This window comes from Trifolium pratense, linkage group LG1, assembly GCF_020283565.1.
Source record: "Trifolium pratense cultivar HEN17-A07 linkage group LG1, ARS_RC_1.1, whole genome shotgun sequence".
NCBI classification, from domain to species: domain Eukaryota; kingdom Viridiplantae; phylum Streptophyta; class Magnoliopsida; order Fabales; family Fabaceae; genus Trifolium; species Trifolium pratense.
In genome coordinates, this window is record NC_060059.1 from 52,528,555 (window position 1) to 52,663,745 (window position 135,191).

General features: G+C 32.6%; 12 protein-coding genes, 1 long non-coding RNA gene and 4 other non-coding genes across 24 annotated transcripts; 5 read left to right on the plus strand and 12 right to left on the minus strand.

The window, feature by feature from the left end:
- Positions 1–12,241: 12,241 nt before the first annotated feature.
- On the minus strand, positions 12,242–22,830 carry LOC123906013 (EEF1A lysine methyltransferase 1). 3 transcript variants are annotated; one of them, XM_045955858.1, is made up of 5 exons: positions 22,238–22,605; positions 21,175–21,333; positions 19,187–19,268; positions 18,751–18,896; positions 12,242–12,260 (listed from the first exon to the last, which is right to left on the minus strand). In XM_045955858.1, exons 1-4 carry the CDS (start codon positions 22,565–22,567, stop codon positions 18,751–18,753), a joined length of 717 nt encoding a protein of 238 aa, XP_045811814.1. In that variant the 5' UTR covers positions 22,568–22,605; the 3' UTR covers positions 12,242–12,260. The 3 variants fall into 3 exon arrangements, with proteins under 3 accessions (XP_045811814.1, XP_045811806.1, XP_045811799.1); XM_045955850.1 differs by lacking the exon at positions 12,242–12,260 and adding an exon at positions 18,301–18,618 and having other exon boundaries at positions 22,238–22,830; XM_045955843.1 differs by lacking the exon at positions 12,242–12,260 and adding an exon at positions 18,301–18,615.
- LOC123906029 lies at positions 16,839–17,378 on the plus strand. The gene is made up of 2 exons (XR_006808682.1): positions 16,839–16,981; positions 17,086–17,378. It is a non-coding gene; the product is annotated as an uncharacterized LOC123906029 (long non-coding RNA).
- Positions 22,831–23,772: 942 nt separating the features above from the next.
- On the minus strand, positions 23,773–26,421 carry LOC123906035 (40S ribosomal protein S5-like). Its single transcript, XM_045955871.1, has 4 exons — positions 26,135–26,421; positions 25,629–25,900; positions 24,148–24,351; positions 23,773–24,024 (listed from the first exon to the last, which is right to left on the minus strand). Exons 1-4 carry the CDS (start codon positions 26,231–26,233, stop codon positions 23,970–23,972), a joined length of 630 nt encoding a protein of 209 aa, XP_045811827.1. The 5' UTR covers positions 26,234–26,421; the 3' UTR covers positions 23,773–23,969.
- LOC123903411 lies at positions 24,604–24,686 on the minus strand. Its single transcript, XR_006807986.1, has one exon. It is a non-coding gene; the product is annotated as a small nucleolar RNA Z102/R77 (small nucleolar RNA).
- Positions 24,882–24,963, minus strand: LOC123903412. The gene has a single exon (XR_006807987.1). It is a non-coding gene; the product is annotated as a small nucleolar RNA Z102/R77 (small nucleolar RNA).
- LOC123903413 lies at positions 25,126–25,206 on the minus strand. Its single transcript, XR_006807988.1, has one exon. It is a non-coding gene; the product is annotated as a small nucleolar RNA Z102/R77 (small nucleolar RNA).
- LOC123903414 lies at positions 25,419–25,499 on the minus strand. The gene has a single exon (XR_006807989.1). It is a non-coding gene; the product is annotated as a small nucleolar RNA Z102/R77 (small nucleolar RNA).
- Positions 26,422–29,528: 3,107 nt separating the features above from the next.
- On the plus strand, positions 29,529–35,873 carry LOC123906043 (homogentisate solanesyltransferase, chloroplastic). Its single transcript, XM_045955884.1, has 10 exons — positions 29,529–29,868; positions 31,825–31,949; positions 32,049–32,195; positions 32,657–32,882; positions 33,300–33,373; positions 33,593–33,685; positions 33,881–33,998; positions 34,090–34,152; positions 34,467–34,499; positions 35,593–35,873. Exons 1-10 carry the CDS (start codon positions 29,641–29,643, stop codon positions 35,665–35,667), a joined length of 1,182 nt encoding a protein of 393 aa, XP_045811840.1. The 5' UTR covers positions 29,529–29,640; the 3' UTR covers positions 35,668–35,873.
- Positions 35,874–38,362: 2,489 nt separating this feature from the next.
- On the plus strand, positions 38,363–44,052 carry LOC123906046 (7-dehydrocholesterol reductase). Its single transcript, XM_045955897.1, has 13 exons — positions 38,363–38,894; positions 39,005–39,227; positions 39,305–39,360; positions 40,533–40,635; positions 40,728–40,793; positions 41,297–41,410; positions 41,770–41,896; positions 42,135–42,235; positions 42,410–42,535; positions 42,679–42,743; positions 43,105–43,186; positions 43,268–43,350; positions 43,780–44,052. Exons 1-13 carry the CDS (start codon positions 38,794–38,796, stop codon positions 43,844–43,846), a joined length of 1,314 nt encoding a protein of 437 aa, XP_045811853.1. The 5' UTR covers positions 38,363–38,793; the 3' UTR covers positions 43,847–44,052.
- A 13,455-nt stretch (positions 44,053–57,507) lies between these two features.
- On the minus strand, positions 57,508–64,100 carry LOC123906056 (notchless protein homolog). The gene is made up of 13 exons (XM_045955904.1): positions 63,732–64,100; positions 63,109–63,190; positions 62,903–62,992; positions 62,687–62,812; positions 61,866–61,993; positions 61,015–61,211; positions 60,713–60,776; positions 59,834–59,944; positions 59,365–59,502; positions 58,693–58,835; positions 58,541–58,595; positions 58,151–58,207; positions 57,508–58,051 (listed from the first exon to the last, which is right to left on the minus strand). The coding sequence occupies exons 1-13, from the start codon at positions 63,894–63,896 to the stop codon at positions 57,968–57,970; spliced, it is 1,440 nt and encodes a 479-aa protein (XP_045811860.1). The 5' UTR covers positions 63,897–64,100; the 3' UTR covers positions 57,508–57,967.
- A 3,040-nt stretch (positions 64,101–67,140) lies between these two features.
- LOC123896335 lies at positions 67,141–68,097 on the plus strand. Its single transcript, XM_045946738.1, has one exon. It carries the CDS (start codon positions 67,141–67,143, stop codon positions 68,095–68,097), a length of 957 nt encoding a protein of 318 aa, XP_045802694.1.
- A 2,152-nt stretch (positions 68,098–70,249) lies between these two features.
- LOC123906065 (IQ domain-containing protein IQM6) lies at positions 70,250–74,982 on the minus strand. The gene is made up of 9 exons (XM_045955913.1): positions 74,840–74,982; positions 73,724–74,043; positions 73,313–73,427; positions 73,160–73,225; positions 72,741–72,829; positions 72,565–72,652; positions 72,033–72,263; positions 71,608–71,709; positions 70,250–71,143 (listed from the first exon to the last, which is right to left on the minus strand). Exons 2-9 carry the CDS (start codon positions 74,029–74,031, stop codon positions 70,445–70,447), a joined length of 1,698 nt encoding a protein of 565 aa, XP_045811869.1. The 5' UTR covers positions 74,032–74,043; positions 74,840–74,982; the 3' UTR covers positions 70,250–70,444.
- A 4,172-nt stretch (positions 74,983–79,154) lies between these two features.
- Positions 79,155–79,694, minus strand: LOC123896342. The gene has a single exon (XM_045946744.1). It carries the CDS (start codon positions 79,692–79,694, stop codon positions 79,155–79,157), a length of 540 nt encoding a protein of 179 aa, XP_045802700.1.
- A 6,665-nt stretch (positions 79,695–86,359) lies between these two features.
- On the minus strand, positions 86,360–90,392 carry LOC123906074 (TNF receptor-associated factor family protein DDB_G0290931-like). Of its 2 annotated transcripts, none has more exons than XM_045955925.1 (3): positions 90,203–90,392; positions 88,391–89,326; positions 86,360–86,837 (listed from the first exon to the last, which is right to left on the minus strand). In XM_045955925.1, exons 1-3 carry the CDS (start codon positions 90,206–90,208, stop codon positions 86,523–86,525), a joined length of 1,257 nt encoding a protein of 418 aa, XP_045811881.1. In that variant the 5' UTR covers positions 90,209–90,392; the 3' UTR covers positions 86,360–86,522. The 2 variants fall into 2 exon arrangements, with proteins under 2 accessions (XP_045811881.1, XP_045811888.1); XM_045955932.1 differs by lacking the exon at positions 90,203–90,392 and adding an exon at positions 89,452–90,073 and having other exon boundaries at positions 88,391–89,420.
- Positions 90,393–91,737: 1,345 nt separating this feature from the next.
- On the minus strand, positions 91,738–114,622 carry LOC123906090 (rRNA biogenesis protein RRP5). Of its 2 annotated transcripts, XM_045955947.1 has the most exons (40): positions 114,339–114,622; positions 114,046–114,248; positions 112,994–113,134; positions 112,682–112,852; positions 110,731–110,818; positions 110,498–110,616; positions 110,275–110,397; positions 109,745–109,816; positions 109,298–109,390; positions 107,952–108,065; positions 107,692–107,814; positions 106,030–106,215; positions 105,849–105,923; positions 105,499–105,635; positions 105,027–105,161; positions 104,388–104,533; positions 104,238–104,303; positions 103,526–103,680; positions 103,288–103,368; positions 103,105–103,179; positions 102,918–103,013; positions 102,120–102,285; positions 101,867–102,015; positions 101,007–101,090; positions 100,807–100,907; positions 99,856–99,997; positions 99,371–99,445; positions 98,951–99,101; positions 97,747–98,371; positions 96,807–96,852; positions 95,777–95,922; positions 95,517–95,700; positions 95,091–95,189; positions 94,351–94,718; positions 94,083–94,259; positions 93,140–93,236; positions 92,900–93,055; positions 92,590–92,820; positions 92,431–92,514; positions 91,738–92,331 (listed from the first exon to the last, which is right to left on the minus strand). In XM_045955947.1, the coding sequence occupies exons 1-40, from the start codon at positions 114,505–114,507 to the stop codon at positions 92,227–92,229; spliced, it is 5,754 nt and encodes a 1,917-aa protein (XP_045811903.1). In that variant the 5' UTR covers positions 114,508–114,622; the 3' UTR covers positions 91,738–92,226. The 2 variants fall into 2 exon arrangements, with proteins under 2 accessions (XP_045811903.1, XP_045811895.1); XM_045955939.1 differs by having other exon boundaries at positions 100,807–101,090.
- A 2,557-nt stretch (positions 114,623–117,179) lies between these two features.
- LOC123906102 lies at positions 117,180–120,976 on the minus strand. 4 transcript variants are annotated; one of them, XR_006808736.1, is made up of 5 exons: positions 120,707–120,976; positions 119,523–119,724; positions 119,151–119,437; positions 118,530–118,972; positions 117,180–117,920 (listed from the first exon to the last, which is right to left on the minus strand). XR_006808736.1 is itself a non-coding variant. In XM_045955959.1 (4 exons), exons 3-4 carry the CDS (start codon positions 118,940–118,942, stop codon positions 117,890–117,892), a joined length of 444 nt encoding a protein of 147 aa, XP_045811915.1. In that variant the 5' UTR covers positions 118,943–119,437; positions 119,523–119,724; positions 120,707–120,976; the 3' UTR covers positions 117,180–117,889. The 4 variants fall into 4 exon arrangements, 1 of the variants encoding a protein (XP_045811915.1); XR_006808747.1 differs by having other exon boundaries at positions 119,151–119,440; XM_045955959.1 differs by having other exon boundaries at positions 118,530–119,437.
- A 3,039-nt stretch (positions 120,977–124,015) lies between these two features.
- LOC123906108 (serine/arginine-rich SC35-like splicing factor SCL30A) lies at positions 124,016–127,028 on the plus strand. Its single transcript, XM_045955964.1, has 6 exons — positions 124,016–124,168; positions 124,639–124,821; positions 125,290–125,367; positions 126,097–126,261; positions 126,386–126,508; positions 126,603–127,028. The coding sequence occupies exons 2-6, from the start codon at positions 124,655–124,657 to the stop codon at positions 126,739–126,741; spliced, it is 672 nt and encodes a 223-aa protein (XP_045811920.1). The 5' UTR covers positions 124,016–124,168; positions 124,639–124,654; the 3' UTR covers positions 126,742–127,028.
- Positions 127,029–135,191: the final 8,163 nt, after the last annotated feature.

Here is a 135,191-nt window from a genome sequence, read left to right on the forward strand (position 1 = left end):
GAAAGGTCCTTTTCTCCATTGGTAGAAGAGTTGACTGGTGAAAGGAATCTTTCACAGCTTTCAAAGAGATCTTCAGAGGTTGATGAAGCTTGTAGACAGATAAGAAGTTCTGAAGTCTTCATCCTCTGAATGTTGAATCTTCTGAAGTCCAACATCTTCTGAGCGCTTGTGAACTTCTGAGTTCACATCCTCTGAGCTTCACTCAGAGCTTATATGATGCTTATATCTGCGCACTTAAAATAAATTTTTAGTCCTTCCAATTGTTTATTAATACTTTGTTATCATCAAAACCTTTATAGATTTAGGGGCAAACATTTTTAAATCAATTTTGTTCCAACAACACATCTGTATGTATGAGCTCCAACGGCTTTTGCGCTCTTGAGCTCGACTCCTTAGGGAAGCTCATTTTGAACTGCTTTCCAAGTAAACATCCTTCACATACTTGATTGGGGTGGTTGATGTAAGGCAACCCTCTGACCATTTCCTTCTTAGAGAGCAACTCTAATCCTCCAAAATTAAGATGCCCAAATCGAAGATGCCAAAGCCATGACTCTTCTTTGTAGCACATTTTGAGACATTGCGCAACATCATTTTGTATGTTGAGCACGAACAATCTATTTCTCGACATTGGCACCTTAGCAATGAACTTGTTTGAATGATCTCTTATAGAAAGATTATTATTCTTCAATTGAATGTCATAACCTTTCTCTAAGAGTTGTCCTAGACTCAAGATGTTGCTCTTCATGTTTGGCACATAGTAAACATTGGAAATAAATTGATGATCCCCATTTTTCAAACGGATGAGAACGTTTCCTTTACCTTTCACTGAAACTTTTGATTCATCTCCGAAAGCCACGTTCCCGTTCACTGATTCGTCTAACGCTACGAACATGCTTCTTCGCCCACACATATGGTTGCTTGCACCGCTATCAAGGTACCATTGATTATCTTCACCTCTTTCATTATCTTTGTGCGCCAACAATAATGTTCCATCTTCTTGGCTTATTTCTTCAACATAGTTGGCCTTCTCTTCAACTCTATGATTGCTAGGAGCTCTACATTCGAAAGCATAATGCCCAAACTTCTCCCAATTATAGCATTTAACCTGTGACTTATCGTACCTTGGTTTTGGAGATCCTCTCCCACGACCTCTTGATGAGATTTCTCCTCTTTGGTTGTTGTCATCGTTAGGCCTCCAACCTCGTCCGCCTCCATATCCACGACCACGTCCACGTTCTCGAGCGCCACCTCGTCTTTGGTTGCTTCGACCATGCTCTTCTCTAGGTGAATCGACTCGTGTCTTAAGTACTTGCTCCTCGATATCTTCCTTCTTCTTCTTCTTCTTTTCCTCATAAGCTTGCAACGACCCAAGAAGTTGCTCCATTGTCATGTCCTCTAAATCTTTTGTCTCTTCGATGACGGTGACAATATGCTCAAACTTTGTATCTACCGATCTAAGAACTTTCTCCATGATTCTTACATCATCATACTTCTCTCCGTTTCTTTTTAGATTATTAGTAACAGTCAAAACTCTTGAGAAGTAATCAGAGATAAGTTCACCTTCTTTCATATGCAAAGCTTCAAACTCTCCTCTTAGTGTTTGAAGACGTACCTTCTTTACTTGATCGGCTCCCTTGTAAGAAGTTCGAAGTTTCCCCCATGCTTCTTTAGCCGTCGTTGCTCCCGTGACCTTCTCGAACGTGTCTTCATCTAATCCTTGATAGATTAGACAGAGAGCCTTCTTGTCTCTCTTCCTTGAGTCTCTCAAACTATCCTTTTGAGTTTGAGATAAAGTACCTTCATTCTCCGGGATTACAAGGCCTTTCTCGACTATCTCCCACACGTCGTGTGCGCCAAGGAGAGCCACCATTCTTAGACTCCAATTGTCGTAGTTGCACTTTGTGAGCATCGGGACTTGGAGAGGAACACCATTATTCGCCATCTTTAGGAGGACCTTCAAGCTCTTGATACCACTTTGTTGGAAGGAAGCTTTAATAGGTGGAGAAAGTGTTTAAGTATTTGAGAGAGGATATGAAACTTGTTGGAAGGGAATGCTACTTATATTATTGAGTGTTTGTAATTTTTGGCTTGATTTACAAATGACTAGCTCTTCCCTATTTATAGCCTTCAAGGGAGAGTTCTACATACTTCAAGAGACTCTTCTACATAATTCTACGAGAGAGTTCTACACACTTGTCTCTACTACTACATACATTTTCTACTATGACTTCTACTTATTTCTACATATCTCTAGAACATTCTTTAGACTTACTACTTATTACTAAATTTGGGCTTAAACTTCCTAAGGCCCAAAACTAACAAACCCAAAATCAATTTACATATTCAACAAGCAATACTCATAAAAATGTTTACAAAAGAGCACCAGGCTCATGACTCATGTCACACGATTCACTTAATTGATAGATTCTAAACAAATTAACGGATTTGTCATCCACTGAGAAATATCGTAATGGAAGCTTCTCGACTTTACTCAGAGCCAATTCCACGATAGAAGGTTTGATTCTTCCACGATTGCTATAGCTGATGAATTTTTATCTTGAAAAATCTTTGCATTCCTAGCTTTCCAAATTGCCCATACACGCCGCAAACCAGATATTTCGCATTCCTGTTTATGTACCTTTTTTCCCCTGCACTGCTTCAGCAAACGTACTAAAGTGAATAATACACTCAATATGCATAACTGAATTCACCTCTAACCACCTGTATATGTTCATCGAGACTTCGTGTGCTTTTGAGCATCGAAAAAATATGTGTGATGTTGACTCCACCTTTCCACATCCCTCTGCACAACTCATCGCTGAATTTACTACGATCCCTCTCTTATTTAGGTTCTCCCTTGATGGGATGCGATTTTGTAGCATCTGCCACACAAATACTACAACTTTTAGTGGCACGAATTTGTGCCAGACCTTCTTAAACACTAATTGTCTCCCCGGATTGCTGGCTTCTGTTAGGACTTTAAAAGCCGACTTAACATAATAGCAATCTGATGGATCCCCCTTCCACACCACCCGATCTCTATTTCTTTCTCGAAATATTACCCGCCCTATTTCGTTCTTTAGGATTTGGAGCAACTCCGTCTCCCACTCAAAAAGATCTCTACGCCACATAAACTCCCATTCTCTATTTTCCCCTGCCCCTCTTCTCATCTCAGCCATGCTAGCCTCATTGTTTAACGATAACAAATATAGTCATTAAAACCTACTTTTCAACGGTCCTCCAACCCAACTATCAATCCAAAATAACGTCTCATCGCGCCCTGCCCATTACCCGACATAACTGCTCCTCAAACCAATTAAAATTATTTCCCATCCCCGCTAACTCCACTCTCGCTATGTCTCTTAACCAAGCAGACACGTTTCTACCTTCCATCAAGATTTTTCCATCCACCTCTCCATACTTTCCTTTAAGAAACCTATACCACAAAAAAAAAAGGACAGTATACATGCTTCACAAGATAATTACTTTTAAATAAGATTACAAGTCAAATTCTAAATAGCTTAGTTCATTGAGAAAATATCAAAGAAAATACAGCATCATTAAAAATAATAGAATTATATTGATACCAGAAACCTTTAAGAAAAATATATAGTACAAGAAATAAGATGAAATATGTAGTTTTATTTATGAGAAATGTTAATATTTAAACACATTTTTCTAACAAAAATACAACAAAAGAGAATAGAATGTCGTATTTTTGTCTAAAGTTTTGATATTGATATAACATATCTCATTATTTAATATCAAATTATTGATCTATAGACCTTGCGCGCCTCTCTGTAAAATACCGATAAGGAATCTCATATCGTTATTGAGTGTATAAATGGAAGAAACATCAACTGTTTTTTCTTTAGCTAAGGCACTTTCGCAGACGCGAATTCCATCATTAGCATATTGAACAACCAAGTCTTCCATTTCCGGATCCTCAATCACCACACCCTTAAACTCACTAACCACTTCATTGTAACCAGTGGTTGCACATTCTTTGATAGCTTCAGAAGAAGGATATTTATTCATCATTTCTTTAATGTAATTTTGGGCTTTTATCGCCTCCCCTATTGCCACATTCTTCGCAAATAACTGGCAAAAACTAAGTTTATCTTTGGCCAAAGTAATTTCAGGGTAGGCTTCTATAACTTTCAAACAACGTTGTTCGTTATCACCACCATTTTTACATATATCTACGTATATCTTGGTGCTTGATGTTGGTCGAATGGCATGAGATATTATAAAAACCATTGAAATGGTGAGCAATAATGATAAACATTTCGAATGTGTCATAGTGATTCTCTCTTTTGTTAATAATGATGGACGATGACCGTCTCCTGAGAGGTCACTTGGTTGAGAATTTGTTCTTCAACCTAAAGGAACTCGGTTCGAGACTTGACACCAAGAGAGAGAATAATGGTGGACGATTGAATTTTATAGACACTAGTGTAATTGATCAATGCCAAAAATACACCTACAACAAACAAAATTCTATAAATTAACTTAAACAATTTCTATCTTTAGAAAAGATTAAAAAAAATAGCACCCTCCTCCAATTCTTAGTTTATTGTTGTTACAAGTGTTTCCAAACAATTTCTATTTTTATTTGAGGCTTAGCCTCTCCTTTAAAAAAAAATCCATTATAATAATATAAAAGATTATTTATTCAAGAATTAACTTATGAAATAATTACCATGTGTACCCCTTTAATGACATTCACACTATGTTTGGATGTCAAAGAGATAGGAAAGAGAGAAATCGTGAAGAGAGAAATAAGAGAGAAGAGAGATATAAGAGAAATTTGATAGAAATTTTATATGGTTTGGATGAATAGAAAAGTGAGAAGAGATAAATTAATAAAAATGAGAAAATAACAAATCTATCCTTTTTTACAAGAAAATAAACTAGTTGAATGAGGGTATTATTGTAAAATTGTTTATTTCACTTCTTATCACACAAATATCTCCTAATATGAAGAGATAGATTTATTTTTTGCAGTTATTAACCATTATGTTTCCCTCTTACCTTATTTCTCTTCTCATCCAAACCATAGAAATAGCTAATTTCTTTGTTATCTCTGTCTTTCTTATTTCTCTATTTTGTAAATATACCTAAACAAACACAATCTCAAGGAAAGTGACTATCATTCTTCAATTTTGTTATAAGCAAAATAATATTTTAATCGAACCCTTACAACAAAGTCGCGTCCAAATTTAACATAGTAGCAGAAAACAACTACCTACATTTATAAAAATTAATGTATATTTAGGCTACACAGAAAATAATGAATAAAATTTAATGTTAACTATACAGTATAACAAAAATTAATGTATATTTAGGCTACACAGAAAATAATGAATAAAATATTTTGAAAATGGGAAACATAATAAAAAACTTATAAATTTATTGGATTAAATTACGATAAAATTAAATTACACAACATTATAAAAATAAAATGTGGGTTATAGATGCCAAATTAAATTAATAGTTTTGAAAAATAAAAAAATATTAAGAGTAAATGGGAAAACGACAAAAAAAATTTAAATAATAAAAAAATTTAATTTTTTATTTTGTGATATCTATATATTAAGATAGAGATAGACATCCCAACTATGTTAGGAATAACTATAATTCATATTTTTGTTTGTTACTCATGTTTAGTTGAGTTAGTTACTAGTCTGTTACAAGTTAGTTTAAGTACATAACATGTTACTCAAGGAACTATGTAACTTCCTTTATATAGACCCATTGTAAAGTGAATTTCCTAACTCAATATGAATCATTTTACCAAATCTTCTCTCTTTATTTAAGCAATTGTTATAATTCTCTCTGTTCTTAGTCATTCATCTTGTTAACCAATTTCATCACTGTGTTAACCACTTTACAGAACCTGCAACACAAGGTCTATAGCTGCTCCTAATTTTCTGTGTTATTGTGGAAGTCCCAGTTTATCCCTTAAAAATTCATCCCGGAGCATAGATGGCAAATAATTCCACCACCTCATTTGCATGTAAGCATGGCCCAAACTTGCAAAATTATCTACGCACGCTGCACACATTTACTAGAACATCACTCGTTCAGAGTTTTTTTCCACCTAATCCAGAGTTTTGACATTCAGAGAACCTTAAATGTGAGAGTCCATAATCACTTCTCTTACTATGTGAGTGCGTGCAAGTGTAACCATTAACTTGAAAATAAATTAAATGGTTTAATTGTAATTTTGATTTCTTCATTTTCACCATTTTGTCGAATTAATTCCACTATTTTAAAATCTGACAATTTTTATCCCCTTCATCAAATATTTGGCTTAAAATATGATGATATGATAAATTTTAAGTGAATTTTTTTTAAGGGATTTGCCTACAATTCCTATGTGGAATATAGTGGAAGATGTAATTTCGATCCCCTTCATCATTGATGTTATCTTTTGCTATCATCAATGATAAAGAGACTAAAATTGTTATATTTCAAAATTGTGGGACTAATTTTAGAATGCGTTTAATCATTGAATTATAGAATTTTTTATGTAAGAATGCGTTTAATTTACTAAAATTTGAGTGAGAAGACACGACAACAATTGTTGTTATGGTATCTTACAAAAAATGGAAAAGTGGGAGTTTTTATTATTTTTTTTAACAATAAATATATTATTAACCAGGTCTCTGCACAAGACGAACAGAGACCGATAAAAATGTAACTACATAATAGAGCGCCGTATATATGCGGAACTCAAAAAATAAACACCAAAACAAACACCACCTAATAGAAGTCCACCTCCTAATCCCAAAATCAGAAAGGCACCTCTCAGATTTCAGGTCACCGAAGACATTAACCCAGCCCCAAAATTGCCACTAGATCGACACTAACTCCTAATCTCGAATCAAAAGTGAAGTGGGAGTTTTTATTAATTCAAGCAGCACTAATAATCATTATATCTTTAACGAGATTCATATCATTGAAAGGCTAGGCTCTAATTATTGTTATGTGTTTGATTAATTTATAAAGAAAAAAATATTTTTGTGATAAATAAAAGACAGAGTAGAAACAATTCTATAATCCATCCCATTTCTACTTTTCAACCAAATATGTTATAATTGACACCAAAAACTTTTAAGAAAAATAGTACAAGAAATAAGATGAAATATGTGATTTTATTTATGAGAAATGTTATTAAACACAATTTTTCTAACAAAAAATACGACAAACGAGAATACAATATCGTATTTTTGTCTAGTTTTTTGATGACATAACATATCTCATTATTTAATATAAAATTATTCATCAATATTACGCATTCCGTGTGGGTCCCATTAAAATATGAGTAAGAAACATGATATCATTATTGAGTTTATGAATGGAAGAAACATTAACTATTTTTTCTTTAGCCAAGAAAGTTTCGCACATGCGAATTCCATCGCCAGTCAATTCAATAACCATGTCTTCCATTTCCGGATCCTCAATAACTACACCCTGTAACTCACTAACCACTTGTTTGTAACCATTGGTTGCACATTCTTTGATAGCTTCAGAGGAAGGATATTTTTTCATCATTTCTTTAAGGTAATTTTGGGCTTCTATCGCCTTCTCCTATTCTTTCTTTAGAAAAGATTAAAAAAAAATAGCACCCTCCTCCTATTCTTAGTTTGTATTTTGTTGTCACCAAGATGTTTTTGTTTACTTTTTCTTTGATGCTTAGCCTCTCCTTTAAATAAAAAAATCCATTATAATAATATTATTAAGCATACTAAAAAAAGAAATAAATTGTAAAATTAATGATAAGAGATGATAACTTTTTACATTTAAATGCACAATTTACAAGATAAAGTTTTTATATTGATATTCTTAACTAATGTCCCGGGACACTGTATTTTCCATAAAAGTTTTTAATAATTTCACTACTTAATGTCCATATACTTTGCTCATCTCAATTATCCGTCCGTCCATAAAATAATAGTTGAGTGCTCATCTAAACATTAATGATTAGACACAAACAATAAAAAATTTACAACTCATTAATATATTTAATATATTAAATCATTTAAAAAATTAATAGAGCATTGATAAAAAAAAAACTAAATCTGGAAATAAGGAAACAAAATAACTCATAGATTGTTATTAACCTGTGTATATGTAGGCGGAAAAAAAAAAAAAAAAAAAAAACTCTTAGATTGTTATTAACCTGTGTATATATGTAGCCAAAAAAAAAACTGGTGTATATCCCTCTAATTATTTTTATTTTTTTTTGGTGAACTTGAGGGCACAAGCCTAGTATATCCCTCTAAATTGTCATGTAATGTTTTGCATTTACATATAGACATTTTAGTTATAAGTTATAATTAGATGAACACAATCTTATTTTACACTATTCCTATATATTTTATGTTTAACTATGTGAAAGATATTTTAATTTATTATATTACAATATTATTGTTCTACTATTTGCTACGTGCACTAAGTTTTATTAATTTCTATGTTAATTTTAAGTTATGTTTATAGTTTGGTACGTATTTATATATAGACGATCTATTTGACAATGCTAAATTTTGAGTTTATACAGACGTATTTATATATAAATGATCCATCCATTATATATAAGTTAATTTATTAAAACTATCAGCTATTTTTTTTTATCAAATTGAACTACGTATATATAATAGTTTGAATAGGCCTTGAATTTTCAAGAAATATAAGACAAAAAAATTTATAGTATTTCTAAAAAGATATAGCAGTGTTTTTGGAACAAAAATTTACTAACTTCACATATATTTTCTCTTCTTATTTTTCATTGTGTTGGGGGTGACAACACCACATACAAATTATGAGGAAATACAAGTTAATATATATATATATGATGCATGACTTTTTTGTTTCTTCCTATGTTTTTAGATTTGGTTTTTTTTTTTTTATTACAATGGAGCCAGGAGTATCAAACTTAGGACCTCCTGCATACTACCCAAACTCGTCACCACTAAACCAAACCTAGTAATTTAGATTTGGTTTTATTAATAATCTATTGATTATTGGTTTATTTAATACACTAATAAGTTGTAATAATTTTATTAATTGTATCTGATCATTAATGTTTAAGTGAGTACTCAAATAATAATTTCTCCATCATCATTACAACGGCCAGAATACCTTATGGGTTCGTCTATAATATAAGCAATTGACAGGATATGTTTATTGAGTTCATGAATGGAAGAAATGTTAACTATTTTTTCTTCAGCTAAGTAATTTTCGCAAATACGAATTCCATCGTAAGTATTTTGAAGATCCAAGTCATTAAGCTCCGGACATATACTCAAATTAAACCCGTTAATCACACTATTGTAAGCAGAGGTTGCACAGATTTTGATAGGTTCAGAAGAAGGGTATTTTTCCATCATTTCTTTAATGTAATTTTGGGCTTTTGTTGCCTCCTCTATTGCCACCAACTTTGAAAATAAATGGCAAAAAGTATAATTATCTTTGGCCAAAGTAATTTCAGGGTGGGCTTCTACAAGTTTCAAACAAGATTGTTCGGATTCTTTCTTACCAGTATCTTTACATAGAATTTGGTATAACTTGGTGCTTGATGTTGGTTGAGTCGCATGAGATATTATAAAAACCATTGAAATGGTGAGTAATAATGATAAATATTTTGAAGGTGTCATAGTCATTCTCTATTCTTTTTTTTTTAACTTGGTTGAGGATTTGTTCTTTAATCTAAAGGAACTTGGTTTGAGACCCGGCACTGAGAGAGAATATAATAGTGATGGATGATTGAATGTTACTTTATCGTTCTCAATTTATACACGCCAATGTAATTGATCCATGCCAAAAATACACCTACAAAACAAAATTTCTATAAATTAACTTAAATAATTTCTTTCTTTAGAATAGATTTTAAAAAATAGCACCCTCCTCCTAATTTTAGTTTATTGTTATTAGAAATGTTTCCAAACTTTCTTTACCGTGTTTTTGTTTACTTTTTTGTTTGAGGCTAGCCTCTCCTTTATTTTGTTTTATAATGGAGCTGACGATCGAACCCACAACCTCTAGCATACTATCTAAATCTCTCACCATTAGATCAAACATAGTGGCTTGCTTAGCCTTTCCTTTAAATTAAAAATCCATTATTTATATCTATATCTATATATAAAAAGGTTAAAAAAAAAATTGTGTGACTTTCTATTCGTGCCTTTAACGTGTGCAAGTATACACAGTCAATTGCAATAAAGTAATAAGATAGAGTATCGTACCCACAGGGATTGCGAGTGGAACTTAATTTCAATTCATATTCATCCAATTCTTAACTTATGAGCATAAAAGTAACAAAATATCATTTTGGGTTTTTATAACAAAGAAATATAAATCGATAACAATATATAAAAATGATAGGTGAGTTTGGGCTGGATTTTTTATATTATCCAAATTACCTTTCATTTTAAATTCAAATTTTAAATAACACAATAGATCTAATAAGGCATCTAATAACGTAACATATTATAACTGCACAATGGTTCTTTCTTATCAAGGTCTTCCAACAATCATAAGTTAGACACAGGCAGGCGCGGTTCTGGCCCGTTAGTGACAATAATGAAAATAGGTTTTGATGACAAGAGTTGGAAAGTGTTGGAATAAATGATCCGTTCAACTACGGTTTAATGCTTGTGTGTGATAAGTGTTGTCATGGCTACTGTGAACAAGCTTCCTTGTGGTGTATATCTACAACGTTAGATAATAAAATAGGGGATAAGGTGGGTCCTATGTATAGGTCACGCTTAATTCATTTTAGTTCAAAAAAGATCTTGCTTGTTTTAAATCACCATGGCCTCAAGACTTATGTCTAAGTCCTAGAGTAAGAAGTATGTGTTCATCCTCTATTTAATCATATTAGTTCATTTATTCCATTTACTATTAGATGTCTCATAATAATAAACTTGTATCTAATCCTAAGTTGATCAATCTCAGAATCAAATATATAACAAAATAGCAAATGAACCAAAATAGCATAACAACACACAACACATCACATAAATGACATTAAACTTTCATTGAATTTCACATAATTCCAACATCAAGAGGTTTAGCTCATGGTGACCTCTACAACACAAATAACAAGAGGAATAGATCTACACATCATATGAGATTAGAAATGTAAGCCTACAAACACGACCACCTAGAGATGATGTCTCAACCTCCAAGTCAGCAGCGTGCGCCTCTAGTTATCGGAACTGCATCAGAGTTACGGCGGCGGCTCAAGTTGCTCTCCACGAAACTTAGGTATTCTTCCTCCAAGCTAGAACTCCTCTCTTGTATATGTTACTTAGGATTATTGGCTCCTTTATATAGAGATCAATCTTGGATCATGGGCCCTAACCACTTAGAATAAGACAGCCCAAAAGAATAAGGCATATTCCTTTAAGATAACAACAGACAATACAATCTGCACATGGGAAATCTGCCAGCTGTCTTAGCTTCGTCCGGTAGTGCTTTTGTCTTCTTTCACAGCATACGTGGAGCTTTGACTGCACATGCGACTCCACGCAATCCTTGTTGTAGGAACTCAGGTCTAGACTCTAACTAGCATGAGATAGCTCTGAACCCTTTTTGTCTTGCTTTAGGTCCAGTGGTCTGTCTTGACTCAAGTTATCACAAGAACGCCTCTTTTTGGACGAAGGATTACAAGTATGTCCTATCTACGTACTAGACTCAAAATACATAAAAATGACTCAAAACATTGAATGATCACCTTATGGTCAGACAATAATTAAAGTAAATAGGGATAACAAACATCACATAAAGTGAGTTATCACTTTCCATAATACCAATAATATCCTTGACTTTTTTTTTAGCAGCAAAAACTTTTATTAACAAATTCAACATTACATAAGGCATGTCTTTATTTTCTTTTTTAGCACAAACTCACCGTAATTCTGTAACATAAGACATGTCTTTTTTTTTAAATAAGTTTGCATATAATAGACACATACAGGTGCGGGCCGCTAGTAATAATATAAAAGATTTATTCAATAATTAACTTATGAAATAATTACCATGTGTACCCCTTTATGACATCATTCTAATAGGAGTATAAGGGTACTCTAATCCTTACAACAAAATAATAGGAAAGTGGCATCATTCTTCAATTTTGTTATAAGCAAAATAATATTTTAATAGGAGTATAAGGGTACTATAATCCTTACAACAAAGTCGAGTCCAAATTTAACATCGTAGCAGAAAACAATTACCAAAATTTTAGAAAGTACCTGCAAAATGTTTTAGTACAATATGTTAAATATATAGTATAACAAAAATTAATGAATAAAATATTTTGAAAATGAGAAACATAACAAAAAAGTAGAAATAAAAATAAAATATAGGTTAATACATATATGTGTTGGAACAAAATTGATTCTAAAGCCCTAAGTAAAATTATAAGTTTTGATTTTTTTATTTTTTTACATTAAATATTAAAATGCGCAAACTGACATTTAATTCAAGTGTGCAGGATCTTATAAGCAAATTCTGACATTCCTAAGCTCTCGAGAAAAGAAACAAGTTCTGAAAGGGATTCAGAAGCAAAGATGAACAAGAGGCTCTTGTCCACTCAGAAGACTCTGAAGCAAGAAGTTATCATAGGCAAGAAGCCATCAGAAGGTGATCAGCCGCTTATTCTCCTTTCTAGGTGGAACCACACTATACTTTACTTCATGTGGACTATTTACATCAAAGACGAATCCATCCGAAACCACTAATTCGGAACATTGAGTTGATAAGTTACGTAACTATCATGCCAGAAGTTTCAGAGAACGTCGAGATTAAGCTAAAAATATCTTTCTCTAATTTGGCATGAGGAATCTAAAAAGGACAATCAAGCTTATCAACATTTTCCTTGATTTGGATGAGCGTGGAGTCAAACTGAGCAAGTTTATCTGTTTGGTATATATATTTCCTCAAGAAACAAAGTAGAGGAAACTCATTACCACTTTGGTTCAACTTGTTGCTTTCACCACCAAACGGCTCAATTCAAATCAGCTGACAACATCTTTGCACAACGGCGGATTGCTCCATTGTGAAGATCATTGACGAATATGTTATCTATCTTTTGCACACTCACTTCGATATTACAAGCACTTAAGCTCTGAACCTTTGAATTTCATTCACATCAAAGAATACTTTGAAGTCTGTATCTACTTATTGTATTTTAGCTCTAAGGTTTCATTAGTGTCTTGTATTATCTCAACAATCTTTATTTATACTTTAGATTGAGAAGCCTCTTGCTTGGTGCTTGAGCATTGTGTAGAAGTTTCTTGTTGTGTGCTTGAGCATTTGTAATCTTGTGTGATTATAGTGGAAATCCCTTGGAAGTGCAAGGGGATTGGACTACTCTCGATTTGTGAGAGGAACCAGTATAAATTGCTTGTGTCTATCTTCTCTCCTCTTATCTCTTTACCTTTGAGTTTGTTTTGTGTTATCCGCTGCTTTTAAGCTTAAACTTGAAAAACTTTTACTTTTTCTTAAAACACAATTCAAACCCCCCCCCCCCCCCCCCCCTCTTGTGTTTCCACACCTTCAATATGCCAAATAAAAATTAATATTTCTGAAAAATAAAAAATATTTAGAATAAATGGGAAAGCGATAATTTTGTTTTTGAAACAATAAAAAAAATTATTTTTTTTATAAATTAAGAGCATCTAGATATCATGATAAGGATAGACATCTCAATTATGTTGGCACCCCTATTATTATATTAACAAGAAGAAAAATAAAAATAAAAATAAGATAATTACAAGGGGATTAGACCTTACCCAAAGAAACAAGATAAAAAATCAAAATTCAAGTAATACAACATTACGGAAATCCGAGTTTATCCCTTAAAAATTCTTCTCGGAGCATAGATGGCAAATTCCCACCACCTCATTTGTGTGTAAGCATAGCCCAAACTTGCTTTGATGAGACTCTCTCATCTATTAGACTAGTTTTTAGGACTCACTTTGAAGGAGTCTCATAAAGACTAGTCTAATAGATGAGAGAGTCTCATCAAAGCAAGTTTGGACTATGCTTACACGTCGTTACCTCTCATACATATGAAACCGCTTCAAAGTGTGTCCTAAATGTTAGATAATAATATTATTAGGGCTTTAAGTATTGGGCTTTATATGTTAGTAGTCTAGTAGTCCATTAGGAATTATTATAAATTGTCTTGTAATCCTTATTATGTTAAGTAATGCAATTCTGATCTTATTGAAACCCTAGCCGTCACTTTGTGTTTCTCTCTGAACTTTAACATGGTATCGAGAGCTTGTTTCGATCCTCCTTAGATTGTGTATTGTTATCTGCTGACGAGTTCCCAAAAAATTTGGGAATAAAATCGTCTTTTGTTTGTAGTGGTTTCCGCTGTCAGTTCCAAAAGTTTGAGAATAAAATTGTGTTTTTCTGTTTGTCAGTTTGGTTGTTGGTTTAATCGATCTGTTTGTTGTTTCCGATTTGTGAGAGTTGTTTGTGTTTCCTTCGATTTTGTTTTTCTCATGGTTTCTGATTTGAATATCAACATTGATCGAGTGGTGGGTTGTTAATTTGATTGCTGTCAGTGCCACTAGTATATTATTGGGATGTTGTGTTGATAGTATGATGTGGCTTTGCATATGGATGGTGATGAATCGTTGATTTCAATCCTTCGGTATGTCATCATTTCTTTGTTTTTGGGTATGGTTATTCTCCTTTTTGTCTGCCATGGGATGTTTGGGGTATTCTTTTTGTTTGAGTTGTTTGTATCTCTCCTCTGTTTCGATTTTGGGTCTCAAAATCTATGATGTTAGGATTTGTTCAATTCGGTTGTTTGGTTTAGCTTTATTTTGGTTTGATTGGTTCAGTTTCATTTGATTTGGTTCCGGTTTGATTGACTTGGTTTTGTTTGGTTTGGTGAGTTAAGTACTCACAATCTGTCCGGTGAACGAAAGCTCGCAATCTGGCTGTCTGGTGAGGGAATACTCACAATCTGAATCCGGTGAGGGAATACTCACAATCTGTCTGGTGAGCGAAAGCTCGCAATCTGTCTGGTGAGCGAAAGCTCGCAATCTGTCTGGTGAGGGAATACTCACAATCTGAATATCTGAATCTGGTGAGGGAATACTCACAGTCTGTCTGGTGAGCGAAAGCTCACAATCTGTCTGGTGAGGGAATACTCACAATCTGAATATCTGAATCCAGTGAGGGAATACTCACAATCTGAATATATGAATCCGGTGAGGGAATACTCACAGTCTGTCTGGTGAGCGAAAGCTCACAATCTGTCTGGTGAGGGAATACTCACAATCTGAATATCTGAATCCGGTGAGAGAATACTCACAATATGACTATTTGAAACTCTGAAACTTTGAAGCCTGAAATCTGAAGCTTGAAGTCCGAAGCTGAAGCTGAAGTCGAATCTGGTTACCCACTTCGGTTAATGCAATTAGTTAATTTAGTTTATTTTCAGGGTTGATTTTGTGACAAGCTCCAAGCTTAGTAAGCTTTAGCTTGAGGGGTAGTATTAGAAATAAAATATTTAGTTAGAGTTAGTATGATTTCGTTTTTTGTCTGACAAACTCTCGATGATTATCTGTTAATGCATCGTGAGTTTGAGGGAAAGTGTTAGATAATAATATTATTAGGGCTTTAAGTATTGGGCTTTATATGTTAGTAGTCTAGTAGTCCATTAGGAATTATTATAAATTGTCTTGTAATCCTTATTATGTTAAGTAATGCAATTCTGATCTTATTGAAACCCTAGCCGTCACTTTGTGCTTTTCTCTGAACTTTAACACTAAAGACAAGCAAATTAAAGACTAGTCTAATAGATGAGAGAGTTACAAATTAAACACTTAATATGCTCAATGTAGAACTCTTAAAATGTTCTAGTTCAAACCACAGGGTCGTTGTTTTGATGAGATGGACTTATTATGTGTATTAATTTTTCGAATATGTAGTCACATTGCTTGTGTTCTTATTTTGTTATCATCAAAATATTAAATACAAGTATAGTATTTGAACCAATTTGGTTCCAACAATCATATGGTATAGTAAACATCAAAACAAAAAAAAAAATCATATGGCATAACTTTTTTCTTTTTTTTGGTCATGGCATAGTACCTCTAACTTATAAATAAATAAATAAGTGTGTTGTGACCTCTTTGCATTTAATGTTTCCAAAACTATTTTTTTCATCGTTCACCAATATTATTTCTACTGTCAAAAATAAATTAAAAAAAAAAAAAATAAAACCAATACTGTATTATTTTCTTTTGGGATTTTTCTCTTCTCTATAATGAAGGGCTAAAATAAATAAATAAAATCTAATGAATCTTTGTGTTGGGAATAATGCATAAATATCTTTTTTGGAAGATTTTATATTTAAATATAGTTTATATTTATATTTGGAATAAAATAATATTAGGATTTATGATTTATATTTCTGTTTAGAATATTTAAGATTTGTTTAGAATTTATTATAGGATTAGTGTTTTTTTTTATGTAGCTCTATATATAGAGTCATAAGCATGATGAATAAAACAAGAACTTTAGTATTCTTCATATAACCCTATATTTGAGGAGAGTTTTCTCCCTAAAATTATATCTCACCAAATTCCGCGATAACAAAAACACAAAAAACCATATCACTTTGATGAGTATCAAGAGTTTTGTTTAAGAAGTTTAATAAGTTTAAACCTTTAAATGATAAATTGAGTGAGCTAAAGATTAACACGACTCGTTGATCTATCTTAGAGACCTTTAAACAATTTACTCACTTTTATTAATAGTTAACTGCAACTCTTAAGTGCTAAATTCTATTTACTTGAATTTGACATAACGTGAAATTTTTACTATAAAGTGTTTAAACAAATTTTTATTTACTACATGTAAAGGGAGAAAAATATGGCTCAAAACTCCAAGTTTATTTATGTTTTGATAATCTTTCTTTTTCTATTTCTTGCTCTAACCAGCGGCCGTGAGTAATTTTTTACATTATTTTCACATATTATTATTTATGTTATACACAACATTTCATTATCTTCTGGTAACATTCCTTCATATTTTTATTTAACTTTGCAGATCCGGAATGTAGACATGACAATGATTGTCCAAGAAATATGTGTCTATCTATTTTATATCCGAAGTGCATTAATTTATTTTGTGAGTGTGTGCAAGTGTAACCATTAACATGAAAAATAATTGGTTTAGTTGTACTTTTGATTTCTTCATTTTCACCATTTTGTAGAATTAGTCCATCTATTTTAAAATCCGATAGTTTTGATCCCTCGATCAAATATTTGGCTTAAAATATGGTGATGTAATAAGTTTTAAGTGAATTTTTTAAGGGATTTGCCTACAATTCATTGATGTTATCTTTTTCTATCATCAAATCCTATGTCACATAACTTAAAACATTATTACATTACATCACCAATTTTTAGTTGAAAAATATGAAAGAGACTTAAACTATTATATTTTAAAATAGACGGACCAAATCTACAAAATATATAGTAAATGCAGGAAAATCAAAATTATAATTAAGCTAAAATAATTATAGTTATTTATAAGCTTTTTTTTCTTTTAAAATTATAAGCTTGTAATTTATTTATATGTCATAACTTTTGATGTATATTTCTCTTATGTCTCAGTTTCTTTGACAAGCTCGAAATTGTATTTTCTATATATTTTATCGTTCATTAATATAAAATTTCAGAAACAACATTGCACAATGTAAAAAAGTTTTTAGATAATTTCACTACTTAATGTCCATATACTTGCTCATCTCAATTATCAGTCAGTCCATAATAAAATAATTGGTTTCTTTATTTTATTACGCAAATTAGAAATATTTGCTTTATATGTTTAACGGTTTTTTAACTCCTATAACAACAACAATTGAAGATGGTACGAAATCATCAATGTTCATTAGGCTCTATTATTAAATTTGTATTTCTATAGTTTTCAAATAGCACAAGGTTTTTTTAACTGATTAAATCAAAAACTTCCTTTCTAATATAGAAATCGACTAATGTAACTTCTATCTATCCAAAAAAAAAAAAAAAATCATAAGATTAGTGATTGATAGTGTTTTGTTGTCCGAGAACATTGGCATTTTATTAAACATGAGAGAATGAGTTCTAAAGAGAAAGATTTTTTAACATCAAAAGTTGGTCGAGTGATAAAGAACAAATTTTGAATCCAAAGATTTCAGATTCAAATCCGCTAATGTCCTTTCTAGTGATACAGAGTCAATTTAAGGACAATAAGGGGAAAGTAATCGAGATGACAACAAGGTTAGAAGTTTATATCGAAATATCTCTTATAGCAGTAAACGCAACTTTTGACTGTTACATGAAACACACTTTCTGATAATCCGATACAACTATTTTTCAATGTTTTAAATAGGCCACAAATCAACACTAGCTCGTATCAGTAAACTCAAAATAACTTTTGTATTTGATCAGTAGTTCAAGCATAATATCCTCATAGCGACAAACAAAGATCTTGTCCAAACCCCCGGACATCAAATCTATCTCTGCATCTTCAAATAAAAACATCTGAAACCAACTCCGCGCTATCGTTTCATATTGGAAAATCCAGAATGGGCCACTTCTTTATTTTATAGACATGCATATTCAAATTCCATAGCATATGAGAGAAATTTAGGGTAAGGGAATTGTTGGGCGAAAATAAATTCAAAGTCTTACATATTTAACGACATCAAGGCAAGCGAAGGGAACATACCTATTTTTCCCATCCTCCTAGTCTCGTTCCAGGGTCATAGTTTGAAAACAGTCGAAATTCATTTCCAAGCTTGCTAAAGTGATGAGGTCTAAACCCGCAAGGATGCAAGTCCAAGATCTCAGCTGCCCTTTCTTTCTGCACTTCGCCTACAATTACAAAACCAAACTTTGGATACTAATTTACATTTTATCAATTCTTTAAACTAATGATCTCGTCATGAACCTTCTATTAAGCCTATGTTTGGTATCACGATGGATATATCAGAATCACGGTGACCCACCGTAATTCTGCAGAAGCTACACTCTGTAGCTTTTGGAAAATCACGGTGGGTCACCCTGATTCTGGCATACTCATTGTGATCCCAAACATACACTAAGAGTAATTCATAATTTTCCATGCTATGATGCAAAACAAAAAGGATAAAGTTCATTATTACCCGTGAGTAGAAGCAAAAACAACTCTCCAGGTTGTCTGAGAAAAGAAACTGTTTCGGCAACTTTTTCCAAGCACTCTTTGCTCTATTAACAAAACAATTAGCATAATTAGATAAGGAATAGGATCATTGTTATGTAAAATAGAAATAATCTACAATAATAAAGTCTCAGAAAGATTCCTCACCTAGTGTCTTTTCTGTCTTCCCTAGGGAAGGACCAAATTTTATTACAAATTTAAAATATGAAGGTTCATCAACTGCTTTTGCTCTGACTTTGAATGAATTTTTCTTTTAAATTATAGTTTTTACAGTTTAAGACTATACATCATAGCTTTTATTTCATCTAGCTAGTGAATATTTTGAAGCAAAACAAAATAGGGGAGGCTCCTTTGAAGAATTGTTGGTAATTTAACCAATACCCAATGAGTAAACTTGCAAGTGGTGCCCATAAACTAATTTTTACTCCGTTTGCAAATTTACATGGCTAATTTTTATTGGAAGTTGGGTAAGTTACCCACAATTCCTCAAAGGCAACCTAGAAAAAGCAAACAAAATATTAGATTGATATTAGAGGAGGAATTAAACTTGAGAGAAGTTCAACACAATACATTAGTTATATTAATAAAATTTATAAAACTGGGAATCTATGCTTTCAAAAATAAAAGAAGGAAAGAGCGATGATACTTGTATTTACACTCCAAAATAAATATGTCCTTTTAACTATGACGTGAAAAAAGAGGAAAGAAATAAATTTGTTATGAATAAAAATAAAACTTAAGACAAGTTCACCACAACACATTTATCATAATAAACTTTAAGAGAATGGGAATCCATGATTTCAAAAATAGAAGAAAAGTGTGATGCTTTTTATAGACTCCAATATAAATATAAACCCTTTATACTGACTGCATACGCTATTGGGAGAAACGGACTCACAGAAATTGCAAGACATCATGATAAAGACCTGAGTATGAGAAATACTTATATCGGCACAACCCCAAATAAGTATTTCTTAGACACACTCACATGAAGCTAAAAAAATTAAATAGAAAATGATTAAAGTAATATAAATTGATGTGATTATTTTATTTTATTTTAAATTTTTTAAATTTGTGTGCGCGCCTAAATTGTGTCCAAATATTTGTGCCTAGACAAGACTATCTCCCCGAGTATGAGGGATAAAAGAAAAGGGCTATTATTGTAATAAAGAGTGTGTTGAGGTTATATTGTAAATAATTAATGGGTTAAGATGCTTAGTTGGCAAGTTTGTTATGCCTTAGTAGTGTGTATATATATATATATATATATATATATATATATATATATATATATATATATATATATATATATATATATAGTGAGATGAGGGAAGTGTGGGATTATGAAAGATTTTAGTTGGAACCATTATGGTTAAGCAAATAAAGGACTCAAAGGGTAGATTGGAATCACTTCCTTCTACACATTTTATCTTTCATTTTGCTATTGTAAGAGCTTTGCTCCATTTTCAGTCAATAAATACATTATTTCATATACTTGCATTTCCGGGTCCAACACATCAGAAGATTGAGTGAAAATGATTCAACTCTCTTACATCGAGGAAAAGAGTGAACTAACTCTAACCATCTAACTAACTCCAACTGCTTGTAATAATTAACTAATCCTGTAGTTACAACAGTGATAAATACAAGTTGTACATCTCATTTCGGATGCAAATATACACAATAGAAGAAATTAAGTATTAATTGAATAAAGATATAAGTTCAAAAACCATTTTTCACAGAAAAAAATGACATGAGAATCAATTAATCCTCCATAGCTCAAAATTATTTACAGTTTTGTTGAAAGTGCATAAACAATTGAAATTGACAGAAGTGGGAAGCAAAAGGTATAAACAATTGACAAAAGTAGAAGTAAAATAAATAACAAAAGGAATATGTGTGAGTATGTCATCAAGTTAAAGTAGGCAAAATCTCTGTGCAATTAACTCTCACCAAATACGGAGGATCGGCAACTATAACTTTGCAGGAATGCTTCAATTCTGATGGCAACTCCTCGGGGTGATTGTAGTCATAGAATGTGTAGTCACTTCCATATTGCTCAAAACGTTTATCGTACTCAAGAAGTTGCACAGAAACATAAGGATCCATTTTCTGAAAATTAAAAATCAATAAATAATATCAAAACCATTCTTAAGATTTGGTACAAACCTGACTTATAAAGCTTATAAACACATTTTTAGGCCTTATCTCATTCAATTCAACTTGATAATAAGTGGAACATGTCACATCCTGGACATGTGGAACATGTCCTGAATGGCCCGATAATAAGTGGCACAACGGATCTTAGATAGACGCTTGTTTGGATAAACAGCTTATTTGTAGCTTATAGCACAAATGCTTATCATAACAAACTCTTGTGTATAAGCTTACATAAACTATTTTTGAAGCAAAAGATAAAATACAGATAAATTGTTTTTATATATACTAAGAGTTATTTTCATCGGCTATATTGGGGAACTTATGAAAATAAGCTTAAACAAACTTATGAAAATTGTCATAAGCTGATTTCTTAAGTACTTTCAAACGGTCTCACAAAACTTATATAAGTAGATAAGCTCAAATAAGTCAATCCAAACATGCCCTGTATATCTAGCATCTTAAAATTTGAGTTGGTCAAACTAAGCTACAACATTGGTTTGTCTCCCAATTATATAAACACTAAATCATCCAAGGTAGTAATCTTAATGATTATCATCAATAAATAAAACCACTATATCATAGAATTAAACATTGCTAACAATGTTTCAAAAAAAAAAAAAACATTGCTAACAAGTTTGAACAAGAAACAATTATTCATAGAAAAACCGATTGTTAGTTGGTTCGGTGGTGATTGGCATTGAACTTGGTAGGAAAACCACGGTCCCATCCCCGCAAATGGGAGGGGGCTGGGACTATTTGATGCCAGAACCGACCCCGAGCCAGATTAAACTTGAGAGCCAAAAAAAAATTATTCCTAGAAAAGATTGCGAGACAGAGATAAGAAATTAGAGAAGACCTTGAGATAAGCATAGAGGGTAGGGCAAGCGATACAAGCAACACGAGAATCAACGCCATTGGAGAGAGTGAGAACCTCTTCAGCAACAGTTTTTGCAGTTTCTGAATCGTACCAGAACTGACTCAGTCTCCAATCTTCAGATACAAGAGAAACCTCTGAGTCTCCGGCATCGGAGTGACTCTGCTGCTCGGAGAGGAATTCTTTAAGGGCGGCGAGAGTATGAGAGCTCAGAACTGGAGTGTCTTCGTCATCGCTGTTGTCATAAGAAGGGGCTGAGGACTCACTGAGTCCGTTTACCGAGTTAGGGTTCAGTTTCAGTTGATCCTCCATGTTTGTGTAGTTTACTTGATGGGAGAATGAAATGAATGTTTTTTAAGGACAGAAATTTTTTATTTTATTTTATTGGTTAATAGATGAAATGACAGTAACATTGAAAACTCCCAACATCTTACACTAGCAATTTCGACATTTTAGAATTTGTGAACGGAAATATTTTTTGTTTGTTTAACAAATAGACATGAGATCAAATAAAGAATAATTTTTTGTCCGACTTTATTTATTTCACGTCACCCTCTGAATTACTAGGACTCGGCTCTTTCCAATCGGGTTAATATCCAACAAAAATATACTAAATTTTTTATCCAAAAAAAAAAATATATATAGATATATATATATACTAAATTTTATTTGACTTGATGCATTTTTGGCCCCTTATTTTTAAAAATAAATGTTTAGTCACTTTAAATTTTTAAAATAATATTCATTTTTTTTTTTTATAACTCTCTGGTTCTTAGGGGAAAAGGGTCCTAGTAGTCTAAAGTTCAGCCGCGAGGTAAATAAAGTCTGGCTAAAAAATTGTTTCACCCAGGAATCGAACTCGGGTTCTCCCGAAATCAATGTATATAGATTGAAACCGTGTCCTATTGCCTTTTTATCCCTCTATTAAACATGTCTTGGGTTTATGTTGATCCCGTCATTTTCTGATGATGTTTCTTCAAATTAATGGTGTGACCTATTCCAATTTGAAGACACTAATCACAAATCGGATACAAAAACAACAACCGACCGACAAATATATATGTAGATGGTGATAGTGGTGGCTTGCACACAATTTGACATGGTGGCGTTGCACACAATTTCCTCCCTTAATTCAATAAAAATCACATGTGCTTTTAATTTGAAAGTATATATTCCCGGTCTGTATTCTTTTCAATAACGGCGAAGGAAGACGCATATGGAAAATAACTTTTGTTCTTTATTAATAACTTTTGTTTATGACAGTTTATTAGGGCAAAATTCAATGCACTATGTGGTGATGAATGAGTTCATGAGATTTTGGATTTCTTTTTTTGAGGAATTTATTGCGCAGACCGAGTCTAATTAGAGGACCAAAATGAAACAATAGTTAACTATCGGAGCAAAATGAAACTATTAAATAAATTAAGGGACCAAAGTCCAATTTAGTCTTGTTTAATTAACATATCTAATGTAAGCCTGGAACAGTGTGGTCAAAAATCGCTAAACCATCATTCAAATTATCAAAAAAATTATATTTTATGGAGGTTGGTAATCAAACTCAAGTCTAGGAACACATTTCCCGTCTAACTGCCAAAATGACTCATGGTGTGTACGCAAGCAAAACACCAAGAAACTAAAGCCATAAAAATATCATTAGAAAAAGTAAAACTATGAAACTAAATCTGAGGTTGCAAACACTGCTGCAAGAAGCTGCTTAACGATTTGCCTTGGCAACTCTCTCAATTTCATCTTTCTTCTTGATTGCATAACTGAAAAAGTACAGAATTTTATCTCAGCAAGTATCAGAATAAAAAAGAATCAAATGAAATAGACGGAGAAGATTAAATTCATCAAAAGATGCATTATCAAAGGATATAATTGCAAAAGCATACCTGTTGGATGAACCTTTTGCTGCATTAATAAGCTCATCGGCCAAACATTCAGCAACTGTCTTAATATTTCTGAAAGAAGCTTCACGTGCCCCGGTAGTTAGAAGATAGATGGCTTGATTAACACGGCGAAGGGGTGAGATATCCACGGCCTGTCTTCTCACAACTCCAGCAGAACCAATACGAGTTGCATCTTCACGAGGTCCACTGAACAAAAGACACAAGTACATACACATGAGATCCAAATTTATAAAACACTAATATTTCGTTCATAGCAGTAAATACCAAGAACAGCAAAAATTGTAACACTTGAACATTAACACTTTTGGGTACATCATAATGTCCATATTAAGCTTTTTTACAATGAGCAACGCCACAACCACTTAAAAGTATATCCTAATTGTGAGGAATGTTGTTGATCAATCAAATAAAAACAATCATAATTCTATATATTAAGGAGAATGATCAGATAGAGCTAATACATAAATGCCATCATCAAGGCAATCAAACCAATAGGGAAATAACCAATCATCATTTCATTCTCCAACTCCGATGATTATTGGTCTATGCGTTAAAACCAAAGTAGATTTAACATCAAATCGAAACAGTCAAGATAATCATAACTCATGAACAATGTCATGTGCTAACAACATCTTCTGCAAAAGGTTTTATTTTCACCATAAAAACAGAAAAGCATCTTACTGTAAATTGAAAGAAAAAAAATTCTAAAATAAGGAGAATGGTCAGATAGAGCTAATACAAATTGCCATCATACTGGCAGTCAAACCAATAGGAAACAAATTGTTCATCATTCCAACCTCCAAATCAACCCAGACAAGCAAATCAAAACATCTTTTAAATTCAAATCACTCACACGGATAAAAAATTGTAAAAGTTTCCTTAGGACACCAAGTAAAAAAAATTCAATATCATTGATTGACTCATTAAATATTTAAAAAGCAATGAACTAGAATGTTCAGAGAATGGTCAGATAGTTCTAATACAAATTGCATCATTCATGCAGTCAAACCAATAGGGAAACAAATATTCATCACTCCATCCTCTATGCCAAAGCCAGACAAGTAAAAAAACATCATTAAAATCATACACAACTTTGTCTTATAAGAAAAAATTTAAATACATGATTTTATATATTAAAGTGTTACTTTCCAATCTCCTCAACAGTAATAACTATTGAAACATAGAAGTTTTATCATCATAAAACAACCATTTCTAATTAAATATTTAAAAACAGATTATCTGGAATGATAGGAGAATGGTCAGTTAGTTCTAATATAACTTGCATCATTCATGCAGTCAAACCAATAGGGAAACAAATATTCATCACTCCATCCTCCATATCAAACCAGAAAATATAAAATTTTCATTCCAATAATTGAAAAACAGCAATCAAACACAATTTCTAAAGACATCAAAAACAAACAAGCAATAACAACAAAATCTTTTATTTCACAAAATCATACCTGTTGACGATAGCATCACAGATAACCTGAATTGGGTTCTGGTCAGTTAGCAAATGAATAATTTCCATAGCATGCTGGATGATTTTAGCAGCCATAAGCTTCTTTCCATTGTTCCTACCATGCATCATGAGGGAGTTTGTCAATCTCTCAACAATGGGACAATTGGCTTTCCGGAATCGCTTTTGTGAGTATCTACCAGCAGTGTGTGGAACATATGTGGCATGTTTCGATGCCGAAACTCCAATATAATCGCTCAGTGACATATCAGAAAGCTACAATAACAAAATTTCAACAAAAAAATGAGAAATTTTTATAACAATTGAGACATCATATCATAAATAATATAATTAATGAATAATTTAAACTAATCTGCAGCCTAACCCTAAATAGAAAATTAGTTCAATTCAAATTGTTCAAATTATACAGTGAATATCTGATTAAACCCTAAACTATACAGTCAAATTTTACGAGTAATGAATGCAATTGAAAACAGATAGAAAACGAACCTGAACATCATCGAAGCTCCAGCGATTGAAGAGTTTGACTTCAATCTGAGAGGGATCTGAAACAATTGCAACAGGTTCTAGAACAGCAACTTCAGCCATGGTTGCAAAAAGAATCGAACAAAGAGATTAACAAAATCGAGAGAGATTAGGAATGAATTGGATTTGAAGGAAAGGAACGACCTTGCTTGCTGCTTCGTGAGTGGAAGCTTCAAAGAAATGGGAGAGTGAGATAAACCCTAATTTTGGTGTTTAAGGATTTCACGTATATATAAATGCTCCAAACCCTAGAGACAAATAATTTTCTGTGTCGGCCCAATGTTTCGTTTTTTTTTTTTTTAAATCCCCACCCCTATGACTCGCCCCCCCCCCCCCCCCCCCCCCCCCCCCCCCGCCAATTTCCATTTTTGAACTTCGAAATATGTTTTCTGAAATTTTTGTCGTTAAATTTAGGGGGAACATGTGGCACAATGCATTCTCATCGTGGGACAATAATTGAGCATTTTTCTCCATTTTTTGCTACTTTTTATGCATTTTCCTGATTTATTGCTTCTTGGTCAAGTAACTTCACTTCTTTAGATTTTTGCTTGTATTTGGACTTAAATCTTACTAAAAAGTATTAAAAACTATCCTAAATTTCACTTGAGTTTTAACAAGAGTTAGTTCTGGTGAAGCTTGGTGCCGCAATATGCAACAATTGTGTGATATTGTAGTAGACTTTAAAGTCTTGAAATGTTGAGTAGATATGTGACATCATGCACTCATACGAGTTTATGAAAATTTTAAGCGACTTTCAAAATCCTAAGCGACACATATATAAAACAAGAGACTCCTGAGAGAGCAAGCAATTTGTAAAAATGATTCTACGCACATTGATTCGTTTTTCTTCCTAGACTAGACTCGTACACTATGTTTGTTTTGATAGATTTATGAGAGAGGGAAATAAACAAGAGAGAAATAGCAAAGAAATAAAGTATTTCTTTAGTTTGGATGAAGAGAGAAATATGGAGAGAGAGAAATTTTTTAGGTGGGTCCCATACCAAAAGAAATCTCTCCCCAATAGGTGAGATTTGTGAGTTGAAGGAGTAGAAAGATGTAGTTTCCCACAATGTCCTTCTCCTTATTTTTATTTTTTTAAAATATGAAGGATAAATTAGTCTTTTTCATTTTTGTAAATTTCTCTCTATCCATATTTCTACTCATCCTCTTCTCTATTTCTATCCATCCAAACAATATAGAATTTCTACCCGACTTCTCTCTTATTTCTCTCTCTTTTATTTCTCTCTTCATTATTTCTCTCTTTCCTATTTCTTTGAACATCCAAACACAGTGGTAAAGTAAACAAAAATATATCATATTCTCCCTCACACGAGAAACAACAACAACAACACTAGAGTGCACTAAATCAAATCCTCTTTCATTATCAAGGCATACTTACTTGCATGCAGTTGGAACCCAATATTGATAATTAGCTCACATTGTTCATAGAAGAATTCAAGAGAAAGCAGATTAGAAGTACAAAGGAATTACAAGAACCTATCATGCACGGTACTCATTTAGGATGAGTATAAATATCGGGTACGTATTTGAACCAGTATCGGGTACAGACTTGTACCTTAATTTATGACCATACACTTATATTAGTTTTTCTAAAAATGTCATACCTCATACTGGTATCCGTACTGGGTTACAGGTATCGGTACCGTACCCGTACCTAGGCAACGTAGCAAGGAACTAAGAAGAAGTAAATTGAGGGCTCAATCTATTTATTCTCCCTCTTCACCGATCCATCCCCGTTTAAGGTGAGTTACTTAGTTAAGTTTGGTTTTTAGTTAAGAGTGTGTTTATTTTATCGTTTTTAAAAAATAACTTTAATAGTGTATTTTTTGTGTTAAAATTTTTTTAACAAAAAACTTCAAATAAAAATTTGGTTTAAATAGTTTCTCTTAAAATTTCATTTTAAATATTTTATTATTTTTTTACAAATTTTTTTGGATCATAAAATTTTAAAAAAAATCTCTAAAAGATAAACTATTTTAAATAGTTTTTCATAAAATTCATTATTTTAGAGATAACTGTTTTAAAAAATTATGATTTTTATTAAGTTAAAACCTCTAACATGAATATTTAAATTATTAAATGTTAAAGTTACTCTTCATAATTTATAAAAAAAGATGTATTTAAAATAATTTTTACTATTTTTAACTAAATTATCATAAAAATCATTTTTAAAAATAGAAACAATTTCTTTTTAAAGCCAAAACAAATGCACCCAATGATTGGCGGAAAAAGTTGAGAATTTAAATTGGTAAATTAGGATTTTTGGAGGAAGGATTGGAAGTTAGGAAACAAAAAACTAAAATTAAAACCCAAGAGTGGTCAGACAAGATGACGTGAATTATGGGTTCGATTCTTGACTTGAGTGTGTAATAACATTGAAATTTTTAGAGAGTGTTTGTCGTTTATTTAGATTCGACAAGACTCATGAATACTGTCTCTATAATTATACGTGAAAGATATTTAGGCATGATAAAAAGTAAAAGAAAACTTAGAGACTTTACCGTTATTAGCTTGTTCATGTTTCAATATTTAATTAGGATAAGTTGCGATTTCAATTTTCAAATGTACCATAAAATTTCCCATAAAATAATTCCTTCAAAAAAATTGAATAGAATTAAATAATTATAAAATTTTACATTTATTTTATAAATATTTCTGTATTTCTATAAAAATAATAATATTAAAATATTATTAATGTCGTTAATCTTATTTTATTTTTGTATTTTGTTGAAATAATTAATTTTTTTTTTACTAAAAGGTGCTTATAACATTTCATTCGGTAAATACATGTTGGTACATTAATAAAAATATCAAAAATATACAATAGCACGTTAATTCGTTACTTGGAGCCGGAATTGAACTGACTGCGTTTATATTACACTTTTTAACTCTTTCACCTTTGCATCAAATTAACGTTATTACCTCAAAAAAAAAACAAGGAAATTAACCTTATAAATTCACGCTTACTTTTTTTCTAACTCACGGTGATTGGAATATTTGAACTTTTAACAAGTGTCTAAAATATCTCACGACATAAACTGTATGAGTCTGATATTATGAAGCTTCAATACGTGACACAATACTGATATGATACAATACCGATACAGAAAATTTTTCAAAATTTTCGATTTGATACGGTCGCAATACGTTAATTCATACAGTATCGGGGCTTTACATGTCTGATATGAAATGAAATTAATTCACATCGACAAATATATAGTACATGTGAAAAAAATAGTATCCACGTGAGGAAATGAATGAATAAATTACCGTAGAAGACTAGAAGCTCCCTTATTTATAATCTTTTAATAAAAAAAATAAAATAAAAAATGATTTGAAGAAGTGGTAGAAGGATTTTGACCCCACATAACCAAGAGCACCTCTTCCAGCAAACATTTGTGTGTCTGAGATTGCGAGTGACTGTGTTGTGTTATTGTCTTCAGCTCCTTATGGAGCTCTCTACTTCTTCTTCATCTTCACTTTCTCTTCATTCACATTCCATAAGGAATTCAATCTCATCTACCAAGTTCACAACCCCTAAAGCTGCTTCTCTTTTGTTCTCTGGATTTTCCAAACATCTTTGTTCAATTGGGCTTTATCATCATCATCATCACACCACTTTTTCAACTCATGTTCTAAGACCAAAGAGACAATACAATAGACCCATTTCTATCAGGGTAGGTTGTGTTTTTTGTTTTCTGTATTAAAGTTTCAATTTTTATTTGTTTGTTTGTTATTTTTTGGGAAATGTTTGGTGGGTTTTGATAAGTAGTTTATGGTAAATTCAGAATCGCTTAAAAAGAATGATGGGGTGCTTTACACTCTTTTAAGAGTCTCACATTTCAACTAGATAGATGACTTGAAAATATGTCTTACAAGTTACAACCCAGTTTTGTAGGATTGAGTTAGAGGTCCAATCCAAAACTCTAAGATGCTATCAGAGTTTCTCCAAGATTCGTTAGAACACCTAGGTTTCCGCTATCAAATCACCCATCATTTATATCCACACACTAAGCCCAATAGTGTTGGGCGTGACAGAGTCCTGCATTGGATGAAGGATGTCCCTGAAAATATGTTTATACATATAAATAATGCGTGTATATGTATATTTATATAAATGAATATATGTATGAATAAATGCATGCCGATGAGTGGTAAATACAAATATATCTCTGAAGCACCAACACTTCATGTAAGGTATGTGCGGTGACGTGACACTGATGTACGTTATTACATTTAGCTAATTCATTTTCTTATATTATTATTGGTGTCATGTCCGGTGTCGCATAGCTGGTTAGTGCTTCATAGATATGTATATGTATAATATTTCATTGAATGCAACTAGAATGGAAGGTGTGCTTCAATGACATATACACACAAAAGTATCTCTTAAGTTCTTCATATGGCTCTGAATTTGGATAAGTTTTGGATATGGCTTTCATTTTATATATGTTGTGTTATGCCATGAATTTTAATTACTATTATCTTTCATACCTTTTTGTCATCTTATGCTATGCATAATTATAATTTCTTATTTCTATAAATCTTTTATAATTTATATTAATTTATAGGTACCTTAGTCTTTTGTAAATCACTGTATCTTGTACTCATATTTGTACCAGGTATCGGTATTGGACCCGTATGCATGCATCATAGACAGATTGTAGGCTTCTCTCAGTCTAGTCATAATAATTGACAGCATAGAAGTTTAGCATTGAAGATTGAACTCTAGCTAGTAAATGTTAATAATTCAAATTTCCAATGTTTTGAGTATGTTATTCAAATTGGAATCTAGATATATCGTGGAAGCAAAAAGTAATAACTGCACTATCAATTGAAATGTTGTGGTCATGGTTTTAAATTGTGACTCACAATAGCAATTGCAGCTGCAACATCAAGGTTTTTGGGGTTTTGCAATTGCAATTGTGGCCGCATCAGTTGCATTTCTCTACAAGTAGTCACAATATCGATCATAATATGCGATCATCACCATTTAAAACCTTGGTAGTGGTATTGGTAGTTAGAGGGGCGCAGTCACAAAGGTAACGTTGATGGTGAGAGGCTGTTTATTGGATGAGATGATAGGATCAGTATAGCAATATGAGAGATCACTTCTAGTATAATGAGTTAGTAGAACAGTCAAAATAGTGATGATTGTTAGTGTAATGCAGACTTGGTTACTGTTTTGGGTCGTTTGCAGGCGAGGCGACAATGGTAAACTTACTGATACAAGGTGACAGTAATAACTGCTGCAGTGGTGATAGTTGTTTTGAAGTTGTCCTGTTGGTACTAATAGAAATCATTATCAAGGAAAAGTGAGATGCACATAAAGATCTAAAGTAGACAAATGTTTTATCGACAGTAAAAACGTCACTGAATTGTGATAGTCGCAATGTTAAGTATAGAATCTATAGATAAGTTACTAAATATTTCACTGGTTCTTTTGTAATAATTTTAAAGTAATCGCATGATATCCACTTGTTAAATGAGCATTGAAAATTTCAGATTCAGCTACATTTGCAGCCACCAATTATTTACATTAATTTTGTTATCGCCAAATTTTTTTCGTTAAGAAACACATTTTACCATACTTTTGGTTCGATATTTGACAGTTAAAATTGAAATGGTTGCAGGCCTGCAGTGAAGCTGGAGCTGTTGGATCCGATCCTCCATTTCCTGATAAAGTTGTAGATTTGAAAGATGCATTCTGGAGATTTTTAAGGCCACATACTATACGTGGTACAGCCCTAGGTTCTGCGTGAGTAGCTCTACAACCATCAGCAATGTGTTTCTTGCAGCTTCATTCTAGTTCTTACAATTGAGCTGACTTTCATTTTATCCCTTGATTGCATTACAGTGCTTTGGTGTCAAGGGCGTTGATCGAGAACTCAAATTTGATAAAGTGGTCTCTTTTGCTCAAAGCATTCTCTGGTCTTTTTGCTCTGATTTGTGGGAATGGTTATATAGTTGGCATCAATCAAATATATGACATTAGCATTGACAAGTATGTGGCCCTTTTGCACATTTCTTGCCAAGTTTCAATATTTTGCTCGAGTCATTTTTCTTTGGGTCTTAACTTTCCGGTTCTTTGGGGAAAGGGACCCTAGTAATCCGGAGTTTGGCCGGAAGGTAAGTCTAGTATGGACAAGGATTGTTCAAGTTAGGATTTGAACTCAGGTAGTGATGGGCCAAAACCCTAGCCTAGGGGGTTCAAACTTTTGAGTTCTTGGACCGTTTGGGCTAATGGTGCAAAATATATAAGGCTATATTTGCATTTTTTTTTTAAATTCAGTGGGTTCAATTGAACCCCCTCAAACCCCGTGCCTCCGCCGCTGAACTCGTGTACTTCCGATCGGATCGTCCTTAATTGCATCTGAAATTATTCCGCATTTTTAGTTCAATTTTTTACCTAAATACATTCAGGCAGCACTATTAGTCTAAGTTATTCTTATATTTCATTTTCAGGGTAAACAAACCTTATTTACCTATAGCTGCAGGAGATCTTTCTGTCCAATCTGCATGGTTCTTGGTTATATTCTTTGCAGCAGCTGGCCTATCGATTGTAGGATTGAACTTTGGGCCCTTTATTTTTTCTCTTTACTCACTTGGCCTTTTTCTTGGTACTATCTATTCCGTTCCTCCACTTAGGATGAAACGCTTTCCTGTTGCGGCATTTCTTATTATTGCTACGGTAGGATATAAACTCTTTTTCCACAATCTTTGCAGTACTACTAATTGTAATTTGTCAACCTCTACAAGAATCACTTTGAGCATTTTTTGGATGAATCTAGCCTCTGTTGGACCTGACTTATTTTTTACTTCTGTTGTCTTTAAAACAAGTTAGGCCAAACAGTATTTTTTTTTTGAATAAATTTATTTAAAAAAGAGCTTACCTTTTATAAGATAAGTTTTTCAAATCAAGTAGGAGACCTTAAGCCCCCCCAAAAAATAACAAAAATCACCAAACAACTTTAGCTTTATTTCTAAAGCTTTTATTTTTAGCTTGTTATATCAAAATAAGTCAGGCTAAACAGAGCCCTAGATGGATATTTAATTTAAAGTATCTGTTAATTTGGTCAAACAAGATTGACAGAAAAGGCTTGCGCAGGTACGAGGTTTTCTACTTAACTTTGGTGTGTACTATGCCACTAGAGCTGCTCTTGGACTTGCCTTTGAGTGGAGGTGAGTTAGTGCTAATCGATGTTGCTTTGTATTTGTAATTGGTAAAGTTGAACAGCTGTTATCATGGTTGCGTCTATTGTTCGAGTAGAGGCTCACCAAAGCTTATGCTAACTATGAATTTTGATGTTCCTATTATAATGAATAAAACTTGTGATGATGTTAGATTTTGATCCATTGTCTCCAACTTATGCATTTGTTCTTGTATCTCTCTACCTGCAGCTCTCCTGTGGTTTTTATCACAACTTTCGTAACATTTTTTGCATTGGTAATTGCTATAACAAAAGATCTTCCGGATGTTGAAGGTGATCGCAGGTATGTTTTGGGATCAAGTTGCGTTAAGTGTTGCAAGTCCATTGATTTTATTTATCTGTGTTGCTGATACAACCTTTGACTTAAATTTTACTGTACATGTGTGCGCGCATGCGTGCGTGAATATCACGTAATTTTCTTCCACCCTTTTATTTGTTGTTGTATGTAATATGGATTGCACGTAATAATTAACCACAGGTATCAGATATCGACCTTTGCTACAAAATTAGGAGTTCGGAACATTGCTTTCCTTGGTTCTGGAATTTTGCTGATGAACTATGTTGTTACCATATTGGCTGCAATTTATATGCCACAGGTGAATATTAACTTGTCTCGTGTCCTAATCACTTATCATTTGTCATAACATTTCAAAATAAACCTTATGTAAGTTGTGGCGTTGTTGACAGGCTTTCAGGCGATGGTTACTAATACCAGCTCATACATTATTTGCTTCAAGCTTGATCTACCAGGTTTGATGAACTGATTAATACCAATAATTGAGAGTTCCATATTGGATTTGATGTGACCTGAATGAAATATACTTTATTAATCATTTTCTCTTATAAAATATTTGTTCGGAGAGTGGTGAAAGCTACTGAGATGTGTCTCATCTAGAACTTCATTTTAGTATAACTTGGATAGGCGTATTCTTTAAGAATACTATTAAATGTAGCATCATATTAGAAAGCACTTTATCACCTTTCCATGTCTATTCATTTTCCAAAATGCGCATTAATAAGTTGAGATTGTAAAATGACATATGGTTTATTTTCTTATATTTCAGGTCCAGATATTAGAAAAAGCAAATTATACAAAGGTAAACATATCTCCCGTGTAAAATTAATTATAGCAACTTATTTATTGTTTTCATAACTCATAAGTTGGACCTTGATTTTGGAGTCTTGTAACATATCGCCTACATATGATCTCATGATATGGATCAGTTAGCTAAGAACTGCCTTTGCTTCTTCTGGTGGTTAATCTTTTTGTCAATGAAGTATGATTATATGAATAGACAGAATAGTTCAATGCTTGATTACTCTAGGTGGCTTAACATAGTGGTCATTTTCTTCGGTTTGTTTTAAATTCCGGTGGAAGCAAAGAGAAAAAAACAAGATTCCTAGTGTACTTTTTACCAAAGGAAATTTTTCTTACTTCTATTGGAATCTGTTTGAGATCGCTCATAAGTCAGAACCTAAAACAAATAGGAATGAACCAACTGATTTGAGCTAAGAGTTAAAGGAATTGTAGGAGTTAAAAGAACTGTGTTCAAATTCAAACCTGGTAAAGGAGAAAATAAAGCTCCTGTCATTCCAGGTTTAGGGGCATAAACTCGTAAGTTTATAGTCACACAGAACCAACTCTAGCCGTTATGTCAAGGCTCCCCTTCTGGTTACATTTCCGAATTTTTTTTCTGTCTAATGCTCGGGCTTCATAAACAACATTAAATCTCGACTTATCCAAGTCGAGGTGGGTGGACCAACCTGAGGGGAAAACTCATAAGAGAAATTAAGGGCCTGTTTGAAACAATTTTGGTTTCTAGTTTTTAAAATGTGTTTTAGAAAACTGTTTTTAAGAGAAAAACAAAACTCTTTGAACCTGTTTTACTTTTTCAGTTTTAAAAACTGATAAACAGGAAAAAAAAATTAAAAACACTTTTGTAAAATTTGACTACCAATCAAGTTTTTCAGTTTTTAATTTTTAAAAACCAAAAAACTGTTTTTGAGAAGGGAATCAATCAGGCCCTAAATTTCCCTAAATTTCTTACCTTGACCAACAAGCAATGGTACTTGTAACTTATAAGTTGTCTGTGAAGCTTTCAAGACACCAACTTTGCTGGTCTATGTTTTTAACTTATATATAATTTTCTTCTACATTTACTTGATTAAATTTGTGACTATATGTTGCAGGAAGCAATATCAGGATTCTATCGATTCATTTGGAATTTGTTCTATGCTGAGTATGCATTATTTCCTTTCATTTAGCAAACTGTGCTGCATTTTTTCTTGGAAAAATTGCACACATGCATCTAGAAATGTAGCGGTTTCTCAAACCAAAGTCGATCAATAAGACAGATCCGGATTCTAGTGCTTTCGAGATGGTTCAATAAGAAATATCTTCTTAGTTGTATCGAGTATCTATCTGTAAACTATTTATATTTTTCAAAATAAGTTGAGTAATTTTTTGTATATATTATAGTTTTCTTTCATAATGTTTCATGGACAATTTTTGCGGTGATTTGTACACTTTTTACACATGTATGTGTTGAAGAGTTAGGGATGACAATGCGTACACATACCCGTGGTTTGAAAAAATATTTGTACCCATCCTCATACCCGCGTGGGTAACAACCTTTGTACCCGTCCCCATACCCTATGGGTACCTAAGTACTCATACATGTACCCGTTACTTACAATCTTACTAAAAACAAATCCAGCAATTATAAAATATCTTATCGTTTTAATATGATTATATTTTTTTATAAAACAATTTTATGTTGACTCATGAAAATTATAAACAAAATTTTTACTAACCTCATGTTAAAGTTCATTTCTTTGTTGACATATTCACATTGTGTTTGTATTGTGTTTAAATAAACATTTTTATTAAAAATGTGTAATAGTTTAATAGTGGGGAGCTTCTACGGTACATTCGAATAATTTGAATGTACCGGTACATCAAGTCAGTAAATTGATAAATTAACGATTATTTTTATGAATTAAAAAACTATTAATCGATTATTATATTTTAAAAATAATAATATCACAAAAAAAAAACACAATATATTGTTTATAAGCATGATACTAATTTTTCTAATATTTTCTTAGGAAAAAAAAATCAATATTGACTATAATGATTAATAACAATTCAAAAAATATCAAATTTTATATTTTTGACAATTTTGATGAATAATTTTAGTTACTATAATCATTTTAATGATAAGAAAAATGATTTCCTTTAAAAAATATTCATTTACATATTAATTTAATTACCTGATGTACCGGTACATTAAGAATTATCACATGTACCATAGAATTTGTCTTAATGGTGTTCTATTTTTTAAAATTGATATACATATGTAATTATATAATAATATATATAAAACAAATAAATATATATTATGCGGGTATGTGGCGGAGTGAGTACTAAGATACCCGTACCCGCACCCATATTCGTTTATTTTTGCGATTGTGAGTATTTTTGCGGGTGCCCATTGGGTATGGGTCAAATTGCCATCTATTTAATAGATTGTCATAAACTTAGTGAAATCTATTTAGATTTCAACGAGAATGCGTTGAAAAGAGAGTTTAGCATACTCCAAAAATATAGGGACGAAGCCTTTTGTGCTATGTTGCCTAGGTACGGGTACGATACCGGTATCCGGTACCGATATTGGAACGCGGTATGATAATTTTAAAAAATTTAAGGTACGGGTACATTAGTATAAAATATTAGAAAAAATATTTTTAAGTGAATTATTATCATCATGCTTTGAAGATTTAATTTTTTTTGTCTACCGTCTCAACTATTTTCATAAAAAATCAGAGATAATTGAAATATAATAAAAAATTATAATATTTTAAGAGATTTTTCAACGGCTAATATGTTTTTTCCGTATTCATCATCATAAATCAACCAAATAAAAATAGGTACGGAATCAGTGCGTACCATACAAGTATCATGGAGTATCTGGTACTGATACGTACCTGGTACGGGTACTTCACCATTTTAGGGGTACCCATGATACATAGCTTTTGTGTCAATGAGGGTAGTTCTTGCTACTCCAAAATAGGGATGGCAACGGGCGCCCACGGGTGCGGGTTTGACACTTACCAAACCCACACCCGAAATCATCACCCAAACCCAAACCCAAAGGCTGTTCGGGTGGCAAAACAACACTCACGCCCACACCCATTGGGTTCGGGTTTTTTCCACCCAAACCCGCAGCACATTTGAAAATAATTTGCAAATTTAAGAAATTAAATTCCAACATAGACTTTGAATTAAATTACAACTAAAATTAAGGTCTTCCAAGGAAATTCAAACATAGACTTTCAAGAAATTATAACATTGACTTTCAAGAAATTAAATTACAACTAAAATTTAAGGTCTTCCAAGGAAATTGAGGGAGACTATGGGGGTAATTAGGTAATTATAAAATATTTCGGGTGGGTGTATGGGTTTCAGGTGTGGATTTGACTGATACCAAACCCACACCCATATTATCGGGTGTCACCCGAACCCAAACCCAAACCCAGTCAAATCGGATTTCGCCCGTTGACTTGGGTTTGAGTTCAGGTGGGTCTCTCGGGTTTGAGTTTTTTTGCCATCCCTACTCCAAAAAAGAATTTTATTTTGTTTACTAGGTATAAATTTATATTTAGCTACCCCTAATTATATATAAATGGCCATCCTAAATACATTTATTTGTGTAACAAGAACAACAAAAAAATTTGGTACAACGTATATTGTTGTTGTGTCTGTTTGGATTCGGCTTATTTTTAAACTTATGAAAATAACTTACGTAAATAAATAAAGTTTTATGTTAATTTATAAGTTTTCACTAACAAAAGTTTATAATAATGCTTAAAAGCTTATTTATTTGCATAAACTCAAAAATAAATCAATTTAAACGGACCTTTTGTACCTATAACAAGTTGAAAAAAAAATTAACTCCACAAATTATACGAGCACAAGGGATGTCAGCGGAGCAATCATTGAGCATATGATATTTTTTTCACTCTCATCCCCACCATCCAAAGTATTTCTCATTCCTCGGAAGGATTCTTTCCCCATTCCCACCCGTAGCACAGTTCCAGAGAGATCGATAAATATTAAATTTCTATTATTTTCAATCAAACTTATCGTAACAAATAAAGAGGTTTACTTTTGTCAATGTATTTGTTCTGCGCACATCGTACGAAATTACCAATATACTCTCCTCCACATAAATTTATAAAAGTGAAAATTTTGAGAAAAGTGAAAATATTTGAGAAAAAACATCCCGACAGAATTTCTCATTTTTAAATCACTGCATCAGAGATTCTACATCACTGCTGCAACACTAAACAAAGTCAAGAAGAAGAAGAAGAAGAAGAAGAAGATCGAAGATGGTGGAATCAAAGAACAGCGACACCGTACATTCACCGATCGTCACCTATGCCTCCATGTTATCTCTCCTCACACTCTGTCCTCCTTTCGTAATTCTACTGTAAGTCTATTCTACTACCAATTCAATCTCTCTCTCTCTCTCTCTCTCTCTCTCTCTCTCTCTCTCTCTCTAATCTCCAATTTTCATTCAGATCTAATTCAATCTTGCAGATGGTATACAATGACTGCGGCGGATGGATCAGTTTTCAACACTTTCGACTACTTGAACAATAACGGTTTACAAGGTTTTCTTAATCTATGGCCTAAGCCAACTCTTCTTGCTTGCAAAATTATCGCTGTTTACGCTGCATTTGAAGCCGCACTTCAGCTTCTTCTTCCCGGTCCAACTGTCTACGGCCCTATTTCTCCCGCCGGCAATCGACCCGTCTACAAGGTCCATCTCTCTCTTTTTATTATTTGTTTCTTAACTTGCAATCATAATAATAATTATTTGTATTTGTATTTCTTCAGGCAAATGGTGTTGCTGCTTATTTAGTTACCTTGCTTACTTATGTTGCTCTTTGGTGGTTAGTTAGTCACTCACTCTTCTCTATTTTTTTTTTTTGCTTAACTACAGGTTTGCTCACTTCTGTTTATTTTAGGTTTCAATTTGGTCCCTAAATTGAAACGTAAAAGATCAAATTGATACTTTTTAAATGTAAGGACCAAATTGAAACCTAAAATAAACGTAAGGGACCAAATGTCTTAAACCTTTTTTTTCTTTGGTAGGAGTACTAATTTATTACTCCCTCCGTAACACTAAATGCACTTTTTAGGTTCATTGTAGATTTAATGTATCTGATCTATATTGTGTTTTATGCTTATTAATTGAAACGACAAGATTAATGAACAAGATATCACTTCATTCATTATTGCCTATGATTTGTTTTTCATTTCATCTTCGAATGTTCTTCTGTGTTATTTTTGAAAATTCAAGTAATAGTAAATGAACTCTGTTTGTACAAAGATCAGCAGTTTTTTTTTTTCACTCCCCAAAGAATATGAAAATTGGCATAGGGAATCTCAAGACATAATATTGAAGTACAATGATCAACAGTTTTATTCATTACTACTTTTCTTCTAATTCATTGAAAGGAGAAAAGTAATGAATAAGATATCGCTTCATTCATTAATTCATGGAAACATGTCAGTATCGTAATTGCTAATGAATTTGAGATTCATTTCATTTCGGATGTTCTGTGTTATTTATGAAAATTGGCATAGGAGATCTCAACACATAATATTAAGGCACTCTAGGAATGAAACTTGGTATGATTTCATATGTAGCATTGTCACTTCAAATTGAATGCATGTCCAACACTGACACTTGTAATTTCAAAAATATACAATCACTTCTTATATCAAATTATTACCAGTGTCTACGCGTTGGTGTCGGTGTTGTGTCCATATCAGTTCTTTATAGATTATATTAGATGGATAGAATTGGTAAAATAAAAAATATTATTATTCATTGCAATAGTCTCTTCAATTGGTTATCCTTTTGAGTTTCTCGGCTCTGTGATGGTAGGTTTATAATATGCTTTTTAAGGCACAAAAATAAGCAAACAAATCCAAGTTACCAAGTGTTTTTCAAGGAGAAAATTGTGTCACATACATGCTTTTCCTTACAAAGTAAGATGATTTGCTTCTTTTACTTTTTTGCAGCAGATAACATGTAATTTTCACATATATTTTTCAGGTTTGGGATATTCAACCCGACAATCGTTTATGATCATTTGGGGGAGATATATTCAACGCTCATCTTTGGGAGCCTTATCTTTTGTATTTTCTTATACATAAAAGTGAGACTGTTGTTAAATGGAAGAAAGTATACGGTACTTGTTTCCTGTGCAATTTACATTGAAATTTCTGACTCTAGTATTGTATTTGCTAGGGTCATCTGGCACCATCTTCTACCGATTCTGGCTCATCTGGCAACATAATCATTGATTTTTACTGGGTAAACTAATCTCTGCCTTTTACTTTGATTAAACTGTTCGACAAAAATATTTGTTAGATATCCATTTATTTGCATTGGAAATTGACATGGATTGAAGAAAGAGAAAGTGAACAATGGAAAAAATTAAAATAAAAGTGAGCGGTAGCATGATAAGCCTCACTTGTCTGATTGTGGTGTCAGTCTTTAGAGGATCATTGGTGCAACAGACCTTTCTTTAACTCATTCTACACCAAGAAGGCACAGAGAATGCATATAAAATATGTTTATAATGACCAATCCTTTTGCTTAATCTGGTTTCACTGAACTTCAAAATTCTTCTTGCAGAATTGTTTCAATGTTTTATGGTTGTAATTTCCATTTTCACCATATCAGAAGAAATTTCTTGAAAAATTAAACTCATCCTTTGGGACATGTTTTTATATGAAAAACAGGCCTAGACATGTGGATTTAATCCCACCTTTTGCTATAAATGATGGCCTTCTAACTTTTTTTCATTCTTGTAGGGTATGGAGCTCTATCCACGCATTGGAAAATATTTTGACATAAAAGTTTTCACAAACTGCAGATTTGGAATGATGTCGTGGGCTGTTCTTGCTCTTACCTATTGCATAAAGCAGGTTGAGTTTCAGAGGTTTTATTCTTTGTATGAATACTGAAGTCAAGCTTAATGATTTTACCATCCAACATTTATTTGGCATACACAGATGGTTAGGCGACCATGCAAGCTCTATAAAATCTTAGGCCATCTACTTTTGGATTTTTTTTGTCTTTCGATAAGATTTAACTTATATATACATATGTGGGATTGAAGTTCCATAGTTGTTTTGGATATAATGGCCAGGTGACACTGACTTATTACCTTCATGAACATGATGTTACTCATATGAATCCAGAACATAAATTTATTTTGTAATTTTGTTTTGTGAACTTCCACCCTTTGGTTAATTCTCTAATGTTTGTATTCTTGTCTTAATAGTATGAAGAAAATGGGAAAGTAGCCGACTCAATGCTTGTAAATACTACATTAATGCTGGTGTATGTTACCAAGTTTTTCTGGTGGGAAGCTGGATACTGGAACACAATGGATATTGCACATGATCGAGGTTCACACATGCTTTATTTTTGTTTTCGTTGACATACTTACTTATTTCTATTGTTCTGCTATTATGATCTCTCGACCTCATTGGTTTTCATAGTTTATTAAGAGCACACCTTCCATGATGGCTGGATTTCACATTATTTTTGGATTAGTTTTCATATATTATTGCTCAATTGATTGTATATGTTGTATTTAATCTTCTTTATCGTCTCATTAAATCTTAAAACACCTAAATCTGGCAGCTGGATTTTATATTTGCTGGGGCTGTTTGGTTTGGGTTCCATCTATCTATACATCTCCTGGAATGTACCTTGTCAACCATCCAGTAAACCTTGGTACCCAGGTACCATCCCCTTCCTGTTTGTTTTGTTGCTTTGTGATAGTTACACAGTGAGGGAACAAAAGGTAAAGATAGGATTGAGTTATTCAAGTGGTTTTGTCAGAAGAGTTTTCTTTATTTTTAATATATGCTTTTCAATATTTCCCATTTTTTCATGAAAATTATCTTGTCTTCCAGCTAGCACTCTTTATTTTAGTGGCGGGCATTCTGTGCATATACATCAACTATGACTGTGACAGGCAAAGACAAGAGTTTCGTAGGACAAATGGAAAAGGCTTGGTCTGGGGAAAAGCTCCATCAAAGGTAAAGATGCCTAGAATATACTATATTATTATTTTCCATTTGGAATGTACTCTCTATATAATGCAAGTGAGAGTGGGAAACTCGCAAAAAAAAAAGTTCCGTAAGACTTACATAAGCTATTCGGAATGAAAATGGATATGCAGATAGAGGCCTCATATACTACTACTTCTGGGGAAACAAAAAGAAGCCTTCTTTTAACATCTGGATGGTAAGTTTTCACTTAAACTTTTTTTTAAGCATATGTTAACATGAAGTTGTTGAAATGGTTGGGGAAGCATACTGCTCACCGCCACCGGAGAGTCGAGACCACACCTTTCCACAAAGTGGAGGAGTTTGAGCTTGCCATTTGTTGGGGTTGATTTGATTCTTGACATTTTATTTAAAATGTATTATAAGCTCATGTTAATAGTTTATAACCATATAGAAATATTATTACTAACTATAGGTTACATTTAAATTTTAATCTCATAATATATCGGATTTTGATATTTGCTCTAACCTTATTTTCTTAGAAAACATGTCTTATGTTTCAGAAAATATCCAGCTCATTTTTTCTGTGCTACCTGCAGGTGGGGATTAGCCCGTCATTTTCATTATGTCCCTGAAATACTAGCTGCTTTCTTCTGGACAGTCCCGGCTCTTTTCAATCATGTAAGAAGAGTGTTTATTTCTCTGTACATGTTGAAAGTTGTAGAAGAAATTAAGTATATCTGCTTCTTTCTTTCCATGCAGTTTCTGCCTTACTTCTACGTGATATTTCTTACGATCCTTCTTTTCGATCGAGCAAAAAGGGACGATGATCGATGCAGAACCAAGTAAGCATTCTGTTATATCTGTTAGCGATACTTCTTGGACATTTTCATTTCAGTGTGCATAGACTACCACAGATGCTCTTTGTCATATTCAATTCTTACAAACAGTTTGCTTTAGGATTCATGACTTTCAGTGCATGTTTGGATTTGGTAGTGAGTTTGGAAAAGTTACGTAGCTTTGTGATTTTATTGAAACTTCAAAGTGTAGTTTTTTCCAAAATCACGGGGCACACAACGATAACGCCAAACTCACCACCAATCTAAACATGCAATGGTCTAATTCCTACCTTTTGTTTCTCTTATCTATAACAAACCAACAGCCTACTGGCTGTCAACTAGAGTTGGCCCGTTTTCATACCCAATGTATTATGAAATTTCATCGTTGTGGGTCAGAAGCATGTACATGTAGTTGAAAATTTGCGCTGCATGCAGGTATGGCAAGTACTGGAAACTCTATTGCGACAGGGTTCCTTACAGAATCATTCCAGGAATATATTGAAGAGTGATCATTGATGATGACTTGCTGGAACTTCCCTTTGGAGCCATGTTTACCTTTGTTGTTTGCTTCCTTGGATTGGTGTACTTTAGATGTAATTGTAGACTATAGCTGTAAGAAACAATTCACTAATTATTGAATTCTATTTTGTAAGACATAGACTTGGTTCTAGAGCTGTTTATCAATAATGTCAAACGACTTTCTGGCTGCTTTGATTTTATTTAGAGATTAGAGAAATAATTTTGCTTCTCGTGAGTACGAATCTCCCCATTGAAATCCTCGTATATACATGACCTAGGAATTCAGTTGGTTGCATTAATTCAATCGTGAATTAAGAACAATGATTGAGTAAACCTTCAAGAATACTTTTTTAAAAAGAATTAAGATGATACTTTGGCCTTTAATCATGAGAAGACAAAGATAATATTGCTTCCTTTGGACTTTTGGTGGAATTCTATCTTTGTGTTGAATACTAGAGAGAAGAGATGAGGGTATTTGGGGAATATTTGGAAATTTAATTGTGTGAGGGGTGTAACTATAATAACGGGTTGTAAGAGAACACTGTTGGTGGTAAACTGAAGCTGAAGGGAAAAGCATTGGATGTCGCTGGTGGAATTAAGAAGAAAAAGAAGACCAAAAGAAATCGAGAACAATTTTTGCAAGCAACTGAAAATGAAACTTCAGCAGGTTAGTACTACAATCTATCAATCTATGTTCATAACCTACCTAGCCAACTAAAACAGCTTTATGTTTTTGGATTTTTCAGCATGCTATAATTTATTAAATTGATTCCAAGGTGTCAACTTTAATGAACATGTTAATGCTACTCTAATTATTTGTTATATAAGATGTTTTACCTTTGGCAAAAAAAAATTATGATGAGAATATGTATGAATTTTTAAAGAACAAGCCATTGTGGTGTAGGTGATTTGCTAACACTAGTGAAAATTAGGTTATGCAAACAGCTTATGCAATATAAATTAAGTTTTATGCTATTTTATAAGTTCAAACTAGTGAAAATTGTATTTTTATAAGCTATTTTATCATAAACTACCTTGACAAACTTATAATAATACATAAAAATTGTATAAGCTGTTTGCATAAGCTCAAAAATAAGCTAATCCAAACAGGGTAAAAAATTGCATAAGCTGTTTGAATTTTTATTTTATTTGATGACACTAAAATGACATTAAACTCAGGTGTAAGCAAAGAAGGATTCAATGTGATGAAAAATCAGATGATATAAATCATTATATAAGTCACATTTATGAAAATTAAGCACATATGAAATACATGGTTAATCCCGTTCAATGGATGGATGGATGGTTAATAGATATAAAAAGATGTCACAACTCATTAACCATTAACTGAACACAATTTTCAGGTGTAAATTTGAATACAAATCATGGTTAATGAATTTCATGTATATTTCAACACAATTTGAATGGTTAATATAGTAATAATGTATATTTGGATTTGAACATACGTAAAATCATAGTTGATGAAGCACCAACACTCCTCATCTGACACCAGCACGACACTTATGATTACAATGAATTATGTCATTTTCTCAAATTATTATTGGCGTCGGCATGTCTGTGTTGTATCCGGTGTCTGTCCTTTATTCAAAAGAAAGTGGATTACTGAGTTGTCGTAGCTTGTAATATTCATATTCATCAATCATCAACTGAACTTAATTAACCACGTATTTAAACTTTGTTAAGATCTAAATTATTGTCAAATTTTGTGTATCAAAATACCATTTTTCTAACCATTTGATTGGACTCAAGTGGTTAATGAGCTCCCTAGAATGAATATAACCGAGTTCGATTTATAGGATAAACAATTACCGGTCAAACTTTACTTGACGACCGAACTTCAAATTGTCAGGGCACAGTTTTCGATACAACATTCCTATCTACGGCATACTAACTAAATAGTTTTTCTGAATAAATTAAAATGAATATTATACGTTCAACACAATCTGATAATGAAAATAGAAAAAGGGTGATGGTTACATCGTGTAGAAGCTGATTAACAATGAGTTGGAGCTATAGTGGAGCCATGTTCTGAGGTAAGTACATAGGAGCAGCAAGAGGAGTTCCATCTGGGTTTGTTAAAAGGCACATCACACTGTTGATCACCATCCTCCTATCCATTACTGCCTCTGTGTCAATCTCCATTTTTTCAATCTATACGTTCCTCTTCCACTTGCACTTCATAGAATGAGGAAAAGGAATTAGGGTTTTGTTGATAAACCCTTCTTGGCTCCCAAGTCATCACTTTTTAGTCAAAAAAAAGTCATCAATTTATTATGAATGAATGAATGATTTTTTTAATTTTATTATAAGTGCATTTTTTTTACAATGAAACTGAGAATCAAACCTACAACCTCTAGCATACTACCCAGACTCTTCGTCACTGGATCAAACCTAATGACTTATTATAAGTGCATGCTTGTTACAAGGAAAAAACCATTTTTTTTTAAAGTTAATTATGTTTTTGCTCCTTATGGAAACAAGTGACATGATTTAGTTCCTACAAAAAATTTATGCAAGTAGTTTTAGTCGTCCAAAAACAATTTTTTTTTTAGAAATAATCACTTTTAAGAATATCTCCATTTTCAAAAATAATAAAAATCTAAATAAAAAAAAAAGAGATGTAGCTTCTCAAAAAAAGATTGTTTTTAAGAAGAAAGATAACAACGGTCAAAAGATAGAGATATTTTTTAAACAAAAATATTCTTACATAAATTTGTCCATATGGTGTTGCCCTACCTCTACAAAAGACTAGTCTTAATCTTTTGGCAGTTCTTCTTTATGAAAACACTTTTGCTGTTTGATGGTTTTATTTATTTCATTTTGTGCGCTTGGGCGCTTATCTTATAATATTCAGCTATGTTTTTGTTAGTCTTTGTTACGAAAATTTGTCAATTATGATCTTCGGATTGATGATAGTTGGCACAAGAAAGAAGCTGCATGGATCTTGATGTTCAAAAACTTACAAAGGTATACTTTTTGTAAAAGAATGATTTATATGAATAGTAACCTGTCTTTTTTATAGGCTTAACTATACATTTGGTCCCTTACGTTTATTTTCTTTGGATGTGTTGTGTCAAAAAAAGAATAAATTTTGTTGTTAAAAAAAAAAAATAGTTGGCTTTTTATATGATATATTCCATTAAATTTGTAAATACCAAGAGATTCCAAAGAAAAGAAGGAAGAGGTTTCGGGTGTGTGGGAAGTAGTACTATTCACTAGTCACCACTACACATTATTCCATATTGGTTTGATCACTCATCATCCAACAACTAATACTCGTTAGTTGGTTCAATGACGATTAACGCTGAATTTGGTAAAAAGTACCACAGTTTGATTCTCACAACTACGATTGAGATGAGTTGAAACCATTTGATGTCAGAACAGGGACGGATCCAGGAATTTTAGTAAGTGAAGTCAAAATTATAACGTAAAAAAATATAAATTGTTATTCATATAATTTTAACATTTTCTTATACAAAATTACTTATTTTGGTTTATTAGTCAATACTCTTAAAATACTCATTAGTATTATAAATTAATCTTATTAATTTTATATTTGTTATAGTACAATAAATTGACTATATAAAAACGATAATATCAAATATATGGGGTCACATTGCATAAATAATACTAGTATTAACTAAAAATATAATAGGCAAGTGGGGTCGGCTGACCCCACTGCCCTCACACTAAATCCGTCCTTGTGTCAGAATTAACCTCTGAATCATATTAAATCGGTGGTGAAACAAAAAAAAAACTAATACAATTAATTCCCACAACTTCTAACAACCAATAACTCATATTAAAATCATGCAAGGAATGATTATCATATTTAAGTTTGTCATTCACTTTTATTCGATATTTAAGTTTGTCATTATATTATTATTATGATAGAAAATTTATTTTGAATAAAATATTTAAAAATTTGTTATATAATATTGTTAAAATATAAGTTAAACTATTGTGCTATTTCTGTAAAACTTATAAATAAATAAATTTGATTATAATTATCAATGATAAATTATTCAATTTTTTATGTATCCGTCACAAATAATAGTACCGTCACCCGTGTATATTTCTTAATAAAAAATTAAAAATTTGATTAGAAATATTCAGGATAATTTAGTAAATCTGTTATAGTAACTGGCGGCCACCGTGCCTGTCTGTGTTTATTATACAAACTTATGTACAAAAAATGTTTTATGTTACGGTGAGTTTGATAATAAAAGATTTTTGTTTCTAAAAAAAAAGTCACGGGTATTGTTGGTATTATCAAATGTCCACACCATAAAAAAAATACATGTCTTATGTTAGGGTGAGTTTGTTAATAAAAGATAAAAAAACCAAGGGTATTGTTGGTATGATGAAAAGACCACACGAAAAAAAAATGTATTATTATTATTACTATTATTACACGAAAAAAATGGTATAGATGTATAGATTAACTTTGTTAGTAATTAACTTTATTGTATTATTATTATTACTAGTTTGAAGACCCGTTCATTCGCACGGGTCATTGAATTTTATTCGATATTTAAGTTTGTCATTATATTATGGTAGAAAATATATGTAGAATAAAATATTTAAAAAATTGTTACTATATACTATTGTTAAAATATAAGTGAAACTATTGTGCTATTTTTTGTAAATCTTATTAAATGGATAAATTTGATTATAATTATCAATGACAAATTATTCAATTTTTAATGTATTTGTCACAAATAATTGTCCCGTGTATATTTTTTAATAAAAAAATAAAAATTTGATTAGGAAAATTTGACTATTTTATTCTTATTTTTATATTCCTATGATCTATTTTATTCTTATTTTTAAGCATATAAATTTTTTTATTTTATTTTTTATTATATTATTTTTATATATTTTTTTTATAAAATTTTAGTGAGATTGTTGAGTTGATCATATTCATCTCATTTTGTTGCTATTTTTATTCGTATAGATTATTTTATTTTGTTTCTATCTATGATTTGTTTTATTCCTGTTTTTAAGCATATCCACTTTTTTATTTTACTTATATTCTTGCTATATATATATATATATATATATATATATATATATATATATATATATATATATATATATATATATATATATATATATTTGTATTTATCTTATAGCCTTTCTATATATTTTTTTAATATTTTTTAGCAAAATTATAACGAATGATACAAAACTTGCAACTTGGTTAAAAGCAATAAGGATAACTGTGGTGGTAATCGATTTTAATATATTAGTAATTAGTAAAAGATGATATTATTATTATTAATAATAATAATAATAATAGTTAATAGTATTTTTTTTATGAAAAATATTGTTTATATTTCTATTTCTATAATCCTAACTTTATGCATATTCATCTTATTTTTTTTATATGTTTTTTTATTGATGATTTTATTCTCTTTTTTCTTTTAATAAATTATTGAGTTGATCATATTAATCTGTTTTGTTGCTAATTTTATGAGTATAGATTGTCCTGGTTTGTTCCAATCTATAATCTGTTTTGTTTTTATTTTTAAGCATATCCATTTTTTTTGTATTTATCTTAGGGCTTGTTTGGCCCAGCTTTTTGTAGAGCTTATGCAAAAAGCTTATGCAATTTTTATCTATTATTATAAGTTTTTTTTGTATTTATCTTAGGGCTTGTTTGGCCCAGCTTTTTGTAGAGCTTATGCAAGGAGCTTATGCAATTTTTATCTATTATTATAAGTTTATTAAGGTAGTTTATGATAAAATAGCTTATAAAATTATAATTTTCACTAGTATAAACTTATAAAATAGCATAAAACGTAATTTATATTGCATAAGCTGTTTGCATAAGCTCTAAAAAAAGTTGGACCAAACGAGCCCTTATATTCTTTCTATATTTTTTTAGTGAAATTACAATAAAAGATATAAAACTTGCAACATGGTTAAAAGTAATAAGGATTAATTAGTAACTTTGGTGGTAATCAATTTTAATATATTAGTAATAGATAATCACGCCAAATTGATCAATCATAATAAATAAATTATTAAAATAAATATAATTATGGGTTCTAATTAATTAATTAAAATTTGAGAGGTGCTGCAATACTATTCTGTCTTATTTGTTTTTTTAATAATAGTTTCCTTTCAAAAAAATAAAAATAAAAAACTTAAAATAGTTTCACCCTCATGACATCACCCTCATCTGGCCTTCTCCCTCCACGTGGCGACTCCTGTCGCTTGGTTCCAAATCACCTTGATTAAGGGATTTGATGGTGACTCTGCAAGTGCACAGAATCGTAATTAACCAAGTAATAAAGTGATAAGTTATCATTCTCCACAGAGATTGTGCCAAAATTACTAGTTTCGCTTAGGAATTTAGAAAGTAAAAGTGTTTTGCATTCGCTTTGTTTGTTGGAGAGAGTTTTGTATGAATGTAAATAATAAAATAAAGGACAAGAAAGTAAAGATCAATAATAATAAAAGGTGTGTGTGTGGCTACACGGGGTGTGCGGTTAAGTGTTTCGAATCTCTCCCTTACTCCTGCTTGGTAAGTGGCGTTATAATATACCTTATTATCAGTTATAAGCTATCGGATTAAGTTCTAGTAAAGTAAGCCTAGTATTACTAACTTATTTCTATTGCAATCTGTTTAGGTTGAACCAATTAAGCCTGTCTAGGTTTAGCTTTCGTTATTTCATATCATTACCTTTAATGAGTTCAGCCTCTAAGGGTCGTCCTGACCTTTAGAAGTTCAGAGTTTAACAAGTTCTCTAAGTCTGCTCGGTTTTCTAACATCAGTGCAGAATTTAACTTCGTGCTAATCTTAATCCTGCCCCCGTACCGTCAGATACTGAATTTAATGGTCTCATGTTGGTAGGATGAAATGTCTCTTTAGTCTGGCTTATTAAGTTGTTGTCACGGGATCAATTAATTTCCCTCTGGGTTCATTCAATTAATGTGATCAATATTAAGAATGAAGAATTAAAGCTAAAACAAATATAGAAAATAACGTAATAACAATTGAGCATAAACTTTATAGAACCAGGGTTACATATCTCAAGTATTCATAAGGGAGTTCATCTACTCGACCAAACCTAGGAAAAATAAATTACAAAACAATAAAGAAAAGAACCTTATTGGCCTTGGAGTTACATGACCCTCCTTGCCTCCTTCTCAGAGTTCTTCTGACTCTTACTTTAATATTGAATAGTTCTCAATATATATTTTGGAATGAATAATAGTGAAAGAGGAGGGTTCTATTTATAGTTTTTCAGCTGGATTTGAGCTTTTTTGCGCACTCATCGTATCCATCGTGGCCACGATGGCGTGTACGATGGATCATATCGTGGTACGATGGAAGATTTACTTCAAATTTTCTATTTTTCTTCAACCGCCTTTATCGTGCCACGATGATATGTCATCGTGGCACGATGGAAAGATTTGTTGCAGATGTTCTTCGATTTAAACCGCTTTCTCATCACGCCACGCTGGATCTCATTGTAGGTATGATGGTTTGCGCTGTTTATTACGTTTTTGCTAATTTTTTTTATGCTTTTTCCACTTTTCTTGCTTTTGGGCCAAGTAAATTCACTTTTCCAAGTATTTGCTTGAAGTGGAAGAAATAGTCACAAGAAAAGGGGGGTTTGAATTGTGACCCTTTTAAAAATTTAATCCTGCACTCTACAAAATTGATCTCAAGTGTATACTTGGATAAATGTTAGTGAAATATAAAACAGCTCTCCGTTATCTGATGTGTTCAGAGAATGTTCTCTACTGTGTTAGGAGAATATTCTTTGCTGTGTGGGAATTCAAAGTGAATGTAAATTAAGTGGTTTGCATGATGTGTGTTTACATAAAATAAATAGTTAAAGGTAAGAGAGATTCGCACACAAAAGTTATATTGGTTCACCCGAATCCTAGGCTAGTTCAGTCCCCACGCCTGTGAGTTTTCCACTATAATCTAGATCCAGATTACAATCTTTCCTTTGATTTAAGCCCAGATCAAAGACCCTTTTGTGATCTAAAACCAAAACCACAAAATATCCAGCTATCATAAGCTGATCTACCTTTACAAGGTACCCTCAATCAACTATAACCAATTGACTTGAGTAGATTTAAAGATTTTACAATGGTTATTTGGATCTAAGCTTTAAATCTAAACTGGTTTGAGAAGCTTACAAATGTAATACACTTAAAATACTCTAAAGAATATAGATCCTAATTTTCTAGAGAGCTTGGAGTATGAGTGAAAAAGAAGAGTTTTATGACTTGTTGACAAAAACAAGTGATTGATGATTTTGAAGCTTGAACTCTTGCTCTTCTTGTGCAACCAACCATGCTATTTATAGATGAAGATGTCCCCCTGTAGTTTGAACATCAATTATAATCGTTGAGAGTATATAAATAGCTGTTGTGAGAGAAACAAAACAGTTCATGTGAATCTGTCCTTTAGATGCTTCAAGAGATCATTCTTCTAATGGTCTCTGACTATCACATTGTACTTGATGGCAGAAATATTCTTTAGCCAATTGTCAATGAGTTGTTTCTGAGTATATATCCGTTGCAAACATATTCCCCATGTGTGAAAATCAGATTGAAATGTCTTTGAATAAGATTGTCACCTAAGTGCAAAAACCTGAGAGATCATTCTCCAGGATGTTGGAGACCATTCTCTGAAATGGTGTGGATAAGGTCCAACGTGATTACTGAGCTGTTGCAAGTTGTCAACCAGCTGTAAATGCTCAACAAAGGCATAGAGTAGCAATTATTCACTTGTCCTTGCAAGTACACATGAATAGTAAAGAAAAGACTCTTTTATGGGAGAATGTAGCCACTCATGTCATATATAATGTACTTGGATCAGTTTGAAGCTTCCTTGCAAGTTGTATGTACTTTTTGTTGAGTTCTCATTGGTCTAGATTAATTTCTTTAATGATACTCTTGGAGAACATAAAGCCTTTGGAAAAAGATGTGTTCATGTAACTCCTTGAATATGACAACAAGAGAATGTTCTCTAGTCATAGTTCATTCGTTGCCTTAAATGATTTATTCTACTGTTATAATCCTTGAAATAACTCTCATATAAAAGTTCATTATTGTCTTGTACCAAGTTGACTTATGAAAAGTGATTATGCTTGAACACGTAAACTTGGGAGAACGTCATGAGAACGTTCTACTGACTTATAATTATAAATAATTCAACCTTCGAAATGATTTATTTTTCAAAGTTGATTCTTGACATTGTGCTGAACTGATATGAATGCTCTTGAGGAAAATAAACATGTTCATGATAAGAACATTGTTTCATAAGAGTTGATAATATTTCTTTTCTATATGAAAAGATAATATCTTCTTTGGTCAATCAACTTTGAATTATTTTGTTGTTGCAAAACTTCCCACAATTTCTCTTTGATGTTTTGCACACATCGTTGCTTGTTCAATGAGTATCTTTAAGATTATTTAGTGGAGGCGTGAGTGTACTCATCATTGAGAATGATTAAGACTTTTATGCATTGTGCATAAGCTCCTTTGAAAACCTCATGGAAGATCATTCTCAAACATTGTCATATGTGTTTGGTTCAAAAAAGAGAAGGGGAGGGGAGGAGAGACATTTTAACTATAGATATGGGAGAGATTTTAAAACTTACTAGTTTAAAGACCCGTGCGAACGGGTCTATTGACTTTTATTCGATATTTGAGTTTGTCACTATATTAATGTAGAAAATTTATTTAAAATTAAATATTTAAAAATTTGTTATATAATATTGTTAAAATATAAGTAAAATTATTGTGTTAATTATTTCTTGTAAACTTATTTATTCAATTTTTTATGTTTCAGTACCAAATAATGGTCCCGTGCATATTTTTAATAAAAAATTAGAAATTTTATTAGGAATATTTAGGAGTAAGTTTGATATTAATTAACTTTATTATATTATTATTAATGGTTAGTAATAAACTTTGTAGTAATATTGTTTATGTTTCTTTTTTTTTATAGAGTATTGTTTTTTTATTTATATATTTCTATTTTTATGCGGTTTCTTCTTATGTTTTCTATATTCTTTCTATAATTTTTTTATTGACTAAACTTTCTATAATTTTTTATTGTATTTTTCCCTATTTTTATGTATAGATTGTAATGTTTTGTTGCTATTTATAATCTAATTTGTTCCTATTTTCAAGAATATTTTGTTTCTATCTATTTTGACTAAACTTTCTATAATCTATTTTGTTCCTATTTTTTTATTGACTAAACTTTCTATAATCTATTTTGTTCCTATTTTCAAGCATATATAATCTTTCTATATTTTTAGTGAAATTACAATGAATGATATAAAACTTGCAACGTAGTTAAAAGTAATAATGATAAATCAGTAACTTTGGTAGTAATCGATTTTAATATATTAGTAATAGATTTACCTTTTTACCTTTTTTTTCCTTTTTTGTTAAATACCTTTTTACCTTATTAAAATAAAAAAGTTTCATGATTTTATAACTATTCGATACAAATCAAACTTCACAACAATTTCTAAAATTGTATGATACGTCTAACCATAAAAAAATTATCTATAAACACATGAAAAAAAAAATTGATAATTATTAACATAAAATGCGGTATAAAACTCTTATACTACTGTACCAAAAAAAAACTTTTATTAGTAATAAAGTATAACAACTAATAATAATTATAATATATAATAATGTTTAAAAAAAAAAAAGAAGGGGTAATTCAAATCAAAACATTGTAGTATGCAACGTAATAATATAACAAACAAAAGAAATGTTGTAATAAAAAAACAAAATAAATGAAAATAGAAATAAAAAATGAGTTTGGGATTATTGATGCAACGTAAAAGAGAAAAAAGTTGTCCAGAAAAAACAATAAAATATGTAAGATGAATGAAGAATAATGATAAAGCATGAATAATAGGGATAAATTAATCTTTAAAATTTTAATAAGGATAGTTTTGGATTTCAACATAAAATTAGGAATTTTGTCGTAATCAAAATTATAATAAACTATCTCACATTTCTTCTCCTCCCCCTCCAAATTCCCCCAATTTGGGGAAAAGCAAAAAATGAGCTTACGAGGGGTTTTGCTCCCCTCCTCTCCCCTCCAAAAAAATGAACTAAACACATAAAATTTAAAATATTCTCTCCCATTTCCTCCAAAAATCTCGAACTAAACAGACCATAAAAGAATCTCCATTCCCCTCTTCAAACTAGAGTTATCAAAATATGACAACATTAATATATTATTAATTTTAAATAAAAATAAATTTTTAAATATTAAATAATTCACACTGGTGTATAGTCATGCAATATAAAATCACTTTGTTATTTCTTTCATTCTCATATTAGTTAAATACGACTATATATAGTCATGCAATAACAAATAACACAATAACTATATTCACAACAATATATCTTGTAAAGAAATAACACATCTTTCATTTTTTTCACCTATTAGATATGATTCTTTGAATCTTGCATATTATGTGAGATTGAATATTATATATGACAGAAATACAAAGTGATTTTGTATTTTAACCCGTATTGTTTTATTTGATTTTTATGAAACCCCTATTATGTTATGCATCTTCTTCTTTTTTGACAATATTTATGTATCTATTATTTACCAAATAACTTATTATATTTAAATGTCCACAATTTTTAGCTCAACTGACAGAAATGTCGAAATTGAGTTTGACGTCATTTCGTTTATCTACAAAAAATACTTATTATATTTAAATAATCGCATAAAATTTTGCAATATTATATTATTTTATCAAAATATAATAATTACTTATTTGTTGTTTCTCATATGTTTTCATCTATTCTTTTTCTGTTGTTTTATTTTTTTTTCTTATCAATTATTCAACCATGATTTTGAATTGACTAAATAAAATAATTAAGTTTTTTGAATCATCAAGTAAAAACATGGGAGGTCAAGTTATTTAACTAATTTTATAGGAAGTTAAATCGGATAATCTCGTTTCAACTTTCAATTTTATTCAAAATAATTTTAGCGTTTACGATTTAAAACGAGTTTTAACAACCTTAATTTCATACCTATATCTTACTAGAATAAAACTCAATGTATATTATCTTACAATGCTGTCAAGGACACCTCAGCTAGACCAAATTACCAAATTTAATGGCTTGAGTTTGTTAATGTAACATACATAAACTGAATTTCCTATACTTTCAACATGATGCAACATTTGACATTGATTGCATATCATTCTATGTATTGGTGGATGCTATCAAAATCTATTTGTGGATATGCAGCGGCCAAGTAAAAGTTATAATGTGTTTATGTTGGACTTGTAATTAAATTAACGGTGAATATGGTATACTACCGAGAGAGGATTCTCTCCCATAAATTATACTTACTCTTCGGTCAACTCTTAGCCATCAATTTTATATGTGAAAAATGAATGGTTAGATTATCAACAGGATCTCTTGCGGTGGACACTGCACTAGGGGAAAATCCAATTATGTATACTACCATATTCACTAGTGTATATTTAAATATTAAATATTAAAATATAAAATCACTTTGTTATTTCTTTCATTCTCATATTAGTTAAATACGACTATATATAAGTCACTAGATTTGATCTAGTGGTGAGTAGGGTTGGGCACAACCGACCCAATCTGATTGAAACCGTCCGGCACAAATCGAAACAGAGCATTCGGGTCGGTTTCTATGAACCTGCGGGTTGGAATTGTTTAAGCCATGGATATTAATGCATTAAATGGGTGGTTTACGGTTGGAAGGTTTCGGCCCATTGCAAACCGAACCCGAACCGTTATGAATTTATTAGTATTAATAATATGTTATGTTACTGAACAAACACTTAAAACAGAACTGGCTAAGCTAGTTAATGAAAATGAAATGCACTTAAGGATTGTAGAGTGTGAGACATTTAAGAAATTTATCGAGCATATACTAACAGACCAAACCGAGTATTTAAAAAATGGTCTAAATCGTTGAACCGAACCGAAACCGAGTTAACCCGAGAAACCATAAACCGACCAAACCGAGTATTTAGTTGGTTCGATATGGTTATGTATATGTCACCCATCGGTCCAACCGGTTCTAGGGTTTGAGCCCGAAACAAACCGAACTGGTGCCCAACCCTAGTGGTGAGGGATTTGGATAATATACTAGAGGTCTTGGGTTCGATCATCAGCTCATTGTAAACAAAAAAAAAATACGACTATAGTCATGCAATAACAAATAACACAACTATATTCACATCAATATATCTTGTAAAAAAATAACATGTCTTTCATTTTTTTTCGCCTATTAGATATAACTCTTTGAATTTTGCATATTATGTGAGATTGAATATTATATACGACTGAAATACAAAGTGATTTTATATTTTAACCCATATTATTTTATTTGATTTTTATGAAACCCCTGTTATATGTGGACGCGATCACTATTCACTTGTGTTGAATTTAAAATTTCATATAAAAATCACAATCCAAACCGTATTCAAAACGATAAAAAGAAAAATAATCAAAGGGATGCAATTTAGTTTTCTTAAATTCAAATTTTAAATACTCAATTCAAACACTAATGTAGCACTAGTGTTTATAAAAAAAAATAAAATGTAACACTAGTAAACTGTCGCAAACAAAAGCCATTTGGGGCTATCCCTCGCACACTCGGTTTATAATTACCAAATAAAATAACAAAATTCCCATAGTTGTCATTAAGAAACAATACCCTAACTATGGTTAAAATAGGACATAATACAAAAAAAAAGAAAGACTTTGAAACAAAACAAAAAAAAAAACAGCAAAGTATATTCTAGTAACCATATAATAGACCCCCCAAGCAATTCAAGCAGCTTCTTTACCTGAGACTTAATTTGAGCAACATGTTCTTCCGGTGCCTAATCTCAGTGGTATGTAGTGTGTGGAATAGACATTCATTCATAGCTCATAATTTAAAGACGATTTTGTATCGACACAATAGTGAGCCATTGATTTCCATGCAGTGGCAACATCATGGGAACATCATGGGAGTTACATACACCAAAACTATAGAATAGATTCACAATGTTGATGCAATAATAGCCTATCCCATCCACAACTTCAACACTTTATCCTTACCACCAGAAGCTACCTTCTCTCCATCTGGACTCCAATCAACAGAAAACACCTTCACAGCAACAAAATTATCAACTTAGGTCAGCAACCAAATTGGGAATTTTTATTTTTAATTTTAAAATCATTCAATTGTTTAGCATCTATAACATACTTCATCGGCATGGCCCGGAAGGTCTTGCTTCAACTTGCGAGTCCGAATATCCCAAACCTTGAAAATCAAACACAATGTAAGATCAAAGTTTTCTTGTTTTGCAAATGAAATTTGATAGGTTATACTATTTTGGCAGGAAACCACTGTGATCAGGATCAGGGCTAGGATTGTAAGCCGATCAGAAAAAACCAATTAAACTGATTAAGTGCCTTTAGCACCTTAATGATTCCAGAGTAATTTTATCCACAAGTTTCGATACTTTGGATCAGCAATGGAACCAATATTCACTCAGGTGCTTAGGGTGCAGCTTAAAGCTCTTCACACCTCCCAAAGAGTGTATTTTGTGGGGATATATACATATGATTAAACCAAGAAAATATATGGTTTTACCTTAAGTGTAGAATCTTTGCTGCCACTTAAAAGAAGTCTACTGTCAGCAGACCAGCTGTATAGTAAAAATCAATATGGTTAGTTAATTGCAGTTTTAAACGAACTATCTTTGACTAGCAGTTTGACATAAGATTGAATCACTCATGTTATACCTGATCCGGTAAACAGGCCCAACATGGCCACGAAAGGCAGTGACAAATTTTCCTGTAGTTCCATTCCATATCTTCACAGATTTATCAAAAGATGCACTCGCTATCCATTGCCCATCAGGTGAAAAATAGACATGGTTCACAAGCTGTCAAAGTATAACTTATATCATTGACCCTAAAAGATGGAATGTGCATAATAATGCATATAATGAAAATTATACTTGATAAATTGTGATTTAATCTGTATGACAACAAAGTCAATTTAAAGTTTAAACTACCATAGACAAAACAACAAATAACGAGAGATAGACATATGCAAATACTTATGGATTTCAATAGGTTTATTACAACTTATTTAACCCTTTATGTGTATCCAGAACGAGTTTGACTTTGCTCCATTTACCTATCCTCCATTTATGAGAGAGATAGACACAATCGGTCCTACTAATCGTCCAATGTGTCTATCTCATAAATAGACAAGAAATGGAGGGTAGTAAATGGAGCAAAGCCAAATTCATCAAGAACTGCTATATTAGGTAACTCTTTCAAATCCTAATTTTCATTCAAGTCAATAATCAATACTACTGATACAAACTGAATTCACATTGCAATATGAAGAATAAATTTGATTAGTTCTCATTGGCATATTTTAAAACTGCAAAGAAAAATAAATACCTGCTGATGACCTGTCATGCGAGTTTTGTGGTGCTTGTCGACGAAGGGTTCCCAAAGGAACATTGTGAAATCATCAGATCCAGAGACCAATCTTTCAGGCGCATTACCTCTCATTGCTTTGTACCTTTCAAGAGCGACCTACATACATCCGCAGCATAAACTGGTATTAGTAAATCAGAGATGGAAATAATAGTTTCTAGAGAAAGGAACTTGTGACGTAGAGAAATAAATACTATTCAAAAGTAATAGCAATATAGAATGAGGCAATAAATAATACTTCAAAATAAGTCATAGATCATTCGTTTGATCTGAAAAACATTGGGGACAGATGAAAATTTCAAAACTTTAAAGATTGTGATCCAATTACATAAATCTGAGTTTATTATTTCCAATCTGGCCAGCCAGGTAATTGTAAGTAACAAAAATGGTTCAAAGGGCTAACATTACTGTTAAAAAAACTAATAGTTACCTTCTGCATTTCCTCTGCAGATGAATAATGTTTTCCAGTATGATCAAAAGCTCCAGTGCGAAGAACATACTCTGTGCTCAATGCCAAAGAATTAACCCAATGCGCGTGCCCCTAAAATAAATACCAAAATATGAAGAAAACAATAGTATGGAAAAGTAAAGAAAATATAATAATATTTGAAATAGACTATACTAATATATAAGAAAAGTATCAGATGCAAAAATAAGTACAAAATAAACTCATTGTTAGAATTGTTCTTTGGGTGTTTTGTGATAAACTTTCTTTTGAATGAGAAAGAATTCATTGAGACAGACAATAGTATAAGGAGAATGAAAGATAAGGAATCCTCTTAAACAAAATACAACCAAAAAGAGAGAGAAACTTGATGGAACAAAGTTTTCCAATCCATTAACATTGGTGAAAATAGAAGGTTCCTTCTGTTTTATTAGGAAACGGTTGAACATAAAACCAAAGTATTAGTGATTTATTTTGATCCAATGTGTAAACCTTTTTCATACCACCATTCACTCATATACACATGATCATTATAAGAGTTCGACCATCAAACACGGAAATTCAATTATTGAATGATGTTGTAAGTTGTAACACATTGGATGATAGTATAAAAAGTTTACACCAACATTCAAACAATAAATCAAAATTAAACACCTAGTAAAATCCTTGATAATTTGCACAGTAAAATTGCAATTGATAGCTAGACAACACATACAGATAAAAAACTCATGAAACATAACATAAATAAACTAACTATAATGAAGAAAATGTTGGCGCCAAGGAGAAACAGGAGATGTACATAGCAATAATCAAATTTTTAAACAAGCACATATAAATTTGAATTGCAAAGGTATGGAGGCCCACCTTCAGTTCCCGAATTAGCTTCCCTTGTGTGGTTTCCCAAACTTTGATTGTACAATCCTGGGACCTGTAACAAAACAACATAGGCAGGATCTAAGCAGTAGTAATACAAAAATACAGAAAGATAATAAAGAGTCTTTTGCAAACTTGAATACGAAGCATCTTTCTAGACAAAAAATTGATTTAACAGCAAAAACTACTGTCCTAGTATCCCAATTCATGCAATATAAAAAATTAAGTGAAGAGAATAACTCAATAACTCGATAAAATCTTAAAAGAAATTGGAAGGAAAGAAGGAGAAATACCCCGTATAAATTACACCATCGCCACCCCATTTGACACATGTTACTGCAAGTGTGTGGCCACTGAGTACAATGCATTTCTTTAAAGAAACATCCCAAATACGAGCATCTCCATCTTTGCTGGCACTTACAAAGCGACGGCAAGGAGCATTCAGGTGGACAGGTTCCCAAGAGATACCGGTAATCCATTTCTTGTGGCCCTGTATTTCATATAAGTATACTTCAAATTTTATCGTCCAAGAAAAATTTGATGATAAAAAATTCTTCAAACAACATATCTTATTACACTGATTCTCAACCAAAGTGGCTGTTTCAAGTATCTATGTATCCCAGTGTTACTGATATTTCAAGCCACCATATGCAACATTAAACATTATGCTACTATTACTTTTTTGTAATTTAGTGGGAGAGGGAAGATGAGTGAAGTAAACTCAGTATCTATAAAATAACAGTTGTGCACTAATTCTAATAAAAATAAAAGCCACCCATGCAACCAATGTTCTGTTGACTATACTTTTTACAATCATTTAACTTCCACAAGTGATTCTTCAGAGGTGAGTTTCAAGTTCCTATTGTTTTTAAAAATCTTTGTTTGATTCTTGAATGTGGAAACAGTAGTGGCTAAATTGAGTACAGTTGCATCATCCTCCAAAATTTCAGCCGCTATCAATGCAAATTGAGTTCACTGGAGTGGCTAAAATTGAGTTCACTGGAGCCACCATCAATTATTCTAATCTGACACTGTTTACGTCCCTTAGTTGGAAGCTACTAATGCACTTTAAATGCAAACACTATAAAGAGAAAAAGAAGATAGCTTCATAATGCAAATTTAAATTCAAGGTTTAAAGACTTACAATTAGAGCATTTCCTGACTGCTTTCCAGTTTTTGGGTCCCAACAGATAAGTTCTCCTGACTTGCTCCCACTTACAAGATACTTGCCATCTGGTGACCATTCAATACAAAGGACCCAGTTTTTGTGTCCTGCATAAAATGTAAACAACTATATATGACATATTTGAATTAAAGATTCAAAAGAGTGCATGTTAACAACTATGATATGTATACTGGTACTGAAATGAAAAAATGAAGAATCTTCTCACAAAAACATTTCTAATAAGCGGCTTCCTATCAAGGAATAACTGCACGAAACTAATGCGAACTTGATAGAAACATACATTTATTTAAGGAAGAATATAGCTCTTTATAGAAGAGGTAGACCTCTGTAAATCTTAAAAACAGAAAAAGAAAAGAAACTGTAGGACAAATGGTTGTGTTCACACTTCTAAACCTTCCCTCTTATATTCTCATTTCTTCCTAACCTAATTTCCACCTCCCATTTTTCCCTGCCAGCTCAGCATACAGTTATGGTCTGGACTCAACAGCATGAAAATCACATTTTCTCCTCCTGGTGTTGATCCTCTACTTCCCGTCCCTTTCCTCATAGTATACTCCCAGTAATAGGCATTAATTAGAAACAAATTTAAACTACACAATTTATCAAAAGTTTTTCTAGCAATGCAATCATGAGCACAACCCAACTATTCAAATTGATTACTTTTGTTATTCAGAGAGAAAAATGCCTCACAATCAATTGATTGTTTCTTGCTTTAATTAAAATGAAAAGGTTATGTTTGGCAGACACAAAGAATGGCTTATCATCTTTAAATATCAAACCTGTGCATGTGTACATTGGTGTCTGAGTTCCAAGGTCCCAAAATCGAACAGTAGTATCACCAGAACCACTTGCCAGCTGTCGCCCATCAGGACTAAAGGCAACACTCAACACAGCTTCGCCATGACCTAAAAATAATCTCAATGATATGAATTCTAAGGATTATGACAAAAATACATTATTAACAGGACGAATAAAATCCATCACATCTTTCATACCAGAAATTGTTGCGGAACATCGACTCACAGGACGAATCCGGAAAACAGCTTGAGGCTGACAAACTATAGGCAATGCCTTTTCCACCGAGACTGAAATAATGTTAAATTAACATTACAAAGGAAAAGAAAAAAAAAAAATTAGTAAATCTCAAACAAGCGAACAAATATAAAAATGCCAATTTTGTTTGAAACCAAACATGACTAGCCTTTGTGCTTTTGCAAGTATGTTTCAAGTGGTACAAGAAGCTCCTCGTCTGATATATAAAAAGCATACGGCAATTTCTCCTCCTAAATTGAGAATATAGACAGTCAATCAATCGTAACATAATATATATCATGTCACATCATCATCATCACAATAAAAGGTATCTTCAAAACTAACTAGTAACTTTTTTTATGTACAAAATTGCCTTCAACAAAACAATCTTTTTATTGAAAATCAAATTTTAAATAAGTTTGCTCCTCCATTCGAGTGTGCCAGTTCGATATTCCATTATACATATATATATATATTTTGTTGCATTGACCCTCCGGTCCTGGTAATCCAAAGTTCAGCCTGAGAGATAAGTAAAGTCCTATAATTTGAAAAAATGACACTTTGACACCAATAATAATTTGAGAAAATGACATAATTCAGTGTAAAAAGTGTCGGTGTCAGACAAGCCTAATATGAGGAGTGTCTGTGCTTCATAGGTAAAGTCTAACCAATAATTGTTCCTCCCAGGAATCAAATTTAGGTCTTCCCGAACAATTCGATAATCAAATAAATGTTTAAAACATTAAACAAAACGCATAAATGAAATTAAGACAGTAAATTCGTGATGGTTACATTGCGTAGAAGCTGATTAACAATGAGTTGGAGTTGTTGTGGACCGATATTCTGAGGTAGATACATAGGAGCACCAAGAGGAGCACCATCTGGGTCTGTCAAAAGACACATGACGTTGTTTATTATCACCCTCTTCTCCACTGTTGTATCTGTATCAATCTCCATTTTACAATTTCTCAGATTCTGTATACTCTGTTCGTGGTTCAATTCTATTCTACAGTATTATCTCTATAGCTTCTATGCGATGCTGAAACTAAAGCAAGTTGTTGCGAATCAAATTGTGTGTATGTATGTATGTATGGGGCTTTAGAAAGTCAAGGGAAATAATTAGGGTTTTGTTTCTAAACCCTTGCCCCCAACAGTTTATCCATTTTTATTTTTATTTTTTAAAACATTTTAGAATAATAAAATTGTATGTTTTAAATTCAATTCACAGATACCACATCTTCAATCGGAGGAACTGAAATTACTTGATGTTAGAATTGAGACACCAACCAGATTAAACTACCCGTGAAAGTAAAAAAATAAAAAATCAATTCACAAATCATTTTTTTACCACATTATATTATAATAATAACTTAAAGATTCGATGTATAGGGTATTATTTTTTTAAATGTTTATACAAATTTTTTAAATGATAAAATTGTATGTTTTAAATTCAATTATCAACATAGTGTGACACAAGTGGTAGATACTTGGATGTCTTGGGTTCGATCCCCGGCCGGTGCGTATGGAAAAACATGGAAAAACATTTGTTGGGAGAGATCAACCCCTTAAATATATCTCAGTTACCTCGAGGAGATTAGTCTTTGCAGTTGTGCGCAGAAGATACCTTTAGTTTATAAAAAAAATAAAATAAATTCAATTCACAATACACAATTGCGACTGCGATTGGGAGGGAGTTGAAATCACTAGATACAAAATTTGGAATATTATTAAAACTGATAAGCATGGATGGATTCAAGGGGGAGGCCGTGGCCAAGGCGCCCCTCCCCCTCATATATGGATATAAATATAATTCTATATATTATCAAGTCTCAATTCAACTATCTATTTACAACACTTTGGTTTAGTACTATAAATACATAAAATAATATTATAATATGATAAAAATACACGCATAAAAAAATAGTATATATATATATATATATAGGGGTTTTCTAACTTAGACCCTAGTTAGGTCTAAGTTAGCAAGATGCACCTTTTCAATTGGACCAAAATACCCATTCTTTTTAATTAATTAACCAAAATACCCATTAGTAGACGCAGATCCAGTGTCGCGCGCGTACCGAAGGACCATGGTTACAGACCGTTGATTTCCATCAGACAGCCAAGATCTGATCTCATCAAGACTGTCTGATCAATCAGACAACCCAGATCATCCTGATCCATCAGATTCCAGCGCCTGCGCCACACTGGATTACAACCTGGAGAGAGAGAAAAATTTGCTTTTTAAAAGTAGGACACGTGTCACACAATGGTTGGCTGGGCGTGATTTTTGTTCATTTAATACTTTGAACTCAATTATTTCGTTGTAAATTAATTTTTTATTTTTTTATTTTTATACCAAAATTCATAATTTTTTTTTGTCTACAAATAGAGACTTGGTTCGTTTGATTTGGACACCGAAAAAAAAACGCAATTTTTCACTATCTTAATCTCATTTTTTGTCTACTAAATACGTTACTTGTGTGTTGTAATTTAACACGCACCACTCAACCAACTCACTGAAACCATTATACCAGGAAAATAGTAGATAATATTCTGGAACTTTTGGTATATTTTATGAAATTTTTGGAGACCTGAAACTATTTTTAGTTAATTAAATGAGATAAAACGGTAATTAAAAACTAATGTTTGCTTCTGAAACCATTTTACTGGTAGAATGGTTGCACATAGTTGTATTCTGAAACCATTTTACTGGTAGAATGGTTTCAATGAATAATTTATTAATTGTGTTTGCTTCTGAAACCATTTATCTGGTACAATGGTTTCAGATAGTTGTAATCTGAAACCATTTTGCTGGTAGAATGGTTTCAGTAAGTTGATTATTAGTTATTTGCTTCTGAAACCATTTAGCTTGTAGAATGGTTGCACATAGTTGTATTCTGAAACCATTTTACTGGTAGAATGGTTTCAGTGAGTAATTTATTAATTGTGTTTGCTTCTGAAACCATTTATCTGGTACAATGGTTTCAGAGAGTTGTAATCTGAAACCACTTTGCTGGTAGAATGGTTTCAGTGAGTTGATGTAAGGTAGTGAAAAATGAGATTAAGGTAGTGAAAAATTGGGTTTTTTTTTCTGTGTCCAAATCAAACGAACCAAGTCTCTATTTGTAGAGAAAAAAAAATTATGAATTTTGGTATAAAAAAAATAAATAAAAAATAAATTTACAACGAAATAATTGAGTTCAAAGTATTAAATGGAAAAAAATCACGCCCAGCCAATCAGACAGCGACACGTGTCCTGCTTTTAAAAAGTAGATTCTTCTCTCTCCAGGGTGTAATCCAGTGTGGTGCACGCTCTGGAATCTGATGGATTCGGATGATCTGGGCTGTCTGATTGATCAGACAGTCTTGATGAGATCAGATCTTGGCTGTCTGATGGAAATCAACGGCCTGTAACCATGGTACTGCGGTACGCGCGCGACACTGGATCCGCGTCCATTGATGGTAATTTGGTTAATTAATTAAAAAGAATGGGTATTTTGGTCCAATTGAAAAGGTGCACCTTGCTAACTTAGACCCAACTGGGTCTAAGTTAGCAGCCCCCATATATATATATATATATATGGGGAGAGCAAAACAGTGATTTCTTATTTAAATATATGAGATGTTATGTTGTCAATAGAATGTATTGAAATTATAAAAATATTTTAAAATCTGTCTATTATTAGTAATATTTTGGACAAATTGACTAATACAAATCATATTTGAGGACCAAACTAACAAATAAAAGATAAATTTGATGGTTTGAGAATAAAAATAACTAAAAAAAAATAATTAAGAGTCAAAACAATTGTTCTTATTTTCGGCCCCCCGTATAGTAAGTTTTTAGATCCGTCCCATTAGTAAATTCAGCAGTAATCAATTTTATTTTCTTAGATGCAATATTATAAAAAAAAAAAATATTAGATGAAATAAATCAACAGGTTATAAAAAATCTATAAAGCAACAAATGATACGAAAAAAGATATTCCTCTTTTTGTAACTAAAAAAAAAGATTATAAAAAGAAACGGCACTGCTATATATCCTCTAGAAATTTTTTTCAACCGTTTGTTTTTTCTAAAGTGTGCACTTCACTCAATTTATTCTATTTTGATCGAACTATATCAAAACCCTATAGTTACCATCTCTCTACAATATAAATTACAAATTGCTGTTGATTTTTTATTTGTGATCAGAGAGATGAAACTCCCAAACTCCATAAACCAAGCAGCTAACAAATTTGTTGCAAACGTGGAAAATCTGTTTTCGTTACGTAATGATCAAGAAAAGAAAATGAATTCAAAAATTCCCCTCTTGAGTGATCAATATATGTGGGGGAATTGTCCGAATTGTTGGGTTTCTTTGAGGAATGATAAGATTAAAACCGTAACCACTGCCGAGTGCCCGTGTTGTCACCGGTTATTCTGCCCAGAATGTAAAGATCCATGGTACGGAAGACATAAGTGTCAACCATTCCAAGAAAGAGAAAACATGCTTGATATTGATGATGAAAAGAAGTCGGGAATTCTCTACTCCGGTGATAATGATGAAATGTGGTTGAATTGTCCGTTCAATGATTGTTCAGCTTGGTTGTTAAAAGAAGAGATTAAAATAGTGACTAATGCCAATTGTCCATGTTGTCATAGACGTTTTTGCACACATTGTAAAATTTTGTGGCGTTCGGGACATAATTGTCAACGATTTCAACAAAGACAAAAAAGACTTTCAACGATGAGAAAATCTTTCTTTCAAGATTGCGCCAATGAAAAGAAGAAGCAAAAAGTTACATTCGCCATTAATCAAAATTCGAAAGGGATTTTGATTAAAAGCTCATATAATGCGAAAAAGAAGAGGAAAAAAGCAATTGAGACGAGTTATGAATGTACTTTACCATCTCCAAAATGTGGTATATGCTTTGATTTAATCCAAGATTCTGATATTGTTAGAGGAAGTACCAAATGCAATCACACATTTTGTTCCGATTGTATATCTAAGCATGTGGGTGACCAGTTAAAGGAAAATATAATTAAAGTTTTTTGTCCAAATTTGGGCTGTTTCAGGGAGGTGAAGCTGCAACATTTGCAACACATTTTGCCTAAAGAAGTCATTAGTCGATGGGAACATATGATTCTTACAGTGTTTGGTGGATTTAAATGAAGAGGTTTAGATTTATCATGGTCAGTGTAGTGTTGGATTGAGATAGAAAAGTCTAGGATTCAAAATTTACTATGATATATATTGCTCTTTTATTTTATTGTTGATGTATAAACTGTCTGTTAGGTTTAGTTTATTTTTTTGGCTTTTCACCACCGGTTTAATCCGGTTCGGGAGTCAGTTCTGACATTAAGTGGTATCAGTCCCTTCCCAATCGCAGTTGCAGGGGATCGAACCGTGGTCCTCTATACCAAGTTCAGTGTAGAGTTTTCTATCAATAAATAAAATTTTCTTCTAGCTTTTGATTAGTTCTTATCAATAATAACATTTTCTTCTAGCTTCTTTTGGTTAGTTTTCTTTTGATTAGTTTTCTTTTGATTAGTTTTCTATCAATAAATGTCACACAAGATTTCTATTTAAAAAAAAAATGTAAATAAGGGAATAAAAAGTTTAAACCTATTTTTTATTTTTTTACGGAAAGAAGCTTAAAACATTTATTTAACAATAATATTGTGAATACAAGTAGGTGTATCAGTCAAAATGTGGAAACTAGATAGGAATGTGGCTACCCGTGCTAAAACATGAACGCTCTTATTGACTTGTCTCCGAATAAACTCGACCATTGAGTTTGTGAAAAAAGTGTTGTACAACTGTTGACAATCTCTGATGATTTCTCCTAGTTCTCATACATGATGATTTTTACTATGCAACAGTCCTGGTACTTCACCAATTTCCACGTCACAAATAGGAAAAATCCACTCTTCTTTGGCGAGGACAAAACTACCTTGATCATCTCTGATGCACGTACCTACTCCAACTTTACTAAGACCGGGAAAAAGAGACGTCAATATTACATTTATAGCGACCCATACTCAGTTTAATCCATTTCGACTCTGTTGGTTATTGTTGTCTGCTAATGCTTTTCTTATGTTCTTCCTGAGCCATCTGCTAATGCATTGACTGTCATGTGTTTGATAAAATGTGACAATGAAAAATTCTGCTATCTTTTGTTTCTTCTTTTTTGTGTTTTGATTCTTGCCATTGGTTTTGTCTCTCTTTCATCACCCAGGGGAATTTGAAAGAGATAGAAAATTATTATAGCTATAATTTGGAAAAATTGCATAATATAGAGGAATTATGATTCTTCTCTTACTAGTGACTAGTAGTGTTTTCCTTGTTATAATAGTCTTAAATCATGAAATTGTTTTTTATCTTTGTTAAATGCCTGCAAATTTTCAAGATGATGCGAAAAATAATCTTCCTATAAACTAGAAGATTAGATTCCTCACTTTCCATTATCATTCTCACTTTTCTAACATTCTATTACAACTTGTTTCACCAATTTCTTGCTTTTAAATTTAGTTTACATAGCTTTGTCAAAAAAAAGAATTTAGTTTACATAGCTTTCCCTTTATAAAATTTTATATCTTTTCATTTCTTAATTTTTTGTGCTCTTGAATTATGTTTTGCACAGGTTTTTCTTCAACAACTTATGGACAACTATTTGATTGAGGTATGTTCTACTTCAACACCCTATCAACATTTAGTACTTAAACACATAATTAACATTCTATTTTCCTTGGTGATAACTTCACATCTTTATTCTTTAGTTTTGAAGGTTAATAGCAGAGTTTTCATGATTAGAAGTACTTGAATCGAATAGAAACTAGTTGTACGATTTATCAATGCGACTTTGGTTGTTCCAAACCTCATATGCATTGCATTGATTGCAAATCTCACTTCGATACTTGTGTGTCATTCCTTCAAACCATCGAGCCACCTTATTAATTTCTGTTTTTGGTAAATTATAAAGTTTGAAGAAGTTGAGTAAACATTTTTGGTATTGATTTTCTATGGTTGTGTAATCGAATCGCATATCCCCTTCTACCTCTGTTCGAGGAAATTACCAAACACTAATATTGTCACATCTTCTAGAAGTCGAACTGTGGTTCATCTTGTGTGGAACTAGCCCCAACCAACAGACACAGTTGATGCAGATTGTGTCTAGCGAAAGGAGCTATTTCCCCACAACACTCATTTATCTCGTCTATTTTACCCTTGTATATATCGCGCGCTAATGTGTGTGTAATTTGCACCATAACTATAACACGTCATTAATGATTTGCATGTTACTTGCTATTCTTTCAAATCTAGATTGGAAACTCAATCAAATTTTCTCTCTGCATTTTGGAACTAGAACAATATACACGCGAAGTTCTTTTGTTGCCCCCACTCACCACCACAAGAACTAACTATATATGGGTTAAAAGAGTGGCATAAAAAAAAAAGAAAATCCTAGTCATTTTTCTCTACTCCAATGTCCCAACAGAACTAATACCCCTTAATTAATTTATAATTCATCTGTTGGAAGAATTGGAACAGAAGCAACATGTGGACTGAAGCGAGACAATGGCGGCCGAGGTGATGGAGCCGCTGTTCTTGTCCTTGGAGACAAATTTTGCTGCTCCAATATAAAAAACTGAAGCTCTTTTGGATAGTCTCTCATACAACCAATTCTAGGACCAGCACCTGTTGTCCATTTGGTAGATAATTGATTAGCCAGTTGATATGATTTCATTCCTTTATGTGAATCTATTCTCTTCATTATCTTTTCTTTTGGAATAGGATTTTCTTCTTCCTTGTCTTGATCTTCGACAAACAAGTTTGATTTCGGAACCATGAAGTCTTCTTCTTCGATAAACGATTCTTCTGCTGTCTCATAACCACAATCTGTGTCTGGTTCTAAACGTGGAGTACAGTATTTGTGATGTGGAAAATGTACTGATAATATTGATCCGAAAATGTCAGCCACATTTCCTCTTTTTGGTATTTCGAGTCTAGGTATTTTTGTTCCTAGTCGTTGTGACAGTCTAGATACAGGTAGACCAGAATTTGAATCAGCAGTAGATTCCTCATTTGTCTCCTCAGCTAATGTGCTGCTCGAACTTTCGGTTTCAAGGTTTGGAGGAAATACGGCCTCTGAAGATTTTCTTCTTAAATGAAGTTCCTGCTTTATTTTGACTATCTCATCGTCTTCAATTGGATTTTTCTGGATATAAGAAATGGCAATTAGCATTTTAGAAAGATTTTATTTTCTAGACTAGCTAGATTTAATGGAATTTACAATTAGGTAATTTTCTGCACATGAGGTCATGTCATGGCTAAAGTTTGATGCTATGATCTATTAATCTCTATCATGTTATCAATGTCGAACTGCGGAAAATAGCATTTTGGTCGAATTTCACTATGCTACGGTCTTTATTTGATACTAACACTTTGTATTAAATAGCATATCACAAAACAATAGTGATTTGTTCGAATTCGGCTTTGCTATAGTGCCGCTATAACTTTTATTTGACAACATTGAACTCTATCCCAACTAAATTAGCATGAGATGATAATGAGTGTGAATTTATGTTATTATGGCATTTAATTTTGTCCTATCATGTAGATGGTGAATGAAAGTATGCACAGATTGATAAATTCTATATATGCAGAAATGTCACCGGTTACCTTTACATCTGTAAGGTCCACATTATTCTCCCTAAGGAATGTTACGAATTCCTGGAAATTTTCTTCCGTTGGTAGATAGTGTCCGCTGTGAGGCCAAACTGCCTTTGGAATTGAAAAAGTCTACTGTCAGTATGGAAAATAAGGACAAAACAGAAAGCAAAATGCAATGTCTTAGAGCCTGTTTGGATTACCTAATTTGAGCATAACTACTAGCATAAGCACTTGTCAGATTGTCTGAGGGAACTTATACACTAAAATAGATTATGAAAACAACTTATATTTTATATTTTGTTATAGAAATAGCCTATACATAATCACTTAAAGCTACATGATAAGCGCTCATGCTATAAGTGCTTAAGCAAGCTGTTTATCTAAAGAGAACCTTAGTCTATTTTGGAAATCTTGGGTTTATTTCCCTTTCATACCTTAAGAATACCATCCTCAACTACTAATCTACCAGCAGATAATGTGGCTCCACCTGCTAGGAAGCTTGAATGTTGAAATGTGCCCTTGTTCTTCTGCCCAACATACAAAGTCTTGGAAGTGCTAAGTACAAAAATCATCTTAGCATCTCCTCTACTATCAACTGGAAACCCACTGTGTTTGTAATAGAGCATCCCATTCTCAATAACTATTTCATAAGCCTCTCTTTCTTCCTGCAAAAGAATTTCAGAATTACTTTACCAAGTTACTTGACAGTTAAGTTATCTAATAGCTCCGAGTTATTAAACACTAACTAACACGTCAACATTGGTAATATGTGTGGGACAGTAGACACGCTTTCAATATGAAATGTTGGTGTTACATAACCTGAGTTTTATATTACTTATTATTTTTAATTCTATTTTCCCTACACGTAGTTTAGTGTTTGAAGTTGAACAACCATTCCACTATAGCACGAGTTTGATGCATATGGATGAAAGAAAAAGTGATATTAAAGGGAACTAGAAAACTCACTGGACCCAAATACTTGATACATTGCTGCTGAAGCCTTGATCTACCACATCTCTCAGAACTGAATTCCCTGCCTTCCCCGATATCAAGCCTACACTTGCAGATTGATCATAAATTTCCATTAGCTTGACTAAAAGTTACCTTAAAAAACATAATTCTTTATTGTCCTTGATTCTTACCAATAGAAGAAAGGTTGATTGCTATCACAGTGTAACCACTGGACATAGTAAAATTGAAGGTTATGACCATAGCGATGTCGAGGGTCAATCTGTACATGTTGAAAACCACTAGATTAAGGTCTTATTTAGAAAAGCAGCTTAATTAAGCGCTTATACCCTAAGCGCTTATGTACAAGCCATTCCTATAACAAAACATAAAATAAAGTCAAATTGTTTTCATATATTTTGTAAGCTGTTCTCATAGGCTATCTTGGAGAGTTTATGAGAATAAGCTGAAAACAACTTAGACGCATGTCATATTAGCTTTTTTCATAAACTCTCACAAACAGTTTCATAAGTGGTTATACCAGCAGATACGTTCAAATAAGTCAATCTAAACAGAACCTAAACAGACCCAATAAGCTTTGAGTGTGACTTACTGCCTCTAGCCAGTGCTGCAAAGCAAGTTTACGAGCCTTCTTATCCTTAGATAGACCCTTTCCAACCTATTAACAAAAGTGAGACAAAAAAATTTACTAGTTATTCAACTGATAACATTAACTTATTATTATAATAATATGAGAAAAATTTACCTTGGCAGCTCTCCTTCTTGCCCTTGACCAACGTGAAACGGCAGTCTCATGTTTTTCAATGTCAAAAAATGATATAGAACTGTGCTTTAGTTCAGCAAAATCCAAAGCCCTCCACCTGTTACATATGAATGTAATTAGTCTAGTAACATAAACCTGATTATGAACACCTTGTCCCTGCAATCTGGATATCTTGCATTCACGTAGTGAACACGTCGATGGTTATTGGATCAAGATTCGATGGCCATATTACAAGGTTTGGATTTTTAAAAAAATCAGCATTTGCATGTTTTGTGAACGTCAGATCATCTAACCGTCACCAATGCACTGAATGTGTGAATGTAGGGCAGGGAATCTCAATCTCAATTGCAGGGAATTCATTTCCGTTCCAATGAAATGTTGAAACTAACTAACCATCTCTGTTCTGCAAGAACTGCACAATCTGCAAGTTGCCTTCTTGTTCGGAAACTTTTGTAAACTTTCTGCAATCTAAGTGCAGCTTGGTCTCTATGATGCCGTGGCTCCAACAACAATGTTGGGGAATAGAAGCTCTTATCAGAGAAGTTGCTACACGTTCTCGACAAATCCTCGTAACTGTCTTTACTCTGTGTGCTTACTGGTTTACAAAATAAGTCATTTTCAATATCTGCTCTGGGAGATCTAAAAGAAAGCATGGTCTCCAATTCCAAGCCGTTAATGCTAACCGATCCTTCAAGCATCATCTTCCCTGAACACTAAAGAAGTTTTACGTAAGATGTTCGGCATATAAAATATGCACACTAACTTACTAATATTTGTTTAGTTGAAAAAAATTTAAGGCAGGTTTTGAGCCATTCACCCAATGTTGAAAGAATAGATCTCAATAGAAACTTCCCATGAACTAGCTTAGTGGTGTTGGCTTGGGACCTTAGAGTGTGCTCCTCTCAAGGTCTCAGGTTCGATTCCCTCTGGTGCCAATTCCGGTGGGCTAGTTCATACAGAGTAAAAAAACTCTGGCTTTAAATGGCCCCCCTCAAGTGGGCGGTGGGATTGGTCCCTCATATTAGTCGGTCCTTGGGCCGGATACCGAGTTTTAAAAAAAATGTTACAAACAACAATGAAGTTGTCAATAAACAAATGTTTATCAACTTCTTCATAAGAGTCATATGATCTCAGCATTGTTGGTTCTTGATGGAAATTAAGATGGAAAGTGAATATCAGGATCCAGAAAATACATTTGTAACATTATCTTATATACTTCACATTTCATTTCATAATTAAGCAATGCAAGAGGATCCAGGAAATAGTTTGATTGTCATCAAATTAAACCAGAAAGAAAGTTACCAACAATGCACATTATGATAAGTTATTATAATATGAACCAGAAAACATTCTAATTTATAAAACCAATAACACACAATGCCCATAATAACTGAGAAAAACAACAAGGATGATGATGATAATAATAATAAATAAAATAATAATAATAATGCAAGGTGATTGAGGAGCTAGCATTCATAATCATAATGTATAATTATTATAAATACATACCAATTGTGTTATTTAATATGAGACATGCAGGGGAGAAGAAAGGCTGAAGGAAATGGATGCAATGTTGGGCAGAGAGAGAGAGAGAGAGAGAGAACAACAAGGAAAGTAAAAAAGAAAGAAATGAAGTGGAAAGAGAAAGAAACCCAGAGAGAGAGAGAGAGAGAGAAATGTAAGAGAGACCGAAGAATGTGGGAAGAGAAGATGATCAAAGAAAAGATCAGCTAATTGACTTCTTTTTTTGGGAGCCTCACAGTCACAGGGTGGCTACCTATGTTGTTATTTAGTTATTTATTTTGTTACAATAATAATAATGATATGTTATATTTTCTCTTGCAATGCTGCTTCCTTTGACTTGTGGGCTATTTTTTTTTTTTCTTCTTTCAAACGGTCAAAATTAATAATTAGATGTTAATGTTATTTATTCACTGAAATTTAAATCCGGGTCTTTATACATTTTATTTCCTTTAATTTTTAACTCAAATAAGTTGAGAAATCATATATTAATTGAAACTAGCAAAGGATCACAGAGTGTATGGTTGGAGTCTGATCATGAAGTAGTCGTCAGGAAAAGACAATAACATTAGAGGGAGTCTCAAACTAGCGGTTGTTTACCAAATTTCCACGTAAACAGTTTCTAAATAAATTTAAACATTATTTGTCAAAGGGGATAACATATTTATTCGTCAACGAGGATAACATATAAACACCTAGAATATCTTGAGCGAGTAACCTATAGGCCGACTTAACCGAGAAACCTCCCTCCAGGTCCAGTTCCCACCTCCAACTATCACATATTCCTCACCCCAATCACACGGTCAGAAGCATATATCTTGTAACTATTTATAAGTGTTTATCGACAAGAATTGTACCTTTATAAGCTCTACGTTGAAAAATTTATAATATTTATAATACTACATAAAAATTTATTTATTTATATAAAATATTTCGCATAAGCTAAAAAATAAATCAATTCAAACATGTCATATATTATTTATTCTTTAAACCTAAATATTAGCCAACGTAACAACTGAAACCACATATATCATCATGTAAGATGATTTATGGCTAGCTGTGCAACAACACTAAGCAAAATCGTCTCATTATTCGATCTAGAAATAGATGAAATAATATCTATATTCTTCTCATTAACCATGACACGGAATCCACATAATAGCCTTCATGCAAGATATCAAACTCCAGCTCCTTTTATGATAAGGTATATCCCATCTCTAATTTTAATAGTTTTAATCATTATTCATAAAAACATCTAGCTTATTTTGCAGCATTGGCTACTAACGAAGAACCAACATCATATCTTACTTTTGAAAGGATGATATCTCCAAATTGATATGTTCAAACTTCATATTAGTGCAATTATCTTAACTATCCATAATAGTCATCAAAATAATAATACTTTTTTTTTACAGTCATAGTCATTAATAAAATTCAAGTGATATTTTTTTTTTAATAAATCAAAACGCTTAAATTCATTTCATAGACTATCCTCTAAAAATCCCGGGAACTTAGCTCGGTTGGCAGGAACATCGTACTTTATGTGTAGGAGTCGGTTTTCGAACTCTGGACACTCAACGTATTCACCTTTAAGGTAGATTTTCTAGCCACTAGCACTAGGCTACTTGACAGAAAAAAGAATATCCTCTAAAAAAACTCATAATTTTTATTTTACTAGTTTGATATTCCTTTTTTTTATGCAATAGTTGATGTTTTATATTTTTTTTAAGTAGTTAGCACGAGACATGCCAGGGGAGACTAAGAAAGGTTACAGGAGATCAAAAACAATATCCATAAAGTAGTACTCGTCGCTTTCAACCACCTATAGGAAAAGGTCTTGATCTTGTCCAACATGTGATGTGATGAATTTGATGAGCCTTGAAACAGTCTGTGATTCCTCTCAATCCACACAACTCACACGCAAGCAAGCCATATGAGTTGCATAAAAGAGCGTCGTGCTCGAAGACCATCAGCTAACATAGTAAACTGAACAAAATGATCCGACAGAATCCGAGCTGTCACCAATGAAGAGCTAATCCACGAACTGACAAGAGACCAAAGGAAACCAAAAGTGCTGCAAAAGATGAACAAATGTTGAACCGACTCGACTGCTCCACAGCCAGATACACAAAAATGAGCCTCCAGTTTTAAGATGCCTCGATAAACTAGGTTTGCTTTGGTAGATAACATATCCCGTAAGAGTCGTCATGCGTGAATGGAAACCTTCAAAGGAACCTGAGAGTGCCAAACGAAGCCTGCCGCAGTATCCAAAGTAACTGCATCCTGGGCCGTCGAGAGCTGATAAGCGCCACGAACAGTGTAGTATTTATCCAGGTCAGGCTGCCACTGCCATCTATCTGAAGAAACCTGAGGGGGCTTAGTTTAGTGGCTAGAAGTTCGCCCATGAAGGTGAATAAGTGGGGAATTGCACATTCGAATCCCGGCGCCTACATATATATATAATGTGATGTTCCTATCAATTATAACAATTGATATGATTTATAAAAAAATCAATGAGGTTGACACGCCTACTCCTAATCATCTAAAGCAACACCTAAAAATCTCTCTAGCAAGTCGTTGCCCCCTTCTTTCATAAACCCTAATTTTTTCTTATTCTTCGTCCACTAAAGAGGGGTGGTTTCAAAATCATTTTTTATCCAAAATCACCCCCTCTAAATTGTTTTTTCATTCCTTTTGATTCAAATAAGTGATTTAGCATATATTTGGTTTTTTTCTTTGTGATTTTGTCATCTTAATTAGTGGGACATTATGTTGGTCATCGTCTTGTTGCGACATTATTTTATTTTCCCGTTGCAAAAGTGAACAAACATTTAGAATACTAGACCAAAACTCAAAGAAATAAACAGATATAAGCAACTACCTATCTCATTTGGCTATACTACTATCATGGTGTTAGTAGATAGATTGACAAAATATACCAATAATTTCATTCCTATGAAAATTGACTATACTAGTAAGTCAGTTGTTGAGGCTTTCATGACTAGCATTGTCAAGTTTCATGGCATAGCATTGTAAAGTTCAAATTACAAGGATATTATAGCATTGCAATGAGCTCAACATATCACCCTCAATCTATTGTCCAATCTGAGGTATCAAAATATATATAAAAAAAAAAGGCTTAGAACCGTTTCTGAGATGTTTTTCATTTCAGAATACCAAATTTTGGTATAATTAAAGCCTTAGCTTGGGATGAATAGTGATACAACACAACAATATTTTAATCTAGCATTGGCATGACACCTTTCAAGGCTTAGGGAAGATACTCGCCAACACTGGCAAATTACATTCCTCAGTCTCAGGATCCACCATCATTATGATTTATAATGGAGATGGATACAATTTTACAACAATTGAAAGCAAATTTGGAAGGGCTCAACATTATATGAAGAAGTAACATTATTTTTAGGGATATTTGGTAATCAATCACTTATTTTTAGGGATATTATCACTCACAATTAATCTAGTAAGAAAAAATATCCGCTCACAATTAATCTAGTCAAACAACAAATCCACTCAATTAATACTCTTGATATATTTTAAAATTTTTTACCATTTTATACAATTTAGTTAATTTAATTTTCACATATGACAGAGATGCTAATTGTTTTCATTTCTCTTTTTATCAATTTAGTTTAATTTTTTTGTCCGAGTTCGAACTTTGACTCATCATATATAATGCTATCTGTGGTTTACTGATAGGATGGTAATCCTACCAAGTCTATAAATTAGGTTTCTACACTAAAATTAGAGAAAGACAATTTAGCGCTTGAGAAGTACTAAAACAAAAACATATTCATCAAAATATCTGCAATATTCTCTCTTATTTATTTAATATTAAATTCCCTTTAATAGAGGATATTTCACTTGACCTCTCACCAGAGAGGATCCCGTACCAATAAATGTAATATAAAATATAAAATTGTGTTTTATGCATTTTTATAAATTCATATAATATAATATAGTACTATAAATTCGTTTGAATTTAGCTTATTTTTTAGCTTATAAAAATAACTTATGTAAATAAATAAATAAATTTTTATACTAATTCATAAGTGTTTACCAATTACGTAATAAGAATTGTATCTTTATAAGTTGTTTTCTTATAAACTACCTTGAAAAATTTATAATACTACATAAAAATTTACTTATTTGCATAAACTATTTTACATAAACTCAAAAACAAATCAATTCAAACATCATACCCTATATTGTTTATTCTTTAAAACTAAATTCTTTAAAACTAAATATTAGCCAACATAACAACTAAAAGTAAAATATCTCATCATGTAAGATGATTTATGGCTAGCTTTGCAACAACACTAAGAAAAATGGTCTCATTATTCGATCTAGAAATAGAAGAAATAATATCTATATTCTTCTCATTAACCATGACACGTAATTCACATGCAAGTGGTCCATTGCGAGCAATATTGGCATTATATTTTGCAGTATTTGGATCTTTAACCAACAATGCAAGTGAATTCTTAAAAGAGTTAATCAACTTATCGTAATCTGTGGTTGCACATTCTTTGACGGATTGAGATGAAGGATATTTGTTCATCAAATTTTTGAGAGATTCTTGAGCTTTTGAGGATTTCTCTATTGCCATTTGTAAGTGTAATCTACAAAGAGTAAGATAGTCTTTCGCCGAAACAATTTCAGGGTTGGATTCTAAAAGTTTCAAACAATGTTGTTCTTCATCTTTTCCAATATCTTTACATACATTTTGGTATAGTTTTGGGCTAGATGTTTGTGAAGTTGCATGAGAAATAAAAATCGACAAAATTGTGAGGAAGGAGAATAAACGAGTTGATGGATTCATTCTTTTGTTTGGAATTTGGAATGGACTACGAAAATTACTTTAGAATTTTTAATTTATAGAGGTTATTAATAGAAGAAAATGTTGATATACTAATTAATGTTAATTAACTGAGTCAACATTCCAATCACAATCCCATGATTGCTTGATTTTATTTAATACCATAATCATGTATTATATATCAGTTTAGCATGATTTTAGGATCCAACAATTATTTCTCTTCATGCAAGACATCGAACTCCAACTCCTCTTTAGGTCAGGTATATCTCATCTCTAATTTTAATAGTTTTAATCATTATTCACAAAAGCGCTTATCTTGCATCATTGACTACTAATGAAGAGCCAATATTCTCAAACCTAAAAAGGTTATACATCTCTTTTCTTTTTTTTCTTTTTTGATAATAATGAGGGCAAAGCCCAAACAAAAATAAGAACTACAAAGAAATCAAACGCGGGGTGCTGATCCCCAACACATCAGCATGAATTAACTCTCGAATATTAATCGGACAAGTCTCAAAATAGACTATGTTGTAATTTAACGTGCAACCCATAGATGCCAGTGCATCCGCACTCCTATTAGCTTCCCGATAGGAATGAGAAATCTTCACCTCCCAGTCTTCATCCAACAACTTCTTAATACTCTTTACTAAAGAGGTACCCAAAGAGCTATTAGTCTTGCCTGACTTAATCACCTTCATAACTGCAACCGAATCAATGTTCAAATCAATCTTTCTGTATCCTTTCCTCTTAGCATATTTCAATCCCTCCAAAACACCCCATAATTCCGCTACAAAAGCACTTCCTACCCCAACAAACTTTGCAAATCCTCCAAGCCAATGACCTCTATGATCTCTAATTAGACCACCACATCCAGCCATTTGCTCCCCTTTACTAGCTCCATCCGAGTTCACTTTCACCCAACCTTCCTCCGGCGGCTGCCATCTCTTTTCGATTAAACCTAAAAAATTATTATTTTAGAATTCATATAATACTAGTCAAATATAATAATTTTTATACAAAGATTTATTTATTTATTTATTTATTTTGTTTATAACAATGATTTATTTTTAAATTATATGGAAAAGTGCTTCAAAAAAAATTATATGGAAAAGTATTTTCATGATGTTTCTAAATTTATTTTTGAAAGGATGATATCTCCAAATTGATATGGTCAAACTTCATATTAGTGCAATTATCTTTTCTTTTTTTTTTTGGTTACATTAGTGCAATTATCTTTACTATCCATAATAGTCATCAAAACAATAATACTATATTTTTTTTACAGTCATAAACTCATAAATAATCATTAATAAAATTCAAGTGATATTTTTTTTTGACAAAGTGATTTTTTTTTGAATAAATCAAAACGCTTAAATTCATTTCATAGAATATCCTCTAAAAAAACTCATAATTTTTATTTTACTAGTTTGATATTCTTTTTTTTTTAATGCAATAATTGATGTTTTTATTTTTTTTTAATTAGTTTAGTGGCTAGAAGTTCGCCCATGAAGGTGAATAAGTGGGGAATTGCACATTCGAACCTCGACCCCTGCTGCATATATATAATGTGATGTTCCTATCAATTACAGCAATTGATATTCAATTTTTAAAATAAATAAATCAATGAGGTGCAAAAATAGAGATGAAAACATTTTGACTAGGTTGGCACCTACTCCTAACCATCTAAAGCAACACCTAAAAATCTCTCTAGCAAGCGGTCGCCCCCTTCTTTCATAAACACTAATTTTTTCTTATTCTTCGTCCATCAAAGAGTGGTGGTTTTAGAATCAATTTTTATCCAAAATCGCCTCTCTAAATTGTTTTTTCTTTCCTTTTCATTCAAATAAGTGATTTCACATATATTTGGTTTTTTCTTTGTGATTTTGTCGTCTTAATTAATGCGACATTGTGTTGATCGTCACCTTGTTGCGGCATTATTTTGTTTTCCCGTTGCAAAAGTGAACAAACATTTGGCATACTAGACCAAAACTCAAGAAATGAACAGATATAAGCAACTACCTATCAAGAAAACTCAACGCGATACAATTTGGTGAAGGAAAAAAAGTGCAATGCATATAAAGTAAAAAAAAAACTTAATGGAATTTAAAAGAAAACCAATACAAAATTAGGTAAGTTATTCCACCAAAGAAAACCATCATAACAAAGGAGGGCTTACTGTATTGGAAACATAGAATAGTGATCCCTGCACAATCTATGTAGCTTCAACAATTACTAAGAGAGTACCATGCATCACTTATTGGGGGACATGCTGCTATGAAGAAACGCATACATGAGTTTGTGCAGAATGATTACTAAGTGACTCATTTGGCTATACTACTATCATGGTGTTAGTGGATAGATTGACAAAATATACCCATAATTTAATTCCTATGAAAATTGACTATACTAGTAAGTCAGTTGTTGAGGCTTTCATGACTAGCATTGTCAAGTTTCATGGCATAGCATTGTCAAGTTCAAATTACAAGGATATTATAGCTTTTCAATGAGCTCAACAAATCACCCTCAATCTGATGAGCAATCTGAGGTACTAGTAAAGGCTTAGAAGTACTGTTTCTGAGATGTTTTTCATTTCAGAATACCAAATTTTGGTATAAAGCCTTACCTTGAGTTGAGATGAATACTGGTACAACACAACATTTCAATCTATAGCATTGGCATGACACATTTCAAGGCTTTATAGGGAAGATACTCACCAACACTGGCAAAATACATTCCTCGGTCTCAGGATCCACCATCACTATGATTTATAATGGAGATGGATACAATTTTACAACAATTGAAAGCAAGAACTATTAAGAGCTATTTATCACTCAAAAGTAGCTCTTGGTATGATTGACAATGACTCATATGTCACGTCAACAAGTCAACGCATACGTGGACATTGACTAGCTCATATGACATATATACGTGACATGTGAGTTAATGTCCACGTGTCAAAATCAGTGGGACCAACCTTTTGCGAAAGTGTCTAAAGTTAGGGGACAAAATTGCAAGTTTGTGAAAGAAGAGAAAATTTAAAAAAAAAATGAAATTTTTGAATTTATTAAATATAAATTTATTTATTTATTTATTTAAATAGTGGGAATATTGGAACTAGATGTAAATGCAATATCAACAACGAAATGCATTTCATCATTGAGAACAGAAATAGAAGAAATATTGACAATCTTTTCATTAGATAAGCTACGTTTACATGCAACAAGTGCATCATTAGCATAAGCAACATCCAAGCTTATAGTTCCCGGATCTTCATCATAAGCAATTTGTAACTCACTAAGCACGTCTTTGTAATGTAAGAAACAATCTTTGATGCCTTGAGAAGAAGGATTTTTCTTCATAATTTCTATCATTTGTTGTTGAGCTTTTATCGCCTTTTCTATCGCCACCGTCTTTAAAAATAATTTGGTAAAAGTAAGATAATCATTGGCCGAAGTAATTTGAGGGTAGGGTTCTAGAAGTTTCAAACAACGTTGTTCCAAGTCTTTCAGTTCAAAAGATTTTTTACATACATCTTTGTATAAGTTGGAACTTGATGTTGGGGAAATGGCATGAGAAATAGTGAACAATGATAAGATGAGCATCAATGATAAATATGTTGTGGGTGCCATTTTTTTGGTTAATGATAATGGATGATGATATAGAATTTCTTTAGGGCTCCGTCTTAATTTATAGACATTATATTATACTCCCTCCGGTCCTTTTTATAAGGAACAATTTGGAAAAAAAATTTGGTCCTTTTTATAAGAAACAATCATTAAATTTATTCTTACAATTCCATTTTTACCCTTATTAAATTGTATCCATTCCAAAGTTATGCATTAATTAGAGTGATATATTCCCTAAGGATAAATTAATACACTAAGGTTAGTTTTGGAATAGTAGATTGTAAAATTTTAGAATTTTTATTAAGAAAGATAAGGTTTCTTGGTATGTGTGTTTTTTCCAAATTGTTCCTTATAATAAGGACCGGAGGAGTAGTAATCACTAATCAGTGATCAGTCACTTATTTTTAGGGATATTCTCACTCACAATTAATCTAGTAAAAAAAAATCCGCTCACAATTAATCTAGAATTCTAGTCAAACAACAAATCCACTCAATTAATACAACAAATCCACTTAATTAATACTCTTGATATATTTAACATTTTACTTAACAAAATAACCGTTTATACAATTTAGTTAATTTAATCTTCACATAGGATAGAGAATGAGATGCTATTATTTTCAGTTTTTTTTACCAGTTCAGTAGTTGGAAATTTCACTCTTATAGCTTATTTTAGAAAAAAAATCACTTTTTTTATAAAAATGATCACTTTTAATTGTTTTGCGTCTGTTTGTTACAGATTTTTAAAATAATCAGAAGCTAAAAATAATCAGAAAACAGCTAAAAATGAGAAGCTAGTAAGAGTAACTTATAAAATAATAGATTTTTTTTAGAGAAAAAAGAAAAGAAATGTTAAAAGGAGAAAGTTGTTTGTAATTAAAAAAATCACTTTTATAAGTTGTATCCAAACAAACTAAAAATTATTTTATTTAAAAAAGTGATTTTTATTATAATAAACAAACACAAAGTAAATTCAACTTTTCTAAAAATCTATAAAATCTAACCTCTAAATTATTATAGTATCACTAATCAGTGATCAGTCGCTTATTTTTAGGGATATTTGGTAATCAATCACTTATTTTTAGGGATATTCTCACTCACAATTAATCTAGTAAAAAAAAATCCGCTCACAATTAATCTAGAATTCTAGTCAAACAACAAATCCACTCGATTAATACAACAAATCCACTCAATTAATACTCTTGATATATTTAACATTTTCCTTAACAAAATAACCAGTTTATACAATTTAGTTAATTTAATCTTCACATAGGACAGAGATGCTATTATTTTCAGTTTTTTGTTACTAGTGCGGTAGCTAGAAATTTCACTCTAAGTGTAAGGTGGTTAAATGTGGTGTTCGGAGTTTGAATTCTGACCCTGCATATAAAATCTGATACCCCTACCAACTGAGCTAAACTCATGAAATCGTTTTCATCTCTATATATAAGAGACTAGAAAAAGTCATTTTAAACTTTATACAAAAAAAAAAATAGTCATTTTAATTATAACTTGATAAGAATGCATTTTCCTATCATTTTATTTTTAGGAATATAAAAATATAACTTGAAACAAATGTCCAAAAAGAACCCTACTTTCGAAATCAGACAATTAACACTAAAAGAATATAAATCTTTTTAAAAATAAGGATTTTTTTTTCCTTTTTAAATTGAATATCATGCATGTTTCGATGCAGCTTTGACCTCCGATGTTTTACAATAACTTAATTTTAACCCTCAAGTCTTACAATTACTCGATTTTAACCACTTAAGTTTCAAGGACTCCTGGTGACACTCTTTAAGGATTTCAATTAAAGAAACTATTTATTTAAAAAGTTAAATATTTCAATTTCCAATGCGTTGACTTTACACATTATCATACAATTTTCATAAAAACTTACTATTTAAAATTTTTAAAGAGTGCATCGAATGAAGTAAAAAAAAAAAAAAGTGTATTGCATGCACTCATTAACATTTTCCAAAATTTTCAATTACCGGATTTTAACTGCAAAATTTTCACAAGTGCATCAAAGAAGACTTTTGTAAAAATAGGTGTTCCTAATTATAGATTCACGATCGATTGAAACCTAATTTGCCAAATTGAACCAACCCTGTTGCTACATAAACTCGCAGACTAGCAGCAAATTCATATGAACACTATTTTAAAATGCCATATATGATATTTTATCCCAAATTCTCAAGTATCTTACTGATAGGATGCTAATCCTATCATAAGTCTAAACTAGGTTTCAACACTAAAATTAGAGAAAGAAAAATAAAAGTATCTAAGAAAATTAAAGACATTTTTCATTTGTATTCATTTAGTTTTCAATCATGAAACTATAAAATGGTTATATAGGTTGATGCATACACACAGTAAGATAACTACATCAACCACACAATAATAATGTTGCCAAAAAAACTAATATAATATGCCTAAAAGATCCACTTATAGAATAAACTAGAAGAACCATTATTCTCTTAGCCTTCATGATCCTATCATTTACTACAAATTCATATGAATTCATTCCAATGGAAGGTCTCAATTGAGCACTTACAGTATTAGAAAATAGGCTTAAGAGTTATTAGAAACCCCTCATTTAAAGCCACTAGGTTTGGTCTAGTGGTGAGGGATTTGGGTAACATGCATGAGGTCCTGGGTTCGGTCCTCTGCTCCATTGTAAACCAAAAAAAAAAAAAAGAAACCCCCCATTTAATTGAGCATCAAAAGCCTAGACTTATTTATTGGCATAAACACTTGACATGCTGTCTATTATGTTTTTAATTAATTTTGTTAAGATGTCTACAATAGCTTATGAAAAGAACTTATTTTTCTCTTTACTACAAAAGTTGCTTATACATAAGCACTGATATGTTAAATATTTAATTAGGTTGTTTAGCCAAACAAACCCTTAATCAAGGAGGCATGCTTATACACAACAATCATATGAGCAAGTTCTTTGTTTAGTTGGTATGTGAGTGTTGTATGATTAATTAATCAACAAAAGGAAAATCATGATGTTATCCAGTTTCACGCAAGATAGGAGAGAGCAAAAAAGAGATACTAATATGAATGATGCAGAAGCTTAACAAATAAAAGAATAAATATATCTCACCAAGATTAAGAAACTGAACATATCACAAAACTTCTCAACTAAGAATTTGTATGTCTTCCTACAAGTTATCATTTCCAATATCCTTGTTCCTCACTCATTCTTTGCACTATCATCTTTTCCATTTTCCTTATGCTCATTATCTTCTTCATTGTTCACAGCATTATCTGCACCATTCTTATTCGATGTAGCACTCTCTTCAGCTTTATCTGATGAAGTTAAAGCTTGTGCATCGCCCTTGGTTTTGGTGTCTATGTCTTCAGCATCTTCATTCTTGGCAACTGTTTTTGCACTAGTTTTCTCTATGACACTGACTTCCAAAGGCCCTAGTTTAGCTTCAATATCTCTGACAATAGATTTTAGAGCTCTCAAATCGCGAGCTTCTGCTAACCTATTGCTCGATGATGCCTATCATAAAAATAAATATGAATATTGGTTACGACAATAAAATTTAGGTATCATCTTCCCAAATAAAATGGGACGATAAATGGAAACTAATGATAAGTTAAGTGAGTTATACAAATACTTTGCATGTCAGCCCTAGCTCATTGTTGAATTCAGATTTCCTTTGGTGGTAGCTTTCTGCATTCACACAGTCAACCACATCGGTGGCTGTAGGATTGAGATTGGAGGTGTAGATTTCAAACTTGGTTTTTTTATTTTTTTCAAAAAAATTCCTTGAAATCTACACCGTCGGATTTCGATTAACGGCCACCGATATAGCTGAGTGAGTGAATACGGGAACCTGCGACTGCATGAAATCCATATTCACCATTTTGTTGATGATTTTCCAGTATCCATAATTATTCTAGGATGCTAAATATCCTAAAGCCATTTCAAACTAATCAGAAGTTCATGACCCAAACACCGTCCTAAATTGACACTAATGATAACATTGCAATGGTATCATTTTGATGCAGAGTTAGTCTAACCTTTTTCAAACTATCATCTAATCTTCCACCGGCACCTCACTTAATTAGTTTGGATATATTAAAAATGGTGTGGTAAGATATCAAACTCACTAAATGATGTGGTAACACACTAACATGCCAGATACAAGTGCAAAACAACTGGCATTAACAATGCATCAAACTAAATGTTTGTCAAATACAATCTTTTAACATTAATGATAAAGAGGCTTAGAGCTAGTTTGGGTAAACTTCACAAAAAGCATGTATTGTAGAAAGAAATATTAAAGGAATCCTACAACAATTCTGAGTTTTTTAAATAATAGCTTCCCATGTAAGTTGAAACTAGATTCTATTTCCCATTTAATAAACATCTATTAGCTTATAAGCACTTCTTTGTAAGTGAAGAATCATAACCCTGTTTTAATAGAAAAGCTCCCTTAAACTACAAACTAATCCAAACTGGACCTTAGCTCAAGTAGAATACTAACTTACAGATTCTTTTCCAAAGACTTTAAAGCACCCTCCACATCCCTACAAGAGGTCTTGGTTTCTCAGACCTCTTTTTTGAACAGAAAATAGTGACTACGATATTTGACAACTCATGTAGAAGTTCAGAATGAAAAGTGAGTCTTCAAAATTTTTAATGGTGTTCATGAATAAATGAAAAATGAATGTAAGCATAAAAGATGTTTGGTGGCTATAATATAATATAAAAAAGAACTCTATTTAGCACCTGTTGGTTTTTGCGGTGATAAAATATTGAACACCTGATATGGTTAAAGCTATTATTTGAAGCTTTTGCTTGAATGCGCGATAAAGGTGACGATGCTATATTAATCTATCCCCATTTATTAATTTATTAATATAAATAAATGACACAATATTCCTTTAATAGTCCATAAATAATTAAATTGGAAATTTTTAAGGTATTTAGAATGATTTTAAACAACAATTTTTCAGCCTAAAATTTGGAAAAATAAAAATAGTACTGAATTTCAGTCATGGAAGGTTTTAGTTATACCAAAGGTATCCTTTGTCTTTATGACTAACCTGTACAATTAGCTCTACTCGTCGATTAAGATCTCCACCAGATGCATCCTTGTGAATCCCTTTAAGTAAGTGCAATAAGTGAGATTGAAGATCATCTGAGCAATGTTTTCCGACCATACATTGTGCAATAGCTGATCGACAGCCGACTGCATAGAAAGGACAATTCACAAGCTTCATCGGACAAACAGTTATGCAGTGCCTATCCATATCACGTCTCATAATGTTATCTGTACATTTCTGCTCACATGGAATTATCTTAAAAGGACAATGCTCATCATGCTCTTTCAAATGAACTGCACTAAACCTAGCATTGCAACCCACATTATTGCAGACCACAGCTCTAAAGTTGCAATTATCAAAATGGTTGTCAAGATCTTCTGCGTTAATAAAACTCGCGCTGCAATGAAACAAGTTCTTGAAGTCAACATTCTTAAGCAAATTTTCGGCAACTTTTTGTCTTTTATCTAACAACCAAAAACCATTCGTTTCCATCTCCTGAACAAAATCATCTATTTTGTCTTCTCTCTTATCGCTTAGCAGCCATCCTGAAACCTGACTCAACAAATTCCTCTTCGAATCCACAAAGTCGTCAACAAAACAAGAAATAATATCGAAAGGATGATCCGAGACTTCACCATCCGCACCATCATCTAAGATAACAGACTCAGCAACAAACGATTCACTTCTCTGTGTAAGGTAATCTTTCATTTCTTTCCTCATATCATCAGCAACTGAACCGGGAGTGTTGAAGGGAGCTCCAGTTGTATGATCAACACAAGCCGAGGCTAAACCTGGCAGGAACATTTGAGCCAGCTTGTGAACTACTTCTGTATCATGCAAATCACAATGAAACATCGGACCTCCCTCTTTCTCATTTTCAATCCTCTCCGGCGAAAGGTCCACATCAACAGTAGGCGCCTCCATGCTTGATAAAATCTACCAACAAATTTTTACAAATAAAAACATTGTCATTTAAACACTCTTTCATGTTGGACATTAATCGTATCAAAGCAGTCCCTCATTTTATCAACAATATTCTATAATAGACCCTAACATATCAAAAATTGATCAAATTTTTCTAATTCCCACCGTTAGTTTCACTCGGTTAAGCAATGATGTACCACGGGCCAATTTGGATTGCCTTATTCGAGCTTATCTAATGACATAATTTTTGTGAGACTGGTTGGGAGAACTTAAGAAAACAGCTTATGACAATTTTCATAAGTTTGTCAGCTTATAAGTTCTCTAAAATAGCTTACGAAAACAGCTCATAGCATATATAAAAACAATTTACCTTTATTTTATCTTTTGCTATAAAATAGCTTATGTAAGCTTATACATAAGCGCTTATCATGATCTGCATATAAGTTAAGTGACACACTGACACGCAAGTCTTAGAACACTTGCGCGCATCATAAGCTATCTCATTTACACAAAATTTGGGGACAAAATTGATACAAACTAAGATTTCAAAATGTAACATCTAATATGATTCTCTTCTTACTATAAGATTAGGAAATTTCTAGCATCTTCAATATTTATTAAAAAAAAGAACAAATTTTTCAACAGTAATAAATTTTCTGCACTAAAAAACAAATTAATTCAAAAGGGATGAAATAATTTTGCATTTAAAAATAATGAAATCAACTAAACAAAACACAATTGAAGATGAATACAATTGTAATGTAACGGAATACACAGACAGAGAGAGAAATAATAAAATGTTAAAACTTGAAAATTTATGAGAAACCGAATTGATTTGAGTGATTAACAAGAAAATTGGAGAGAAATGGAAAGAAGAAAAGAACTGACCGACATGGGTTGTGATGTGAGAGATCTAAAGGATCATTGTTGATGATTAGATTGAATGAATGAATGAATTGTGATTACGATGAAGAAACCATAGCTAAATTTAGGAGAAGAATCGGTGAGAAGGATGCGTAGCTAAACCATCACTTTTATGTTTTTTCAATTGCTCTTTTACATTTTATTATTTTCGAGTGAATAGTCTTTTGTGTCGCGAGGTCATGATGGGTCCGGAGATCATCACATTTGTCTTTGAACAATTATATAAGTTAGTTCTACATCACATTTTTACTTAAAATTTTAAGGTGTTAGTATAAATGATACTCTCACTTATAAATTATTCAACATCCACTTGTCTACTCTATTTCATGTGGTACTCCACTCATACTTGAAAATATCACCGCTTTGAAATAGTAAATATATCAAAATTATACATAATAATTTTGTCTAAGGAATTTATCTACTCATAAACATAATAATTAGGGGGCATGGTTCAGTTCGGAAAAAAAACCAACTGAACTGAACTAAACTGTTTTCAAAATTCATGGTAACCGGCCTTGGTTTGGAAGACCACCGCTAACAATACTAGACATCTCATTGATTTATCCTTCTAACTTCTAAGTCTAATTTTATCGGTGGTTATTTCTATCATGAAAGAGCCAACCGACTCTAATATGTTGGTTTTTAATATTTATTCTCTTCCAATAAATTACCTTGGTGTCCCTATCTTTAAAGACAGGCCTTGAGTTTGTCACTTGCAACCCCAAAAGTTGTAAGTACAGTTTCTCCCCTAACATATAATGTGTGTTCTCTAACTTCTGAGGGAGGTTTAGGGATCAGATCACCCAGGGATGTGAATGCAGCAGCTTCCATTAAACTTTGCTAGGAAAATTTCACTTCTCAGCAGGTTCCAGAGTGTCATGTGAATTTTCATAATGACGTATCAAAAACAATGTTTCTATTATTCAAGTTAATTACAGATAAATTGTTGGTGATAGTTTTAGAATAAACTTCTAGTATGATAATTGGTTGCGTGCTCTCCTAACCGAGAATAACAAGACTCTAGGCTAAAAATTGTTATTTTAATAGAAATGATTTTGCAAATCCCTCATTCTATAAGGCAAATCATCCATAATCTCAATAACTTGATCAATAATCTAATTATTTCCAAATTTGTGCTCTTTCTTTTAAAGGTGCTTACACCTCTCTGAAGCATCCTGGGCAACCACATTGGTGAGCCAAGCAAATTTGGCACAGACATGTTCCTCCCTCTAATTTGGCTTACTATTTGGAGAATAAAGCACATGACACGAGCCGATGAAAACTTGCTCTGTGAGGTTGTTCTTTGCCTTCTACATGTGACCTTTGTAGCATTAGTTTTGAATCCACAAAACATTTATTTTGTAAATGCCCTTTTGCCATTAATATCTGATGGCTTCATCATATTATCGGTTAGGGTTTTGGTCTGCTCAAGGCAATCTAGTGATCCAAAGTGCTATTTTTAACATTTTCAGCTATTTGGTTTTGCAGGAATACTTGAAGAGACAAGAAAACAATGGTTACATTAATAAAATTAGTTGAAATAAAACAAAGTACCAATGTTACAACATTGTCTAATCTATGAAATAATTTATAAACGTTTTCACTATAAATTCTAGAGTGAAGCCTAAAAAGAACAGCCCAGCTGAATGAAAAATGGGCAAGAAAGAATAAGAATACATAATCTAGATTTCCGATCTCATCGTCAGTTTCACCCCTAAACAAGCAAACAAAATTATCAAGGGTATGCCTTTCTCTTGCTGTGCACATTTGATGTCTACCTTTCTGTGCTGCTGAAAGCCGATTAGCACTATTATCCAGTGTTAGTGTACAGAGGCATTCAACCAAGGCTCATCATGTTTCTTGATGATGCCAAAAAAAATGTACTGCTATAGCCGTGACAAACATAAGCCAACCCATCTTTGGATATCTAGCCAGGATTAAAAAATGGCAGCAAGCTGCAAATTCAAAACTAATGCAGTGATCTTGCATCAAGGCATACTCTCAATATATTCCAATGCCTTCCTCTTCACAGATTCTATTCGTTCTTCATCACCTTGTGACTTCTCAAAATCAAGATACTTTTTAAATAAGAACTGCCAATCAGCCCAGCAAAGTCCCAAGTCAGTTTTAACAGAATACAAATATCAGCAAACCTTTCAAAAAGTGAGAGAGAGAGAGAGAGATGCACAAACCTTCATCTTTTTAGGTGGGAGGCTCAGACTGATTGCCCTTTCAAAAAGTGCCCGAATTAAGTCTTCATCTTTAAGTTTAATCTCCTATCAAGAACACAAGAATGTTATGATCACATATACAAAAAGAAAACAAAGTGACTACAATGGCAAAGGGTGTACTTGGTCAAGATAAACACTCCAAAGGTCTGTTCTCTTTGGGTGTTTCCGTAGAATTTCTTCAAACAAAGATCGCCCCCTATCTGGAACCCCAATCTTGAATTCGAGAATTGCTGTCTGAGATATGAACTTGACATGCTTATGTTTAGGAAGGATTGACTTAACATGTTCAACAACAGGTTGAACAGCATCTTGCTTTTGCAACAAAAGACTTTGAACTCGCCTCAGCCAAACCTACAACACATTATAAATTTAGTTTCATATTCCATATACATGCAAAGGTATAATATATATTTACAGGTTGATGTAATACTTTGCATGAATGCTTGAACTCCTTTGTCATTTTATTCAGAAGTTCATCAGCTAAACTATGCTGCTCAGTCCTCTCGTACATTCCCAAAAGTGCAAGATAAACTTTTTTGCCATCATAAAACTCTAATGCCTTCTTTAATACTTTCTCAATAGCCTCCTGCACACACGTTTGAAATAAGTATACTCATCATAACAAAAAAAATAGTGGAAAGTAAAAGCATAAATTGCTTCCTCTTATTACCTTCTTAGGGTTCCCATACTCATTTTCCAAATTTAAGTAGGCTTTACATATGTTGAACTTCTCATCCATTTCTCGGAAATTTATTGTCTTCAAAGCCCTTCAAATTCAAGAGAGCAGGAGGAAGATAAGGAATTATTTGATATTCAGAAAGATTGAGGTCTTGTGAGAAGTTAAGGGGTAAAAACAATCTCATGAGATGAAACCAGAGAAAAACCTTCCGATATTTGGCTTAAAAAGTACACACAAAGTTCACTATATGAAGAGAATGTTGCAATTTGCAAACAAAAAATGAAGTGAAAATTCAATTAACGGCACTGTATTTGTAGGATGATGTATGAATAATTAAATCCGTAGCAACTTCTAAACTGACATATAATTTCAATGTCAGTATACAAGATAACATGCCTAAATGATACAGTTAGCTGCTGAAGGTTCAATATTCAAACATAAACTGACCAAACCATGTTGAATAGCCAAACAGTGTCCAAGAAAAATATACACAAATTAAGAGCCTTTTTTTGGACAAGGATTGGCTTTAGAACAGGCACAGTGTATGGGCCCTCTTTGACTCCCAGTTTATAGCCCGTAGCTGTTTTGCTGTTCCTATCATTTTCTGTTGGGGAAAAAATCAACTCCTACCAGTGTTATTAATTGCGGAAAGCAGAAAATTGTGGTTTGTTAAAAGTCAAGTCCTACCACTATAACCGCTATTTGACAACATTTTATACTAAATGGCGTATTGGGGAACAATTGCGGTATATCGCCACTATAGCTACTATTTAACAACAATGACTCTACTCTTTGTTTTACTTCACTCTCTCTCTCTCTCTCTCTCACATTAAATCACACTCTCTTTGAAAGACAAATAAAAGCTTAGCACCAACAAGTCAAGCGTTCATTTCATAAAACATCCAAGCTCAAATCATAGTTCTTTAAGATGTACCTTTCGGCAATTGAGCGAGCTTTCTCAACATCAGCCAAAGAAATCATGAACTCCATGTATTTTATCCAGTTGAAACTGCTATTGGGTGAGCTTCTAACCAGCTTTTCAAACTCATCAGCCGTCCTTGGTACATCTTCTTCAAGTAGTCTTTCTTCAGCAGCTCTTATTTGTTTCTCCCTGTATAAGCATAATTATGTTATATTTTAAAAAAACAATAAAAAATGACTGACTGAATTTACAGCTTAACAAATTCAAGCATCATATCAACCTCTCCTCCTTTGCCTTTTTCTTTTCGCGCCTCTTCTGCTTTTCATTTAGAACGCCTTCTTCATTTGCACCTTCACTATGACTATTAGTGTTATTTACTTCAAATTGATCAAAGTCATCAAGGGCAACATCAAGTGGAGGAACATAGGCCCTTTCTTCTGCTTGTGAAAGAATTGGGAATTGATCAGTTTCGTATTCAACATCCATATTTGAGGGTCCAAGCAAAATATTATTTGTAGAAGATGTAGATTTCATTCCATCTTCAATAGGTTCATTGGATCCTTCATCTAAAGGTATTTGGAGCACAGTTTCACCCCTCATATATGAATTCTTCATTCCCAAAGAAATCCGGTGTCTTTCTTCATCTACCTGATATTATGTATTAGTAAAATGCAAGTAATTAGTAATTTAGTGAGACAATCAAGAATTCACAATGATGTATTGAAGAGATAAGCTATTGTACAAGCTTGGGATAATAAAATTTTAATGCATAACTATAATGTTTAAAATGGACCTTGAAAATACACAAAATCATAACTACTTTCATTCTTTTCCAAAAATATTCAAGGTACTTGCACCTATTTCCACTAGATTCAAGTTTTAATCGGAACCTCGAGCAATGCACTTCAGCAATACAAATATGTGAAACAGTCGTTCACAATAGCAAGAAGCAGCATATAATTTTCTTCTGGTAAAATTATTTAAAGCAGTAAAATATCCAACACCTTGCACTAGAATTACCTTCAATACTATTGCATTTACTCTCTCTCCAGCTCCGAACTTTGCTTCAATGTTCTCAATATGATCATCAGAAATCTCTGAAACATGGCACAATCCAACCTAGGCAATTGAAAAATCAAAATAATCAAGCTCACAGAATCAAATTTCTCCACCATTACTTTGGCGAGAGCCGAGAGGAAGATTTATGAAAAATCATAAACACATAAATACAACCACAGAAGTTTCAAGTATTTGAGCAAAACATACTCAGAAATAGATAAAATACTGAAATTAAAGGAATTCATGATATATACGATGTTCATTCCAAAAAGGGGTACTGTACTCTCCGGTCTGGTGAATTCCATAATTAAAAGCACACAAAAATTATAAACCTCAATTTATTACAAGTATAAGGACTGCCAATGGCTTCAAAGGATGAAAAATTACCACGTTTGTGTTGTCAATTGCAATGAATAAACCAAATGACTCGACCCGCTTAATCTTGCCAGATATCACATCACCAACATGAAATTTACCCAAATCAGAGATCTCAGATTTTGATGTACTAGAACCAGTTGATGTCTTCAATGTAACTTCAACACGATTCGAAAGAGGCTCCGCAGATACAACCCTGTTATTTACTGCCTTAGTACATATTTTGAATTACCACATTAAAAAATGAATAGAAGCAATAGGTTGATGGTTACCTGCCAATTACAAGTTTTCCAACTGGAAATTCTTTCTCAAGATCTGTAACAAATTGATCAGATAGATTGGACAAAAGAATTCTAGCTTCAATCTTCCGTGAGAGCAAAATGAAGCATCCTTTTGGTGAGACAATTTTAACATAACCCTGTCCAAAAGAATACAAGCTTAAATAAATACAAACTCGATTAGAAAAATCACATAACCAGAAGAAAAAATTAGAAAACCAAAAAATAAATGCCACCAATGCTTAAATCAATTTTCAGTATGGCAACTCATCCGTCATCAAAGAATCAAAACTTTTTTCAGGTAAGATTGTTTCATAAATTCACATCCCGTTCCCATCTCATGATATGCTTGCTATTGCCAGTTGCAAAATGAACTACCAAGAATTTTAGAGGATGTCCCACTTGGGTTGGCCCAGTGGTGATGACCTGGAACCTTGGAGTGTGCTCCTCTCGATGTCTCTGGTTCGACTACCGCCGGTGCCAATTTCGGTGGGATGGTCCATACAGAGCTTTGCTCTGGCTTTAAATGGCTTCAATACTATCTTACAATTTAGCTCTTTTTGAAAAAATTCAAGTGCCATGTAGAATAGAAATAAGGCTTTAAATTCAAGTGGCACCCCTCACTTTAAAACCCCAGAGTTTTTTCAACAGACCTCCACCTATTTTGAAAAGCTCTAGAATATTCTCTGGATTGGTTTTAGACTTCACGTAAAAAGGATAGAGAAAGTATGGCCAATTAGGCGATTACAAGATTCATCATATCAACTATCAAGGAAAGTTTTTGTAGATTTCCCAGACAGAATGTCTGATTGTTAAATTATAGAAAATACAAAGGGGGTTGCATTATTTATCATAAAAAATGAACTACCAAAAACTCCAGCTCTGCCCCTACCCACAAAATTCACAATCACTCAGATGATTATAAAAATATAATTGGTCTAATAAATGATGAATCCTATACTTTACCACAGCTCTTGTAAAACCGAAATAACAATGGTAACTGAAGAAAAAATAAACCAAGTACCTTTACGACCATACCAGGGTGAAGATCCTCAATCTTCTCCACACATCTGTCATTAGCATGCCAAAAAAAAAATCAATAGTTAACATCTTATTTCGAAATAGTTCGTCAAGTATAACAGAAAATCAGTCAGTTAAATATTAAATCCAAAACAAAGAAAAGATCTCTTAGAATTTGAGTTAAGCCGAATCACATTCAGGCCATATCTTAATATTATGTTACAGTATCTTAAATTTATCGTATGATCAGTTTGTAATAGTCATTGGCACCCATCATTAATGACAACTCCCACCATCATTGGCACCCATCATTAATGTTGTTTTGGTAGTCCCGACCATCGTCAAGGTAGAGTCGCAGCACTAGTCCTCGAAAACTTTGTAGTTGCTTAAGCTAATAGCATCGTCAAGGTAGATGGCCCATGCTTAAGTTGGTTACTTAGGCTAATATCATTGAGTGCAATAATGGAAAGCTGATTGTAATATCTTATTTCCAACAAGCTTAAAGCTTACTAAGCTTTAGCTTGAGGAGGAGTGTAAGAATATTAGAATTTTTCTTTTAAAGTATTTACGTTAAGTTATACTACCTCCAGTCCTTTTAATATTATGTTCATAATATGGACTAAACACGTCAACTTATATTAACTCAAAGAATTTCCCACAACAGTGTTATTCACAGGCTACAAGGTCCAACCAAAAGACATGGTTGGTTGGCAGAATATGAATGGGGAATATTGATGTATCAAATCAGCACAAGGAAGCAAACTTCGCCCAAGGAAGCAAACTTCGATAAATTATTTTGAACAGTATTAATACAATTTAATAATTTTATAGTACTATATCATTAAGACTAAAAAGTATTAATAACAACAGCACATGAGTAAAAGTATTAATACTTCCTAGGGTATGACTTATATATAGATTCATCGCTAAGTATTATTACTTACACGTTGCTGTGAACATCTGCTGAATCCTGCAAAGGCATGACATTTGAAGAACGTAATGACAAGTCAACATGAACAGTACCCCTGGCAGTATTACTAACTTCAAGAACTACACATTTGAGAAACTGCCCTTCATGATATCCAGACAACGGATCAGGCACCCATTTGTCTGCAAGTTCAGTGAAATTTACTTTTCCATATATATGAGGACCAATTTGTACAAGCAATCCACCAACACCAGGAAGTATTTTACTAATCCTTCCTCCTAATATATCTCCTTCATGAATAAACGCTGTCAAATCCTTATTCACATCATTAATTTGTGGCTCCTCGATAGTTTTGGAAATGGGAGTAGAAAAGGAGCGTAGAACCAATCGCAAGAGCCTCTTTTCTAAGTTGATACTCACAACATTACCAGAAACAGGTTTTCCAACATGAAATCGATTTTGGAAGTCCTCGAGCTCATTCGGTTCAGTGGAACTATCGAGAATATGTAGCTGAGCTTTAACATTTCGAGAAACTGCTAACCAGACCCACTCACTTTCTACTTTATATACATAACCAGCCACGCATTGCCCAATCTTAAAGTTCAGTTTCTCTGATGCATTGTCTCCTATGTCACTGGAACCTGAATTCATATTGATTTTATAATGAACAAGTAATACTGTCATGATATAATTAAAATATTTTGACAATATTCATTCGAAAAGCAAAGTCAAGAAAGCTCAGGCATACCAGCTTAAACGAATACCTAAATAATGTTCATTAAGTGCTGTATTTTATCAACAAAAAAAAAAAACTACAGTTGGCATGGCAGATGGGGATTAAAGTGCAACTACCCTTTTTCTAATAAACATATATTTGATATCAATAGGTAATGAGAATAACTAATTCAACAGTAAAAACAACTGAGTGAATTTTTCTATTCAATCTACTCCCAAGCACTAACAAAATAACAATGTGTAATGTATATCATCCATGGCTGCATGTTTATTAAACAAATTACCAGCCTACAACATTCACCAGTCTTTCTGTACTTCCATTTCAAGGCACAAATTACGAGTATTTCAATCATTCAAATCTTTCTTGATTAGTAAACAAATTACCAGCCTACAACATTCACCAGTCTTTCTGTACTTCCATTTCAAGGCACAAATTACGAGTATTTCAATCATTCAAATCTTTCGTGATTAGTAGTGTTGTTTACCTTTAACAATTTCAGGTCTGACTGAAAGTTCCCACCCTGACCCATTTCTGCTGCTATCTGTCTCATTAGGCTTTGAAACTATCCTTGCTTTCACTGTTTGCCCAACTTTGTAGCCAGAAAATGGATTTTCCAAAACAATTGCATCATGTACCTGTCGATAAGTAGGTACCAAACTATTGAGGAATATTAAAATAGTTAAATAGACAAATTAAAATTTGTCAAAAAAAAAAGACATTAAAAAACAGGTAATCATTGCTTCATCGTTAAGGTTGCAGCCATGTGACCTTGGTCACAATATCCTGCTCCAGAAAAATCATATCATCTCAGAGTAAGGCCGCACACATCTTACACACGCAAAGCCGCAAAACAATAGAACATTAGCCTGCTCATTTTAGACACCAGGAAATACAGTAGAGTTACCTCTGTTATATGAATCCTGCCGCGTATGCCAGACCCAAACTTCAGTTTCAGCTCAAAAGTTTTGATTTCAGTAATCTAGACAAAGTCGTAAAAAATTAAATCCATGGAACAGGGTCAATTATACAAGTGGATATGCATAGACATTTTTTTTTAAGAAGCGGATATGCATAGAAATTAAAAGAAGAAATAATTTTCCATAACAAAGCACATATGCAGAATAGTGCATAAAATTCAGATGTTATTATAAAAAGCAGCAGTGAGAAACCTTCCATGTTGCTACGATGTTACATTCATAAAAATAAATAAAAAACAACAAATAAATACATAATTGAAAACAATCATAGTTCTAAATGGTCTTGCATGTTCCAATAAAAAATAAAAACTTGCAGGTTACATGCACTGAAGACCGTCTAATAAACAAATATTCACATAGACCGTAACACAGATATACATAATTATAAAATGTACTACAGAAACCCACATACCTCTGCGTCAACCAGAGATCCCACTTTATAGCTAGAATTTTTGCTTCTTTTAGAACTAGATGTCTCATTGTCCTCCTTCAGAAGTAAAAGCAACCTTCCTGATGTTTCAGGGCTTGGAAGAGCCGTAACAGTTGCAACAACACTGACCAAGTAAAACACTATGTGTAAGTCCAATGTGAATCATTGAGTTTTGGAAAACAAGGTCACTATGTCCACACTTTTTAAAACAATTATCTTCTTCAAAATATAATAAAAAACATATATTACAATTTACAAGAAAAAATAGTTTTTTTAAGAGAGCAAAATAGATATATTAATATAATAGCATCGCAAGCATAAGAAATGCATATAGTACAAAATAATAAAAATCAAGACAACATTACAAGAACAAAGAGTAAAAAGTATAATTCAGAAACATGAAGTATCTGCCAACAGTGGAATACTTCAAAAAGTGTTAACATCATGCTCTGTAACCTATGAAACACAATAAAATAAGTGTAGCCATATATTTTACCACAAAATATGAGAATTTAAGATATTTATCAAGGTATATAAATTTGACTCCATACAAATAAAAACAGATTGGTAATAAACAAATCAAGCACCACCAACCGAATATCATAACTATAAAACAAGACTTAGGATTGCGAAATCATCCCAAAGAATAGACCATGTCAACGAAAACATAACAAATGAAATATACTCAAGATAAAGGAGCATATTTCCCTATACCAAAAAGGATTTACAATCAACAACCTTTCCCAAAAGGGAAATACTGGTCATTGCAGTTATTTCTATAACATAGGAATCACATAGGTAGGAATCACATAGGCTGCTACCAGGTACTAGCCTTTCTACAAAGTGGTATTAATGAGTAAAGGTGTGGTGATGAGATTGAAGTAAATGTGAAAAGCAGAGCAAATACTTTTAATAAGTTAATTTTGTGTTCACCTCTTTCCAGTTGGGAATTCTTTACGCGGAAAATTTTGAGTATTATAGTCAGATAATTGTGCATATCCTATAGTGTAATTATAATCAGGAATAGATACAACCTGCATCACAGACAACAAGCTCAGTAAAAAAACTGTTAAATATGTACCAAAATATTTCACCAACAGGTGGCTAAATTGAATAGTAATAACAACACTTGCCAAGTAGTTATCTTTCGCAATTTCCACTAATGCATTCACTGTCTGATGCAACACCAAGTCCCTCAGAGCCTCCCTTTGACGTTTCTGGAACCAAGATATGATATTGATTTGGTTAAAGTAGGTCAAGATTGAATGATGGAAGGAAGCCCAATTGACCATCCTTCTTAGAACAAGAATGAGTGCTCAGATTCCTTAACTACTAATGTTTAATGCTAGTGCACACAAATTAAGAATTACAATAGATAAATATGTAGTTTAAAAAAATAAATAAATATGTAGTTCAACTCCATTGCATGCACTATGGATTTTTAATATCTCTCTCCACTCAAGGGTGTATTTGAAAAACAAAAACATTAATTAAACAGAAATCCCAAAACTGGTGTATTTGAAAAACAAAAACATTAATTAAACAGAAATCCCAAAACCTCAATAGTTGTGTGTTTAGAATCCCACATCGGTTGGGAGATGGCCTAAATGTATGTTTATAAGTAAGGGGCAATCCCAGTCTTACAAAACAGTTTCCACCTGCTTCCAGGTTTCCAATTCTAAGATGGTATCAGAGCATCTCGAAGATTCGTTTTGGGCCACCTGCTATCAGGTTTCGACTATCGGGCCACCCACCATTTATATCCATCCGCGCACCGAGCCTAATAGGGAGGGCGTGAGGGGCAATTCTCACCTTACAAGCCGGTTTTGTAGGATTGAGTTAGGCCCAACTCCCTATTCAAAAATATGGAGGGAGTAATAAAAGATGCAGCTCAATGGAGCGTGCGCGCGTGCACACATACGCACATGCACAGGCACATACACACACACACACATATCAGCTTTATTTGACATTCAGGAAAGAAAAGCCCAACCTTTTTCTTGGTATGACGTGTGGAACTTTTTTCTCTAGATATATTCATGAACTCTGGTTTTAGAGATAAATCAACAAGCTTTTCTGTCTTTGCGACATCAAGAACAAATGCTTCCACTACAGAGCCTTTCTCCAATACAGTTCCACCAACTGAGGGGTCACATAACAATGAGAATTAGTCCTCGCATTTGAGTAAGCATCATCCCAAAATATTTATTAATAATTACATCATAAATGAGAAGGAGAGAACTTACGCTGGTTATTGGTAATAAAACCAAAAAGATCATTGTACTTCTCAAAGCAAACAACAATTCCATCCTTAACATCCTTAACTCTACCTTCAACAACTGTGCCGATGTTGAATCTTTCGCACCATTTCAAATCAGATGCACTGGAGCTCGTGTGTTCCAACTTAGCAATCTAGAGTCAAATATGCATAAAAGATCAGAAGTGGCAGAAAAGGGAGGTGATATTATAAGAATTGATAAAGAGGATAATAGGCAGCTAACAGATGGCAGAATAAACACAGAAACCGTGAAAAATTATAAATGCCATTTTACATTGAAAATAATATAATTATATTACTTGAAGCCAAAAGAAAAATTGCCAAAATTCAAAGGGGCTTGTTAGATGATTAAAAGTGTTGCATACAAATATCTATAGATCTGGCCTTGTAAAGAAAGCTAGATATATATCACCTTTGAAAATACCATACAAAAGTAGGTGGTATGACCAAATGATAACTTCATCCCTTCTTCATCTAGTTCCCAAACAAAGTGATCCCTAGAACACTTTCTAATTAAAATAAATGAACCAAATGAAAGCCAAATTTCAAGGCATTGGGCCTGTCAGAAAATGAGTAAGCCAACAATGTGCTAATATGTTTACGTGGCATATGAGGCTCGTCCTATTGGCCATCATATTTTATAGTTTTCAAATAGTAAAAGGATATATATTTCATGTGCATGCATCCAATATTGAAGGCAATAAACAAAATAAGTAGAATGATAAAAATTAGACTCGTTTAAATATTTGATAGTATTTATTTGTACCTTTTCATCCATAAGAAAGTAGTCTTGAATAAAAGATGCATCTGCTGAAGAACAAGATGTCTGCTTTAGAGAGACTGTTACTCTTTTACCACTAATCTGTCAGGAAAAAAAATTAAGCTTAAATTTTTGTTTCAACATGAACTATGCATTCACAAATTTAAAATTTACAGCCCGAAAATATACTAACTTTGGATACATAACAGCGAACTGATTGCCCCTTGAAATAGGCGTCCAAAATATTGGTTTTCTGCTCATCTGCAGCCTATTCAAGAGAATGATTATAAAAAATTACATAACATGACTAACATGAGGCAAGACAAAGTATAGTGAGAAAGAGTGGACCACTAATAATATGGAAAAAATGAAATACCTGATTTCTTGGAGAAAAGGCTGTTAACGGGCCAAGGAAACGAACAAAGCAGCCTGTCTCAATTAAGTTACAAATATAGCCCTGTTCCACGCACAATTTTTACAGCAGAAGAAAAGAATAAAATCCCGACAGTAGGTCATAGGAAACCAACAAACACTAAATAAATAAAATAAAGGATGTGTGGTCTATCAATAAACTAATGGAAGCAGTTCAAATTATGTTTGGTGTCATCACTTACATGTACAACTGAGTTAGGATGCGTCTGACTAATCTCTGCAGGAATCTGCTGAGCATATTTGATGAGCGAACTTTTGGCAGATAGAATCATCTTGTTCCGCTGATATTGTTTTTCTTTTAAATCTTTTTCTTTTTCTGATGAACTCCCCATAAAATCTACATTTATTAAAATATAAGACATTTATATATATGACCAAGAAAAACATCATGAAAGAATAATGAGATGAAACCTTGATGTTATCAAAGAAATACCATCACAAACTACATACAATTTAAGTACAGGTTTAGTTAGTATAAAAAGGCAGCATATTATAATTATGATCCCAGTAGTTGAATCCAGAAACAATAAAATGCCAATAAAAAGAACATCCACACAGATAATTACTAAACATCCACACCTGTTTAAAAGTGTTTCCTAAGTATCAAGTTCTTAATTGCATCAGGTAATAAGAGAATGTAAGATGAAATAACACAATGCAATTGGGTAATTGGTCTGGAAAAGGTAAATTAATCAAGATAGTTGTTTGCTGATATGCAAGTGGATATCACAAAGACTAACACACAAAAATTGTGACAGTATCGGGATATGTAAGCAAACATAGAGGGATAGTGTACAGACAGGAGCAGGATCAATTAACTATGATTTTTAAATATAGGTCGGGGGTGCTTATATAAATGCATGATAAGAACAGAATGAATGTATTTGAATGTACCTAGAACCAGTAGTTGATCAAACTTATACCCAGGTTTCAATACTGACTTCATCAGAGTAGCTTGCCCTGCATGTACGTGGCTACAATTAGCTATTCCATCAAGAGGAAGCAGCAATGGGACAGACTTAATCAAACATAAAGAAATTTTACCATGATGATCAGCCAGGTGCTCCGTAAATATTGTACCCTTAGATAAACCACTACTATTGATTTTAACAACTACAGCATTTGATGTTACTTCGTCAACAATTCCAGAAACAATGCTACCCAGTGGAACAACATCATCTTCAGAAATCCTGTCATACGATTTATCACAGCGAATTAGCCTAACTTCTAACAAATGTATAAATCATCTTCAGAAACCCAATAATTTGAATTGCCATAAATCAACATGCCTTAAAATGTAAAAAATGCACAGGCCAGTGCCTGTTTGTAAATTTTAATCATGGCCCTCAGCATAACTTGACAGATAGCTTCTCATTAAATGTGAAAGCACTACGTACGTATTTTACATTTGGAAGGAAGAGTAAGGGCCTACTTGGTTTAAGAAAACGTTTCTATCTTCAAATATTTGCACAGGAAACAGCAAAAACACTAATGGGTGTGTTTTTGGTAATTCCAGCAAAAACTTTGAACATAGAAAATAGAAACAAAAAGTGAAAATAGAAAATAGAAACAAAACAATTTCTCAAACCAAACAAAACACTATATGCCTAAGATATCCACTTAAAAAGTTAGCAACAATTTGCAGAGGCAGGATACAAGCAAAGCAGAAAATGGAAAATAAACCTTGTAGGTTTTATAATGAAACTAAGGTTGATCCTCCGTGAAGCAGGAATGGAACTAATGACCCGGCATTTGACCACTTGTCCAACATTATACACTGCACCTGGATCACCACCAGCCTCTAGTTCAAGTTCAGATCTGCTCTTAAATCACAACAATAAATAAGATAGTTCTAGCAAGTTTTGTAAGTATGGAAAGTAAAAGCATACACGAATCAATAATACCAATAATATTCACATCAAGATTGAAATTTAGTCAACATACTACATCAGAAAGTCAATAGGTTTTCAAAGAGGTATAATGCACGCAAAGGAAAAAGAAGAAAACGAGCTTAAACAGTTGGAGATTCTTCCACTTTAAAATGAAATTTGCATTACTAAAAGAAGTTGATAATTTAAGGAAACATCAAAATATGATTGTGATTCATAATTATCAATAGTTAAGGATTTGTTGGACAAACAAATCAGATACTTGCCTGGGAGCAAATCCTTGGACCCCATTGTAAAACCGTACAAAGCACCCATGAGTTTCAATCTTTGTTATCCATCCATGAGTTATTAAACCATCAGTCACATCTACAAATGAACTAATAATCCCTAGTTTTGATTTCACCTGTAAAAATGCAATATATCTGATTCAATATTTAACATTGTATTAATATGTGGGACAACGGAGAGAGAGAGAGAGAGAGAGAGAGAGAGAGAGAGAGAGAGAGAGAATTCACATTCAAAGATGATTAGAAAAAAAATCTTAATATATACTCTCAATTATTCATATTCAAAGGTTGAATAAACTGGTAAGAAAAGTTTACACGTAGAAACATACAAGGGTTTTCTTGTGTGTAACTGTCACTCTTTTAGACTTGCACCCAAGCACGCGGAACACCAATTCAGCTCCCACCTGTTCCACAATCCAGGCAAAGCCTTCAGTCTTGAAGTATCTCAAAAAATGACAATACTAACAAAGAATGAGACAATACTAAGATGCATATGTAGCAAAATAGAACCTGGAATTTTTTCCCGGGCTTCACAATTTCCAACTCAGACATATGTCGGAGAGGACAAAGTGCCTTAACACCACCAGGAATTTGTACAATAGCACCAAAGCTGTCAACTGAAAGAATCTTAGCCTTTACCACCATCCCAGGTTTGACATCAGAATGAGTAAACACTGCCTCTTCCAAAGCACTAGCCTGTATGGTGTGAAAATGTAAGGATAATGAAATGAAAACATCTTACTAAGCTATGTAGTAAATGGTGGAGGGCAGAAAATAGTGCTGTGATGGCTATGACGAAGTTTAGGGAAACAATACAAGAAATTTATATCATAAGCATATAAAAGCTCAAAAATAGAAGAATACACAAAATCAAAGACATGTTCAAAGCTAATAACCAAAGTTCATTGTGACGATTGACGAATTCAAGTCCAATATAAATCAAATAAGTTTTAGCCTCCAAAGCTAAAAATAACTCATCTAAGTATTTAAAATTTTAAATAAATACAAATGGATCCTTAAACGGAATCACTATAAGGTCAGTATGGTTCCTCATTCTGTTTTGCTACCTAGTGATTGTTTAAGAAGGAGGGCTGTGGAAATGTCAGTGAAGGGAAACCGGAAATCCGCACAAGGTGAGGATGCGAGGCAAAGCCGTCTTGGCTTTAGGAGGGGATACAAAATGTGTCTCTGCTATTTGGCATCTACTCATATCCACAGCCTAGGAGCTGCTAAAGCTTCTATTGATAACAGAGCTACTAAGTCTACATTATTTTAGAGGAAATCTGCCTTAACATGATATCCTCACAAAAAAATAATTATACATAGAAACAACATGTTTTCATTTTGTTTCTTGTTCTCAAAGTTTTGTATAGGAAACAATGACACAATTTTCTGGTTTCAATTTTTATATACAAAGCTTTGGAAATAAGATTCAAAATAAAAGCAAAGTGACATTTTTCTAATTACAGGTGAAAATGTGAAATGAAAACAAATAACGATAACAGAAACCAAACAGACAATAAGTGCAGAAAATAAATGAAAAAGGCTGCCATCAATCAAATATGGAATTATAAATAAACAGCTTGTTCATTTAAAACGCTAACTTTGAAAGTTAATTATAAGGACCACATCCACTATAGCACTTACAGAGCACTAAATTAACAATTAAGAACTTAGTATAAAAAGCATCTATTTTCAAACACTCAGTGACAGTAAAAAGAATTAAGCAGCAGTCAAGACTCAACACAGTCATAAGAATTAAGCACTCTTGAATGTGAGAAAGCTGATATTCCTTATAAGACCAAGCTACTAGAAGTACAAATGCCCATAAACAAACAAAAACATAGTGTGTTCAGACGATAATAAACAAAATTGAAATTGGGAAACCAATTTCAAATTCAACGGAAAACTGACGTTCAGAAACATAGGAGTAGGATATAGTAGATCACCTAAATAAGTGTAGTATGTACTAGAAGTTGGGTATATACTAAAGGTGGTCCGCTAACAAAAGAATCATGAATTATAAATAAATAACCATACTTCTCAGGATGAAAGAAGTGTGTGCTGCAAGTGTAATACTAATACATAAAAAGTACTTCAAATCATTTAATTGCAGGTACTTATCAATTGTCATCTTTATGGAATTAAATTAATTGTAAGTACAATTACAACCTTCAAAACTCCTGTAGCAAGTCCTTCCAAATGCCTTAACCCAAGAATCCGAACACGAACATGGTTTCCTTCCTTGTACTTTTTCTCAAGCTTTTGAATCTCTTCTTCAGAAATATCAGATATCTGTCAACAATAAACTCGTTAATCATTCTCATTTGTCCTCAATGGGTAAGGCTTGACTGATATGTAATACCGTAGACCGTTCAAATTTCATATTTAAGTTTGTTGCATTACAAGTTATCCAGACAGAAGCTACATACACTGACAAAAGCTGGAGTTGACTCTGGAATGGATGGAACTTCGAGCAATAGCCCCGAACCTTTATCCACCCTGACAACTTTTGAGTTGTCATATATATCTCCAATTTTAACATGCTGCACAACAAAGTCGATTCCTCAGACTAACATGGTGTACATCAATATAAAGTCAAATAAACAGAATACTGCCTTAGCTAAATATCCAACAAACAGTAGTTAGAGTGAGAAAAAAAATTGAAAAAGAAGGAAAAAAAAACTTATGTCAAAGAAACCAAGCAACTTAGCAACGCAGAACTATATTACTGCTTATACCAATACCATAGCAGATAAACCTAACAAAAACCAAGAAATAAAATTACACATAGACTTAAATCTTACAATGAAAAGAGCATTGGAATGTTTTCATACCAGTCAATATGATTTATTTAGTGTTAATCCAACATCTATTACCACCGGGTCAATAGGAGTTATTTAGTTAAAATAACAGAAAGCAAACCGACTAAATTGTTGAAATTCCTATATGCATAGAATCATGCATAGGCTTCCTAGCACCAGATGTTGTGGATCTTTTGAAAAGAGTTCAAAGGGTCATGCATTGCAATGTTGTGTCTCCTAGGTCTATGGATGTAGTTTTTAGGAGGATTGGTTTTGCCATCTAGAAAGGATTAGCGGCGCAGTTGTTGGATATATATATATATATATATATATATATATATATTGAAATATGATGATTCATTATATAAAAAAATAATATATGCATATGATTATTAAATCAGCATTTTTATAAGACTCAATATTTTACTAGACACCACTTGTCTGAGAACTCATCATTCTTTTAGGCTCCCCGTGACTTTGACAGAAAGTGTTGAGACTTTATGTATTGCATAAAAAGTTCAAGGGAAATGACAAATTGGAGTAGTAGAGACTTGTGTGAATGTTAGGCCAAATTATTATGTTCTTTTTTGCTTACCGGAGTTTCTCCAAATCTATGAAGCACGGACACCTCTGGGATTAGGCGTGTCGCAGTGTCCGACAGTCGTCCGACACGTGTCGGACAACTCAGACAAGTGTCTCAAAAAGATTTGATGTTTTTTTTGCTTCGACACTCTTTAGATCAGTGTTTGACACTAGCATAAAACTCGTACCACCCGTGTCGGACAACTCGGACAAGTGTCCCAATTATTTTTATTTGATAACAGTCTAACTTTGGATGAATTAGGCAGGGGATATGCATAAATGTAGCTACATTGGATGGTCACTATTGGGAACAAGAGTTAAAAAAGATATCATCTATTTCAAGGGATGTAAAATCCAAACTTAGAGTAACAATTTAAAACAACCAAACTTACCGAAGGAGGGGCCCTGTTCTGAACAAGATGTGGATTCAGCGTCAAACCAACAGCTCTACTTGATGGATCAATGAATAATATCCGACAAACAACCTAGATAAAATAAAAGTTGCTTAAAACATAGAAATGTAACTCTTTTTTTACAAACACAAAAATGTAACTTTAAAACAGACATAATAGCACAAAAAATAGCATCAACTGAGAAGACATGAACGGTATCTCAAACTCAAAATGTGTGAACATCTGTCAAGGTACAGAAATTAATAGAGCGCTAAAAACAACACAATCTACATAATAAGAAACTAACTTGATACATAGTACAGAAAGAGTTTGCAACAAATGTATTAAAGTGGATGAAGCAAATGACTAGGACAAGTAGTAGAACATGATTTCCAACATTGATTGTGGTGCAAGTTGTTGCATTCAAAGGTAAAAATTATAAAGTACCTTCTGAGATTCAATGTACTTATCCTTCCAGTTTGCTGCAGGATATATATTTTGCAAATGAAACATATCAACCTGCAATTAAAACACTCAAATTAGTTTTTTTATCATATTAGATTTGCTTCTAGAAGAATGAGCAGAAGTAGAGTGGACTAAGAGGAAACACTGGGTCACATGTGAATGAAGGAAGGGAGGGGAAGAAATGCTTTGGGGGAGAAAGAGAAGACTGTAACATGGGCAGCTGCACATATTGGGTGAAAGGCGGATATCTGTTTTAATGCCAGAATTGAGAATTGAAGATATAGAAGATGAGAGAAAGGTGGAGAAAGGGAAGACGGAAAACATAGAGTAAGGATTGTGGTGGGTGGGACCATTCTTTTCATTGTAGAATATATCCATAGTTATTTTCTGGCTAGATGTTCTTCACTACTTACATTAACAAGGGCAACCTCTGCTTGTGAGGAGCTTGTTATCCCTATTTCCTAGTATGGTCTCTACACTCTACACTATAGTTTCTATAAGGATGCACTTACAGTTCCAGTGAAGTACGTGAGAAATGATAACATAACACCATTCTCGAGGATTGACTTCACACGGGCATTAACCATCATTCCTGGAACTAGAAGATCAATTGACATACCCTTGAGATCCTTCGTCTGTATCAAATGCACAAAGAAAATGACCAGTCAAAATGAAAAATGAGAACCATAAAAGTAAGACATGTTAGAAGACATCATTAATACAAAGAAATCATACCACACTTTTGGACATTGTATCAGAGTCGGAACTAAAGTAAACCACTTTACGAACTTTATCGATACTCTTGACCAATCCCTGCACATGTTGCCCAATTCTAACTTCTCCATTCCAGCCTTCTGCAACCATTTAACCAATAAAACGGAAATGAACACCATAAAGTAAGCTTATATAAAGTAAGATGAATCAACAACAATATGCAACAGTTCGCTCGTGTTTAGCTGTAGAGCTACCTTTAGGTAAGAATCCCGTGAAAGACGGCACACCAAAATGAAGAATGAAACCATGGTCTTCGATGCTTTTCACGTATGCAGCAAGAACCTGAATATACATATACATTGTACAACAAATCAAAATTTGCATCTCTCACTAAGTCCTCACACTCAGGTCGCTGAAAATGGCATATGATACAAGGTAGTCAATAGCACGCTATAGCTGTGGAGTGGAGCGGCAGCGTACCGCTATGAGAAGGCCGGTAGCAGAGCAGTTACCGATAGTGGCCCATGGCCGCTCAAGCCGGGATAGTGGAGGGGCGGGGCGGAGCCGTTAGCTTCCGCTCCAGTCGGGATAGCCCACTTTTGTGTTTTGAGTACGAAGCGCTTTTTACAGCTGAAATCGCCGGATCGGCGCAGTTACATGGCCTCTAAGTTTTAACTTAACAGTACAATATAAATAATAATAACAAAAATGACATGACATGAGGCTGCCAGTGAAAATATTTCTTATAAAATTAAGCAAATAACATAATTAAATAATTGTAAAAATAATAATATTATATTAGTAATTATTAAATATTGTTTCAAATAAAAAATAACTACATATATATTTAGCATAAAAATATTTAGATATATATATATATATATATATAGTATTAGAGGAGTGCTAGGGTCGCACCCGCTAACACACTCCTTTAAACACATCCTATTATGTAAAGCCACATCAGCCCCTTATTTTATGTCTAAATTAGGGTTCATTTGCTAAATATGATGACAAATTGAGTTGAGTAATGTTGCAGGTTTTTCAAAATCAATTGCTAAATGGTTTGAGTTGGTTTCATTTTGTATATGTGGTTTTTCAAATAGTGTTGTGGTTTGGCAGTAACTTCAATTTCTATTGAATTCTATTCGATTATTTCTTTGCTATATCATGTTCATATGTCTGGATGTGTGCGACAGTGACAGTGACAATTTGCAGGAAGACAATTGTGGGAGGTGGGAGTTTTTTTTTTTCCAAACAATATTGAAACCGGTAGCCAATTAAAAGAACAAAAAATGGGGCTGATGTGGCTTTTAATAATAGGGTGTGTTTAAAGGAGTGTGTTAGAGAGTGTGACCCTAGCACTATTCATAGTATTGATTATTATATAGTTATATATTAAATCATTCAAATAAGTTATAAATACATATCGAGAAATAAATCAAGAAAGTTATGAATACATGTTGACAAATAAATCAAGAAATTAAGAACATGCACGGTGTATTAGAGATACAATCTGACTCTAATATACTCAAAAATCTAAGCTGAAGGGTCGGCATAGGATTTCTCAAATGTCATTGGAAACATCTTTAAACATAAATGTTTTAAAATCCTGTTCCTTAGCTACATCACAATTAACGGCAACAACCCAAGTCTTATGCCACAAGGTAGAGTCAGCTAGATTGATCAAACGACACCTTAATGCTCTATCATAAATAATTATCATGACTATATCAAAACTTTTGGCCTCTAAAGTCTTCCGTGATAATTTCTCCATAATTATCTTGGCTTTTCTGTGCTTCTAGTGATCAGGGTACAGTCCATCTGATCTACTCTCATTACTACAAAATGTACAGGTAGGTCTTATCTACAAATGTCCAAACCACCCAAGTTGAAATTTAACCATCTTTTTTACAATAGGTGCTACCCCAACTCTAGCTTTCTCTCTAATTTTATCATTACCAAACCTATCTAGTCAAGTATTTCTGCTCATCCAACACAACATTCTCATCTATACTACAATGTCTTTATACTTATGTTGGCTTCTTTGTACACAACACTCCATTTCATACAACATTGTACGTCAATTATCACATAAAGCATGTCGTAATTGATGACACCTTAAAATCAAAGGAGGAAACAAAATCCTACTCTAGATGAAAAAATAAAATTAAAGTCCATGTAAATAATTTGATAATAATGACATACCATGCCTTCCTGAACAACGTCTAAGTTGAAGTTCTTGTGCAACAAAGAAAGACGCAAAGAAAGCCAAACTTTCCTGTGTCCTTTCTCTTTCTTGTCATCGTCTAATCTAAGCACAATGCAAGAAACTAGCTGCCCAACACGAAATACACTCGAAAGAAAACTTTCTCCAACCTGATGATACACACACACACAGAGTGAGAGAGACAAAGAGAAACAAAGAGGCAAGCTAAATCATGCACAAACAAAAAAGGATAAAAAATTATTGCAAAGTTAGGCAATTTCACAACAAAAAAAAAATAACTTATTACACACCTCAGTTTTGTTGTTGAAAATAGGATCAAATGCGTCTGAAGCATGAACAATACCACGCAAACCACCTGGTAAACTAACTACAAGGTCTTTGTTATTTACTTCAGTAACAACTCCCCACAGCTTCATTCCAGGTGCTATATTCTAGCATTCATGAATGAGCAAAAACTATAAGCACACAAAGAATCTCAAGGTATGGTGTTATCATTCCAAATAAAAACATGAAGAAAAAATTAGGGCCATAACGACATTATAAAGCTCTGTTTAAACATTTTGGCTCGTAAAATTAGGATAAAACTATTACTTAACGGCTAATGGGCTTATAATGACATAAATAAATTATAAATATACAGACTCAGCTGTCAGCACTCAGCACTCAGCACTCAGCCATGAACACTAAAATTTCCTAATTTCGCATTTCTATATACAGTTGTGTTTCATAGTGATCCCATGTTTGAATTACGCATCTTATTTTTCAGTATATTTTTTTAATGGGAAAAATATAATTCATTGTTTGTGTCAAAAAAATATATAATTCATCGTTCCTCTTTTAATTTAAATTTTTTTAAACTTTGAAACATGAATTAAAAAAAAAAAGTAAATTAATAATACACCCAACACACTTATGAAATGTATTCACCTCAAAATGTTTAGTGCCAAACATTGGCGATAAAAAAATGTTTCACTTTCATGTCAATTCTCTTTTCACTTAACACTTTATTTACATGTATGCATAGCAATGTTGTGTCTCCTAGGTCTCTAGATGTAGTTTCTAAGAGGATTGGTTTTGTCGTCCAAAAAGGGTTAGTGACGCAGCATATTCGAGTATAACTATGTTGAATATATATAAAAGAATATAAGTGTAAAAACATATAATGCAGGAGTATTTCACAGTTTACATTCATTCTATACAAATTTAAAACCATTGTCCCTATAAAGTCTAGTGTTCTTTACTTCTTTACTTCTTTACTTAGGAGTTAGTTACTTAGTACTAAATTTAAACAATAGGTAACCACCAAAGTATACAGTAAAATTCAAAAATTGATTCATGTTACCTTGAGGGTAACTCTATTCACGTAACGTGGCAATTTTCCGGTGATACCAGCACCGGAAAGCAAGCCCCAATCATTTTCATCTTCATCACTCTTCTTAAACACTTTCTTCCCTTTCTTCTTATTCTTCCACTCTTTCTTCGGATCATCCTCATCGCCAAATTTCTCATTATCATTACTACTTCGCTTCACATTAAATTCTCTACCTAAAAGTAACAACAAAAAATCCACATTCAAATCAAATAAATAAATGAAAAATCAAAAGTAAAACTAATTCAAATCAAAATGATGGTAACCTCTGGGAAAATCAGGAACTTCGTCTTCAAGCTGCAAAGCAAGGGATTCTGATTTCACAACGGCGCCGTTTTGTTCCCTTTTAGGTTTAGATATTTTCTTAGAAGCTTTAGCGATTTTAGGCTTATCATTGTTCTTATTCTTATGCGGTTTATCATTACGCGGTGCCATGGCTTGTTGATTCTTGGTTCTGATAAGAAGCTGGATTTTGCGTTTCGATTGAGGCTGGTTGAAGATGAATGAAGAAGAAGGGTTTACGAGGAAGGGTTTTAGGTTGAAGTGAAGAAGAAGGTTATATGAACTAAATGGGCCAGGTTTGTTATTTCAGGCTTAATATGAAAGGTTTGAATACTACGGAATTATTATTTGCACCCTCTAATTTTACTTATGATAAAACAAATTATAGGGTCTTATAGTTTAGATCAATTCTATCTTTTTGGTCTACCCTTGACCAATTTTACTTGATCTTGGTTGCCCTCCTAAAATGTCACAAGACAAAGATTAGGTTAAATTTGTTAAAAAAAGTTGTTGTTTTGTGTAAATTTTATGTGGGTTTTAGTTTTTTTTTAGTAAATGGGATTAACTAGGATAAAGTCCTACCGGCGGGGATTATTTGGAGTTGATTGGTAAATAATTATATAAACACAACAAAGTAATCTAAACAACACATTAAGAGCGCAATAAATAATCATTGAAATGTTATTTTATTTTAGAAATTGGAATATAGTTGAACTTTATAAAACATATATACTTTCGTATTAACCGCAAATATCCACCACTCTTTCTCCCATCTATCTCTCTTCTTTTTGCCCTCTACATAATATCTAAATATGACTTCATTCATTTACCTTGTTTTGTAATAACCAACCAACAAATATCGTTTTATTTAAAGGAAACGACTATAAAGATAATGAGCATATCTCGATCGAAGTACATATAAACGAAAGAAAACATAAAAAAAAAAAAAAAAATCTATAAAATACATAGAGCACAAACACACTCTTCATGCACAAGAATTTAGACTACTGGCTCAATAACTGACACATAATTAAGACATTGTAATTATTTTGAAACTTTGTAACAAAATGCATTCAAATATTATTTTATTAAATACATACTTCTGTATTAACCGCAAATATTCATTATTCTTTCTCCTCTATCTCTACTCTTTTATAAATACGAATGTTTTTAAAAATAGTTCTCAATTCTTTTGGCAAAATAGTTTCTAATGTTTTGAAAGGTGTATATATAACAAAACCATATCAGATATTTGACAACCAAAGAAAGAAGGAAGAAGAATGAGAACCACCACCACCTCCCAATGGTTTCCCGACCATGGTCGGCGCGACTGGGGTGATTCAACGAAACAACAAGTCCAATAGGTTTTGTTCACGGTAGTCTTTACAAAAATAAAAATAAAAAATAAGATTTTAATATGGACTATTGAAATAGGGATGACAATGAATATGGAATGTATCATAGTACGCATCTCCGTACACGTAGTTTGAAAGAAAATATGTACCCATTTCTATATTTGTGTAAGTAACATGCATTTTTGCTAAAAAAAATCAATAAATTATAATATAATATAATTAAAAATGTTTCAAAGATTTTAATGCTGACTCGAGAAAATTATAAACGAAATTATTATACTAACTTCGTGCTAAAATTCATATATCAGTTGATATATTTACATTGTCCTTGTATTATGTTATAAATAAATAGTCTAATAGTGTTGTATTTGTTTAAATTGATATTCATATATTATTATTATATAATTATATAATATAATAATGGCTTAATTAGTCTATTGGTCTCTTAAAGACATTTTAGGTTTCACAATGGTTCCTTAAAGAAAAAAGGTCTGGATTAGTTCCTTAAAGAAAAAAAGGCCCGGATTAGTCCCTTAAAAACATATATGTTTGCCATATTGGTCCTTTCCGTTAAATTTTAACTCCAAATATAACAAAAAATTCCAATGGTTAAAATTTTAAAAATTAATAAGGTTTTTGGTGGACCACTTACACTTAATGACATTCACAATTCAGTCAACTAAAACTAACGTTTTTTGTAAAAAAAATTGACGGAAAGGACCGATTGAGAAACAAATGTGTCTTCAAGGGATCAATCCAGACCTTTTTTTCTTTAAAGGACCATTGTGAAACCTAAAATATATTTAAGGGACCAAAAGACTAATTAAGCCTATAATATAATAGAAACAAAGAATGAATAGTATTGTTCTTGACGAGGTTCAAGTTAAGTATTATGAACTCTAAACCATAAAAGTATGCGATCAATAATAAGGGTGTTCACTACATTCCATAAGTTATTTAAAAACTATTATTAGCCTTTGATTAAAAATAATAGACGATTCATATTTGGTGTCAAAGTAATTGTTGATCACTACAACAAAACTGCTTTTTAGCGTCGGCCTAAATGAGATGCTAAATGGCCAAAAACGGACGCTACGTAGTTCTTAGCGTCTACTTAGCATCCGTGTCGTGATAGACGCTTAAATGCCTGAAGCTAGACAGTTGCGTCCAGTAGACGCTATTTAGCATCTGTCACGTTAGACGCCAAGGGGACACTACTAACATGTACATAAGGCAGACGCTACTAGCATCGACTTGTGATAGACGCTACAGATATATATTTGCATTATAAAACGTCACTGGTAGAGTCCACTTTGGCAGACTCTAACTGTAGAGTTTGCCCTTGATGGATGCTATATATTAATTTTTGAATTACATAGCGTCTGCTAAAAGCTGACGTTTTTTTTTTTTTTTTTAAATATATATATTCATCAATTCTTAACATAAACATCTATTTCTCATATATATATATATATAGAATCTCAACAAAAAGGTCTACATCCATTTAAATTCATCAATTCTTAACATGACCATCTATTTCTCATATATAACCATATATATAGAATGTCAACAAAAAGGTCTACATCCATCAAAATGACAACCCACAAAATATATGACCCGCCAAAATATCCCACAAAATATATAACCTATCAAAATAGCTCTTAAACTTACCATCAAAATAACCCACAAAGTCTACAACCAACAAAATCAAGCATCTTCCTCTTCATCAACCGATTGATCATCCATTTCATTATCATAATGAGGATGAGAACTCTGACGAGAATGACCACTACAGGAGGCCGTCTCCAAAGCCATCATGCGACTTTGGAATTCTTCAAACTTTATTTCCAATGATCTGGTTCTCGCAGTTGACGCAGCAGCCTCGGCTCTAGCAGCATCAGCATCTGCACGTGCTGCAGCAACCTCAGCTCTAGCAGCCTCAGCATCTGCACGTGCTGCAGCAGCCTCGGCTCTAGCAGCTTCAATGATCTGGTTCTCTGCCCTATTGTGAGGTGTCTTTGCCTCATAAATCAAGTTTTTATACTTAAGGTTTTTAGCCAAGTGTCCAGTACCATAACATCTTCCCCGAGACTTACCCTTGGAAACATCTTTCCATATTTGAATTCTTTGCGATCCATCAACCTCTTGAGTGTCACGAGTAGCACCACCATCAGTTTGTGTCACTTTGGCCAAATTTTCATGATATTCGGCCTGTAAATCAACATGAGACCAACATCAATAACAATATGATTTTGTTTTTCACTTATGTCAAAAAATGTTACTAGACACAAATATATAATAACAAAATAAACTTTCTTCACTAGGCAAAGTTGGCAACATGAACTACTCTATGTCATAATGTCCTTTATCATAATTAAATCAAAGTCTATTAAACATGTGATGCAACAAGACTAGTGTAACCAGCACAGTTACATAATTTCTACTGTCATATGATGCAACAAGACTAGTGTAACCAGCTCGGATTCACAGAATGAAACAAGTTCTGGTCAGAACTTAACAGAATGTTACCTTAACAAAACATTTTTCATGATGATGTTATTGCAACAATCAAACTTTTGTGTCATTGATAAGCACAACACTAAACACAAGGAGTGTTTGGTGAGGCAAGGGAACAGCTTACAAGAGCAAAGCACCAATTCATTTATAGTCTAAAAAACATGCAATTCAAAAGACAAGTCAAATTAAGCAATTTAAATGACAAGTCAAATCATGCAATTCAAAAGACAAGTTGATTATGAATTTAACATACTCTAATTAACCATTTTGCTATTCAAAAGACAGTTCTGACAAGCATCTTACCCTGTACCAATGGGACGTATGATGAATTTCCCACAAGCATCTTTTTCATGGTTGTCTTTTTCCTCATCCTCTTCGATGTCCCCCTCCTCATCCTCTTGTTGGTCCCCCCCTTCATGCTCTTGCTCGTCGTCTTGATGATGACAATCAGTTTCCATATCATGAGTTGTGTGTTGGAGAGGACCTTGCTCAAATTGATGAGGCAATGTCAATCTTAGGGTAGGAATGAATCTGGAAGCCTCAGCAGCAGTAGTCTGGATTGGCGGTGGCGTCTGAACCGGTGTTGCAGCCTGAGAAGGTGGTGCCTGAACCGACGTTGCAGGCTTAATCGGTTGTGCTTTCTGGACCGTAGAGGGCCCTTTCTGGATTGCAGTGTGTGCTTTTTGGGCTGCGGAAGGTGCTTTCTGTTGGCGCATGCTTCACAGAAATGTGGTGTATAGCTATCCCTATAAATTTTCAATTAGTTACACTACCATTATGTCAGCAAATTTGGTGATGTGGTAAAACGATACTAATCAAACAAATGTAAATGCAATATAGCTCTATTCGGTGTAATTTTATGGTAACAAGACAGCATACAAAATAACTGGATTAATACTGCATAAATCTCTAAATCAGTTGCACCTAAGTATTGTGATAATCTGCATAATTGTTGTAGTCGGGCAATGACCATGTCGATGTAGTCCATGCAACCAAATCACTATGCTGGTGGTAACATGAGATTTGGATCCGCTGTTTTCACAAACCAGTGAAAACCAAAAGGATCCCTGATCTTAGACAAAAATAACTGCTCATGTCGGTTTATCATTAAACTTGTTCCTTGGTTCGCTCCTAATTCGTTGATGAATCTATCATGTAATAGGTTAGGCCCATTAGAATACAGAGAAGTAAAGCCATGACGGTCTGATTGCCTGCTAATAACAAAAAAAAAAATCAAATCAAAATAAATTAAATTGATCACTATTAATTAGATTTCTTTTAGAAAAAAATTCTTACTCGGTGCGAGGTCGGATACTATCTTGGAGCTCAATAATAGTGCGTCGCTGTCCATCGCCTAACCTCATGTAACGATGTTGTATCATAGCTATATTACCAGGCACTCCTGTAGTGCTGAAACTTTCGGATAAAACGACAGCTCCCAACACGTGTTGGTACCATTGGCAAGCATCGACTGCTCTCGGGTGATCAATCAAATACACTATATGTAGAAAGCACAACCATTGTTAAAGTCACGCAAATTGGGTGCAACTTCACAATTTTAGGTCTTAAAGAATCCTTTTTGGCTAGTGAATCCCTAATTCAACACCATTAAACCAACATATGAAACCTTCAGTTTTGTTGTTGAAGTTCCAATTTTGAAAGTAATTGTTTGGGTCTTCCAAGGAATTCTTAATGGATTTTAAACACAAGATATCAGTATCGGTACTCTGACCAGCCATTAACATACTGAGGAACAAGAATATTTGGAATAGAAAATCCCTTTTTATTTGAAAAGCCATTTTAATGCAGATACAAAAACTGAGACTGCAGGGATATGGAGAAGAAAAGTGAGTTAAGAACAGAAATCAGAAAATTAAGTCGAAGAATTGGGCGTAAAATGAAGAAATCCAAACATCAAAGTGTTTAATGATCTGTATTCTATATTGTTACTTACCAAGATCAATGTCATGTGAGAAAATAAAATTCTACACTGATAATAATCACACTAAAGACACTATTAAATGAAAACATGGCAGAAATACAGAACCTTAAATGAGAAACTGTACCTGTAAGCTTCACCTTAGCCAAACTACAAACTACAACTAACATCTAACAAGTTAAACTCTAACTTTGAGCTGCTACCTACAAACTACAAGCCAAACTAACATCTAACAAGTTAAACTCTAACTTTGGTTTCTATAATATATATTGAGATTTTAAATTATTTTGTTTGTAAAGAAGTCTTGAAAAACATTGTTACAGTCACGCAAATTGGGTGCTACTTCACAATTTTAGGTCTTAAAGAATCCCTTTTGGCTAGTGAATCCCTAAAACATCTCAAAAATCAATTTTAGGTCTTAAAGAATCCCTTTTGGCTAGTGAATCCAACCATGTACAAACTCAAAATTAAAAGAACAAGAGATTAAGGAACTAACTATAAAGAACGGTGAAGAGATTTGTGAAGAGACGAAGTTACTTACTTGGAATCGTGAACGGAAACGAGAGTTGCGAGCTTCTTCGACGAAGGAGGATTAGGAACGGAAACGAGCTTCTTCGACGGAAACGAGAGATTGAAGGAGAGTTTGAGCTTCTTCGACGGCGGAGGATTAGGAACGGTGGAGGAGTTTGAGCTTGTTGGATGTTGAGTTCTCAGTTTCCATCATAGTGTTCTTGGATATATTTTATTTTTTTTACTTCATATTTTTAGGGATTAGGAAAGAAAAAATAATTAAGTGATATTATTTGTGAAATAAAAGTGGGAAATTGAAATAAAGTGGGAAACTGAAAATTTGTGAAATTTTTTTGCGCTTATCAATTTTTTTTTTTATTTAATTTAATTATCATTAGAGTCCGCCTCAGCAGACTCAATGAACTAATAAAAAAAAATAATTAGTTATTTATTTTTTCATAGAGTCTCCATAGCGTTTCCAAAAGCAGACGCTAACTTTAAATATTAAATTAAAAAAAATAAAAATACAGCAGCGTCTGTCAAGTAGACTCAAATGAGACGCTAGTAGTGTCCGTGTCGTGGCGGACGCTAAAAAATTTGAAGCTAAAACCCATTTTTCTTGTAGTATGCTTGGAGTCAACAGATACTAACTCTTCTATTTATGTAATTTTGTTTTGTGTTTTTAATTTTTAGTAGTAACAATGCTTCAATATATTTACTCTCATTATTTGTTATTATGTATTGTTTTTCTTACTTCCACTTAAGAGATATAATAATAAAATTATAAGAGGATAATTTTATAACTTTTTTTTTTTGAACAAGAATAATTTTAAAATTCAATGAGTAAGAAAAACATATTCTTAAAAATATCAAATAGTAACATATGATAAGAGCACATGATATCAAATAGTATCATACTCGTACAATTTGGTTAACGGCTCAAGAGTTTATTTCTAGTTTCTAAAAAAATAAGAGGGATCAAAGTTCGAGGAAATTTTTAGAGGACTACAAATAAAAATTAGAGCGATTGAAAACATATTTAACCCAGAGTTGTTATCGCATAACCCTAGCCGCAAAATTCACGTATTCTTCATTTCTTCACTGCACTCTTCATTCATCAAATCTCTTCATCGTACTCTTCATCTCTTCACCCCATCAAATCTTCAAAGCTTCATTGTCTCTGTTTCTTCACCCCTTCACCTCATCAAAGCTTTACCAAGATTTGTTTCTTCTCCAAACTCTATTTGTTCTCCACCACTTCATCTCATCAAATCTTCACCAAGGTTTGTTATGTTTCTTTACTTCACCGAGCTTTGTTCTGATTGTTTTGTTTCTTCTATGTTTCTAATTGTCTACACTGTTTCTATTATGTTTCTTTCTCCGAGCCTTTTTTTTTCTTCTTTCTCTATGTTCTAAATTCTAATCTATGTTTCGTTTTGTTTCTTCTATGTTTTATTATGTTTTAGTTTATAATCTATCATATATGGCATCATCTTCAACAGTACCATCAAACTCAGAATGAGGATCTTCTGGTTCCTTGTGATCACACTATTGTGAATTTTGATACCACTCGATACTGCTGCACACTGGTGAAAAAACCCTGCCTCGTTCGGGTAGTCGCTGGTCATCCAAAGATGATGAAGATTTGTTTGATCTTATGGAGAAACATCTGTACAAGCAAAATGACATCCTTGATGCAATTGATCCAACTATGTTTCCTGAACGTTCTTTTCAAGCCCTCCTTTCAAGGATGTCTCTGCTGAAAAGAGAGAAAAAGAAGCATGTGAAGGTGGGGAAAACTGTTGTTGTGCGATAGGTATGCGATCTCATTTGACCCCTTCCACCGAGTAACCAAACATGTACTAAAACATACACACAACTGAGTTGAATCATCCATATTACTAAAACATACACAAAACAAAATTATGAACCAAGAACCACCTTTTATTTTTCGTTGACTTATGTATTTAATTACCTTAACATGTACCTTTGAACCTTTTATAAAAAACTCCAACTCCATAAAAGTACATTTAAGTCAAATAATTTCTATACATTTTTTTTCGTAAATTTTTAATAGGTTTTTTACTAGACAAAATTTTTTAATTTTTTTTAGAAAGCATATTTATCGGGGAATATCAAAGTAAGGGAAGTGTAATTTTTTTTTAAAAAAAGAAGAAGAAGAAGAAAGGGAAGTGTATTAGTAAAACATGAATGGTACAAATAACATTTCACAAAAGCTCATATCAGTTCAACAAAAATGAGTTTAAAACCCATGGAAAATTGCCTTTTAGGCCTCCCTAGTTGCTCCACCCCCCCCCCCAAAAAAAATCCCAAAATGCCCCTAAATTTAGGTCCAAGTTCAGTTCGGATTCTATCTACTGAATTCAATTTGGTTTCGTATTGTATGACATGACCCCCCCCCCCCCCCAAAAAAAAAAATAATCAAAACAACAACAACACTTTACAGAACAACAATGCTAAAATGAATTTGTGCCAAAGTCATGCAGTCCACGCCTTTGTAATTACCTGTGGGGAAAGGAAATCATAAGTTGCCTTTGCACTTAGAACCCCATCGTGTGAGGCCTTCCAAACCAATAGCCTATCTATCGGGCAAATGATCTTTGGGCAAAAACACAATGCTAAGCCAACAACAACAGCAGAACAACGACAATACTTTACAAAAAATCAGAACAACAACAACAAATCAAGCAAATTCAATAACAATTTGTAACATCCACTCCCTCTTTATCCTCCTTTTTACATCACTTTTGGAATCACGGTGAAGGAATTGAAAACAGGATTCCGTGAATTCAAATCACGGTGAAGGAATGTTTGATTGCTTCCATGAATTCAATTCATGGTGAAGGAATCATGACTTGCTTTCGAAAATGCTTAGATTCGGTTTATATCTACGAAAAATGCTTAGATTTGATTTCTATCTTCCGAAAACGCTTCGATTCGGTTTCTATTTTTTCAATAACGCTTAGATTCGTAAAATACGCTCTGAAGCGTCACTCCATTTCACTGTTGAATTTTCCTGCACTGCTGAACCTGGAACTTGAATTTGCGAAAACATACACTTCAGAACTTAATTTTGAAATCGACTTTTTTATGTGTTCTGTTCAAAATTTGCTTAAAACATGAATTCGTAAGGCATAATCCAAACCTATAAAACTTCGTATTGTAGATACCAAATTTGTTACGAGGGTAAAATTGTCCAAACGGGGTGCCTAGAATATAGGGGCCTAAAAAGCAATTTTCAAACCCATGATGACGTTAATTTAAGACCATGATGACGTGGTTTTATAAAACGTAGAAGATCCCCACGGTAACCCATGCACCTTCCCATACCAAAGCATTGCCATTCAGGTAGAAGTTTCTCGAACGCTCAAGAAACGGTTACAAATACAACGAACGAATCCGCGAGCGAAAACCAAAACTTCTCTGCGTCCAAATTCCGCAACCGAGTTTCGTTTCGCGATTTGTGAACGAGGTAAATTTCTCAACTCCGATTTTTATATTCATATGATCCATGATTATTGATTCATTTCATCTAATATTCTTCAGAAATTTCAGATTATTTATTTATTTATTTATATAAGCTAGTTAACATCATGATGATTAATTTTCTCTGTTTTAATTGTTAATTTTTCCAGAAATTAGTGTTTTAAGGTTGAATTTTGTTTAATATAATTTTGAATTTTATATCTGCATGTTAACATCGTGATTAATTTTCTCAGTTTTAATTGTTAATTTTGCTAGAATTTTGTTTAATTTGCACTGAAGCGAATTTAAAATCATGTTTATTTTATACCGGATCGAAATTGATTTTGAAGTCGTTGATTTTGTAAGGAAACTGCTGCTGATTTTAAGATCCGTGTTTGATTATTGTTAATACTTAATTTATGATTCTATTGATTAGCATGAAGAATATGTTTAACGAAATTGTTTGTGGGATGATAGGTTTAACGAGATCAACATGAGGGGAAGAAGCTACAGTTACAGTCCATCACCTCCAAGACATTACGGTGGTCGAAGGGGACGCAGTCCTAGTCCTAGGGGACGTTACGGAGGAGGCCGCTACAGAGGCCGTGATAGAGACTTGCCAACGAGTCTCCTTGTCCGGAATCTGCATAAAGATTGCAGGTATTCAAAGGATTTCAGAGTTTTATACCAGTAATTATTTTATTCGATTTGATTCAGAAACGTTGGTTCTTGTATTGCTATTGTGTGGATCATATTCTGTATTTATAATAAGTATGAATGAAATCTGTTTATTTAGTCCGTAAAGTATATAAATGACTATCAACTTATTCTCTAATATCTTATAGTAGACACTAAATTGACTAATTATACTTATATTTATATATATACTTTAGGGATTAATTTTGAGAGTGATAGTTTAGGAACTAAATTGATAGTTTATTCAGCTTCGTTTCTTGTTAATTTGGTTCCATGTATATGTTTCTATAGCTGGTCTTTTTTATGCAATGGAATAAATGGAATGATAGTGATAATTTGAAGAGAATGATACTGCATTGTTGTTATTTATCGATTATAGCATGTCATTTGCTCGACTGATTTGGTCTTTTCAACATTGATGCTGATTTGCAGGCCGGAAGATCTGCACGATCCATTTAGCCAGTTTGGTCCTGTCAAGGATATTTACCTGCCTCGTGATTATTATTCTGGGTGAGTATATCCTTGTCTCAGTTTCCAAACCATAGTTGATAGCTTTCATGGCTTATTTTTTTGTTTTGTAAGATGCATGGGTTTGAGACTTGGTTATTTAAAATTTGTCCATTTCAATGTTTTTCTACTGTGAAGTTGTGTCTTGTTTCATTATTTTAGGATTTTGGAAAAATTTATTGTGGCTTTTTTCACGTTTTGCGACTTCATTATAAGTAACTAGTAATTTATAATCCAATCATTTTATGGGAATTTGGTTGTTTTTTTTATTTAAAGTGTTGAAGAGAAAAGAGAAGAATGAAGTAATAAGAGTGTCATATTGAAGACAAGAATGAAGTAATAAGAATACTGTGTTGAAGACAAGAATGAAGTAAAAATGTGTCATTGTGAAGACACCACCAAGTAGTAAGAGGTGAAGTTCAGGGTGATGTTAGTGTTACCAAGGTTCGGACTTTTTTGTTTGAATTCATTTGTGAAGCAGTTCAAGTCTTGAAGTTCAAAAGTCTTGAAGATTTTCATCTCAATACTTTGGCTTCTACAAGGTTAGAATTGTGTGGTGTTTATTATTGAAATATATGGAGACTTGAGAGTATGGCTTGTTAGTCTTGGGGATCGGATCATATTTGTGAAGAATGAATATTTGCAACCCCGCACTACTTCAGTATGCAGGTGTATTTATTTATCACGCCATGTATAACGTGACTCCTAATGCATCTGAATTTTATGTTCCAGGGAGCCAAGGGGTTTTGGGTTTGTTCAATTTGTGGACCCGGCTGATGCTGCAGATGCAAAATATCAAATGGACGGTCAAGTTCTTCTTGGTCGAGAGTTAACTGTGGTGTTTGCTGAAGAAAACAGAAAGAAACCTCAAGAAATGAGAGCAAGAGAACGTGGGAGGTAAGGATATAACTTTTTTATTGTCTGTAATGATATCAAACCTTTTGAAATTGCTTTTCTTTTCTCTTTCTATTCACATATGTTAAGTATTTCACATTTCTTATTCAATATATCCCTGGGATAGGTCATATGATTATAGAAGATCTCCCCGCCGTCGTTCTCGTTCACCACGCTATGCAAGAACCTATTCTCCTGGTCCAGACTATTCACCTTCTCCAAGACAAAGGCGATATTCCAGATATTCCAGGTTTGTTACTGCAGTATCATTTTACTTAATTCTTAGTGATGTATACAATTTTCTGTGATTCACTCTTAGAAACACATGTTTGATTATAATTCAGGTCAATTTCACCAAGGGATACAAGGTATAGGAGGGGATCATACTCTAGGTCCCCTTATAGTAGATCACCTTATGCATCAAGAAGCCCAAGCCGGGGAAGGAGTTACAGCAGGAGCCGTAGTCCAGGGTACTCTAGGTGATTTAACCTGACAAGCTTGGCTGATGTGGAAGATAACGCTGTAGTTTTTACTTTGCTTCTATTTATGCTTGTGTTCTATGTTGTTAATTAATATAATTTAGTAGTAAGGATTTGTTAATTAATCTAGTAAGGATTTGTCGCAGCATTGTTTGTGCTCTATATTTAGTCCTGATTTTTATCAAACTTCTGTTGGACCAAGTTTTCTATTTGTGTTTTTCTGCCTCCAATTCTTGTCTGTGCGAATTTCATGGATGATTATTTTGTGTAAATTTTAGTTTTCTTTTGCAATGTAGTGCCTATGCGTAGCATACTCGACTAAAAAGTTTGTGTAATAAATAGTGAAAGGAAAACAGTGTGCTACCCAATCTTGCCTAGATTGAACCAAGTATTTTTTCTTATGAGATTGGATTAAGTTAACTCAATAACATTCACAAGTGTTAGAAGATACTATGCATCTATTGAGTTGTTTGTGCCTATTGATTTCTTCAAGCTTTTCTTCCACCACCAAATTTTAGGCTAAAATATTTTTGAGATGAAAACATGTGGCAAATATGAAGACTGTTTTGAGTGTGGGTAAAATAGTGAACTAAAAAAGTACTTTAAACATTTTCTGTTTTCCTATTGTATTTATTTCACAAAAATGTTACAGTTTGGATTTAAACCAACGCAAAGAGGCAACACTGAACTTCAAAGTTTTTATTTAGTAGTAAAAAGACAGGGCCTTTATCGAAAAGCTTCACTCGGATTTGTTCATAAGGAGGCTGAGATGAGAAAAGAGAGATCTCACAAACCAGTACAGCATAAGCCATAGTAACTATTCGACAGACGAAACCCCTCAGTGTGATCTTAAATGTTAGTGTTTTTCGAGGGACAAATGTAAACTCTTTTATAATTGATTTTTGATTCCAAAGATTTTAATCAAGACATTTTTCTCCACCTAAATGTTTTTATAAGAGAGACAAAACTGATGTAAAAATTACCATGGCACCAACCAAACAAGTTATGCAGATTAGCTGAAAACATTTAATATATATTTGATGCAAACTGGCCCCTCAACAAAATTCGTCAAGTCAACCACTGACATAAAAAATATACCGACATTGAGCCTATAATTCTGCTATCTCAATGAAGGGTATCAACAGAGAATTCACCGACATCATTGGGTGTACTGTACTTAAAATAGAAATGAGAGAATAGAATGCTTTGAATTAAAGATAATACGTTAAATATGAATTGATGTAAATGATAAAAGATTTGAAGCCCTTAAGCAAATGGTCAGTGATTCAATCAGTGACTCTTGTATGTAAAAAAATTTCAACTGAAAAGGAAGAACTTAGCTTATCTACCTCGCATGTTTTCCAACAAGATTAATCATTATTAAACGGTAGTGAAAACTTTATACTTATAATACAATATTCAAAAAATAAAAGATAATACTTGATTTATTCTATAATTAATAGAGCAACCATCATTGACTGTACACATTAACACAACTGGTCACCGAATAATTTTATTTGAATCGTCTGATCTCAATTAAACAAGCAGTGATGGCTGAAAATTCAATTTAATTTTTGTGTGTGGGTGAAATAGCAAAAGTGTGCCTATTAAAGAGGTTTACATCATGGCGCGGCTTACATCATTGTCACAAATTTATCAATCACTATTTTTTATAATGGGAACAGAAATCTCCCAAACCAAACAGTGGATGGCAACAACAACAACCTTATATTCCTAAATTGTTACCAAACAACCAGAAAAAACATAATTACAAATAGGAGAAGACGAAGACATGTCACCCGCAGCATTGCGTTGCCTCCCTTAAAAGTTCCTTCTTTTGTATTGTATCCTAAGTTCTAAGCTCCCATGATCCCACAACCCACCATAGATAATAGTATCATGTTATATATACATGGTTCTTATTTAATGTAATGTAATATACACAGAATTAAATAATCTATTTTTCCCTTTCCAAATATTTTTCCCTTTCCAAATATAGGAACCATACTTAAAAAAAACAATTTTTTTTTCTTTTTATATTAAATGGAGGGCCGATACCTAAAAAAACTTATAAATCAACTAATTTTTGAGTTGGATAGACAGTAAGATAGATTGTGTTTAACAAGCTAAGAATCTCCGGGTCGTAAGCCTTTATACCGAGCTCTAGCTATTCTTGGGTAGATAATCGGTCGTTTTTCATTTTGATAGCTAGTAGTTTTTTTTTGTAAAAAATTGTAGGCTTAACTACATATTTGGTTCCTTACGTTTATTTTTTATTTCAATTTCGTCTATTACATTTAAAAAAATATCAATTTGGTCATTTACGTTTCCATTAAGTTTCAATTTAGTCCTTTCTGCTAGTTTTGTCACTAACATAATTTGAATTATACATGTGTCAGTGTGTCAAAATGTTCACGTGCAGTGGCGGAACCAGAAAAAATATTGTGGGTGGGCCGAAAAATAGTCAATCTATTTTCAAATTGAATTTTTTGCTCCTCTATTTTCATATGTTACAATTTTGGTACCAACAATCTATATTTTTACTCTAAAAATTATGATGTTTGGCTATAAAGGTGATTTATTGTCTCCAACATTGAATCTAAAGATGAAATATCAAATTTGAGACCAAAATTCACATTTTTTGTCATTAAAATTCGCTAATTTTACGGCAAAAAAGAAAAAAATTGAGATAGGACTAAAATTGCAACAAATGTGAAAATATGAGACTTAAAAAATTAAATATTAATTAAACATATTTTTTTATGTCATTTCATATTTATATATGCTAGTTCAACTGCTAATTTTATCTAATATTATAAAGTCAATTAATTATGAACTAACATTTACACTAATACTTTAACTAATATGTGTACCGAGTTACTTATAATCATCAATAATATACTTTAAATTAATATTTACATTAATATTTGTACATTAATATTACTGAGTGACTTAAAATCATTAATAATACATTTAAGTTAATATCCTACAAATAAAAAAAAATTATTTTTTGGGGTGGGATGGGCCGTGGCCCACCTCAGCCCACCCCTAGGTCCGCTGCTGTTCACGTGTCTGTCCAATGTGCGAACTGACTGCCACATGTGACAAAACTGACGGTAAAGGACCAAATTGATAATTTTTAAACGTAAGAAATTAAATTAAAACCTAAAATAAACATAATAAACCAAATGTATACGTAATTAAGCCAAAATTATATTAGAACTTATCTCATAGTCATATCCAACATGTCCAAGCGCATCCACACATAAATTGGCCAGCTCCCACAACAACACTACACTCGCCTAAGCGTCTCGAAAAATCCCAAGCCAATCACCTGAACGACCGCAAATGATCCCCCCACAACCACCATTATGTATACCCTTCCTTGCTCCATCCGTATTAAGAAGCACCTATTAATCACCACTTGGAGGAAACCACCCAACATGTTGTAAAACTCTGGTAGTCAACGTTATTCACTTTACAAAGCAGCCATAAAATGTGAAGATTCAGGTCATTGGGACAAAGATACTTCTCTTTATTGCTCCATGTCCAAAGAGAATGACACGCAAAACTCGATAACTTTGCTAATTATCAATATTGTTAGTCCTTGCCATCGTATCATCAACATTCATATGTATCGACTGCTGCAAATTAGCGCTAAAAAAGTGTTCCCTATTGCTATTATAAGGGAATTTCTAATGGTACATTCGAAAATTGAATGCGCCGGTATACTTGATCTTTAGATTAATAAATTCACGATTATTTTTATGAACTAAAAAATTATTTGTCGTTGGTTCAAAAAAAAAAAAATTATTTGTCGACTATTATATTTTAGAGAAAATAATTTCATATAAGAAACAATACAATTTTATTGCTTATAACTATAAGCATTATACCAATTTATTACATTTTTAAAATAATAATTCAAAACTAACTATTACAAGTAATAAAAAATTGAAAAAATATAAAATTTCATTTTCTTCACGTCTTACTAAAATAATATTTAGTTATTATTATATTTTTTAAACGATAGGAAAAAAATTCTTTCAGAAAATACTAATTTATCTATTAATTTAAATTAAATTAATTTTTGAATGTATGGTAGAACTCGAATTTTTAAATGTACCGTAGAAATTCTCTAACAATAGCAATATGTAATTTTATAGTTAGTGAACAAAAATATTTAGAGAGTCAAATCCTAAAAAAATTAAGTTGTGTCATTAAGCAATTTAACTGTTTTTTTTAAATAACAAAAATCAATAATTATTTGTTAATATTAGGGTTAATTAGTAAAATGGTCCCTTAAAGACTTTTTTGGTTTCAGATTGGTCTCTTAAAGAAAAAAATGTCTGAATAGGTCCCTTAAAAAAAATGTCCAAATAGATCCCTTAAAGACATCTCCGTTAATCAGTTTGGTCCCTAAAAAAATGTCTGAATAGGATCAAACTGATTAACGGATATGCCTTTAAGGGATCTATTCAGATTTTTTTTCCTTTAAGGGACCAATGTAAAACAAAAAATGTTTTTAAGGGACTATTTTACTAATTAAACTTTAATATTAATATTTTCTCTTTATTAGATTAAGCAGTTAAATAGATCGGATACTAACGTGAAATAAAATGCAGGACCAAATCACGTGACATGCATAATGCCTTCACAATTTTAAAAAATAGTTAAAGGTAAATTTCAGAGAACAGTGTTCTTGACAATGGTATTGGTAGTAATGCTATGGATTCCCCTGTGCAATGACACTTCCACCTCAAAGTTCAATTAAAGGCTATGAAAAGAGCTTAGGGACCATCACTTTGAGAACAAATTGGTGAAAAGTTGTTGGCCTAACATGCAACCATCAGTGAAGTGCTTTTTGTGGAGCAGTATGTCAATTCTTTTACAAAAGCAACTGTTTCATGTTAAGCCTTCACCTATAAATAATATAAAGGGAGTGCTAATAACTGAATTTTTTTAGATGGACACAAAAATTTAAACATCTCTTCGGAAGTTCTGATTAAAAAAAGAAAAAGAAGAAAAAGTAATAACTAAATAATATATTTTTGAAAAATAATTATATGATTTATACTAATTTTTTTAAGTGTGTGACCAAAATAAGTGACTAACCTAAGTATTTGTGTTCACACAAAAAATGCTGATACTAATTAGTGTCCGAGAATATTTCTTTACACTTTTTTGGTATTTATTGTACAAATTTTGATTTTAAGATACTGTAGTTTTATTATATTTAGTTTTTTAACGAATGTTTTAGAGGTACTTGTTAAAATTTTCATATAAAAATAATGTTATCATGTATAAATTTTATTGTCCGAATGGTGGTTTTATTATTATATCATCCTTTTTAGCTTGTTTTACGTAATCCAGTACCCACCCTCTCTTGGATTAGATGAAATATCCGGTCTTTTTTATAAGGAATACTTAGGGTAAAAAATTTGGTCATTTTTATGAGAAACTTTGATCAATTTTTAAATGTTTTAAATGTTCAATTTCACTTATGCCCTTATTTATTATGAGAGAGAATTTAAAAATAAGTAAGTTAGTTGAATAAAGAGTAATTAAATAAAGGTATACATGGAATAAATTTAAATTTATAAGAGTATTAAATGAAAATAACTATGTTAAATGTGCTTCATTGGTCTGTGTAATTTTTTCAAAGTGTTTCTTATAAAAATGACCGGAGAGAGTATATACATAATTTTTTATTTTTTGACAAAATATACGTAATTTGTTTTGATAATGCTTTTTGGTGAATAGATGTCATCCTTTTCAAAAGCCGACTCTTACTTTTGGATGAATTGTTAATTGATTTAATTATGTCTGCTTAAGGTTTGTTTAAAAAAATTATGTCAGCTTAAGGCAATGAAAAAAGTAATAAAAATTAGGTCAGATGGAAAGTTAGCAATTTTTAATGCTGATGAATTAAGGGCATTGAATTGAGATTTCAAAAAAATTTAAAAGTTTTTTTTTTATGATACAAAAGTTTTGTGATATTCAATCAAGATTTTTACAAAAGTCAGATAAATTTTGTGGTATTCAAACAAGACAATTAAGTTTTTTTTTTTTTTTTTTTTTTAGGGTAACAAAATTTGTTGGTATTCAATTGAGATTTCTTACTAATTTTAAAATGTCTATTGCACGGGTACTCCAATTTAGACAGAGTACCGGTACCGAGTACGTACTGGGTACTGGTACGCGTATGGTACTCCAATGGTACGTACCCTCAAAGTACCGAGTTTTTTTTTTGTTTTTTCATGCGAGTACACGCGTGGTACTTCCGGGGTACGCGCGTGGTACTCTCAGGATACACATGTGATACATATTTCATCAAAAATTATTTTCATTTTTTTTTGCAACACTTTTCAATCCCATTTTTTTTATTTGTTTATTTTTTTTAATAAAGATTCACTTTAGTTTAAAATTAGAATCGATTCAGGCTCATTCCCTTTTTATTTATTTTTAAAAGTAGAGCTGCATAGTCTTACTACTACTCCTAATTTCCTAAACGTGTAAACCACAATATAACTACTTTTAAAGTTTGCTATTTTTTATGTTTAATTATTTGTTTTAAAAATATAATTTTATTATTTTAACTATATTAAAAAAAAAATTATACAAGCGTATCCGTACTTTAAATTTTTTAAAATGCCGTGTCATGTACCGGTACCAGTACCGGATACCGGTACCATACCCGTACCTATGCAACATAACTATTGGTATTCAAAGTCTACGAATTTTGATGGATTGTTTTTTGAAATAGATTTTGACAGACTTTTTAGTTAAAAATACACACAAAACACTCATTCCACAATCTCACTCAAACTCCTGAGACTTTTTATAATCTTCCAATACTTTTTTTTTTCATCTTCATCATCTGCGGAACAGAATAGGAATATTACCAAATTCTTTCTCTTACGATCTATTCACAATCAATTTTTCTTTTGAATGACAGTATATAGGCATACCGGTTATTACTGTCAATCGATATCATTTTATCTTTTTTATAATTCATTGATTCATGATTTCACTTTTTATAAGCTATATGCATACATACTGGTTATTCAATATAGTTTTTTCTTCATCGTTCATACATGTATATTATATATGCCACTTTTCAATAATTTCACATTATTTCCTTTCAAATGAAATCATCATTATACATACATATTCTACTCTCAATATTCTTCAACCTAATTTTTTTCATTGGTTATTTTTTATTTGTTTTCTTGATTGGTTAATTTTTTCTTCAACGTAATTTTTGTATTCGTTGGTTATGTTTTAGTTTTTTACTATTCATTGATTTTATTTGTTTATATTTATTCATTATTATTTTTTTGGTTTACAATGAGCTGGAAATCGAACACAGAACCTATAGCGTACTACTCAAACCCCCCACCACTAGACCAAACCTACTAGCTTTATTCATTGTTTTTTGTATGAGTTGTTTTTTCTTCTTTTTATTTGTACATGATTGCGGGTAAAATTGAAAAAAAAATTATGCAAAAAATTCGTCTAATTTTTTAATAAAAATCTCTTTAAATCTTAAAAGTCAATAAAGTCATTGAAATCCTAAAAATCTCTGTTATGAATCCATCAAAATCCAAATTAGAAAATCTTGATTGTAAAAATATTTTTAAAAAAAGTCTTAAAAGTCAATAGTCAATACAATCTTTCCAAATCTGTTAAAATCTTCATGATTTTTTTTGCTAAAATTGTCCATCAAAATCTCAATTCAATACATCCCTTTAATCCGGTGAAAAAGAAACTAATTATACATTATTAATTTGGTGAACGAAACTATGTTTATGTGAACCAACAAATAAGTTTCACACCACTATTGTTTAAGAAGAAAGAGAGAGAAAAAAATGCACAGTATGATCCTCCCACGCCGCGTGTGGCTCTTCCTACGCCGCACGTGATGTTGACAGAGTTAAACCATCTTCTAGTGCAGTAGTTACGCCGCGCGTCGACATGTCCCACGCCGCGCGTAGTGTAAACGTGTGAAATCCTGCATAATTTTCCTGCTTTCTTATAATCCAAGTCATCTTGCTTCTGAGTTGATTTCTCTTGGTTTATTCATTAAAAACCTTTAAAACAAGTCTAATGTTCCTTAAATAAGCATGGATATGAGAGTGTGACGATACGTCATCACTCACTAAGGAAAAACTACTAAATAGTCACTGAATCTGCATTCCGTTAGTCAGTTTAGTCCATGCTGTTAAGTTTTGGCCGTTAACTCAACAAAAAAACCGACGTGTCTTTTTTTTGACACACGTTAGCTTGCTGAGTTGGCACTAGGGACAGGAAAACAACCATTTTGGTCCCAGAATGTGCAACTCTCTGTCGTTATGGTCCCTGATTCAAGAAAAAGAATACAAAATAGTCTTTGACCCTGCAATCCGTTGGCCACTAATGTTAAAAATGGTCGTTAACTTTATAAAAAAACTT

Coding starts and splice junctions, on each gene's coding strand:
- LOC123906035 (XM_045955871.1), bottom strand. CDS start 26,233: ATGGCTGAAGTTGCTGTTCTAGAACCTGTTGCAATTGTTTCAGATCCC. Junction 25,901..26,134: donor GGAGCTTCGATGATGTTCAG/GTTCGTTTTCTA, acceptor TTGTTATTGTAG/CTTTCTGATATGTCACTGAG. Junction 24,025..24,147: donor GCAAAAGGTTCATCCAACAG/GTATGCTTTTGC, acceptor GTACTTTTTCAG/TTATGCAATCAAGAAGAAAG.
- LOC123906056 (XM_045955904.1), bottom strand. CDS start 63,896: ATGGAGATTGATACAGATACAACAGTGGAGAAGAGGGTGATAATAAAC. Junction 58,836..59,364: donor GCATGACAGGTCATCAGCAG/GTATTTATTTTT, acceptor ATACTTTGACAG/CTTGTGAACCATGTCTATTT. Junction 58,052..58,150: donor TTCCGGGCCATGCCGATGAA/GTATGTTATAGA, acceptor GTTGCTGTGAAG/GTGTTTTCTGTTGATTGGAG.
- LOC123906108 (XM_045955964.1), top strand. CDS start 124,655: ATGAGGGGAAGAAGCTACAGTTACAGTCCATCACCTCCAAGACATTAC. Junction 124,822..125,289: donor AATCTGCATAAAGATTGCAG/GTATTCAAAGGA, acceptor GCTGATTTGCAG/GCCGGAAGATCTGCACGATC. Junction 126,262..126,385: donor AGAGCAAGAGAACGTGGGAG/GTAAGGATATAA, acceptor TCCCTGGGATAG/GTCATATGATTATAGAAGAT.
- LOC123896342 (XM_045946744.1), bottom strand. CDS start 79,694: ATGAATCCATCAACTCGTTTATTCTCCTTCCTCACAATTTTGTCGATT.
- LOC123906013 (XM_045955858.1), bottom strand. CDS start 22,567: ATGGAGGATCAACTGAAACTGAACCCTAACTCGGTAAACGGACTCAGT. Junction 21,334..22,237: donor CCCTCTATGCTTATCTCAAG/GTCTTCTCTAAT, acceptor TTTAATTTTCAG/AAAATGGATCCTTATGTTTC. Junction 19,269..21,174: donor TTGCCGATCCTCCGTATTTG/GTGAGAGTTAAT, acceptor TTTTGTTAATAG/AGCAAAGAGTGCTTGGAAAA.
- LOC123906074 (XM_045955925.1), bottom strand. Junction 86,838..88,390: donor GAGTAGAGCTAATTGTACAG/GTTAGTCATAAA, acceptor TTTTTATGATAG/GCATCATCGAGCAATAGGTT.
- LOC123906102 (XM_045955959.1), bottom strand. CDS start 118,942: ATGCGCCAACAGAAAGCACCTTCCGCAGCCCAAAAAGCACACACTGCA. Junction 117,921..118,529: donor ATACGTCCCATTGGTACAGG/GTAAGATGCTTG, acceptor GTTGATTTACAG/GCCGAATATCATGAAAATTT.
- LOC123906046 (XM_045955897.1), top strand. CDS start 38,794: ATGGTGGAATCAAAGAACAGCGACACCGTACATTCACCGATCGTCACC. Junction 40,794..41,296: donor TAATCATTGATTTTTACTGG/GTAAACTAATCT, acceptor TCATTCTTGTAG/GGTATGGAGCTCTATCCACG. Junction 42,536..42,678: donor GGGGAAAAGCTCCATCAAAG/GTAAAGATGCCT, acceptor ATGGATATGCAG/ATAGAGGCCTCATATACTAC.
- LOC123906090 (XM_045955939.1), bottom strand. CDS start 114,507: ATGGCACCGCGTAATGATAAACCGCATAAGAATAAGAACAATGATAAG. Junction 113,135..114,045: donor TGAATAGAGTTACCCTCAAG/GTAACATGAATC, acceptor CATGAATGCTAG/AATATAGCACCTGGAATGAA. Junction 95,701..95,776: donor GGAAAACTTGTAATTGGCAG/GTAACCATCAAC, acceptor AGTAAATAACAG/GGTTGTATCTGCGGAGCCTC.
- LOC123906043 (XM_045955884.1), top strand. CDS start 29,641: ATGGAGCTCTCTACTTCTTCTTCATCTTCACTTTCTCTTCATTCACAT. Junction 29,869..31,824: donor ATAGACCCATTTCTATCAGG/GTAGGTTGTGTT, acceptor AAATGGTTGCAG/GCCTGCAGTGAAGCTGGAGC. Junction 31,950..32,048: donor GGTACAGCCCTAGGTTCTGC/GTGAGTAGCTCT, acceptor ATTGCATTACAG/TGCTTTGGTGTCAAGGGCGT.
- LOC123896335 (XM_045946738.1), top strand. CDS start 67,141: ATGAAACTCCCAAACTCCATAAACCAAGCAGCTAACAAATTTGTTGCA.
- LOC123906065 (XM_045955913.1), bottom strand. CDS start 74,031: ATGATGCTTGAAGGATCGGTTAGCATTAACGGCTTGGAATTGGAGACC. Junction 72,264..72,564: donor GTATCAAGTATTTGGGTCCA/GTGAGTTTTCTA, acceptor ATTCTTTTGCAG/GAAGAAAGAGAGGCTTATGA. Junction 71,144..71,607: donor TGGACCTTACAGATGTAAAG/GTAACCGGTGAC, acceptor TCTTATATCCAG/AAAAATCCAATTGAAGACGA.